The sequence below is a fragment of the Liolophura sinensis genome, chromosome 11 (assembly GCF_032854445.1).
Source record: "Liolophura sinensis isolate JHLJ2023 chromosome 11, CUHK_Ljap_v2, whole genome shotgun sequence".
In the NCBI taxonomy this organism is placed as follows: Eukaryota; Metazoa; Mollusca; class Polyplacophora; order Chitonida; family Chitonidae; genus Liolophura; species Liolophura sinensis.
The window spans coordinates 1,054,953-1,199,131 of NC_088305.1; the positions used below are offsets into that span (position 1 = coordinate 1,054,953).

Consider the following 144,179-nt stretch of genomic DNA (forward strand, 5'->3'; position numbering starts at 1 on the left):
AGAAAACCCCGAGGGACTTGTTTCATCTTACAGTGCAGTAGAGTCCAAAAGGAAACACTGAAAATTTTCACGGATTAATGGCCGAAATTGAAACAAAATTATCAGTGGAACTAACTATATAGTAGATCAGATATTTGTACCGTTTCTTTGAGAATAACCAATCCGTTATGGTAAGCTGTTTTGATATTTATTCTATGATTATACACTGTAATCTCTGATCACGTTTAACATGTTCATCCTGTGTTTACGTTTTTAATACATGCGCTTGGTTTCTAAAGACATGAATTTATTTTATAAATACTTACACTGATTGTATAATTACATTACATTGATTGTAACAAATGTGATGGGTTTATTGCTTAAGTGGAGTTTCCAATGTGTATAATCAACAACAATCTAAAGTTGTCTTATTATCAGTTGCTGGGTAAACACATTTAAGTATGTTACATTTAAACATTGTATTATCAGTTTCTGGATAAACCCGTTTACGTGTGATACATTTAAACATTGTATTATCAGTTTCTGGATAAACCCGTTTACGTATGATACATTTAAATATTGTATTATAAGTTGCAAAGAGGTGTTTATGAAACTTTTCCATTATACATATGTAAAATATTTTTATACATATGCGTAATTCTTTTGTACATGAGTGGATATCTTGTGAGCATGCATGAGTATAACTAAAACGTTATTTTACATATACATATACAAAAGTTTTCAGCATAAGTGAATGCACAAATACATCGAATCTTGTAGACACGTGTACGAATAATTGCACATTTGCATGTATGTAGATGCAAAAGACAGGGGAAGTGTTAAACATATTTTTACTAATATGTATAATTAGAAAAAAATACCCAAACTGCTTGCCATTTTCTGTCACGTTAGACCGAATTTTATACTATATGTCAGTGTTGACTAACTCCAAAAACCAAGTCCCGAGAAAAAATAATTTGAACTGGATGAAAATGAAAATACGTTTACAGAAAAAGACCGCATAAAAGAAGAATGCCATTGAAAACTGTCTCTAAAAAGCTGTTCAGTTATATTTTAAACTTTTCCCACTGAATTCAATGCAGTTAATGATCGAGTTGCAAGATGACCTTTATAGACTATTCTTTCAATTTCAGGGAGGCCACCTTTTTTTTCATACATTCATCTACAGGCGAATTTCTTTTCAGAACATAAATGAAATATTGTTTTAATCATGGGCTGTAAGAGCTATACCAACATTAAAACCCGTGTTTAGACTTGAAAACACGTCTTGTCCCTAAACACAAGCCATGTGTTTCATGAAACCCATCATAGTTTTTAAACATTTGAATGCTTTTAAATAAATGAATCAAGAGGAGATATGACGATGTGATCAGCACTTTGTCAGCAATCGAGGTTTACACGGCTAGTAATACTCAAGACGAGAAAATTTGGGCGGCCTGTTTGCTGACAGGAAACCACTGTAAGCCGTGCTCCCGTGTTCAAGCATATGGTCATTCAAATACCTTCATAATAATAATTAACAGTGTAATTCGCCAAAATAAATTAACCCAAAATGCCGACAGAATGTTGAAAGCACGTGTAAATCAAGTTCCCAAGGTTCATGATTTCTCTACGCATGCTTAACTCGCTAAAATATTTACGAATAAAGATAAATGACTTTCCATCAATGGTAGTGGAGAAGTCAATTCCCATGAATACAGATAAGGTTTGTCGATAACCTTTTTGTATACTGTTAACGAGGTCACTAATAGCTTCTGAGACTGACAATGTAAACTGTACGGACTATTTAAAATCACCGTAGGCAAAGCGTCCAACAAGGGTTAAACAATTGTTCACTAAAAGGCGTCTTTACAAGTTGGTAATTTTTTTCTTGTATTTTTTAAAATTCTTTTTGCCAATACTTGCCTTAAGTAGGACACGTCTCTTACTTAGTATGGTACACGTGCTTTACTGTCTTTTTACTCTGTTGTACGGTGTTCATACTGAATAAACACGAATAAGTGCATTAACACTTGTCTGGCGATACAGACTAACAATGAACTTCTGGGGATGTTGCACGTTTACACGTTAGATTTAACTATGTTAGACGCTGCTTAATTTCATTTAAAATTGTAATTATTTCTTATCGTTGTTTTCTGCCTAATTCGTTAGATCTCCTAAAACTGAAATGTTATTTACAACTTTGATAATTAGATTTAAACTTGGTTAAGTGTAGAATTTCTTTCTTTCTTTATTTTATTTCAGGTTTACACCGTACTCAATAATATTTCAGAGAGGAAGCCAGCATGAGCTGGACTGGAGCGGCCGGAGAGGAAGCCAGCATGAGCTGGGCTTGAACTCACAAAGACAGAATTGGTGAGAGGCTCCTAGGTCATTGAAACGTTGCAAAATGTAGCACTTTACAAAATGCTTAGAAAATACTGTAGTTTAACACAAATCTAAGTCATATTAACACTATTGGGCGTTGTGCTTCGCACAATAAATGTTGAAAATCTTCGAGCCTATTAAACATTAGCTTACAACTTGCAAAGCATCATCACGCAAACTAACATTTTAAAATGTTTTCACTCAATTTTACAGCATTTAAAATGCTGTATTATTTTAAAACTTAGAAAATGGTGGTAATCAAACACTGGCATTTTAGGTTTGCAAATTCAAAAAAACAACCAAGACTGTCGCAGTAAATTCATGTATATTATATATATTCGATTGGTGATTACGACGTGCTCAAAAACATTTCCGTTATACTACGTCGACCAGAATTATGGTTGAAGAAAACCGGGCACAGCCCAGGGGAGACCCATGACCATCTGCAGGTGGCTGACAAACCTTGCCACGTACGGCCCGTTTGCGCATGAAGGACCTTCGTGTACAGCACACTCGCTTGTCGGTAATTTATTAGCTGTTAGCCGCATGAGAAGTAAAACCACAGTAAAAAAAGTAGTGAAAAAGTGTGGATACTGTTTCATTTTTTTCAGATATTTCATTCTGGTAACAGAGAAGGGAATATAGGAGATTAAATATTTTTTACGAACTCACCACCGATTGAGAGTATAACAATTCCAACCACCCTGTCGCGCCTTTAGCCATGTCAAAAGCAATTTGTTTACCTCTCTCTCCTTCTTTCTTTAAACATTCGTATATAAACTGTTGTTATTGCTAGGATTCTGCAGCTGGAAAAGCACAATAAGAGCAAGCCTACCTCTTTTCATCTATGACACAACCATTATATTCAGATGCATAGCAAGATACTACAGTAAATGGAATGAAAAGCTAGTTTAATAACAGAACACAAAACAGGCTAAGTATCAAAGCACAAAAACAACAACGAAATAATAAGAAAGTAACAATCATAATGGCTTTTAAATTTTTACGCCATTATTTTACGCCAGTATTGTTAGCATTACTCGGGAAATAATCTGGTAGATGCCAAAGGTAAGAGGTTTACCCCGAGCGCTCCGGAGTAGCGTGTGACCAAGACGGCTCAATCTCTAGGACACACGAGGTACGGTTTCAAATAAATAAATAAATCGATCAACACTGCAATAACTAGAACGGCGTATTTTTGCAGTGAAACTTTCTGGAAGTTTTCGAAAACAGTGTATTTTGTATAGTATAATTTTTTGCAACTTTTCGCTACAGTCTATGTTTTAGCTACACTGTATTTTTGTATAGTGTAATTTTCTGGATGTTTTCGCTACGATGTATTTTTGTATTGCATAATTTTTTGCAACTTTTCGCTACAGTGTATTTTTGTAGAGTATAATTTTCTGGAGGTTTTCGCCACAGGGTACTTCTGCATAGTATAATTTTATGGAAGTTTTCGCTCCAGTGAATTTCTGTAGAGTATAATTTTTTGCACGTTTTGACCACAGTGTATTTTTGTAGAATATAATTCTCTGGAAGTTTTGGCCACAGTGTATTTCTGCATAGTATAATTTTGTGGAAGTTTTCGCTAGAGTGTATTTTTGTGTCGTATAATTTTCTGGAAGTTTGAGTAATTTGTAACTATTTAAGCATTTACACGAATTTAGAATCAATCCTAAACACAGGTAAATCGGCAAGGGGCTGTATTTCGCTGGTAATGTGTGACCATTTGTCAACCATAACACGGTCCTCGCTACTTCATGTATGCTACTATATGTCCTTTACATATAGAAGGCTATACGATCATCTCCAGGCCCCCCAGAAAGTCATTTTCTCCTCACCATCAATTAAACACACATAAGAATGGTATTTCCTTCTTCTTTTTGTATATAGCCCATGCCCGTAAAATTATATGGCTTGTTGACTTGTTTTCACTATTATATATATAATTCTTTTATTAACAAAAATACTCACGGAGCCAAGATAAATGAACATGCCTTCAGGGCTACTGTGAACATTGTTCTCTTTTAATTACATTTATTAATCATTGGCAGTTGACTTTTGTTTACAACTTACTCCTTTTCTTGACATAAAACATTGTCACTAGGTTCTTAAAAGTGGTGACTTAAAACAAATGGGGGCCTCCGTGGCTCAGTCGGTTAGCGCGCTAGCGCAGCGTAATGACCCAGGAGCCTCTCACCAATGCGGTCGCTGTGAGTTCAAGTCCAACTCATGCTAGCTTCCTCTCCGGCCGTAAGTGGGAAGGTCTTCCAGCAGCCTGCGGATGGTTGTGGGTTTCCCCCGGGCTCTGCCCGGTTTCCACCCACCATAATGCTGGCCGCCGTCGTATAAGTGAAATATTCTTGAGTACGGCGTAAAACACCAATCAAAAAAAAATAAAATAAAACAAATGACCAATGTCCCTTTGAGGCTTCATTTGGCTCATCTATTTATTCGTCACACTTATTAGTTCTACTTACCACTAACTCTTAATTTTTTGTTTCAGTTTCAAACCACTACCTTAAATTTATTTATTTATTTATTTATTTATTGATTTATTTAATTGGCGTTTTACGCCGTACTCAAGAATATTTTATTTTTTAGACGGCGGCCAGGATTGTGGTGGGAGGAAACTGAGCAGCCCCCGATGGAAACTGACGACCACCCACAGGTTGCTGACAGATCTTCCCACAACTGGACAGGAAGCCGTGGTATGAGCCGAACTTGAATTCACATCTACCCACCCCGCGCCCACGGAGATCCCCGTCCACCTCTCCCCTTAAGCTTATATGAAGGCCGGATGACAACGACCCATAGTTATGTCTTTACATTGCTAAAAAGGATTCCAACCTTCATTTAATTATTCGTTTATTTATTTTTTTATTTATTTATTTTACTTTTTCATCCATCCTCTTGATGTTTAACGCCATACTTCTGATTTTTTCACGCCATACTTCTGAATTTTTCACCTAGCTACCATTAGCCAGCCTGACAAATGTCCGGTGCTGCAAACTAGCTATCATTGACCAGACTGACAAATTTCCCGTGCAGTAAACTAGCTATCATTGACCAGACTCACAAATTTCCAGTGCAGTAAACTAGCTATCATTGACCAGACTGACAAATTTCCCGTGCAGTAAACTAGCTATCATTGACCAGACTGACAAATTTCTCGTGCAGTAAACTAGCTATCATTGAACAGATTGATAAATTTCCCGTGCAGTAAACTAGCTATCATTGACCAGACTGACAAATTCCCCGTGCTGTAAACTAGCTATCATTGAACAGACTGATAAATTTCCGATGCCGTAAACCAGCAATCATAACCCGGCCTGACAAATATCCAGTGCAGTAAACTAGTCATCGTTAACCAAACTGACGAATTTCCGGTGCAGTAAACTAGCGACCATTAGCCAGACTGACAAGATCATTAGCCAGACTTACAAATTTCCTGTGCTGTAAACTAGCGATCGTTAACCAGACTGACAAATTTCCGGTGCAGTAAACTAGCGACCATTAGCCAGACTGACAAGATCATTAGCCAGACTTACAAATTTCCTGTGCTGTAAACTAGCGATCGTTAACCAGACTGACAAATTTCCGGTGCAGTAAACTAGTGATCGTTGTCCAGACTGACAAATTTTCTGTGCATTAAACTAGCGATCGTTAGCCAGACTGACAAATTTCCGGTGCAGAAATCTAGAATTCGTTAACCAGACTTACAAATTTTAGGTGCGGCAAACTAGCGAACGTTAGCCAGACTGACAAATTCCCCGTACATTTAACAAGCGATCATTAGCCAGCCTGACAATATTCCGGTGCAGTAAAATAGCGATCATTAGTCAGACTGAAAAATCTCCGGTGCAGTAAACTAGCGATCGTTAGTGAGCCTGACAGATTTTCTGTGCATTAAATTAGCGATCGTTAGCCAGACTGACAAATCTCCGGTGCTGTAAACTAGCAATCGTTAACCAGACTGACCATTTTCCGGTGCAATGATCGCTAGCTTACAGCACCGGAAATTTGTCAGTCTGGCTAATGATTGCTATTACTGGTCATAAAATCTGTCCGTATCATTGATAAATTTATGCATACATTGAAAAACAAGTTTATTATCTTCGTAATTTAAATCTTTAGAGCCAAGCAAAAGTATATTACATATATATCGTGAACATTGTGGAATAAAGACTTACACCGAGTGAAATAATTTGTGTGAGAGTATGTAGCATGTGCTTCCTATGGGTGGCATATTGAGAGCAAATAAAAAAAATAATGAAAGGCATCTTCACATGTATCATTACAGTAATGGCAAGTAGTATCTTCGATAATATTATACTTAATATTATAATAATTATAATATTATAGGGTCTGCCCGAAGAGCGGCGAATCCCATTCTCATTCATCAGTGCTGGACGGATGAAAAGTTGCTAAAGTCATTATATAACGATATTAAATCACTAAACGTAGTAATAATTGATGGAGATAGAAATTTTTGAAGTTCTTTCATTGAAGAATGGCGAATACGTTTAGGTAAATTATTCCAGTCCTTAGTTGTTTTAGGGAAGAAGGAAGATTTATATATACTGAGGCGGCATCTAAATATACGTAAATTTTCATTATGCCTTAAGTTATATGTATTATACTCTGTTGATCGTCTTGGTAATAGGGACTGCAGGTAAGGCGGGGAAAGTCCATTTACAATTTTAAAAAATAGCAGAATCCTATGTTGTCTACGCCGAACATATAGTGGTGTCCAATTGAGTTCACTCAGCAGAGCTTTATCTGATGTACGATGCATTCCACTTGCACAAAGCAAAGCCGCGCGCCGTTGAACATTTTCCTGCTTTTGGGAAAGCACAATACTACAGTTATCATATAATATGTCGTCATACTCTATTGTAGATCTGATGAGGCTATTGTATAAAGTTATTAAACACTTCCTTGTTAATATCCTCTTCGCTCTATTTATAATACCTAATTTCTTATTACATTTATTTACGAGTGATCTTATATGTTCGTCCCATGTACCATCGTGCTGTACAATGATACCAAGGTGTTTATGGTACTGAACGCTTTTCACTTCAATACCATCTAAATACTGTTTTGGGTACATCGGGTTCTTTTTTAAGGAAACAAGTAAGTATATAGTTTTCTGTGCATTGAATGTTATCAACCACTGTTTGGCCCATTCAGACAAGCGACCTAGATCTCGATTTATTTTATTTTCAGATGTAATAAACTCAGTCATCTCTTCGGACAAAGATGTATCATCAGCAAAAATATTGATATTACATTCAATGTTCACATTTATGTCATTTACAAAAATTAGGAAAAGAAGCGGCCCTAGAACAGAGCCTTGTGGAACTCCGCTTTGAACAGAATATATGTCTGAATCTGCTCCGTTTAAACAAACTTTAATTTTTTTATCAGATAAATAATTCTTAATCCAGGTCAGTAATGGGTCCCCAACACCCAACTGTCTCAATTTAAACAAAAGACCCTCATGCCAGACTTTATCAAAAGCCTTGCTTACATCTAGGAAAACTAAACACGTATCATTACCGTTATCCAGACTTCTGTATACATCGTGTACAATTTTAGTTAACTGACATATTGTCGAGTCGCCATGTTTAAATCCAGAATTATTCGATATTAGAAGGTTATGGTTAATACAATATTCATACAAGTGCTTATATACTACTTTTTCTAGGACTTTAGAGAGAGAGGGCTGTAGAGAAACTGGTTTGTAACTTGACGCATCATGTCTGTCTCCGGCATACCGGGCATACTCTAGATAGTTTCCAAGCTGATGGAAAGACTCCTGACTGAAGTGAGAAATTAAATAGCTTAGTGAGGTTAGGTGCTATATTTTCCGATGTATTTTTGAGCATGAAATTACCAATTCCATCAGCACTAGAAGCTTTCCTAATATTTAGTTTGGACAGAAAATCAGCTACTTCCCTTTCACTTGTTGTATACAATTAAGGCGTGCAGCAGTATAATAGGTGAATGGAGGTAAAACTGGTATTACTGACGGAAGAGTTGAATGGCTTACAAAAAATCTAACGTACTCATTAGCTTTCTCAGTATCACGTGATATATTTTTATCGTTAACGATTAAAGTAAGGACAGGTGGTTTCGCTTTTGAACCCAGCAAAGATTTCATTATAGACCAATAAAACTTGGTATCTTAATTGGGATTAGAAAGTTTTCCCTTTTTCACCATATCTTAATATTGCTTTTCTATTACTGGTATTAGCTTCACGCCTAGATATATAAAATCGAAATCCTCTGACTTAGTCCTCTTAAATTATTTAAAACATCTATTTCTTATTCGTAATTTATAGCAAACATCATTTGTCATCCATGGTTTATCTCTTGGTCGTATTGTTACTTGCTTATTTGGTATTGCTTCCGCACAACAAGATAAAAAAAGATTGTTCCAAACATACAGTTTATCATCCATATCATCGAATATGTCACACACGGCTTCCCAGGGAATAACAGAGATAATTGACTGAAGCTGTATTAAGTCAGCACATTTAAAAACCCATATGTGTCTTGTATATGCTCTTGGTTTATCATTTACCAGAATATTTAAGGTACAATATACAGAACAATGGTCAAGATTGACCATTGGCGAAGCTACTCCATATTCAGCCACATAACCGATACTATCTGTTATGATTAAATCTAAAATATATGAAGTTCCATTGCTATATTTTGTGGGCTCATTAATTAACTGAAATAAATTTTTACATGTAATAATATCAAACAACTTCATTTGTTTCAAATTTCAACATTAGCCGGAAATGGATATTAACCTATGTATGTTGTGGTATAACTTAGGCTGATGAGTAGAAGCGAATATTTTATCTTGGGCTATTTCATGGTCTACACTTGTTACATAACAGCTTCAACCGCATTGACTTGACGAATTAGATGTTGGACAGATGCAATCAAAACGCAACAGAGATACATACATATTTTATTATCGACAATTTATACTCTTTCATGGTACGTGATTTGAATACTGATTTCACTCAATCGCCTAGAACAGACCATCCTTCGTCTCTGAAAACTGTCGACGACTTCTCTTCGCATGATTCCGTCTTAATTTCGTGCATGCATAAATATTTAGTCCTTTGGTAGTTTGTGTCAAACATCGTTTGGGGGAACCGGGGATTATTGACCTGGAATGTCCAAAATTTGGTTGTCGACTGAAATACGAATGCCTGTTCCAACGTATAGATTATATATCACGTTTAAATTTAAACTTTACAACGCAGGTCTCTACGATTGATACAGGAATGTAATACATATGGCTGATACATATCTGATATTTGGTGGGAAACAGCGGGAATTAAGTGTACAGTGAATGGAATTTCGTCACTTTAAAAACAATTCAGAATAAAAAAAAAACATATGCCGGATCTGTTGATTGTATTGATATGATAGTACATCTGTAAAATGTCTGCGTGCATTTATTGCATTAACACTTCAAAACTGATGGAAAATATCCATTATAAACCGAGGTATGATCTTGCACTCTAAAACAGATCCGTTAAACTTATAAACAATGTTATGTTTTACAATGCAACAGCACATTTTATCATACTGCTGTAACCTATGTTGTCTTATAAAACTTAGTATTCCGTGAATTTAACATAATAATGTTTAACGTGTGGGAGGCTTAGTGGGTGTGGCAGATATCATCTTTCTGGATAATACGGCTTTATTTCGCTAAAGCAAATGGTCATATAACTCATCTTCCTACCCTAGGGGATATTTAAAATTTACTAATGTATGAAATGCTAAAAAAGGCAAAAGATTAAAACAAAAACAAAACACACATGGAACTCAAAATACTCGTGTAAGCTCTGAATGGTACCATACATAAAACCGGTACAGACTTCAAAAGTTACCTTTGGTCCAAGACTACTGATAACAGGCTGCTACCCTAGGGGCAGTGGTGGGATTCGGAGGGGAGAAAGAAACAGACACGAAAAGAGTCAGTTCTATTTGCTGTTTAAACTCTGATTCCCACTCGTATAACATTTTTTTTCGAAAAACATATATTTGCCTTTGATAAGACAGCCCTTCAGCACTTATGCATTCAGGCACACGTACGCGCGTGACCACTCTATTTACAGAAGTCCATCAATTCAGAATTATAAATCATACGTTCATCTTTAGGTAAATTACCTGTTACATCAAAATGCTCTTAGTAATGTGTTTTGCCTGAATCTACACTTTTTCTGCAAGAAAAAAATTGAAAAAAAATCATTTGTCATAGAATGATAACATGTTATGGCATATACGATTATAATTATATTTTCTTTCAAGAGGTCGTAAGTTAAAATAAGTTGGACCTCTTTTTCAGGAGGTCTGTTTCGCTGTTTCCAAAAGCCATTGATTGGTTAACCTAATGGTACGAGTGTTGCCTTAAAATCAGGGGACATGGTCATGTCAAAGACTTTAAAAATGGTACTTGCTCCTGCCTCACTTGGCGCTCAGCACTGAGGAGATAGAACAAGGAAACAGGATTGGTTGGCCCCATGTCAATATGGGGCCAATATAAACTTACATACGCATGAACTATTAGCGAAATGGGCATTTTATTGTCTCTTAGAGACGGTATTAGGGGCCGATTCCACAAAACCATTCTTGACCTAAGTCAGAAGTTCAAACTTCGTCACCATGCTTAGTTTTTGGTACCAGAAGTTAAAAATTTAACACAATTGTCTTCAACTGGTATGAACGAGGTGGTCAAAATTTTAGGGTTTAAAAATATTATGTATTATGGATTTAAAAATTTAACTTATGACCGAAATCACGTCTTGAATGGGCCTAAGTTATTGGCACCATGCGAGATTGCTTATCTTTTTGAGACCCAGACAATGGTTGGTATAATGGGCCTTTCATTGCCTCTTTTGGAAACCCAGTTAGTGGTTGGTATAATGGGCCTTTCGTTGTCTCTTTTGGGAACCCAGTTAGTGGTTGGTATAATGGGCCTTTCGTTGTCGCTTTTGGGAACCCAGTTAGTGGTTGGTATAATGGGCCTTTCGTTGTCTCTTCTGGGAACCCAGTTAGTGGTTGGTATAATGGGCCTTTCGTTGTCTCTTTTGGAAACCCAGATAGTGGTTGGCGCTATGATCCTTTGCTCTGACGTTTAAATTTAGGAGCACCAATGCACATTTACAGCTCCCACCATTGCGGCGTCCAAATTTTCCTCTGTGCTTCGCTAGATGATGAAGCCTCTTATTATCATTTCTTCCTATTACCACAAGCTCGCAAATTTTTGGGGCCTCCGTGGCTCAGTCGGTTAGCGCGCTAGCGCAGGTAGTGACCCAGAAGCCTCTCACCAATGCGGTCGCTGTGAGTTCAATACCAGCTCATGCTGTCTTCCTCTCCGGCCGTACGCGGGAAGGTCTTGCAGCAACCTGTGGATGGTCGTGGGTTTCCCCCGGGGTCTGCCCGGTTTCCACCCACCATAATGCTGACCGCCGTCGTATAAGTGAAATATTCTTGAGTACGGCGTAAAACAACAATCAAAAAAAATCCTATTACCAAACAACCTTTTTTGTCTGAAATTTACACATACTGCCAATAACAAGAAGTTTCAGACTTATAGTAGGCTTCTGTCAGTATCCGTCTGTTTACTTTGTGCGCTATACGTTAAATAATAATCCTCATACTTTGTTCTGTTTGTTTTTTAAAACCGGCTGTAAGATATTGCATGAATGTTTGAATTTATGTTCATTTATCATTTATCATTACAAACGCATTTGTAAAACCCTACAAATCACAATGGGATATCATTACAAACGCATTTGTAAAACCCTACAAATCACAATGGGAAGGTGAAAATTATCACCACGTCATATACAAAGAACAAAGTACAACATTTTTATGTGTTATCGTACTATTATCATGACTTTAGATTAACGCAGAATCAATACCTATTATCGTTGTAATATTCTCGGCGATTTATTTTCTTTTCACATTGTGCCTTTTTATTAAAATCAGTGCTTAGACGTTCCAGTAATGTTGACAGCATTTTGGTGTCATTATCAAAATGAACTATTATGATCAGTGTTCCCACAGTTATCTCACCATTATCAGAGGTGATGTACAATTGTCAACATAATATTCCCACAGTTATTTCACAATTATCAGAGGTGATGTAAAATTGTCAACATAATATCCCCACAGTTATTTAACCATTATCAGCGGTGATGTAAAATTGTCAACATAATATCCCCACAGTTATTTAACCATTATCAGCGGTGATGTAAAATTGTCAACATAATATCCCCACAGTTATTTCACCATTATCAGAGGTGATGTACAATTGTCAACATAATATTCCCACAGTTATTTCACCATTATCAGAGGTGATGTACAATTGTCAACATAATATCCTCACAGTTATTTCACCATTATCAGAGGTGATGTACAATTGTCAACATAATATTCCCACAGTTATTTCACCATTATCAGTGGTAATGTATAATTATAACCTTAATGGATCACAATTATCAGTGTTATCATGTTTATAGGTTAAAATAATGTTCATATAATTAGTTTTCATCAGCCAAGTTAATTATTTGCCACAGTACTTTTCCCGTTTTTTGTATTATTATAATGTATAACGTATATGATATGATTTTCAAACTTACTATATTTTGTATAACACTCACGATCACCTTATTATCAGGAGCAGGATCAGTGGTGGCAGTAGTATGCGTTTTAATCTCTAGGATGTGGCATTTACCCATAAACATTCATTGAATCGCTGGGACACAAGAGGTTCAGAGTTCAATCCCAGTCGTGGACAGGGAATTTGTAGCTCCCCCATTGTCGGACTTTCGTGACAATAAGCCGTCGATGACGCTTCAGTGGCCGTTTGCTCTGTTTAACATTTACTGTTTAATGTCTGGCATTTACCGAAACCGCTTGTGTTTTAACAGTGATTTGCCAAAAGTCATTGGTTTATAACGGGCACGTCTCTGTCCTCTCCACATAAAAATGACCGCCATTATGTAAGTGAAGACTTCTTGAATACATGTATGTCATTAAAGGTGGAGAAAACGTAAAAGTTACATGAAGTTCATCTGAAAGAATGTCAAAAGTTAGTTGTAAATGTGACATTTAATATTTTTTCACATTTAATATTCACAGATTTATTGTAGTAAAGTAAGTCCACCATCGCCTGAATATCATTCGCCCCTGTGGATATTCTGTCATTATTCTGTTACTGTAAAACCCTTCCATTGTCATTATAATGAAACGCAAACCTCCAACCCAGCTATTATAGACATGCACAATTAAAGAACTGTTATATGTTATTAATTTCACATTCCGATAATAAATAGTTGTTTATTTAATATCGCAGGATTCCTCCCGGATTCCTCCCACCATAATTACGGCAGCGTTCGCACACGTGACACATACTTCTGCATCCCATAAAACATCAATCATATCAATAAATAAATTAATATAATAGTAGTAAACAAATAGCTAAGTGTTTCTTGTCGGTGTTTATTCTTAACGGATTTGATTTGAAGAAACATAATTTTGACTGGAAATAAATGTTTCAAATCTTTACCGAATTCAATTTAAACTCCCTGAATCTAAAGGACTCTCAGGACTGTAAAAAGTGGTGAACTTTTGAAATATTTTTTTTTTACTTTTTAAATTAAATTTTAAATCGGGCTGTTAACGCATGTCTCGAAGGAAGATTGGAGTGCAGAAATTTCCATAAAGCAACCTTTATAATTCAGTATTGTTCTGCTCATAAGACTTTCTACCAATGAAAGTTGTTGTCCCCGAAAAAATAAACCTAAGGCATATACAAATTCTTTGGGTTTTTTCACTTTGCACTAAAATAATTCTGGATTTTTTTAAAAATGTATTCATGTCATTTGTTTCATCTTACTTACCAACAGAAAAATGAAATTATTGTTTTAACCAGGTCAGTTGTATTACTTTTTCTAATGCTCGCGTATCCCAGGGCTAACTTTTTGCTCCAGTGAGTTATCAGCTAGAGTACAGTATCTTCGTGCAATATCTAGGTTAAATAGACCAATCCTTTTACGACCAAACAGTTCATTATATGACAGATACGCCAGTATGATCGCGTAAACATGACGATGCACGCTCGCCTTATTCCCGCTCTACCACATATTATCCCTTCACTTGTTGAGGGCTCACTCTGGCATGATCTGTCGGTAATTCGACTTCAGTTTAAATACGCTTGGCACGTTTCTATTATTGAAGTGCTGGGGAGAAAAAGGCTGTTAGGACTAAACAAAATGTCCCTCTTAAGTCACATGATCCTGCACAGAAAATTGATTTCTGGGAACAATATGAAACTATATAGTGGCTTGCTTGATTAATATTTTTTACGTCGCACTGGATAGATTTTTATTTATATAACGACGATGAGTCATTAGGTGTGTGTAAATATACTGTGTCGACTTCTAGCTGAGCGAGTCCATGCCGCCAGTGTGCAGCCGCCACTGCAGTATCGTGTCGAAGACAACAAAAACGACTCTCCACCCAGTCACAATATACTGACACCAACCAGTCCCGTTTCCTTTCTCTAAGCACTCAATGTTGAGGTCTAAGCGAAACTGCAATAAGTAACATTTTACAGTCATTGGTATGACCCGACCCGGTTCCAAGGTCTCCTAACTTAAAGGCGGTGGCTCTAACCATTAGGCCACCGGAACGGACGCTCTAACCAATAGACCACTGGAACGGACGCTCTAACCATTAGACCACTGGAACGGATGCGCTAACCATTAGGCCAGCGGAGTGGACACTATAAACATTAGACCACTGGAGTGGACACTCTAACCAATAGACCAATGGAGCGGACGCTCTAACCATTAGGCCACCGGAGCGGATGCTCTAACCATTAGACCACTGGAACGGACGCTCTAACCATTAGGCCACCGGAGCGGTCGATCTAACCATTAGGCCACCGGAGCGGACGCTCTAACCATTAGACCACTGGAACGGACGCTCTAACCATTAGGCCACCGGCGCGGACGCTCTAACCATTAGGCCACCGGAGTTGACGCTCTAACCAATAGACCACTGGAGCGGACGCTCAACCATTAGGTCACCGGAGTGGACACTTTGAACATTAGACCACTGGAGTGGACGCTCTAACCAACAGACCACTGGAGCGGACGCTCTAACCATTAGGCCACCGGAGCGGATGCTCTAACCATTAGACCACTGGAACGGACGCTCTAACCATTAGGCCACCAGAGCGGACGCTCTAACCATTAGGCCACCGAAGTGGACGCTCTAACCAATAGACCACTGGAGCGGACGCTCTAACCATTAGGCCACCGGAGTGGACACTTTAAACATTAGACCACTGGAGTGGACGCTCTAACCAATAGACCACTGGAGCGGACGCTCTAACCATTAGGCCACCGGAGCGGATGCTCTAACCATTAGACCACTGGAACGCACGCTCTAACAATTAGGCCACCTGAGTGGACGCTCTAACCTTTAGGCCACTGGAACGGACGCTCTAACCATTAGACCACTGGAACGGACGCTCTAACCATTAGGCCACCGGACACTAGTTGTATAAGCTGCTGTCACACTCTACTGAAGCATTTTCCATGAACAGTTAGAATAACACCGTCGATGAGGAAACCTGACAAGTGGCAGGATTTCATCAGTTAATGAGTTTACTTTGTCAGCAATATATTTCTAAATGGGGTAGAGAAATGGTTTACTTAACAATAAGATGAAGAAATGCATGTAGGTATTGATCAGCAAGTAATACCTGTACATGCAAGCATGGATCACCAACTGACACATGTACATGCAAGTATGGATCACCAACTGACACATGTACATGCAAGTATGGATCACTAACGAACACATGTACATGCAAGTATGGATCACCAAGTAACACATGTACATGCAAGCATGGATCACCAACTGACACATGTACATTCAAGTATGGATCACCAACTAACACATGTACATGCAAGAATGGATCACCAACTAACACATGTACATGCAAGTATGGATCACCAACTGACGCATGTACATGCAGTATGGATCACTAACGAACACATGTACATGCAAGTATGGATCACCGACTAACACATGTACATGCAAGTATGGATCACTAACGAACACATGTACATGCAAGAATGGATCACCAACTGACACATGTACATGCAAGTATGGATCAACCAAGTAACACATGTACATGCAGGCATGGATCACCAACTAACACATGTACAAGCAAGTATGGATCACTAACGAACACATGTACATGCAAGTATGGATCACCACTAACACATGTACATGCAAGTATGGATCACTAACAAACACATGTACATGCAAGTATGGATCACTAACGAACACATGTCCATGCAAGTATGGATCATCAACTAACACATGTACATGCCAGTATGGATCACTAACGAACACATGTACATGCAAGTATGGATCACTAACAAACACATGTACATGCAAGTATGGATCACCAACATGTACATGCAAGTATGGATCACCAACATGTACATGCAAGTATGGATCACCAACTAACACATGTACATGCAAGTATGGATCACCAACTGACACATGTACATGCAAGAATGGATCACCAACTGACACATGTACATGCAAGCATGGATCATCAACTGACACATTGTACATGCAAGAATGGATCACCAACTGACACATGTACATGCAAGTATGGATCACCAACTCACACATGTACATGCAAGTATGGATCACTAACGAACACATGTACATGCAAGTATGGATCATCAACTAACACATGTACATGCAAGTATGGATCACCAACTGACACATGTACATGCAAGAATGGATCACCAACTGACACATGTACATGCAAGAATGGATCACCAACTGACACATTGTACATGCAAGCATGGGATCACCAACTCACACATGTACATGCAAGTATGGATCATCAACTAACACATGTACATGCAAGTATGGATCACCAACTAACACATGTACATGCAAGTATGGATCAATAACGAACACATATACATGCAAGTATGGATCACCAACTAACACATGTACATGCAAGTATGGATCACTAACGACACATGTACATGCAAGTATGGATCACCAACTAACACATGTACATGCAAGTATGGATCACCCGACTAACACATATGCATGCAAGTATGGATCACTAACGAACACATGTACATGCAAGTATGGATCACCAACTAACACATATGCATGCAAGTATGGATCACTAACGAACACATGTACATGCAAGTATGGATCACCAAATGACACATGTACATGCAAGTATGGATCACTAACGAACACATGTACATGCAAGTATGGATCACCAACTAACACATATGCATGCAAGTATGAATCAGCCACCAAGAAACTTTTTATGGAAAAATAAACTGAAGCACGTTTTTCATTTTAGATAAACGCGGTTGCTGTGTTTGTCTATGTTTGTCTCCGTTTGTCCCAGCTCTAGATGGTTGATAATTTCCATAAAAGCATTACAGTTGTGCTTTAGGCACTCTTTAAGGTGTTTTTCAAAAATAATTGTTGACAACCGCCACTTGATCAGCAGGGGCTGCTTTTATCTTGACATAGAAACATAGAAAAGACATAGAAACATACATTAAGGAGAAAAATACACATCCTTAGATCCTGGGATTAGAACTTTGCTTAACGACAAAAGACGAACATCCGAATCCACATCGACGAGGAATATAACAATATAAAAATAAATATAAAACCTTGCCCCCGGATACTCATGTATTTATTAGGAAAATACACAAACTTTCCCACCTGTAAGATAAAGTAAAGCACACCCTATTGATCTTCAAACGAATTTTATGCAACAAAAACGGCCTATAAACGTTGTCCACCGGTACTGTACCCTAGGACCCACCCTCAGTCAGTGTGGAGAAAATCTACAAACTCTACGCCCAATGCCGGTTTGAACCTACATCTCGTGTGTCCTAGCGGTTGAAAAGCTAGCACCCTAACCGCTGGACCACGGCCTGCGCCCAGCGTTTAACAAATTCACAGATTTGCACGTGGGAAGCTCAAATTTTATCAGATGGTCGTGGGCTTCCCCACGAATATAAGTTGTCCGCCATCGTATAAGTGAAATATTCTTGAATGCTGGCATAAAATAAATCAGATTTTGACATTTTCTGCCTTCCTGAATCCGGAAGTCATTGAGTAAATTTTTAACCTTTTTAAAATGTGTTCGCAGTATATAATCTGCATTCAGGTTTGCCTTTCACTGACATGCCGTGGGGTCGAAGTCACAGTGTGGGAACAGGTTTGCCTGTCACGGCATGCTGTAGGTCGAAGTCACAGTGTGGGAATAGGTTTGCCTGTTAATGCCATGCTGTAGGTCAACCTCACAATGTGGGGATAGGTTTGCCTGTCACTGGCATGCTGTAGGTCAAAGTTACGGTGTGTGGATAGGTTTGCCTGTCACTGCCATGCTGTAGGTCGAAGTCAGGCGTGGTGTGGGAATAGGTTTGCCTGTCATTGCCATGCTGTAGGTCGAAGTCACGGTGTGGGAATATGTTTGCTTGTCACTGGCATGATATAGGTCGAAATCACGGTGTGAGAATAGGTTTGCCTGTCATTGCCATGCTGTAGGTCGAAGTCACAGTGTAGAAATAGATTTGCTGTCACTGCCATGCTGTAGGTCGAAGTCACGGTCTGGGAAAAAGTCTTCCTGTCCAGGGCATGATGTACTTAAAAGTCACAGTGTGGGAATAGGTTTGCCTGCCAATGCCATGCTGTAGGTCGAAGTCACAGTGTGGGAATAGATTTGCCTGTCCGCTGGCATGTATGCAAGTGAACTCATGGTGTGAGAATGGGTTTGCCTGTCACTGCCATGCTGTAGATCGGACGTCACATTGTGGGAATAGGTCTGCTGTCACTAACATGCTGTAGGTCGAAGTCACGGTGTGGGAATAGATATGCCTGTTATTGGTATGCTGTAGGTCGAAATCACGGTGTGGGAAAAGATTTGCCTGTCACTGTCATGCTGTAGGTCGAAGTTACGGTTTGGGGATAGATTTGTCTGTCATTGGCATGCTGTAGGTCGAAGCCACACTGTGAAAATAGGTTTGCCGGTCAAAGCATGCCGTAGGTCGAGATCACGGTGTGGGAATAAGTATGCCTCTCACTGCCATGCTGTAGGCCAAAGTTACCGTGTGGGAACAGGTTTACCTCTCACTGATATAATGTAGGTCGAAGTCACAGTGAGGGAATAGGTATGCCTGTCAATGCCATGCTGTAGGTCGAAGTCACAGAGTGGGAATAGGTTTGTTTATGATTGACATGCTGTAGGTCGAAGTCACGGCGTGGGAAATAGGTTTGCCTGTGACTGTCATGCTGTAGGTCAAAGTCACAGTGTGGGAATAGGTTTGCCTGTGACTGTCATGTTGTAGGTCAAAGTCACGGTGTGGGAAGGGTTTGCCTGTCACTGCCATGCTGTAGTGCAAAGTAGCGTTGTGGGGATAGGTTTGCCTGTCACTGCCATGCTGTAGGTCGAAATCACGGTGTGGGAATAGGTTAGCCTGTCACTGCCAGGCCCATGGTCGAAGTCACGGTGTGGAATAGGTTAGCTTGTCACTGCCATGCTATAGGTCGAAGTCACAGTGTGGGAACAGGTTTGCCTGTCAATGCCATGCTGTAGATCGATGTCACAGAGTGGGAATGGGTTTGTCTGTCACTACCATGCTGTAGGGTTGAAGTCACGGTGTGGGAATAGGTTTGTTTGTCACTGCCATGCTGTAGGTCGAAGTCGCAGTGTGGGAATAGGGGTGGTTCGGTCTAATCAGGCGAGCAGACAGCACTTTGGCCTCACAGTCTATTACAGTTTGTACTTCATAAAAAGGATATAAAATGGTTTATGGCAGCCATTTTGTAAAATGGCTTTCGTGCATGTCCAAAAAAAAAAAAATAATACGCGATGGCCCAATGTCCAGATTTGTTCATAACGTTATTGTATCCCTTCTGTGATGGTGCACAGTTTGGTGCTTTTTTCACAAAACGAACGAATTGTTCAGACGTCTCTGCTTTATACTAGCTTTGAAATGATGGCTTGTACTACGTGACTTCCAGTAACTTCATAACCCACTACGCCAGCTGGGTCCATTTACGAAGTACAATTCAAAAGCGACCAGTGACCATTTCTCTAAAAAAAAGTGTGTGACAAGAAAATGACAGCTACTCAAATGATTGACATCTAACTAATAGTTAATGCCAGAGGGACAGTCGTGACCAAGTGTTAAACATGTCAGATAATATCTTTCTCCGTTCTGTAATAAGTGGGAAGTGGGACACTGACATCTTTACGCCTAAAGCATACATGTACTACAGTTGTTTCGAAGGTTACTTTTTATTTTTGATGGCTTTTTATGTTGTTGTTTTTGTGTATGTTTATCTTTTTGCTTTTTTTTTCTTTCGTCTCGCCTTTCTTTTTTCTGTTTTTTTTCTCCACCTCTGTCAGTGACGGTATGTAACGCACTTTGCTTTTCCCTGCTGTTTTAATATCAGTAATCCGCCAGGGCTATTGCATTTAACACTTCACATGTAAAAAGCCAGAATGCCTGTATGGGTGGTTACAATGTGCAAACTTCAGACAGCAAAGTATTCTTTCGAATGTATCATGTCATAACAAACCAAGCAGTACGTTTAGGCTAAAAGTCTTCGTTTTCAATTCATTTATTCACCATATAGATATAACAAAAGCACACAGGCACATATTAGTAGATTTTGGGGGGAGAAAAGTTCCGAAAAACTTGTTCTGTCCCAAAATCAGTAAAGATTGACAGTGACATGCAATCATACAAGGTAAATAATTCTGATGTGCCACAATAAGATACGGTAAATAGCAGGAATCGGATTCTCAGTTAACAAGTAAATGATCTGCCAGTTTAGATTTAAACACTAATGTAGAATTGATAGCCTTCATACGCGTTGATAACGATGATCGGTTTGTGACTGAACTTAGGGTTCTAGTTTGGTAATTGTGTACATCAGATTTTCGTGTAAAAAAGCTTCTAAAATTGACACGCTGTTTTTCTGGGTGATGAATAAATGTATGGGCAGTGACGATACAAAAATTAAATTCATTAATTGAAAATATTCAAAATTGTTTGTTCCTTGACGATCCATGTACTCTAATCTGCCGGATAAAGCAATAACTCTAATAACCCATTTTTGGATATGGAAAAGCGGTTGTAAGTTCGTTGAAAATGTATTGATCCATAATAAATTAGCATATGATAGATATGGAAATATCATGGAATAGTAAGGTATAGTTTTTTATTAACTATGTGTTTAATATGTTGGATCAGGCCGATATTTTTAGATACTTTGCAACATATGTGATTTAAATGAGGCACCCAGGAAAATTTATCGTTAAAAGTTACTCAGAGAAAATTGACATTAGATACTACTTCAGTGGTTTGACCATTAAGAGCTAGGTTGGGAAAATCATATGGAAGGGCTTTATGAGTAGGTGTTACAATCATTACTTTTACTTTCCAAATATTTAGTAAGAGCTTATTTGCTATTAACCAAACTTGAACATTTGCAAGTTCACGTGTCAGAGTATTTATGTTTTTATTAATATTTTGGGTCGAATAAGAAGACCTGGTATCGTACGCAAAGAGCACAAAGTTTAATATGTCAGAAGAAGAAATGATATCACGGACATAAATCAGAAATAGTATAGGACCTAGAATAGAGCCCTTTGACATACCATACTTTCTCTCGAATTACATATATTATATTTCGAGGAACAAAATATATGAACAAAAAATGATAGTGATATGAAAATTTCACTTGTATAGATGCTGATGAGAATTATTTTATACGATTTTATCAAGGTGCAAAATATCGATACGGCTAAAGACCTTTTTGCAGTTTGAACACATGACATACAGGCCTACATTATACTTAATACAAGGCAGACCTCTCAAAGATATATATAAATGTATATAATGGGCACAATATGCTAATCTGGATCATGGCATCTGCTCTCGTTGTCTGCGGTCACGTGGCCGTATCAAATGAGCCCCCAGGGTCAATACATGCAGTGATCATATACTTTGCAAGAAAACATTTGCTCGGGGCTTAACACCCAGATTTATTCACAATGTTAATTTCGTACTCAACGAAGGTCCAGGCCGATTGTCTTTGCTATCTAACAGGTCTCGAGCATATAAGACACCAGCCTTACGACTTGCTCTCCGCACCCTCCGCACGCCACCACATCTGTCCCTATTCGATTTAGAATAGATTTATTATAGCCGTGAAGGTGCCTGCTGCACACATTTCTCAGCCACTGCAACCATCTTCCCACTGCTCCGCTATGAAACAGGACAGGCGCGTAGCTGCATAGCACTGCGGCAATCGACGAAGAGTGTATAGGCCACAGACCCCCATCAGTTTTCCATAGGCGACAATGTTAACGTTTAGCGCTGTAGCTCAGTCCCAAACATTCCGTGGCCAATAAGCTTTGGTGCATACCTGGCCCAGCCTGTGAGAAAGAAGCCGTAAAAATCTTGACGTAGGTTGACCGTCAAAATCTGGACCTTTTTAGGCAGGCAGCTGGGAGGGGTGCCTAGCAACGCCAAGGGGACGTCACCCGCAGCCTCATCACCACCTGTCTCCTTGTGACCTCTCGCCCAGAGTTTCAAACTTTCATCAATAACACCCATACCTGCCCAAAGCTTGGACAATTTCCAGCATTTTGATACCAAGCATGCACCTGCACACCGAAAATGGTTGGTCAAAGCTTGTACGTATCGCAACCAGGCTAAGAGTAAAAACACTGTTTAAACAGTAAACCAGAACGAAAAGAATCCAACCAAGATAGCTTAATGTAATGCAATTTTCAAAATATCAGTGATAGTTTATCAATGGAATAAAATGTATGCTTGTAAAGCTTTATAAACGTATTTAATTTACAACACCCAGTATCTCTTCATCTACTTTTCTGCAATCTACTTCTTTCAGAAAAATGTTAAAATCTCATGGTAATTTATTTACAGCCTGACAAAGTTATTATTCACACTCTGACAATGTTATTATTCACAGTCTGAAAGGGTTATTATTCACAGTCGGACAGGGCTATTATTATCAGTCTGACAGGGCTATTATTCACAGTCGGACAGGGTTATTATTCACAGTCGGACAGGGTTATTATTCTTAGTCGGACAGGGCTATTATCCTCAGTCGGACGGGGTTATTATTCTCAGTCGGGCAGGGTTATTATTCACAGCTGGACAGGGTTATTATTCTCAGTCGGACAGGGCTATTATCCTCAGTCGGACGGGGTTATTATTCTCAGTCGGACTGGGTTATTATTCACAGTTGGGCAGGGTTATTATTCTTAGTCGGACAGGGCTATTATCCTCAGTCGGACAGGGTTATTATTCACAGTCGGACAGGCTTATTATCCTCAGGCAGACATGGTTATTATCCTCAGTCGGACGGGGTTATTATTCTCAGTCGGACAGGGTTATTATTCACAGTCCGACAGGGTTATTATTCTTAGTCGGACAGGCTTATTATCCTCAGGCAGACATGGTTATTATCCTCAGTCGGACGGGGTTATTATTCTCAGTCGGACAGGGTTATTATTCTTAGTCGGACAGGGTTATTATTCTTAGTCGGACAGGGCTATTATCCTCAGTCGGACGGGGTTATTATTCTCAGTCGGACAGGGTTATTATCCTCAGTTGGGCAGGGTTATTATTCTTAGTCGTACAGGGTTATTATTCTCAGGCGGACAGGGTTATTATTCTTAGTCGGACAGGGTTATTATTTTCAGTCTGACAGGGTTATTATTCTCAGTCGGACAGGGTTATTATTTACAGTCGGACAGGGTTATTATTCTCAGTCGGACAGGGTTATTATTCACAGTCGGACAGGGTTATTATTCACAGTCGCACAGGGCCATTATCCTCAGTCGGACAGTGTTATTATTCACAGTGGCACAGGGGTATTATTCACAGTCGGACAGGCTTATTATTCTTAGTCAGACAGGGTTATTATTATCAGTAGGTCAGGGTTATTATTCTCAGTCTGACAGGGCTATTGTCCTCAGTCGGACTGGGTTATTATCCTCAGGCGGACATGGTTATTATTCTTAGTCGGACAGGGTAATTATTATTAGTCTGACAGGGTTATTGTTCTTAGTCGGACAGGGTTATTATTATCAGTCGGACAGGGCTATTATCCTCAGGCGGACAGGGTTATTTTTCTCAGTCGGACAGGGTTATTATCCTCAGTAGAACAGGGCTATTGTTCTTAGTAGGACAGGGTTATTATCCTCAGTCGGACAGGGTTATTATTCTTAGTCGGACAGGGTTATTATTCTTAGTCGGACAGGGTTATTATTCATAGTCGGACAGGGTTATTATTCTTAGTCGGACAGGGTTATTATTCTCAGTCGGACAGGGTTATTATTCACAGTCCGACATGGTTATTATTCACAGTCTTACAGGAATATTATTCAAACTGCTTCAGAATAAACATGATCAGCACGTCTACAGTGATCATACTTGGAAGGCAGTATAGTACAACCAGGTTAATACATTGTGATCGCTCAATAACAAGTTTAAAGGTTTCATGCGATTCATTCTAGAGCCATATATAAATGTGCTGTTGCTTCCCTCTTACAAATTTACATTTATAATTAATAAACTAATCTGCACAGTAGTTTTGAAAGAAATCTGACTTACACAGTGCTCAATTTTTTCAACTTTTGAAATGTCCATACGACTGTATGAGGCCTTATAGTTAGTCGTCAGTCCTTACATAGTCAGACCTGTTTATTCAAGAAAAACTAAATCAAGGTTAAATGTACAGGCTTGCACTATCAAGAAATATTCATAGTTGACAAATAAAAGAAATACCGGTACTCCGCGTTATTCAACAGCACATCCTTTACACTCACAAACACACAAAAAATACAATGTATCTAAAAAGGTCACTCCAGCAGTTTTGTTTTATTTATTTATTTGTTTAATTGGCGCATTACGCCGTACATACTGAAGAATATTTCACTTATACGAAGGCGGCCAGCATTATGGTGAGGGAAAACTGGGCAGAGACCGCGAGAAATCCACGACCGTCCGCGGGTTCCTGACAGACCTGCCCATTTACGACTTACATGTAGGCCTACAACAAAGCCGTCCAGATTTACATTTTCAGTACTGCTTGATCTCTGTGATATACTCTACACATATCATCCGCCCATCCTGCACGCATCTTGGTCGAATGTGGGGCGGGTCCTACACGCATCGAACGGCCATAATGAGCGGCCCATGAGTGGATATTTGTACCATCCTGATCGCATCTTACTCAGATCTTGATCAGCTGGTATATATAGTCTCGTTCAAACGGCTTAACGGTAGTTTAGCCTTCGCATACATGTTAGATGTAAACATGACACGATATGTCCCCAGTTAACCAGTTAACTTACCTGGTAAAACTGGCCTGGTGACAAGAAAAGTGTTAGCAAATAGTCATTCACCCAACTCCCATTCATTCAAGCCAGTAAAAAGATGAGCTAGCCCAATGCGTGACTTTAAAGTTGTGCATTCCAGTTTCTTGACGGAGCTTATTAGTGTCAGTATAACTATAAAATCACAACCGCATTCCCAAACGTTGGGAGATGATTTAAGTTCTGGCCAAAAGCTGTACTGGTAATATAAATTAGCCATCCGTATAGTGCTTAAATTACCAAATATAAGTTTTGATAAAACTAGACACTATATTCAGCACTTAAGTTGATTTCCTTACAACATGTTGCACTGAACAAAATCGTTTATTGTAGGTTATGGTTTTGCATTTACTGAATAATTGCGGGAAAAGGCAAAACGCGACCTGCAAATTAATCATGGCTATGCTCGAATTAGTAACCCACACCGGGTACTGGACCATGCCGTTTGTGAATATTTTTTTTTTTATTCCGAGAATGCAAACAGGGTGAGTGTCGAACGCGGCATTTGTTTGAAATCAGATGAGTTTAATTTCGTTATGTAAATTTATTGTAATTCACTTATTTAATGGAATTAATTAATTGCATTTAAACTCAAAACATGATCATCGTGAAAATATTTCTCACTTTGTTCTCAACCCATTTTGTACACCATGATCTTAAACGAGTGGTTGTTTCTAAATTATGGGGTACTGTGCCATGTATGTTGAAGGGTGGCGAATGTTGTTGCATAATCCCACTCTTATAGTCGAGCAATCACGAAAGACGCGATCACATCAGATCAGTCAAAAACTACGTGTAAACCTGGCTTTCTTCCACGTGTACGTTTTAGCATATGCGGCGTTAATGTTTTATTGTCAATAGGAGTTCATGAGTCCTATCAGGAGCACGACGTGCTAGCCCAGCGCAATGACACAGAGACCCCCTCACCAATGCGAATATTCTTGCGTAAAATACCAGTCAAATAAATCGACAAATATTACATGGGAGCTAATTATAATGTGTACATGGAGCATAACTAAATTAAAAGATGCTCCAGGGATCGAGATACAATATTGCGCAGCGCAAGAAACACACACGTTGTCGAAGCCTGGAGCATGTAGTTTTGTTTTTTTCTCATTCGTGGACCGGCCCGGGTAGCACAGTTGGTAGAGCGTCCGCTTCGGGGCCGGTAGATCCAGGATCAATCCTTGATCGAGTCAAACCTAAGACTTTAAAAGAGGAAGTTGTAACTTCCTCGCTTTGCGTTCAGCATGAAGGGGATAGTGCAACGACTGGTTGACCCGTATCAGTATAATGGCTCGGGCGGGGCGTCTTACTTGCCTTCGGTAAGTCGTCTCAGTGAAGCAGCACTGGAAATCAACTGCAACAAGGAGGCACATTACACGTACATGCACCCTAATGATTCCTTCGTCGTCATATGACTGAAAAACTGTTGAGTACGACGTTAAACCCCAAGCACTCACTCACTCTCATTCATGGAATTAAAGGAGAAGGAAATTTAAATATCAATCAGATACCACTGAAAAGAGTATGCATTTCCTCGCAGGTGCATACCATTAAAAAACTCTAATGTGTACCTCAAGTTGATAAATTAGAAAAAAAAAGTCAGCACCAAAATCCGCTGTGCGAGACTCCATTTTGCCTACGAACTAGTCCTGAAGCCTTCTGTGTTAGGAGGAGAATTGCCGTCAGAAACAGCCGAAGTGCAGTTCCTACATTTCCGGTAGAACACTTCTTCCCTGGAGGTAGCGAACAGTACAGTTCGTTTTCCGTTTGACGATCGGGAAACCGGAATGTTGAACGTAGGTCCAACACGAGTTTACACGAACAAGCCAGCAGTTTTAACGATCCTCAATGGCTGACAGGCAACACACCGCCAGCGTAAATTACAGGATTTAAAGATGGAGGGCGCGATGGACCCAGCGATTTATGCCAGCTTTGCCACTTTCAGGCTTTACGTGTATGGCGAGGAAAAATCGCAAAAATATGCAACAGACACCACCAGACAAAAAAATGTGCTCTTTTCAGTCTACAGTGACATGTTTTTTAGTTTAAATCAACCAAAAAGATGGTGATAAACACGGTCTTCACTTAAGATGTTCGCAATATATGGGATGAAGACGTTATGAACAAACCTAAGACCTTCGTGTAGTTGCGAAGAATGAAAAAAAGTCATGAACAACGCACCTTTTGGCGTATGCGTTCCAAACAGCTCAAAGAAAATCTTTCGGCTTATGAAGTACTACAAACGAACACAATCTTAGAAGTACCGGTACTGGTAAAGAAATACAGGTGACATACATCCGAAAATATTACATAATTTGAATACATGCACCTTACAAAGGTGAGTGAAGAAACACTAGGGAGCCGTTCTCACACGTGCGCCAGGCACAGAAATAAGGATATTCGGTGAGTTTTTATTAAGTGTTTATTTGAACTATTATGGTGCTTACCTGTCCATCACATTTTCACAACCTTAATCAACAAATCTGTTTCCATCGTACACGACACTTTTTTACTTGACATGCAGTTCATTACCGACTGAAATCTTAATCGTACAAGCACCACAAAGTTTACACAACTTTCGATATCGTACAAGTTCAGTGGAGAGTTCGGGCGAATTGTCTTGTACGAGTCGTTCATTGGACGAATTAATCAGCATTAAGTAGTACATCCGTTTTTGATTAGCGATAAGTTTAACTCGAAAAACACGCATAGTATCTGACAAACTCACTGGATAAAGGGAGACAATTTTTCTCGTACTCCCATTCTTGAAAAACCCGCATACTTCCATTCTTGAAAAACCCGCATGGTGTTTGAAGAAGCATATGATGCGCTCCGCACCGCACCGCTCACGTTCGTGCACCGCTCACGTTCTTCTTGTACTTACATTCGCAGGTATGTGCCTATACTTACGTAATACAGTAAAAACCTTGTGTATAAAAGCAGTAGGTTGGATAGTGTTTGCTACGAAACAAGCCAGAATAAGTTTGGTTTATTATTATTAGAAAGAGTCATATTTTTGTTTATTTATATGATTTTTGTTTAACGCCAGAATCAAGGATTTTTCACGCTGAGAGGTTAGAGCAAGGAAACTCGACTGATTGTCCCGGTGTCAGTATAATTTGACTGGGTGGGGTGTCATGTCTGGTGTCTTCGTCATGATGCTTCAGTGGCGCCCTGTCCCAAGAGGACACATGGTATGTACACACACTTAAGGATTCCTCGTTTTCATATGACTGAATAATTGTTAACTACACGAACGACATTGAACTCCAAGTATACATACATATACCGATTGAAGTAATATAACCTTACGAATTTGCTCTAAATAAAAATGCAAAAATGCAAGATGTTATTTAACTTTACGCAGTAGGTTTGTCAGTGACTTGCTAAAGGTTAGTGCTTTAACTCTGGCACTCCGCTATCCTCAAAGCAATCAACATCGTACACATGTAGCTAAACGAATGGCTGAAGATGGTGTTTAATATCCAAAAGCATATGCAATCTGTTCAAGAAATCAGAATTTTTACCAGTAGATATGCAAGTTTAAGAATTCCTGCAATAGTGTAACGTGTTGACATAATCCTCTAGATAGCTTAAGACTCATGTTTTTATATGGCGTGTATAGACAAGGGCGGTGATGTACCCCTAGCATTCAGGTTTCCTTCATCCGTAAACTGCCAACAATAAAGCGAAACAATTTCCGACCGGCGCATGCGTAGTTACATTTCGAATGCCACTTTCACTGCTAATGACACGCAGAAGACGCGTCAGAAAAGTTTCTCGTGCAGATTAACAAATGTATCGGAGTCTGGTGAAGGTGTGTTATTTTGTAAAATTTGCCAAGCATTTCTCCTCGTGTGACAACAGCGTCTTTGGTCGTACAACATGCATACATATCATCCCGCTGCGCAATACTGCGTGTCGCATCGACCATTAATGTGGTCCATGTCAAGTAGATAGAGGACAATACGAGATTAAGGGAGAAGGTAACTACATGCACAACTAGGCCCCTGTGCAATGGTCTCCCGTAATGGCAGGATGCCCTTCCCTAGTGTCCCATATATAACCAGATACTGCGACATTACGGGAGAAGGTAACTACATGCACAACTAGTCCCCTGCGCAATGGCCTCCCGTAATGGCAGGATGCCCTTCCCTAGTGTCCCATATTTAACCAGATGCTGCGACATTACGGGAGAAGGTAACTACATGCACAACTAGTCCCCTGCGCAATGGCCTCCCGTAATGCCAGGTTTCTGGGGGTCGCCATATTATGAAGCTATAATTAAAGATGGACTAAAACAATCCTGCGTAGGATAGGTTCCAGGGTCATATGCAGGTCCACGCCCATCCATTTCTTTGATGATTGTTTAATTTTCATACCAATCAAATTATTTCATTTCTATATCTTCTGGCTAATAGTCAGTTGTTTCCTGTTTTGCTGCTTTGGGTCAGCGCGTTGATTTACACCTAGAACATAGGTCCTGCTCTCGTCCTGCTTTCAGTATGTGTATGTGGTTGATCGTGTTTGTAGGGGATAGAGGGGTTGCATGATCTATTTCTGGCAGCCAGAAATAGTATGGCTATACCAGCCCATGTAAACAGGACTCCAATATGGCCGACTGGCTATTGTTCCGTGAAGGTGATGTCACGTGCAACTTCTCTATGATCGACATAGCACAAGATCACATTATTCTGACGCCCGGCCAACCAGCTCTTATTTCCTCTACATGTATGTGGTATTTTACTTTCAAGAAGATCTCGCGATAACCCGCACGGGTTTTTGTGAGCAGGAATAACAGATTTCAGAAAGGCCTATCACTTAATTTTGTACTTTTTGACTTGTTTATTTTGACATTTCTCTATCAACGCATTCCAACACAAACATGTATGGAAGGAAGCCGGATGGCTTTATCACCCAACAGGAGAAAATACCTAACCAGCACGCTCGTGTCAAACCGAGAAAGCTAGACTAAAGTGACAGGCTTTTACGCAATCTGTTTAATCACACGCACAAAAGTCCTGCGGCCATCGATTGTGAGGGGTCCGTAAAAGTCCAATACCGCTTAGTAATACATAGTATATGTTGAGAGTCAGACAATATCACACCAAAGCTGCCAGTGATGAAGTGGAAGAAAAACTAGTCTGACTCAACATCATCCGAATGATCAATAAAACTTTTGTGAACGATTCTTTTCTGTCCCAGCTACACTGTTATCAATATGTAGAGTATGATGCATGTAAACAATAACATTTTAAAGTTTCATCGCGTAATCGTGCTGTAGTCAGCTGGTCTGTCGACCGATCACCGCAGCGAATGTTCTAGTCGTAGAAGAAACCTTCAGTGTTTGCGGCCGTGGCAAACCAGATTCCAGACTCGCTGATTAAGTTATTTCGATGATTTCCACAGTCCTTCTTCCTTTTAGTTGTCTCCTTTCTTAAAACCAAGGGTTTGAGTACATGAACTCGGTAATGAGTCCGTTCTGTCGAAGCGAGAGCCGTGCGGCGTAAAGCCTTTTAATTATCACAAACCAAAATTTAGTTCATGCCTTAAATCAGTCATTGCTTCGAGTCTTTGCTGTCGAGTGTTAGTCTGGCCAATGCATGCTGCCAGTCTCTTATTAAACCGGTTAACGCTAACCCAAATCTTAAATTTCTCGTTGTGCCGCCACTTCCCCTTTGAGTGCTGTCAGTGCAGCGAGTCGTTGCCGACCAGGTCTGATTTGAATTTGACCAGTGCTGTCGGTCGCCTGTAAATTACCTTGTTATTTTTATATTACTTCGAGTCTTTGGTGTCCATGTCTGATTTTAGTTTGGCCAGTGCCGCTAGTCGCCTGTCTCTCCACTGACGTCGGCTGGGTATATTCTCTACAGGCGTCACCTTGTTCAATTCATTATGTGTACGATCCAGAGAGCTACCGGACATTGGAATGGGCTCTCCAAAACTCTTCTGAATTCTCAGAATCATTTCCCCATACCTCTCAGCGTACACATGGAACCCTGTCAAATACATTAAAACTTAAGATTTAAGCAAAAATCGCCCACCCTCTATCGCCTGATACACGTACGCGTACGTCCGTCCTTCCCTCCCTCCCACCGCCCGTCCCTACGTTCCTCCATCCCTCTGTCCGTTTGCAAAAGGTATGCAGGGATATGGATGTTTGTGCACAGCCTTTGACCAAGAACCAATCCTTTACATTCCGATGATAATCCAAGATCCAGCAGCCTGCGGATGGTCGTGTTATAATGCTGGTCGCCCTCGTATAAGTGAAATACATGTATTTTTCAGTACGGCGTAGAACACCAATCAAATAAATAAATAAAATATTGCTTATGTTGCCAAATAAGTTAATCTCACGCCATGCCTAGATATCAGGGCACTTTCAGTCTGGTCATTTTTATTTTTTTACGAGATATGGGTAATTCATGTATTCATTAATATTTCTCTTATTCGATCAACAGCTGTGAGTATTACAAAGCCGATGTGTCCAAACTGGATTGTATCTTTCAAACTTTCTCACACAGGAGACACACGGACGGTTAAGTTTTCTATCACTCCAGTCCCGATTTGCGCCCTGACATATACAGAGCACCATATTCATCACGCAAGTGTATGTAGCTCAAATAATTAGAAGCATTAAAACTGGAAGAACAGCATCACTGTATTTGACTGACCTGTAAAAATGCACTTTCTGAGTAAATGAACTCGGTAATGAGTACATTCTGTCGAAGCGTGAGCCGTGCGGCGTAAAGCCTTTTAATTGTCACGTACCAAAATTTAGTTCATACCTTAAATCAGTCATTGCTTCGAGTCTTTGATGTCGAGTGTTAGTTTGGCCAATGGATGCTGCCAGTCGCCTATAAAAGCAGTTAACACTAACCCAAATTTTGTCTAATATCTCAATCAATCATTGTTTGTCCGGCCAGTTCCCCTTTGAGTGCTGTCAGTGCAGCGAGTCGCCATTAGAATGCATTATCAGACTTTAATATTACTTTGAATCTTCGCCGACCTGGTCTGTTTTGAATTTGACCAGTGCTGTCAGTCGCCTGTAAATTACCTTGTTATTTTTATATTACTTCGAGTCTTTGGTGTCCATGTCTGATTTGAGTTTGGCAAGTGCCGCTAGTCGCCTGTCCCTCCACTGACGTCGGCTGGATATATTCTCTACAGGCGTCACCTTGTTCAATTCATTATGTATACGATCCAGAGAACTACCGGACATTGGAATGGGCTCTCCAAAACTCTTCTGAATTCTCAGAAACATTTCCCCATACCGCTCAGCGTACACATGGAACCCTGTCAAATACATTAAAACTTAAGGTTTAAACAAAAATCGCTCACCCTTTATCGTTTGATACACGTACGCGTACGTCCGTCCGTCCGTCCTTCCTGAGTTTTATAGGCTGGAGGATAAAACACTTTATCACATGAAACTAATGATCGAGACTTAAAGTGACAAACCAACAAGCGAACGGCTGGGTACAGGCAAGCAAAAACAACCCCAAGCAAGGTCTTAGGCCAAAGTACCTACAGAATAAATTTGAAACCAACACAAAACCAGTAAAGAAAGATACATGTATATCCTGCGGAAACGAAATTCTAAGCTGGCGAGAGTGATAGCGGACGATAGCTGGCGGACGGATGAACGAACGGGCGGCGAAACGAACGGACGGACGGACGGATGAACGGATGGGCAAAGTTAAAACACTATCCCCGACCCCTTGCAAGAAAACAACAAGACAAAAAAAGTATGCAAAGGAAAAGGAAATATTCTCTAGCTGTTCATTGATAAACTGATATACCTGGCCTGATGACCATAGAATTGCATGTACAGCCAATGCACGTTTCCCAGTGCCAGACTCTGTCCGCCATGACTGTTGTTTGGGACAACTTGCATTAATGGAAAACAGAACTATTCGATTCTTGGTGAAAACTAGATGGTGAATAGCGACAGCTTGGTGACCGGAGTCATCGCAGTCAATACGCCATTGGTCAATGACGTCGCTGTTTTTTCGAGCGCTGCTGTTTTCCACCTTTAATTCTATTCACCTTCGCTTACAAGTAAATGAAACATTCTTAAGTACAATGCTCTAATTAAGCCCGGTGATAGCATAAGAAAATGTCAAGAGAAAATAAAAATACTGGAAAGCACAAAACAAATACATGTAAGTGTGGTGGAGTATGACATGCAGACAGTTGAATCTTACCGTCAGCATTCAGATAGGCTGTTTCTAGAGGCCCCAGAAAGGCGTAGCGCATGCCCAGCCCATCTGACATAACTTTGTCCATATCCTCCACACTGATGACACCATCCTGAAAAAACACAGAGCTGATTTTGGAGTCAATTTTGAACTACCCATGTAGATTTCCACATCAAACTGTTGTTTTGCTCATTTGTTTAAATTTTTGGCGTCTTTATAAAGTAATCATTGTCAACCATTGTCAATCTCTATGCTATCATTTCCTAACACCACATTATAGCACATTTCTTTTGAAGTGAAGAAAAACTTCATTTCTTTTGGGGTGTACAGATTGCTTGTCATATCAGACACTTGTTTTACCTCGTCAACTGTGGGAGCACCGTGGGGCTGTCCTTAGTAAATTAAGTACACGGTAGCAATGCTTTTGACCCTAGGGCCTGCTATATTCTCCATCACTGGAAGAATCATGAAAATTCCGTACAGATCAAAAATATTACCACACAAACTACTTTTCCGCATTTCAAATAAGCACTCCATGATGAAACAAGAAGAACATCATGCCCAATTACAAACACACTCAGAATTTCATTTGATCTGCAACGATCAGCTCCATGGACGGCGTTGCTGTTGTTATCGAACTTAACAATTTTTCCTGTTATATGACGACGAGAAGAATTTAAGTTTTTGTACATATTATGTGTCCTCTTGTAGCAGAGCGAGTCCATACAGCCAGAGGGCTGCCGCCGCTGAAATATCATGCCGGAGACACCAGACATGACACCTCACCCAGTTACATTATACTGATACCGGGCCAACCAGTCCTGATTCCTTGTTCTAACCTCTCAGTGCTGAATGCCAGGCGAGGCAGCAATAGGTATCATATTCAAAGTCTTTGGTATGACCACACACGGGTTTGGACAGGTTCTAAGGAAAATTCTACAACTAATTCAAACTACAAAGCCCGCGTTGTCTAACGTGTATTAACCATTATAAGTTGTGAGTACCACTGTACCGACAGATAATTGATAAATCCAGAAAGATAACTTACGTTAATAAGCCGCCAGCATTCTCCCATGATGGCGTACTGAATCCTATTCAAAGCGAAGCCGTCAATTTCCTTCTTGATAATCACTGGCGATTGCCCAATCTCACGCATGAGGGCCACTGTCTGCTCCAGTACTTCCGGGTCAGTCCAGGGGGACGGGACAACTTCCACCAATGGACAATAATATGGTGGATTGGTCTGATGAGGAAAGGATACACTTTTTATAAATGAAAACTTTTGCGTACCTCTGCACGGGATCGAAATTGTTATAATGGTGTTTCCATTTCAATATCTATGGTACTGGTGGCGCGGATTAAAAACCACTGGTTGTGGTGTCTTTGAGACGCTCGTGTGGCCGTTTGCATGGTTGTGGGGCCTTTGAGGCGCTCGTGTGGCCGTTTGCATGGTTGTGTGGCCTTTGAGGCGCTCGTGTGACCGTTTGCATGGTAGTGTGGTCTTTGAGGCGCTCGTTAAGCCGTTTGCATGGTTGTGGGCCTTTGAGACGCTCGTGAAGCCGTTTGAATGGTTGTGGGGCCTTTGAGACGCTCGTGAAGCCGTTTGAATGGTTGTGGGGCCTTTGAGGCGCTTGTGTGGCCGTTTCCAGTCTAAGGTCCGTTTAAGGCCACTTTTCTGCCACCAATATGATGTACATATCTGAACATCAGTGTACGAAAGTTCGTCCGTAACTTATCATAGGTCCGTGGTTTACCCCGGTACTCCGGTTTCCTCCACTCATAAAACTGATCTGATCTTGGGATTCCACTGGTCCCTGTCCGGTGTCCTCCCACCATAATGTTTTCCGTGAAATAGTCTTGAGTGCGGCGTAAAATACCGATCAAAAAAATAAAATAAAGCCGATTGCCATTGTATACGTAAAATATTCTTGCATACGGTGGACACATGGCAGATAGCATGGGGCTGGTTGTTTATGAAAAAATCCGGATTAAGCGAATATCAGCAAATGGCACTAGTCTACTATGATGGCACAATCTAGAACACGTTATCTAACAATATTTCTCCCATGTTCTGTAATTAGGACTGGATATTGTAAGATATACCGTCATTTTTTTAACAAGTATTTTTAGTCTACACCTGTAAGGAAACAACTGTAACATACAGTTACCAGGTGTTTGTTCATAAGGCGCCAAAAATCCCACGACTGTTACAATCAGTACACACTACCGGCTATGACCACATTGCAGCAGTCGGCACTAGGGAGGACATAACCCCAGGTAGCTATTTCAGCTTCTCCCGTACGTGGCATCAAACGGTGTATGGTTTACCATTGGTTCCCCCTGTGGATGTGATACTCCTGTCAGCCTAGTGTGAAGACAGGAATTGAAATAGCCACCTGGGGCTACGGAGGCAATGACAACCGATGCAGCTAGGACGAAAACAGTGGAAATGTCTACAACAAAGCAGCTGAAGGAGCATGATTACGACCACATACAGAGGCGTTGCCACTCAGTTCATCCGTCCAGTGCAATCCCCCGCCAGGCAACAGACACATACACCATCCTTATACATAGGGCTCTGGTCAGTCCCTCAACTGAACAATGCCACTTTATGCAGTTGCATAAAAATGGCGAACATTTTCCCGCCTAATGCAATTCGGGTCCAAGCTGAGAAGTCTCTTTTTCATTCCAGTCTTTGTTTTGACGTTTTGTGGGCAAACTGGAGATATAGTGCGAATAATTCGTCAGCTCAGGTTGGAACACAGTAGTTATATTCCACAGAAAAATGGTACACTAAACAAAATATTCTTTTTAGTATATAATACAATCTTTCTATTGAATTAAAACAATATGTGTGCTATATTTAGCAGAATACTCTGTAGCAGGATACTTTTTGAAGCATCAAAGGGTAAAAAGACTGTGTAAAAGTTCAAAACTTACAGGATGGCAAACAATAGCATGCGCTCTCTTCTTTATGCCACGTGTAAACAGGGATGGCACCATACTACTGGTTGAACTGGACAATATTGTGTTATCCCCCGCCAAGTCGTCAAGTTTCGCAAAAATTTCTTTCTTGATATCCAACACTTCGGGAACACATTCCTGCAAAACAGATGTGTTTACTGACAAAATTGGAAATTTTGTAATGCATGTGCCTACTTCACTTGATCAGCATCAAACGCCTTACTCAAGGATTACCATTGTCTTTATCCAAAGTATGTTAAACATGTTCCCAATTAACACCTAAAGAAATTTTATTGATGAATGCTGTTGACAGAAGCGCGCAAGGACATTAGTGATGAGGCCAAGACTAAAAGGCCTTGCTTCATACGGGACCATGGACTGACTCGTCGATGTAGCTGTAGGCGACAGCAATCTCACAAGATCCAGACCGCAATCTCACAAGATCCAGACAGCAATCTCACAAGATCCAGACAGCAATCTCACAAGATCCAGACTGCAATCTCACAAGATCCAGACCGCAATCTCACAAGATCCAGACAGCAATCTCACAAGATCCAGACAGCAATCTCACAAGATCCAGACCGCAATCTCACAAGATCCAGACCGCAATCTCACAAGATCCAGACAGCAATCTCACAAGATCCAGACCGCAATCTCACAAGATCCAGACAGCAATCTCACAAGATCCAGACAGCAATCTCACAAGATCCAGACCTGTATCCTACACATTTGTTTCTGAATTTTTAGTTGACGAACTAGTTGACAGGCTGAATTAATCGGTTGAACCAAATTTTTCCAGTGAGAGTCAATTTTCAGGATTTGGAGGGGGGGGTGGGGATCAAGAAATCTCGTTTTGGAGATGTTGCCCATGACCGTCGGGTTTTACCTGTACAAACTTGGCTCCCTGAACACAGTCCTCCATATCCTTGGCAGCCGAAACTCTTTGGCACTGTTCCTCAGCCGTCAGACTACCTCGGAGAAGACCGCTCGCGGACAGCTCCTGTAGCTGCTGCTGTATGTCGGCCAGCGCCGAGGACACCTGGCGCGGGTCGCTGTCATACACGGACACCTGGTAACCCACACTGGCGAACAGCATGCACCAACTTCGTCCAATAAGGCCACTGGAATTACCGGGAGTTCAGCGGGTTATTCATGAAGTTATCTGTATTAAACTTAGGTGCTCTTACATGAAGGTAGCGGGACATTATTTGCCTTCCGCCAATTCTCTACAAATTCACTTCGCAATTAAAAATCTGTGAAAGTTAATCAGAAAACAACAGACAATGGTTTCTCCTTCCTTAAAAGTAAGAACACACTAGCCATAAGTATTATATTAGACGAAAGACCATAAAAAACTTAGCAACATAGTTGGATTTATTACTTTAGAATTTTTCCAACCCAGCCTAATGATTTTAAAACCACATTTTTTGAGTTGAACTAGTTAGTCCCAGGGTCCATTCGGCGAATGCATTCACACATCTATATAGAATTACTGAAATGGTTTATTACTACAAACTATTGAATACCGTTTAATCGGCAACCTTGAGTATAAACCGATGTTTATCTTCATTCTGAGAATAAACCAATGTTTGTCTTCTCAGTATAACATTTTCTTAAAGGCAAAGAAAACATTAACGTGAAGTATATCTCAAATGAAAGATCGTTAAACAGTGCACACAAAAATAATTTGATTTATGTTTTTAGAACTTTTTCAACGTAGTAGAATGCATATGAAACTTTGGACTATACGACGGCCTTTTCTGATCATATTTGGACCAGTGATATCACATCAGCTTTTTTGCCACTTAACACACAATGGCCGCTAGATGTCACCATTCAAAATGTATATGCATACAGATCGATGGATGCACTCATTGACCGGACGTTTGGGTATAATCAGTGTAAGGTAGATAATATAGCATAATGGAGCTTATGACTGATTCGCAGAATGATTGACCTATTGACTGATTTAACGCTCATCTTCATCATTTCGCTCATATCACGGTGGTTTGTTTTAAGGGTCCGTCTGAGAGATAGCATGTGGACAGCCCCCGAGTATATATTTTTTTCAACTAAGGGAATTTCAAATATTTAAAGCCCCACCCTGTAAAATGTGACGGTGCTTAGATAACATTAATTTCCGGAATACCAAATGCTTGCTACTTTTTTTTTCTTTTCTGATCATCTGCTTTTTTGTTTGTTTGTTTCATGGAAGGAAGTGAATGTGTAGGTAGGGTCCTATCGTTTTCCGAAAAATATCCATGCTAAGCATTTACCCTGTACCTCTTTACACCAGGCGTACAGAGGGTATCGTGGCCTGTAAGAGGAGCTGTCAGGGCTGTGTGTTAGAGCGGCCATGGTGTGACAGAATGTCCTTTATCCTGCCTGACCCACAAAACTCTCCTGATTACGACTGTCAGGTCTTAGCCTAAAAATGACTTAACAGATTTAGGTATGCTCGAATTGCATATGGTGACTGTTAACGAGCAGATGTACATGTGTAGGCCCCCCTATCTATGTTATGTGTGTATATAAATCTATGTTGTCAGAGATCTACACGACTCACAACATGCGCACACATAAATACAAATACAATTAAATATATCTGTGTATTTTGTATGTTAAATAAAGATGTAGTGGTTTGTAACCAAATAACCATTACTGCTCTATAGACATGATACCACATAATGTGAACGCTACTTACCAGAGATACATATATAGACATGCAACTTTATTAACAGAGATAAATGTAAGTTTACACCGTGTGCATGTGATATACATATAGGGTAATCATCCCAGTTTGGTTTATACATGATACGTAGCCCGTACCCCCCCCCCCCCCCCCCCCCCGCCGCACACATACACACACACACATAACCCGCACCTCTTCCCACCACCCACTAAGCAAGTAGGCCTACAACTAGTCAAGTGCAGTATTTATTTATTTATATGATTGGTGTTTTACGCAGTACTCAAGAATATATGACGGCGGGCGGTATTACGGTGAGTGAAAACCGGGCGGAGCCCTGTGGAAACCCACGATAATCCGCAGGTTGCTGAGGCCCTTCCCACGCAGGGTTAAGTCAGCCCGAACTTATTACACCAGCCACTGCTTTCTCTGCGCTGAGAAAGGCATACTCTTTAAAGCGCATGCGTCGATCTATACCTTTCGCTTCCATCACTGCCACCATCAAAGCCTGACCTTTGGAGCCTGTGAGATGCACGTAGGCTTGTTTAGGATTAGCCTCATCACGTGTGTCCGCGGAACTATTGTATAGCATTCATAAATAAAATTGTTTTAGCTTGTGGTAAGAATCATGTTGTACATGCTTTAGATTGACACAATGCACGGGTATAAAGTACTGTTAGAGACGAAGGTTGTCACGGATTGTTTATGTTGTCTGTCATCACTCCCTGCCTCATCGCAGTGACCTGAGTGATGCACAGCGAAAGGTATCGAGAGCGACGCATTTGTTCAAACTGATTTTTTTTTTTGACTGAGCTACCAAGGATACGCTTTGCTCGATGAAGTTTTAAACAGGTCAAATCAGCAACGATTTGCCCCCAAGCTCGTCATTGCTAAGCATGTCAGCACCCCTGGTTTACCCCAGTCTCTCCAGTCCCAATATCTATTCTTATCCATTGTAAAATCTTCATATACGCACCTGCCGACTATTCCTATCTTCTTGTCCTTTGCCGGGTTCGCCGCCATCTCTCTATCTATCCTTGACCAGTCACACGGGAATGTGTACTTTATACCACATTTCAACTCAGTTTGGACATCCTACAACAGGGTCGACCCTGTGCTCCCTTCGTTGAGGAGACGACTCGACCATTTTACAGAGCCATCTTGAAGACGTGCAGCATGGAAAGCAAAACGAAAACAGTGACTTCAGTGTGATAGTTGACAAATGATCATACGTAATCCGTGAAATACGACCTCTTCTCAATTCATCTCTTAATTATGTCTACCCAAAGACAGATTACCCCCCCCCGCCCGCCCCCCCAAAATAATCGCTCTACTTGTTAATTTCTCTGCTTATTACATGCTAAAGTGAAGACTTCCTGAATCTGTAGCATAAAAAGGTGAAAGGAATCTACCTACACGGGCTCATGGACTTTACAGTTATGACTACGAAAAGCATCTGGAATATTTGGCCAATATGGCCAAGAAAACAACCCAAGGCTATAGCGCATTAAAGCGATCTGACTCAGAGGTCACGAATGTTAAGTTAGGTAGACGAACGAGGGGAGATAACTATGTCATTGCCTCCCTCCAAGACTTTCATATCGTTTATATCTTACTTACACTGTATATTGATTTATAAAGTGTTATATGAGCCCTAGATCACTGACAAAAATTATATGAACCCAAACGCAAAAAATGCTCTATGCATGCCTTTACAACACCCCCCCCCCCCCGCCTTTTAACACAATCTACGATAAAGACCTACGGTAACCAGTTTGCAAACACGAAAAGCCTGTATATATATATAACACAAACATCATGATTTCAAATTTATAACAATGATATCTTCATTTAGAGGATATCTCTTCACGGGAAATCTTGCCAAAAACACTGTTCCAGCAAAAAATGACGCTCATGTTCCGTACGGGCAGGTGACAGTTAGTTTGTTTACTTGCTTGGACTGTACGTGCCCTCAGTATTACATCGGCAATATCTTGACGGTGTCTCTTTATAGCAGGCCGGATCAAATGCCGGAATGTGTATAGTGCAGCCTCACTGGAACACCATGCCGAAGACAGTCACATCTAAGATTTGTTTTTTTTTTTAATGGTGCTTTTCGCCGTACCCAAGTATAGTTTACTTATACGACCGCGGCTAACATTTATATGGCAAATTTTGTAAATGTAAATGACTTGTGGTATGACTAGGCACATTTAACAGTCATACTGTGGGGCTGTGCGGGCTATATCTGATTAGGCGATCAGAAAACGGTACCCTGTACACATAAACATGTAATCTATACATGAATATACTATTATAAATAACAGGTTCTTGAATGTTGTTACACTTGCCTTTCTTCACACAGTGCCAGGCTTTGCTTGTTGCACAACGTAACTGAATCTGTTGGAGCATGCGGACACAGAAGTGTTCGGTTGGCGGAACGAAGGAAAAACAAAATGACAAATAATTGTAGTGGTTAATCTTTTTTTTTAATAGCGGATAGATGGGCGATTTTTGTATTACAGCGAGGTAGTGGGGCAGCGAAAGGCTTGGACACTTCTCTTTCATGTCCAGGAATTCCGCTATTTAGGATCACATATTTCCCTTGACACAGTCGGAATGTTTGATACAGCCATGAGGACTCTTTACAGAGGGCGCTGCTTGCTAGTTGTTGTTTTACCGTGTTGAATTTGACAGGGTCACGAGTTTTAGATTAAGGTGACGCAGTATGCATTGGAGTTGTTTTGCAAAAGCCAGTCTTGCTGTTAGGTGATCTTTAGTAAGAGTATTTTTTAATCGTTAAACCATGGAAGGATCGAACTCAGCTTTAGAGAGTGAAAGTTTGAAACATCAGCGTACAAGGAACGATTACGGCAGCACGTCGGCCGTACTGCAGGGTTCAGTGAACGGAAGAGCGAATTTTGCCACACAAGGATCGCCGGACCTTGTGTCTAACAGCAGCGGCTATGAGGAGTTTTTCCGTGGTAGTGTACCGTGCCCTTCCTGCCGAGGGCTTGGTCGGATCAGGAAAGGTAAACAACCGTAAAAATTATCGCATGAACAACTGGTAAACAGCGACAGAAATTACAGTCACTTAGGTTAGACGCATTGCTTGTAGCGTGTATCCTTTTGTAAGGTTTAGGCTGCTGTTTGTCGTTGACACGCTTCTCAGTTGTCCGCAAACGTTCATTGATTTCAACGAGCCCCCTGACTCAAACCTGTAAATGACATAGAGAAACAGAGAAAGAGAATTCCCCAATGAATAGAAATTGAAGGATATGCTAGAATGGTGTCTGCATACATTTAACTCTTTTGTTTTCTCTTTGGCAGAAGATGAACGTGGGCTGGTAGCAATCATTCCCATGAAGGATGAGCGTTTAAAGCCACGGCGCACGTAAGAGAGTTTTATGCCTCATACATATCAGAAGATTTCTTTCTTGACCGTGCGTGCTAGGCATTCATTTTTGTTCAGTTTTGACTTTGACAGAGTGAGATCAAATGCATGTCATGCATGTCGGACCATCTACCCTGTCAGAATGAATGAACAGTTATGGTTTAACGCCACATTGGCAGTATTTCAATCACATTGTGGGAAGAACATGTGATGAAACTTTCACGAAAAAGTTTTTCTTTAAGCATCAACAGAAAAACTTTTAAATCAGCAGAAATGAAGTAAACTTTATAATACTAAAAACTTTATGTAATACTAAAAATCACATTAAAATGTTGTATTTCCAAAAATATAGTTCTTATGCAGTAAGCCTTACATATGTCACTACAGTATTGCCAGCAACACAAGGAACACATTGGGAGGCATAGCCTGCATCAGGTACAAATTATATCCTTATAATGGTGTGAACTAATTCACTGTACGGTTGATTTTGCTGCAGGTACCTGTATGTGCTCATCGCTGTCATCGTATCAATACTTGTGGCTGGGCTAATCCTCTTCTTCATGTTCCCGCGGAGCGTGGTTGCCCTTAGCAAGCAGCCATACCTGGAGCCTAACTACCTGCACATCAATGTTACAATGGGTATTGTCAACTTTACAGTAACTGTGAGTCTTTTCTTGGAACAGTCTCATTATAGGCCGGTATTTTTTGTCACTTTTTTCCCGGAGAATCTTTCAGGTCGAAAAACATGCAAACCGCATGAAATTCAGATGGAAGAGTTTGAAATGTTAGTTATATATAGATACAGTATATATGGTCTTAAATATTATTCCCATTTTTCATTAATGAGACAGTTAAAAATAATTTTTAAATACTGTGTATTTGGGACCACTGCTTGGTATATGTTGTCACTGCATAATACTGATGTAAATAAGGATGTACCACATTTAGCAGAGTCCGTGTTCATTCCAGCCGTGTGAAACAATAAATATTTTGTTATTATTAAATTACCGGATCATCTGTGACTATTTTGTAGGAATCAAGTAGTAGTCATGATGAGAATGTAATTCCCAGGTTTACGTTGAAAGTATAGCTGTGCCTATAACGTGCTGAAATCGGTTGATCACTGCTTAATATTGATGGGACTGGGTCTGTATGGATAACAGTACATGTGCTTCAGATCATTTGACCTCAAGGTCAGTTAGTTGATTGCCTCTTACTTACAAGGCACTGTATTTGCCCCCAAAATTTCATGGTTAGAAGCCAGATAAAGTCTTTGACAGGACTTTTGTAAGGTACATAAATAAATGTAAATTTACATGCAGCAGGCAAGCTGTTTTGATTTGTGAGGCTTCCTCTTCCTGTGAACCTCGGGTATAGTAGTGAAATATTTATAAGTGTGAAGTGAAACACCAGTCAAATAGAGAATTGAATATGAAGGTGTCATTTGCATAAGGTGTTGCATATTAGAAAGTGCGGTATATCTTTTCATTCAGCAAAAGATTTTATTTTGTTTCTTTTCAGAATCGTTATAACTTCAGTAATTCCAATTATTTTCCTGTAACAATAACTGGAATCCAGTCATCGGTAATGTATGACATGAAAGTTTTAACTACGGGGAAAAACAACACACAGCTGAGGATACCGATGAGAAGCACTAAAGAACAGACCGTGAATTTAGACATCCTGCTCCAGGGAGATGAGGCATATTTGGCGTAAGTATGACGTTGGTTTTGTATGCCATTTCTCGAGTCCCTATCTACATGTACCTTGACCGCTGATGTACTGAGTTGAAATCCAGCTCTTCCTGTTTTGTCTATGACTTTCTAGTCAGGAAGTTGGTCATGTACATGTGCCTGATGAAGTGTGATAACTTCCTAGTGTCCAGTTCCAGCCTCCTCCCCGTACAGTGAAACATAATTGAGTACAGCATGTAAAAAAGCACTCCGTAGTTAAGGTTTGTGTTTGGTGTGGGTTTCATTCTATTCTCACACAGGGAATATTCAAGATTCACTTACTGCTCAGGCTGTGATGTCAAGAAGTTGAAGATTGTCATGTGTAGTATTGCATGGAATTCCCTGGAGAGAGCTTGCCTCCCAGCACTGTATATACTGTATGTGGTAAATGTATGCCATAGGCCCATGGCTAACTGTGGCCACTCTCCTCCGCTCCTAGAACTGGCCTTGAGGGAAAAAAAAGGTGTTGAGTTTGGCATCAATAAACCAACAATCAAATAAATAAATAAATAAGACATCAATGAAATAAGTCACTAAATATTGAACTACTCAGCTGATGGGTTTCTATGCTTTTGTAGGGATGGATGTGTCAATGTACCTTTACTGTGATGGTTACCTATATATTATATACTTCAGGCTCATTAGCATAAAGTTTTACATAAACCATTTTAAGAATATTTATTTTTGTGGAGGTTTTATAGCAAACGTGGAATAATAAAATCATACAAATGTAATTGATGGGTATATGTATCAACATACAGAAGAAAAGGTTTGCCTTTAACATGAAATCTGTTTTTTACTTTTTAGGACTTACTGTGCAGATCACAGAAAATGGGTGCATGATCTGTTTATGCAGTTTGAGTAAGTACATGTGAAGTTTTATGTTTTACCGAGGTATCTGTCTGTGTGTTGTAATGGATACATGTAGATTACACACTGGAATTGTGCATTGACATTGTCTGCTTTTCAAATATTTCACAAAATTAAGAGGTTTGTCCAAGTGGATTAAGAGGTTTGTCCAAGTGGACAGTGGTTTTTCCTGTCTTATGCTTGGTTTCCTCCATCACAAAACACTGCTGCTCATCTGTGTTAAATACTCTTGAGTCTGATGTAAAACACCACACTTACATACCAACAAGGTGTTAAACATCATCCAGGTATAAATACACACATATACATGTAATAAATACACACATATACATGTAATAAATACACACATATACATGTATTACACATGATGTGAAGTGAAGCATGAGGGACTTCCCAAACCTTTGGCTTTGTGTATTTTGTATTATCTAGAAATCTATGTGCTATAAATCACAAGGAAGATAATTCTGTTTTTTCAAATTGTCTTGGCAATGTAACTGTACATTTGGGCGTATATAGTTATAATGTGTGTTTTGTGCTTTTTTTTTTTCCTTCAGACTGACAGCCAACTACAGTTACCTCGGACGGACTGAACAGACTACTCTAACAACTTATCAACACGTCAGCTGTGGCAACAGCACATCAGTGTGACCCCGCAAGTAAACTTACATCATCACGAAGACAAATCAAATCCTCTTCCATACATGACACACCTCTCTGTCAAGACAACGCTGTTGTTGAGAATTGTTTCTCATGTGCAGCAGAACCATTCCAGAGTTCGTGGGTGGGTGGGTTTGCGTTTTGGTTGGGTGTATGTTTGAGGGCTTGTATAGTTGGGTGGGGGGGGGGCGGTGTTGGCGGGTTGCACCAACTTTCAAATTGAGCAAGGTTACAGGAGCCAGCCTATGAAAAGTGGCTGACCTCAACAGGTGCTCTAAGACATGTCGACATTGTGTTCTACAGCTCATGGGTGTTGTTACCTGTGACCATCTGTGATAAACTTTATCCCATACAAACATGTGTTTAAAACCACTTGGTTTCTACTTTACAGGTTTGGTACATGCCCCAGTAATACTTTATGATTACATGTACTTTTACTGTAGATCTACAAACATTTTTAACATATTTTTTTTTCATTTTTGTATACCTCAAATGAGTGCACATTGTACAGATACAAAGCTGTTAATTCTTTTTTATCCAGGCCAGTATTTCTATAGCAAACTTTTAATCTATCATTACACTCCAGACTAACAGAATAGTTCCTCATCATTACCATCACATATAAGGTTTGTTTTAATCTATAATTTACTTTCAAGTATTTCTACCTTCATCTCTGGAGAGCAGTTATAGTGCCTGAGTCATCTTAAATGGAATCATCACATTTTGTGTTACCAATCAGACTTTAGGGTTCTCTGTGGTCAGTGGTATGCCACATTCCCGTCACCAACTCACCACTGGCTTGCCAGTAACTCACCACTGCAAACGTGCTCACCACTAACTCACTATTAACTCTCCATTGACTCGCCACTAATTCTCCACTGGCTCACCAATGACTTGCCAGAAACTCACAACTGGTTCACTACTAACTCTCCACTATAGCCTCTTTAAAGTAGATCAAAGAAGACTGCAAAAAAACATGACTTACACTGAGTTTATTGTGAGCGTTTTATTCATCATGGTCACTTAATGGTGTCTTCTTTGAATATATGCAGCTAGTGTCAAATATGTCGGGTTAATTTGTGTATGTTGTGATATTGTTATACTCATTTTTAAGTTTTGCCGTTTTTTTTTAATTATTATTATTCATTTATGGAACTGATATGGAAGAAATGGTTACATGTCTTATTCGGAAACAGAATTTCTGGCCTTTTTCTCCTGCACATTTGTAAATAATCTCGTGTCTTTTCCTATTTTTCTTAAACTAGTCTATTGAAGTGATCTGCTATAACACCTTTGTGGAATGATAGTCGTTAATAAGAAGTCGCTTATGTGACCTTCATGTATATATGGTGGTATAATGTAATTAGTTATCATATTATTTATTTGTACTTACTACTTATGTCAGAAGAATGTTTGAAACATTACAAACCTGATGCTCGGGAGGCCGACAGGCTTTGTCGCAGATTTTACGTGCTTTTATGTGATCAGGAAATTGCGGCTCTTTGTCTTACTCTTGTGTCAGATTTGCCCTTTTACATGTTCATCAGTAGAGTTAACAGTATGCGTAACGTGCGAAATAGTATCTGTATCATTATCTGGAAACAAACGACATTTAAATTGTATATGCGGAAGTATTATCATATCTAAACACCTAAGCCTTTGACGTAAGCCTGCTAACGTGTTCAGTGTTTAGCAGACAAAGCTACCATCGCCATGACTCGCTCGTGTATAGTTTTACAAACTGCCTAGATATACATGGTCATGTGCTGTATGCAATTACAAACCAGATGGTTCCTATTGTAAATACTACAGGTGCTCATCCACATAATGTTCCAGTCCTTAGCAGCTTTTACGTGTGTGTGTATATGTCCCAGGCTAAATCCAATGTATATTGCCCGCGAGATACATTTTAAGTGTACAGGGATGAATGGTTTTGTGCTTTACGCGACAATAGCAACTGCCTGATGTCCATTAGTTACCACAATCTGCTGTTCGGTTGACTACAAAAACTCTCAACGCTGGCCACAGCCTCTACGTGACACGCCCTGCTATGAGGCATAAAACTGTGGAAGAGTCTACGGACCACTAAAAGTTTCCGCCGCTGCGCGACCACTGATGATTTTAATTATTATCAGTGGCTTTAGTGAAGGTTTTAAGTAGGTATAAATATTCACTTATATTTTTAGCTACTGTATAGTAAACGTTGATGAATAAATTCATGTATTTTAGAAGATAAATGCAGTAAGTGTTTTTTTTTTTATTTGTGTTTTGGTGGTGGGCATGTCGGATGTCTGAGTAAATGACGGAGCATTAACAAGTTGGTCGCTGTACCACAAAGCGTGTTGTGAGGCTATACGTGAACATATTTACGATATATGTCAGACATTGGTGCCTGTAAAACCGGGGACACATTTAATCTCCCGCGAAATACGCTGGCGATATTCTCAGCATAGTTGCAGACACGCTAGGCGAATTTATCTGTTGCTCGTGGTAATTAGGTTATGTCATGTGACATAGTAAACCATGTGACACAAACAAAATGTCAAAGTTCAGCACAATTCCGTGCTGTTCGATTGGTCAGCTCTATCGCCGAAATTCGCTGGAGTGGACACACTACACGGACAGAGTTAAATGGTCGGCGTGTTTCTTCGCTAGTATCTGTTTTGATGAAAGCGAATTTTGGAATTGAAAAGATCGACTGCGAAATACGCCGTCACCGGAGCTGACAAACTAGGCGGAATTTTAGAAATTCGGAAAAAAAAGATTGTACGAGCGAAAAAATCCGTCCAGTGTGTCCCCGGCTTTATTCTTACACATGACTGCCCTGGGAGTTTTTGTATTATCGCATCTCTGTGTGATACGTGTATGAGAGGACATTAGTACACGTAACTGGGGGTCTACAATCATGAGTGCACGTAACTGCGGGTCTATCGTCATGGGTGCACGTAACTGCGTGTCTATCGTCATGGGTGCACGCAACCGGGGACAGATTTAATCGCCCGCAAAATACGCTGACGATATTCTCAGCATAGTTACAGACACGCTAGGCAGATTAATCTGTTGCTCGTGGTAATTAGGTTATGTCATGAGACCTAGTAAACGAGGTGGCACAAACAAAATTTCACCGTTCAGCACAATTCCGTGTTGTTTGATTGGTCAGCCCTATCGCCGAAATTCGACGATCTGTAGTCATGAGTGGACGTAACAGCGGGTCTATGGTCGTGAGTTCACGTAACTGCGGGTCTTTACTCATGACTGCACGTAACTGCGGGCCTATGGTCATGAGTGCACGTAACTGCGGGTCTATGGTCATGAGTGCACGTAACTGCGGGTCTGTGGTCATGAGTGCACGTAACTGCGGGTAGGGACGAGTGGTTAGGGTGCTAGCACAGCACTGTGATTCAAGAACCTGTCAGTGGCTGTAAGTTCAAGTTCACCTCATGATGCATGGCTTCTCGAGTACACGTGGGAAGGCCTGACAGCAACGTGCGGATTGCTGTGGCTGTTCCCTCTCGAGCTCCGCCGGGTTCCCCACCCCACCCCCTACCATAATGCTGTGGCCGCATTGGGCTGCTCTTTGCAGGGAAGGTTGTCTGTCTTATTTCATGTACACTGTCTCCTAAAAAGACAACGATGGCGTCAAATTTCACGCGACCCATTTATCTGGGGGACGCAGGATGCCTTGTACTGAGTGAACTAAATTAAACAGAATAATGGTCTGAGGATCCAGATGGATGCCAGACATCTAATGACATGTGCCCGTGTATATGGTTTCATAGGCTAGCTCTAACTAAACTGACAAACTGCGAAAATTTTTTACGTGTTAAAGCTCCATTTTTGAACTGGACGTCACGTTTCATAGCCAGACACCAAGTCTTGACTGGGTTTTAACCTTTAACAAGGAAAAAGTCGACGTACAAAATCGACGTCGACTTTTGAAATTCGACGTCGAGTGTACACGTCCGTCTACATTATGTAGTTAAGTAAAATTTGGTTGGTCTTACTCATAAATGATATGACGCAAACTCCTCCACATTTAACTTCAGCCACAGCGCTAAAACACCAATTTGTAATATGTTCAAGGTGTTCTGTAAAAGTTCACATTTTTGAGTGGAATGCACTTGCCTGTAATTTTACTATCATCAACGTAGAGTGTCAGTTCTGAGTGACGAACACAAGAAAACGACCAAGTGGACGATGCACCTCTTAAGCCAAATGGAACATAGTGACATATCCTCTTTCTAACTACCAAGTTTACCCTAATTTTTGTAGTTTTTCCCAATTTCAAAAGGGGTCAGTGTTTATACATACTAACGGTAGCGGTAACATAACGGTAGACCTCCAAATTTACGATGCCAACAAAATAACATTAGTGACTTCACGTAATTGTTCTGATCCATATTCTTTACGACATTAGCTAAAAGTCGGTATGTGTTGGTAGGATACGAATCGTTAGAAGAGCTACAGTATATAGTTTCCCCTTCAGACTTTGTCACGTAACAACAGTTTATGTTACACTGACTGTCTGTCCCCTGGAGCTCGCTTTGTCTGGGTCACTGGCTTGTCTTAACCCTCACAGAAAACTAACACTGTCAATTTAGCTTCATATACACAAATAAGAACAAGCACCAGTCTCCTACGATCGAATTCGACTGCCAGAATAGTCTAAAGATGATTCCAGTGTTTCGCTTGGTGGCGCTGTTATTGACCGTTTTCCTCGTGGACTGCCGATATATTTTCCCTCCAGACTCCCAGGAACACGGTTTTCATCATATCCACCAGGCCGTGTTAGACGAAAGCGGTGATTTCCATCTACACTGGGAGCACGACCAGGAGTCCATCATCTTCGAGTGTCAAGTCCGAACGACAGGTTACATCGGACTGGGGTTGTCAACTAAGGGACAGATGAAAGGAGCTGACATCTTTATAGGATGGGTGTCCGATGGGGAGCCGTACGGACTGGTGAGTTAATGTTAAATTTTCAACGGTCATCAAGTTTTACTGACACTCTACGACACGGATATTTCAGTCCCAGCATATATGTCCCGAGTTATTTACATGATACATGCATCGCTCATATACGTGGAAATTTACACGTTCACACATAAAAAGCTAATTAACAACTTTACGAAAGTTCCAGTAAGTGAAATCACGAAGAATTTCATTTCAGATTTCATCATATTATCTGGGTCAGCCAGGGCCAATGAACTCGCTGGCTTGAGCAGTTCTTGCAGCTGCCTTGCTTGCCGCTCAGCTCTTAGATGTTTGAGCATGGGAGCGGGACTCGTTGGTTCGGTGCCAGTATAATGTGACTGGTTGGGATGTTATGTCTGGCCACGGGATCACTCGTCGATCTTAGACTTAAGTGAAAGTTTGAAATCACATTAAAATTGTCGTTTATTATGTTACAAGGTCAAAATTTTGCTTGACAATGTAAACTCTGGGTAAGTTATTGTAGAACAAAGTTCAGCTAAAATAATGGAACGGAACATAAAGTTTAATTATTGAAGTTTTGACTTAACTCTGATCGCTTCGTGATCCCGGGGCCTGGTGTCGTGGACATGATACTTTAGCGGCGACAGCACTGACGCCATGGACTCGTAATGCCACAAGAAGGCACAGTATATCTGCACACACCTAATTACTCTTCGTCCTCATATTACGGAAAAGTATGTGTCTATTACATAGACACATGTGTCTACCAGCTATCTGGCACGGCTGCTATCTCGGCCTATCAACCTGAATGAACAAGTGAAAAGATACTGAAAAAGATTTTGATGTCGCCAACCAAAATTGACTTCCCAGGTACGGCGTCTAAACTAAATAACACAAACTTAGTACTGTATCAGTATATGTTGGTTGTCGATGTCAGCGAACTCAGGTGAGGGCATATGGTTTTCCGCCCCATCGAGATTTTGATTCAAGCTGAATTGACCTTCGTTTTCTTGCAATGCAAACAGGAGTAGTGCGTTGCGAGTTTGCCCATAAAAAGTCACTAACGGTTCCTCACTATGTCATATAGAAGCGCGACGAGTATCAGCGGTATACGTATAGTGCCCGAAAAATTTAGGCTGACACTCGCGAGGTACAGAGTTCAATCCCGACCTCGGACAGGGGTTTTCCTCACTCTCATTGTTCATGTGGCGTCGGTGACAATATAAAGTGATCTCCAATACCCATGAGCCAGGTGGTTCTTGCACAAAGTTTGTGGTGGCTAAGTTGATTATAACTATCATGGGGCTACATGTTAAGAGCGTATGTTGCCATGGTAGTTACAGTCAACTTAGACTACGATTGTTTTGTGAATATGGATTAGTTAATAAACAAATCTGCACTAAAACAGTGATCGGGGATGTAGGACCTCCAGGGTCACATTCTCGTATTTGGCTTCCATTGTTTCCTCGATAGTTTCTTCTGTACCCATCCAGTGTCGTATAATCTCGCACCCAGTGGCCAGTCTGGCAGTGGTAACGTCGAAAAGGAAACGAAAGCAGTCGATACCACTTCATGGTGGCGACATAAATAATCTTGTTATATAGTAATCCTGCAGTGGTAACTGCTCCAAGTAGAGAGTCGTCCGAGTAGGGAGAAGTTCACTCAGAGTGTATAGACGTTATTAATAAAACCACATGTTGCTTCTTTCTACACTGTTTGAAGTTTTTTTCGGAGATTGCTTTCATTATGGTTCAGTGACCAATAGCTGTTAAGCTAATGAGACGCTTTCCCTGCTGAAATCCTGTTCGTATCCAAACTGTTGTCTTCCATTCCTGTCTGTTCATTGGCTGAGATAGTACACGTGTACTGATACCTGCTGGAATCTGACAAGGTATACTAGGGCTTGGATACAGGTAGATGCTGGTGAACACGAAAATATCGCATTAGAGCCTCATCCTATGAAGTCTCGGATATGGCGGCAAAATATTCTATATAAAAAGAACGAAAAATATCTTCTCCTCTTTATAAAGAGGAAAAGCTCCAGATCCTCCCAAACGTTGAAGGGTTTCAATCCACTAACTCGCTTCTTAACCTACCTTTTTCCAAGTTCAGTTTAAGTCTGTAAATCAGGCTGCTGGTCTTTTTTTATCGAACAGGATGGCCATGTGGAGAAGGATTACTGGGTGAGTTTCAGCGAGCATCAGGATTGGCAGATTCTCCACGGAGAAGAAAACAATACCCACACAATCATCCGCTTCCGGCGGAAACTCATCACGTGCGATCCTCGGGATAGGCCAATCACGGTGGGTCTTAATTCTAAGCTATAAGAGGCAATTGTGGGATGAGGGACACTGTCTGTCATTAGCATGCTAGCGCAATCACAATTATTAGGAACGTCTCAGCCCTGTGAGTTCAATTACAGCTCATGCTGGCTTCTTTTTCTGGCAGCACTTGGAAAATTCCACTAGCAACCTGTGGATGGGCGTGGGTTTCCTGTGCATCCTGTTCGATTTCCACCCGCCATAACGACGGCGGCTGTCAAATAAGTGAAATATTCTTGAGTACGGAATAAAACACTAATCAAATTAATAAACAAATTCATTTGTCAAAGTTTGGCGGATCAAATTTAAAGGAATTACAATGAACTGGATAACATCCCCTCGTGTTGTTATTTTTCTTCTTGTTCTTCAATCATGTCTTTTGCCGTGAAGTATATGTAGTCATGTTGCATTCCAACCCAAGTAAGCAGAGAAGGGTGAGGATCTGTTCTGGAAACTATGACTGCAGTGGGAGGGGGGGGAGGGGGGGTATTAGGTATCGTTATTTTGGTAACTATAACCTCTTGTCAATTTACCCCAGCTGGGGTTTTATTCTAACTGTGCATGTAAATGCTTAAATAAGTAGCAAATGACACCCTTCATAGCACCACGGCTTAGCAGAAGCAGACTTAGTTGAATAAGGGATGTGGTGATGTTACTTGCAGTTTATTACACGTCGCTCGTCTAGAATGACTCAAATTGCTGTGTTGTCATCAAACTTAACATACAATCACATTAAAACAATACAAAGGAACAAAATAGTCAGTTACTGCGTTTTTTTTTCAGAATCAGCTATGAATAAAGTGTATTAAAGGGAGCCGTAACCCGACGGCTGATTGGTTAAAATTTGGTATATCAATACTGACGTGTGGCAAGGTGTTTTTCCAACATAATAGCTGTAAAAATGTTGACGCTTGCGTTGATGGAAAGTAATAGTATGATTGGTGGACACCTTTAATCCTTATTTCTTAGAGAGATACGGTACGGGTTATCTTCTCTTGGGGGCAAGGAGACCCGGTCAAACATAATTCCACAAAACACTGTGGTTTACCACCGGAAATGGATCTGCATCACAACGACGAGCCGTCCCACGGCGTGAAGAGCTTGTTGTTGTTGGACTCCCATATGAGAGCATCCGATGTGCCGGCCAATACAGAAACGTTTGAATTCAGGAACCCCAATGTAAGTTCTTATCTGTGCACAGAAACTATGCTCTTATACGAACAGTGTGCAGAATCGATGATGATTGACTAAATAAATATATACATTACCTACAATTGTCGTAAGTCGTGATGGGTGTCGTGAAATTGTCTTCAAGTAAGAACAATAAATACAGAATACGATAGTTTTTTTTCTTGTGTGTTTTTTTTTCTTTTTGATTGTGACGCAACACTAAAGTATGTACATGTGGTAATTAAGTGGTGACGTTTGAATGGAATACATATTTCGTCTTGGGCTGTTGAAGTTTGGTTATAGGTCTAATTGTAGGACCTAGGTTTAATCAGGAATAAAATAGCGGCTCTGTACCGCCTAAGCGGCTAAGTGCTTGCATAAGTATATCGTATCCCCTTGGCATGGTTTAAGTGTAAATCTCAAGTTCAACAAAATAATATCAGCTCTATTCTGTCATGACCATAGCACTGCCCAAATTAATGCCCAATGCTGTTCCATGAAGACGCATTTAAAGATTCATTGATTCCAATGCCGATGTCTTCTGCTTATTTTCAAGAGCTAGCGTTGACTCAATTACGCATTATCTTTTTCACATATAAGATCAGTTTACCTCAGACTCAGACGACATATTGGTGCCAGGCATTTCAACTTCCCAACCTGACCAGGAAACATCACATTATCAAGGTAATGATAACTACAGGAAGCTTAGTTAATTAGTTGTTTTACACTATCAGGTATGGTTTTCTGGTGGCCTGATTTTCACACTGACGCCTTCTTCTCGTTTGAAGAAGATTGAAAATGATTTGTTGTCCTTTTCAGCAAGAAAGCGAACGAATCCGAACTAAGACTAATGTAACATATACTTGTATACCACATCAAGATACTTTTTCGTTTTCAAAAATCAAACAGTTATTTCAAATCGAGATAAAAGTAACTAATAAGCTCCGCCTGGCAGGTTATCACTTTGCCTGCGTTCGTTTGTCTGTTTGTACGCCTGATTGTCATGAACTTTAACCTGGAGACGCGGGGTGGGGGGTATACACAGATTTTGACGACTCTTGGCATGGGCCTTGGGATCTAGGACATTTTGGTCGTGATTAGCGGATCTAGACCTTTTTAAAACAATACTTCACCAGATACAATGTACCGCGTTTCGAGTTCCTAATTCTTTCGTCAGTGAAGGTAAAAAGAGTTCTATTGTATAATGTGACTTGTGAAAAATATTAGTAAAATTTCGTTGACATTAATTTACTTTAAATAACATTTATGATAACATTTAGATGCTCACGTTATATTAAATGTAATCAAATATAGTTGCCCAACGTACCTGACAAGTAACATGGTACAGTAGGACTACTTTTACCTCCGGTGATAAAGGAGTCAGAACTCGAAACTTCCTTATAGGGACATGCACATGTTTCTTTTACCTTGTAAAAGTATTGTGCTTTGTTGGAACTCATTTAGCTGTTGATGACTTTTGAGCTCTCGGATTGCTTTTCAACTGACAATTCTTTTTGAACTGATGAATTTTTTCTCAAGGCTTTTTAGAATTTACGTGCAGCTTACACGACGTTGGTTTTGTGTTTTCTCTGTGCCAGTTTGAACCGATCGTGTCCCCAGAGATGACCGGAGTGGTCCATCACATCATCCTGTACGCCTGTTACCACGATGTGCCCTCTGAGCTGGACGGGTACGGACAATTCTGTGCCTCTGCTAGCATGCCTAAAGTGGTAGGCCAGTGCATCAGTCCTTTGGTGGCGTGGGCCGTAGGTGGACAGGTGAGCATGCATATCTGGAGGAAAGTGGGGTGCTGGCTTAGAGGTTTAAGACGCAGGGCTCGTATTTATCATGTAACATAAGACTTAAAGGATGCATAAAAAGGAACGGTAAAACATCCTGCAAGTCATAAATTATAAGCGGTTATCAAAATTAACAAGAGGAAAAAACTCAAACTGTCAGTGGTACATTGTTCTGCTGTAAAGAATCAGTGTACAAATTTTAAACTTCCAAAATCAAAATACTTTAACTGAAGCTGTGTTTAAATTTTTGACGTCAGTCTCAAGACGCATGATAAATATTGGCCCTGGCTCTCTGCAGCTATCAGACCTTCACCAGTAAGGCTATTTTTTCGACTGTTTCGGTCGTCAAGCGTCATGACGTGAAGTCAAGAGGTTTGTCAGGTACCTACCAAAAGTTGGTGGTTTATATCAGGTACCTGCCAAAAGTTGGTGGTTTATTTCAGGTACCTACCAAAAGTTGGTGGTTTATTTCAGGTACCTGCCAAAAGTTGGTGGTTTATTTCAGGTACCTACCAAAAGTTGGTGGTTTATTTCAGGTACCTACCAAAAGTTGGTGGTTTATTTCAGGTACCTACCAAAAGTTGGTGGTTTATATCAGGTACCTGCCAAAAGTTGGTGGTTTATATCAGGTACCTATCAAAAGTTGGTGGTTTATTTCAGGTACGTATCAAAAGTTGATGGTTTATTTCAGGTACCTGCCAAAAGTTGGTGGTTTATATCAGGTACCTGCCAAAACGTGGTGGTTTATTTCAGGTACCTGCCAAAAGTTGGTTTATTTCAGGTACCTGCCAAAAGTTGGTGGTTTATTTCAGGTACCTGCCAAAAGTTGGTGGTTTATTTCAGGTACCTACCAAAAGTTGGTGGTTTATTTAGGGTACCTGCCAAAAGTTGGTGGTTTATATCAGGTACCTGCCAAAACGTGGTGGTTTATTTCAGGTACCTACCAAAAGTTGGTGGTTTATTTCAGGTACCTACCAAAAGTTGGTGGTTTATTTCAGGTACCTATCAAAAGTTGGTGGTTTATTTAGGGTACCTGCCAAAAGTTGGTGGTTTTTTTCAGGTACCTGCCAAAAGTTGGTGGTTTATTTCAGGTACCTACCAAAAGTTGGTGGTTTATTTCAGGTACCTACCAAAAGTTGGTGGTTTATATCAGGTACCTGCCAAAAGTTGGTGGTTTATTTCAGGTACCTACCAAAAGTTGGTGGTTTATATCAGGTACCTGCCAAAAGTTGGTGGTTTATTTCAGGTACCTACCAAAAGTTGGTGGTTTATTTAGGGTACCTGCCAAAAGTTGGTGGTTTATATCAGGTACCTGCCAAAACGTGGTGGTTTATTTCAGGTACCTGCCAAAAGTTGGTTTATTTCAGGTACCTGCCAAAAGTTGGTGGTTTATTTCAGGTACCTGCCAAAAGTTGGTGGTTTATTTCAGGTACCTACCAAAAGTTGGTGGTTTATATCAGGTACCTGCCAAAACGTGGTGGTTTATTTCAGGTACCTGCCAAAAGTTGGTTTATTTCAGGTACCTGCCAAAAGTTGGTTTATTTCAGGTACCTGCCAAAAGTTGGTGGTTTATATCAGGTGCCTGCCAAAAACGTGGTGGTTTATTTCAGGTACCTGCCAAAAGTTGGTTTATTTCAGGTACCTACCAAAAGTTGGTTTATGTCAGGTACTTGCCAAAAGTTGGTGGTTTACTCTGGGCAGGCGTAGGTTCCATCCACCTCGAGACCTGACCGTCATCATTGAAGTGAAAAAGCCTTGAGTACGGCACCAATCAGTCTATCAAATTTTGGCCTGGACTGGCCAGATACCATCAGGCTTATGTCACACATTGCTTAATGTACACAAAACAAATGCCCTTTATTTTGTGCACATAGACAACTATACTCCAGCTCATTAATTTATTTATTATAAATGCCCTACTCTTCAGAGAGGCTTCATTATCAATTATATCAATTACCAAAATATTTGAAGAATTATCTGGGTTCTTCATATAGCACACAAAACGTAACATACACGTTTTCAGTCCATTTGAAGTGTTCGTTGTGAAACGGCATACCATTACTACATGTAGATTCTGATTAAGCATCTTTTGTCTCATTACACCCAGGCGTTTGTCTTCCCTTTGAATGCTTAAGTCATCTTTTGTCTCATTACACCCAGGCGTTTGTCTTCCCTTTGAATGCTGGGTTTTCCATCGGAATGGAAGATGATCCAACTTTTGTTATCATGGAAACTCACTTTGATAATCCCAAATACCATACACGTAAGTATATAGGAGACAATTATTACTCTGCTACGACATGTTCAATGTCTCCAAAATTGCATGTGCTTTGCATTCAAACTTGTAATATATGTACATGTATATATATAAGTACTGCTAGTAAACAATATAAACATTGAAACAGACATTTTTGGACAAGGCGCCAAACATTCGGGGTCAGTTATCGTAAGACTGATGTTTAAAGCAACGTTCAACACAACCCATGAAAGAAGTAAAAATGTATAAAAAGTTTACAAGCCAAGGAGTTTTCCAAAAACACAAGGAATGGTTTAAGCGTATGAATGTCAGAACAGACTTTCGTATACCAGGTCATTAATTCCCAAGACGACGTATAACACAAACGACCAAAGAACTAAGTCAGTATCGTATGTAAAGTAAGAAAATAGGCCGAACTCATGCAAAGAGGAGCAGTCGAAAGTTTTCAATGATGTTGGAATGACGCAACGCATGTTCTAGGGATTGAGTGAAGTCAGTATTCAAATCGTGTACCATGCTGGAATATCAGTTGTCGATAATAAAACATGTACCTCAGTTGCATCGTGATTACAACGGTTCATATATCCAAAGTGGCGATCTAATTTAAAACGATGACTGTAGTACCCCTAGCCCAGGATTAAGTGCAATTAGACACAATCATGAAGCAGAGCGCCAGAGACTCTTGACAAAGCTTTCACAAAGCTTCTTGCTTGAAGAAATGGTCATGTCTCTTGTATCGGAAATGTTTCATCTCTGCATCATGCTGAGTTATTGCCAAAACGCGTTGTGGCAATGCAACTAAAAAAGTCTGCGAAAGTTCTATACAGATATGGCGTTTTCATGAAAGAAACTAATGGTCTTTCCTTTGAATACGCAATACGTAAATGTACATAAACAGAAGGAGAGTTAAATCGGGATGACATGATGGCATGGAAAGCTTCCAACAAGGCTCAACATGATGGCATGGAAAGCTTCCAACAAGGCTCAACATGATGGCATGGAAAGCTTCCACAAGGCTCAACATGATGGCATGGAAAGCTTCCAACAAGGCTCAACATGATGGCATGGAAAGCTTCCAACAAGGCTCAACATGATGGCATGGAAAGCTTCCAACAAGGCTCAACATGATGGCTTGGAAAGCTTCCAACAAGGCTCAACATGATGGCATGGAAAGCTTCCAACAAGGCTCAACATGATGGCATGGAAAGCATCCAACAAGGCTCAACATGATGGCATGGAAAGCTTCCAACAAGGCTCAACATGATGGCATGGAAAGCTTCCAACAAGGCTCAACATGATGGCATGGAAAGCTTCCAGCTAGTGAGCGTGGGGAGCAAGTCTCAGCACGATAGCATGGAAAACATCCAACTAGTGAGCGGGGGACCAAGGCTCAGCATGATGGCATGGAAAGCATCCACCAATGAGCGTGGGGACCAAGGCTCAGCTTGATGGCATGAAAACCATCCAACTAGTGAGCGTGGACCAAGGCTCAGCACAATGGCATCGAAAGCATCAAACTAGTGAGCCGGGGGACCAAGGCTCTGCATGATGGCATGGAAAGCATCCAACTAGTGAGTGTGTGTGTGTGTGTGTGTGGGGGGGGGGGGGGGGGGGGGCGGGGGTCAAAGCTGAGCATGATGGCATGGGAAGCATCCAACTAGTGAGCGAGGGGACCAAGGCTCAGCTCGATGTCCATGGAAGCATCCAACTAGTGAGCGTGGACCAAGGCTCAGCATGATGGCTTGGAAAGCATTCAACTAGTGAGTGGGGGACCAAGGCTCTGCATGATGGCATGGAAAGCATCCAACTGGTCCGCGGTGGGGGGGGGGGGGGGGGGGCAATGCTTAGTTCCGTGTTAAATGCAATCAAAAACATAACATCTGTTCATTTTAACATAATATCTGGTATATCATAATGTCTATCCAAAATGGCAAACTTTACTCAGTTGGCTACATTAAAAAAATTAATCTGTTAACTTTAACAGAAATTCTGTTGTCTGAGTGATGGTGGAGTGCATTCTGTTGTCTGAGTGATGGTGGAGTGCATTCTGTTGTAATAGCATAATAATGGGTCATATTCAACATAATATCCTGTTAATCTAATTCAGCCTTTATGTGGGAGAAGCAAAATATGTGTGTTGCATTTAACACAATAATCTGCTGTGTTGACAGAACTGTATACTGCTGTTATGACAACGGAATACATTCTAGCATCACTCAGACGACAGACATCCTGTTTAAGCTAACAGGTAATGTTTCTGTAGTGCATGTCATTCCTAACATTTTGAAATTGACTGTGTTAATTGGTACTTAAGCATGTGATGCTCATCATGCTTGGATAGGGCAAGCGTTGTGCGACCAGGTGTCCCTATAATGCGGATATACATGTGATAGCTGGTGTCTTCTGCCAGGTGCCCCAATACTGTGGATATACACATGATAGCTGGTGTCTTCTGCCAGGTGTCCCGATACTGCGGATATACACGTGATAGCTGGTGCCTTCGGCCAGGTGACCCTATACTGTGGATATACACGTGATAGCTGGTGTCTTCTGCCAGGTGTCCCGATACTGCGGATATACTCGTGATAGCTGGTGCCTTCGGACAGTTGCCCCAATACTGTGGATATACACGTGATAGTTAGCCTCTTCGGCCAGGTGCCACTGTACCTTGTCGCGTTACACCTGGTGTATTCGGCATAGCTTTTCTGTGAGGCAGCACCACAAATTCTGTACACATATCCTTATTTGGACAGACTCCACCACTGTCGTTACGTGTGCAAATCTAAGGGCGACTTTAATCCATAAGAAAATGAACACATGACAATTCTACACTTGGACATCCCATTAACATTGTACAAACTGCTAAGAATTGCCATTTATTTTACCATTAATTCTGTGCCTCTGTTGTTCTTTTTCCCTCAGATCTGATTGACAACTCTGGGATTCGGATTTACTATACATCCAGTCTTCGTCCGCATGATGCCGGTCTAATGGCAGCTGGACACGAGATGACGCCGTACATGATCATACCGCCAGGCCAGAAAGACTTCCGGGTCAGGGGTTACTGCGCTAAGGAATGTCTGAACGAAGTAAGATCCATAAAACGTACAACTCTTGGGGGGACTCTTTTTTCCATTTTCGGTGTATTTTTATCTAATTCTTTAGTTTGTATGGGGTGTAAAAACCATTACTCTCAAACCTGTGTTGTTGGGGAGTTTCGAATTTGAACTCTTTTATCGATGAAGGTAAAAAAAAAGTCCTACTATGTCATCTGACCTGTGACAAATGTTAGGCAATTATTGCTGGATCTCATCTACTATAACATGGGCGTCTGAAAAAAGTTTCGCAAAAAGTTGTTTAGAGTAGACAAACACTGGATAAAATTGAGGACCTGAACGTTTCATGCGATAAATGTTCTTCTCTATCCAAAGAGTGTAAAATACGATTGGTTGTAAATCGTGTGACCCTTTGGCTAATGAAAAATGACAAAATGATTAGAATCCATGTGTTTTTATGATAACACACTTGCATTTCTATCATCACTGGTTCTGGTGTGAAACAATAGCTTGACAAGTATGGTTCTGGAGTAAACAGAGTTGAAATTACTCAATAAAAACGTCCTTTGGTATCTGTCAAATCGTATTACGTCAAAATCGGGTGAATGAATCTGCCGTAAGCCTAGATGACAGCCTGAACCCTTCTCCTCATACCACTTTGTCAGCCTCCTGATGCTCTGGAGGGATGTCGTTGCCGTTCTTCGTGCAAAACAGCTTTGAATTAGGCCAGACCATGTACCATGCTGGCATGTGGTATGACGAGAAGGGGTAAGGCTAGCTCCACGAGTGAAGCTGACAGCAGATTTAACAATGTACCACCGTGCTAAGCTGCAAGGTAAGCTCCACGCACTCCCGGATTGATCTCAGAGGAGCTCGCTTTTCTTAAGTATTAAATGTTAAATAAAACCCTGACCTTGTAGATTTATGCATCGACGACAGATAAATCATGTCTGCATACAGCTGATGTCACTTAAGTTTTATGTTTTATGTTCCGATCAATGGGTAGAGTGAATCCTTGGTGTTTTAACAAAACCTCTTCGCTTCGGTATACATCCGCCATTTTTGTACTCTCAGTGCTAGTGATGAACAAAACGACAAAAAACACTTTGTACATAATGACTTGTTCACAAGCTTTCGGAAGAGACTTCTCCCATCATCAGATGTAGTGGTAGCTTTCGGAAGAGACTTCTCCCATCATCAGATGTAGTGGTAGCTTCCGGAAGAGACTTCTCCCATCATCAGATGTAGTGGCAGCTTTCGGAAGAGACTTCTCCCATCATCAGATGTAGTGGCGGCTTTCGGAAGAGACTTCTCCCATCATCAAATGTAGTGGCGGCTTTCGGAAGAGACTTCTACCATCATCAGATGTAGTGGCAGCTTTCGGAAGAGACTTCTCCCATCATCAGATGTAGTGGCAGCTTTCGGAAGAGACTTCTCCCATCATCAGATGTAGTGGCGGCTTTCGGAAGAGACTTCTTCCGTCATCAGATGTAGTGGCAGCTTTCGGAAGAGACTTCTCCCATCATCAGATGTAGTGGCAGCTTTCGGAAGAGACTTCTTCCGTCATCAGATGTAGTGGCAGCTTTCGGAAGAGACTTCTCCCATCATCAGATGTAGTGGCGGCTTTCGGAAGAGACTTCTCCCATCATCAGATGTAGTGGTAGCTTCCGGAAGAGACTTCTACCATCATCAGATGTAGTGGCAGCTTTCGGAAGAGACTTCTCCCATCATCAGATGTAGTGGCAGCTTTCGGAAGAGACTTCTCCCATCATCAGATGTAGTGGCGGCTTTCGGAAAAGACTTCTCCCATCATCAGATGTAGTGGCGGCTTTCGGAAGAGACTTCTCCCATCATCAGATGTAGTGGCGGCTTTCGGAAGAGACTTCTCCCATCATCAGATGTAGTGGTAGCTTTCGGAAGAGACTTCTCCCATCATCAGATGTAGTGGCAGCTTTCGGAAGAGACTTCTCCCATCATCAGATGTAGTGGCAGCTTTCGGAAGAGACTTCTCCCATCATCAGGTGTAGTGGCGGCTTTCGGAAGAGACCTCTCCCATCATCAGATGTAGTGGCAGCTTTCGGAAGAGACTTCTCCCATCATCAGATGTAGTGGCGGCTTTTGGAAGACTTCTCCCATCATCCGGTGTAGTGGCGGCTTTCGGAAGAGCCTTCTCCCATCATCAGGTGTAGTGGCAGCTTTCGGAAGAGACTTCTCCCATCATCAGATGTAGTGGCAGCTTTCGGAAGAGACTTCTCCCATCATCAGATGTAGTGGCAGCTTTCGGAAGAGACTTCTCCCATCATCAGATGTAGTGGCGGCTTTCGGAAGAGACTTCTCCCATCATCAGATGTAGTGGCGGCTTTCGGAAGAGACTTCTCCCATCATCAGATGTAGTGGCAGCTTTCGGAAGAGACTTCTCCCATCATCAGATGTAGTGGCAGCTTTCGGAAGAGACTTCTCCCATCATCAGATGTAGTGGCAGCTTTCGGAAGAGACTTCTCCCATCATCAGGTGTAGTGGCGGCTTTCGGAAGAGACCTTTCCCATCATCAGATGTAGTGGCAGCTTTCGGAAGAGACTTCTCCCATCATCAGATGTAGTGGCGGCTTTTGGAAGACTTCTCCCATCATCCGGTGTAGTGGCGGCTTTCGGAAGAGCCTTCTCCCATCATCAGGTGTAGTGGCGGCTTTCGGAAGAGACTTCTCCCATCATCAGATGTAGTGGCAGCTTTCGGAAGAGACTTCTCCCGTCATCAGATGTAGTGGCAGCTTTCGGAAGAGACTTCTCCCATCATCAGATGTAGTGGCAGCTTTCGGAAGAGACTTCTCCCATCATCAGATGTAGTGGCAGCTTTTATCCCATCATCAGATGTAGTGGCAGCTTTCGGAAGAGACTTCTCCCATCATCAGATGTAGTGGCAAATTTCAAAGGGGAAGTGACAGCACATACTGATGTTACATGATAATATATACAGCTTGGAAATGGGAAAAACACGTAAAAGCATTCAACTCAGCTATAGTCACCCAGGTGAAACAATAACACAGGGTTTACAATTCAGAGTGCAAAAGAAAAATAAAGGTATGCAGAGAAAAAGGAAACAAAAATTTATGTTGGTCAGTTTTGTGTACATTGTGTAGAAGAAAATCACTAGAAGCTTGAGGCCTTTTTAGAAGCATACACTGACTTCTAAGCAGTGAAAGATTTAGCCACATTAGTGCAGCTAGGGTGACACTGTTCACTGGGACTTATTTCCTCAGCCGTTTTGCATCCTGATCCATTTTTTTCGGCATTTGGACACCATTTAATGAGTATCCTTCCGATACAATTAAATTATGAAGTCTAGTTCTGGTTGATATCATAATACCCTTCCCCTGACATTTATTTATTTATTTGGGGGGATGTCACAGCCACTTTTAACGTGAATCACGGATTACGTATTCAAACTGAAAAAAATCACCTTCTACCACAAACTTGTCTGTAGAAGCAGAGACTTGACGTCTGTACCCTTCCTTTTTTAGGTTCTAAAGCAGCAGTCAGGAGGCATTAAGGCTGTAGGCGTCCTTCTTCATTCGTACATGTTAGGCACAGGCGTTCAGACCAGACATTTTCGTGGTGAAACAGAGTTGCCTGCCTTGGCTTCTGATATGGCTTACGACTACAATTACCAGGAGGGGCGCTATATACCCCAGGAGGTCACCATACTTCCGGTAAGTGTTTTTTTTGATTTGTTGTAACTATGGTAACTATGGACAGTGTTTACAGACTCGGACCTCAGACAAAGGTAACACTTAGCTACTACTGCTTGGTACGTTGTCCACTGATCGTAATCTTTTTCCCCTTGTTATTGGTAAGTGGAATATTCCGTCAAATATTGTTCCGCCAGTAAGACTCGTTTGAAATCACAACCAAAACATGTTCACAAAAAAGGAGGTCAAGAAAAGTAGTAAAATTTATTAATGAAGAAGTACTGGGATAAAGTACGGACATTTGTTAGATTGACTATTTTCATCAACCTATCAAATGTCAGGTGCTTGGCCTAGCAATATACATCCTTTAGTTTCGGGTAAAGCGGAATTAGATACAGTCATGAAGCAGAGCGCCAGATGCTCTGTACGCTCTGCCCGTATTTACTTACAAGAGAAGAGGCCTTTTGTCAATTTCCACAGCATCATTTCCCATGTCTTTAAGCAACATGGCATATAATAATAAACGAATAATACATAAATTGTTACGCAGGCGTAAACTTCTTTCAGGATTCTGGCATGAGTGTCTGAGAATGCACATTTGTATGAATCTCATTTCAAAGTTTATTTGTCCACTGATTATCTGATGCTCGACTTATTGACTTCACACGTGTGTTTTGCGTATCCAAATTAGGTAGCAGTTTCTTCACAAAGAGTCATGGGACTAGTTATCACTGAGGTATAATGATTCGCATTTTCATGTTTAATCAACCCAGTTGTAATTGCATGCTATACAACGACGATCGAAGATAAGGCTGAACACCCATAGCAAGTGTTGCTTTGAAATTCAAAAATTTTGCCTAATTTTACTTGTTGCTGTTTTACACCCCTGTCTGATATTATTCTGTATAAATACCGTCATTTAAACATTTGACAAGTGACACACTTTGCAGCTGTTTTGCGATTGGTCTCAAACTTTGCAAAAGTAGGCCCTGTTATTGTCTTTTTTTCCTTTTTAATTTTAATTTCTTTTCTTTACAATAAGAGTAAAATGCTGCATGAATATTGCTTCATTTACCACGCATTCGTTTCCGTCCATGTATGGCGTTTATGATTTATATTGTTTTTGCCACCAGGGGGATTCATTAATGACAGAATGTACGTATGATTCAAGGAACAGAACCAACATCACAGTGGTAAGACTCTTGTTTTCTGTCAGCGTATAAATCAGGAGGAAGTTAGCGTGCTAGCGCGGAGAAATGGGCAAGGAAACTCACACCAATGCGGTCGCTTTGAGTTCGAGTCCAACTCAGGCTTTCGTCCTCTCTGCTCGTACGTTGGAAGATTTTCTAGCAACCTGCGGATGATCGTGGATTTCCCTCGGGCTCTGCCCGGTTTCCTCTCAAAATAATGCTGGCCGCCGTCGTACGATTGAAACATTGTTTTACGTACGGCGTAAAACACCAATCAGATTTTACCTTCAATCTGACCAAAATACTGACTATCGACCGTTTAGCGATGTGTCGCCCCCGATATTCATGACTCCATTTTCACCGTTTCCGAAGTTTTACCTTTGCAAAGTCTAGCGTACATGTGATGTGACAGAAAGGTTGTTGAGATCGACTATTAACCCCATGAAACAAAGGAACAGTATGGAATGGCCTATGTTAGTATTGTGAATTATAATGGTTATGGAGACTTCTCTTGGACTGGCCTCCTCGAGTCAGTTGTGATAATGGGCTCTATACATTGCAGATCTGGCATTAATGAGAAATGCGTATTTGTTGGCAATTCCAGGGCGGTATGTCCATGAGAGATGAGATGTGCATGAGTTACATCCTGTATTACCCCAAAGTACCTCTGACGTTTTGCACCAGCAGCCCGAAAGTCACTGACGTCATCAAAGTTAGCGAGGTATCCTCGGTCTACTGGGGGTAAATCTCTCCTCTCGATTGGTTTATTTATTTACTTATTTATTTATTTATTCATTTTATTTTTTTATTTATTTATTTTATTTGTTTATTTAAACTTCTTTATGATGGCGCTTTCGAATTTTTCAGCGTCTTCGAGTTTGCTTACTTGAAACAACATCACAAAGATAAAACAATATGCTTTCAAACGTCATGTGTGATACTTTATGTCGATGTGTAGATACTTCTGTTCTGGGGCAGTTTTTTTCTTTCAATTCTTCATTAGGTTGCTTCTAGTTTTATTTTTCAACGGATACATGTGGCATACCATGTGCAAGTACAGCAAAAAAAACACTCCCCAGCTTTCTTCCTATGCTATTAAATTGACTTTAAACTGCTGACTTCCTAAGGTCCCAGTCCGTCAGCCCGAGAGTTAAGTATCCCTGCTGCGGTCACGTCTATAGTTATAGTTGTCACAACAACGTTGGCGGGGGTGGGGTATAGTCTGAAACAGTTGCTCTCAGCTGGTCCTGCGTTCCCATAGCTCTAATAGATTCTTGTATGCTACATGTGTGCCTATAATTATGGCAGATATATCACGTAGACTTCCATACAACCGACTCTAATAGACTCTGGTATGTTACATGTATGCCTATGATTATGGCAGATATATCATGTCGACTTTCATACAACCGACTCTAATAGACTCTTGTATGCTACATGTATGCCTGTGATTATGGCAGATTTAACACGTAGACTTTCACACAACCGACTCTAATAGACTCTTGTATGCTACATGTAAGCCTATGATTATGGCAGATATATCACATAGGCTACCATACAACTGACTCTAATAGACTCTTGTATGCTACATGTATGCCTATGATTATGGCAGATATATCACATAGACTTTCATACAGCCGACTCTAATAGACTCTTGTATGCTACATGTATGCCTATGATTATGGCAGATATATCACGTAGACTTCCATACAACCGACTCTAATAGACCCTTGTATGCTACATGTATGCCTATGATTATGGCAGATATATCATGTCGACTTTCATACAACTGACTCTAATAGACTCTTGTATGCTACATGTATGCCTATGATTATGGCAGATATATCACGTAGACTTCCATACAACTGACTCTAATAGACTCTTGTATGCTACATGTATGCCTATGATTATGGCAGATATATCACATAGACTTCCATACAACTGACTCTAATAGACTCTTGTATGCTACATGTATGCCTATGATTATGGCAGATATATCACGTAGACTTCCATACAACCGACTTTAATAGACTCTGGTATGCTACATGTATGCCTGTGATTTCTTTAATGAACTTCTTCATTAACATGATGTCTGTATTTTTACAGCCCGGACATCGTTGTTTTCCCCAAGTCCTACCAAGGCTTAACACTTGTGCAGGCAATGAACGATGTTGACTGGTCAAACCCAGACATAGTCCAGAGATATACACGGGATATAAGCGGCTCCGAAATCATCGCCAGATGTCTTTATTGTAATAATAACGGAACGTATCAGGTAGCTTGCTTTTGTTGTTTCATCACGAAATAAACCCAAATTAAAATACATGTTTAATTTCCAAATCAAAATTTAATGTAAATGTATTTTGGTTTATCAGTGACCAACAACTATTTTGCAGGGCCCAGTTTTTGTAAAGTGTATTAGCTAATACTGATTTTAAGTCATATTTTATATAAAATTTTTAGCCAAACTCAGCATCTAGTGCAGTTCTCTGAAGTCCAAGTATAACAACAGCAGTTTTAGTTAATCTGTATTATAATGTTATACATTTCTGGGCTAAGTACAGAATTGAAAAATTGGCGTAAATCTAATCTGGTATTAAATCTTAAACCAATTTTGAACAACCCGGCCCTGATGTAAGAAATGTCCTTTAGCGCGCGATGGCTATTCTCTCAAAATACCAGACTGTCTGGCCTTACCCATCGTCGAGCTAACAGTCTGGTAGAGGAACATTTGGAAGGAATGAAATGATGAAACATCAACACATAATTATTCAAACCGATAGTTTCCAGAAATCCAGATTGACAACAAACTCGCATAACAGTTTGATTGCGGTATGGGACAGGGCAGTCAGACTTTACAGACGTACTTGCTTCAAAATTCTTTGTATACTATTTTATTCTCCCTTTTCAACTGTTTGTCAGCCACAATGAAAGCATCATAAGACCGTGTGAGGTTTTTTTTTTTGAAAGAAATAAATGAATTTCTGAGTCGTTTTACTCTTTAAACATCTCTACATTTTGCGGGGTGGGTGGAAATTATACATTCATGTGATAAATTCTCTGTTAATTCTTTATCCGAAATGACCAACTTTTGCTCAGCTGTGTAACGGCATTAGATAATCCTTCCACCGGTACTTTTTTTTTCAAAGCGGAAACTGGAGCAGAAATCAAGAACAAATCTAGTACCTGTACTCTTATGTGTGTCTCTAGATTTAGTCTGATAATCCAGAGATGGCCCTCAAAGAATAATTTACCGCTATATTATTTGAAATGGACAAACATTCGTGTACGTTTTATGACCAAAATGGAAATAAATTCCTTATATGCATCTTGAATTTCAGACAGACAGAAATCTAGTCCGGACTACGCCCGTCAAGCAGCCGTACCGTCCCCAGGGTGATGTCTGCTCGCATGCTTCATCCATTCATGAAATGCCCAAATGGATTGTACTATGGACCTTGTTGTCTTTGTTCTCATGAGATAATGTTAGATTAGTACCTTCTTATTCATCGTATACAACAATAATACCCAACTGAAGAGGTTTGAAAGCAACACGATATTCAGCTCTAGTCTGTCCGTGGTTTATTTGTGGTCGGTAGTCGAACTGAGAAAAGGAAAGGGAAAGTGAATTTTTAAAAAATATTCTAGGGGAGTGATCACCATGTGTACAAACCACGTTCAGAAGGTTGAATGCTCGAAGCCAGCTACGTGTGCGCTAGAGGTGAGCCTGTGGCTTGCGCCCGAAAACCTTCAGTCAGGTCAGTTCAGCGTGCTTCTGGACGATAACCATGGTGTGGATAGGAAACCATATACCTACATGTATGTGAACACGTGTTTAGGCGTACTCAAAGCGGTGTTCATTTTGTTTACCAAGGAACAATAGAAACATACGACCACTGGCTGTGTACACATATTTTACAGACTGAAGTGCATAGGGATTTTAAGGTATGCATGATAGCAAGCGCGATAGTCTGTGCCACCATCAGTTACTGTATGTACGTCCTGTGTACATAGAGTATAGACGCAGGCCTAATTTTTATGCTATCCAGGCTGTGGGATGATTTTACGACCGCTGGCGTTCCATGGCGGGAAATTCATTGATAGTTCGACAATCTCTACATGCTGTGTGTACATCGTCCAGTTTTCTGTTGGTACTTCATTCAGTTAAAATCTGTTATAGTCAAGGTGACATTTTATGCAACTGTTTTCACATTTATCCTCATGCTTGTAATGAATGTAATTTGGTCTGGCCTAAGAGCATAACGGATGTGTACATTTGTCTACGGTATACCGGTACTCCGTTCCAGTGAATGCAGGTTTTATGTGCAGTTTTGTTTACGGTATGCAGGTGCTCTGTTTCTTTGAATGCAGGTTTTTAAGCGCAGGTTTGTCAACAGTATGGTGCACCGGTGCTCTGTTCCATCGAATGCCGCTTTTCATGCCCAGTTTTGTCTACAGTACGGTGTACCAGTGCTATGTTTAATCGAATGCAGGGTTTCATGCGCAGTTTTGTCTGCAGCACGGTATACCTGTGCTGGTTCCATCGAATGCAGGTTTTTAGGCGCAGGTTTGTCTACAGTACGGTATACCGGTACTCTGTTCCATCGAATGCAGGCTTTTAGGGACAGTTTGGTCTGCACTATGGTGCACCGTTCCTCTGTTCCTTCGGGTGCAGGTGTTCAGGTGCAGTTTTGTCTGTAGTATGGCGCACGGGTGCTCTGTTCCATCGAATTCTGGTTTTTATTCGCAGGTTTGTCTGCAGTGTGATGAACCGGTGCTCTATTATATGGCATGCTGGTTTTTAGGGGCAGTTTTGTCTACAGTATAGTGTACTGGTGTCTGTTCCATCGCATGCTGGTTTTTAGGGGCAGTTTTGTCTACAGTATAGTGTACCGGTGTCTGTTCCATCGCATGCTGGTTTTTAGGGGCAGTTTTGTCTACAATATGGTGTACCGGTGCTCTGTTCCATCGAATGCTGGTTTTTAGGGGCAGTTTTGTCTACAGTATAGTGTACCGGTGTCTGTTCCATCGCATGCTGGTTTTTAGGGGCAGGTTTGTCTACAGTATGGTGTACCAGTGCTCTGTTCCATCGAATGCAGTTTCCTGTACAGTACCATGTACCGTTCTTCTTTTCCATCAAATGCAGGTTTTTTATGTGCAGTTTTTTTCTACAGTATGGTGTACGGGTACTCTGTTCCATCGAATGAAGGGTTTTATGTCTAGTTTTGTCTGCAGGATGTTGTACCGGTACTCTGTTCCATCGATTGCAGGCCTTTATGTGCATATCTGTCTACTGCAGGCCTTTATGTGTATGTCTGTCTACAGTATTTGATACCGGTACTCTGTTCCATAGAATGCACTCCTTTATGTGCAAGTTTGTCTTCAGTATGGTGTACCGGTACTCGGTTCCATCGTATGCAGGTTTTTTTTTGTGCAGGTTTGTCTTCAGTATGGTATACCGGTGCTCTGTGTCATCGCAGGCACGATTCCATGGATATTACATGCTGTGTTTTTTTCAAGTGGAATCTGGCCACCTTTATCATTTATTATTTTATATGACATTTCCACCCAGCTCCCGCCCCACCTGTATCATATATGACATTTCCACCCAGCTTCCGTCCCACCTGTATCATACATGACATTTCCACCTAGCTCCTGTACCACCTATATCATGTATGACATTTCCACCCAGCTTCCGCCCCACCTGTATCATATATGACATTTCCACCCAGCTTCCGTCCCACCTGTATCATACATGACATTTCCACCTAGCTCCCGCCACACCTATATCATGTATGACATTTCCACCCAGCTCCCGCCCCACCTGTATCATATATGACATTTCCACCCAGCTTCCGTCCCACCTGTATCATATATGACATTTCCACCCAGCTTCCGTCCCACCTGTATCATACATGACATTTCCACCTAGCTCCCGCCACACCTATATCATGTATGACATTTCCACCCAGCTCCCTCCCCACCTGTATCATATATGACATTTCCACCCAGCTCCCGCCCCACCTGTATCATATATGACATTTCCACCCAACTCCCGTCCCACCTGTATCATACATGACATTTCCACCTAGCTCCCGTACCACCTATATCATGTATGACATTTCCACCCAACTCCCGTCTCACCTTTATCATATATGACATTTCCACCCAGCTCCCGCCCCACCTGTATCATATATGACATTTCCACCCAGTTCCCGTCCCACCTGTATCATACATGACATTTCCACCTAGCTCCCGTACCACCTATATCATGTATGACATTTCCACCCATCTCCCGCCCCACCTGTATCATAAATGACATTTTCACCCAGTTCCCGTCCCACCTGTATCATATATGACATTTCCACCCAACTCCTGTCGCACCTATATCATGTATGACATTTCCACCCAGCCCCCGCCCCACCTGTACCATATATGACATTTCCACCCAGCTCCCGCCACACCTATATCATATATGACATTTCCACCCAGCTCCCGCCCCACCTTTATCATACATGACATTTCCACCCAACTCCTGTCGCACCTATATCATGTATGACATTTCCACCCAGCTCCCGCCCCACCTGTATCATATACGACATTTCCACCCAGCTCCCGCCCCACCTGTATCATGTATGACATTTCCACCCATCTCCCGTCTCACCTTTATCATATATGACATTTCCACCCAGCCCCCGTCCCACCTATATCATGTATGGCATTTCCACCCAGCCCCCTCCCCACCTGTACCATATATGACATTTCCACCCAGCTCCCGCCCCACCTGTATCATGTATGACATTTCCACCCAGCTCCCGTCTCACCTTTATCATATATGACATTTCCACCCAGCCCCCGTCCCACCTATATCATGTATGGCATTTCCACCCAGCTCCCAAACACCTGTATCATATATGACATTTCCACCCAGCCTCGACCCCACCTGTATCATATACGACATTTCCACCCAACTCCCGTACCACCTATATCATGTATGGCATTTCCACCCAGCTCCCACCCACCTGTATCATATATGACATTTCCACCCAGCCTCGACCCCACCTGTATCATTACGACATTTCCACCCAGCTCCCGTCCCACCTGTATCATGTATGACATTTCTACCCAGGTCCCGTCCCAACTTTATCATATTTGATTTTTTTGAAAGTGTATGATACTCAAACATTTGCTGTATTTAGTTTACGGATTGGTTCCATTAAGAAGTCGTCCATAAAAGGTGGAAAGTGGCGGAATTTCTTCCCTGTATGGCGGTGGGAAAGCGAATATAGCTGGCGAGGGAAGTGGATGTTCGATCGGTTGTATTGTCGAGCGGGCGTGAAGCCCTGAACATTGGTTCATTCCGCGCAAAAGTTAAGCATAGAAATTCTCTTCTTGTGTCGATACTATACTTCAAGTGGATTGAGCGCAGGTCATTTTAAAAAAAAAAAACGAGCTGTTGATGTGTGACGTCAGTCTGAGTCGGTGTCTGCATGAACTCCACCCAATAGAAGCGGGTTAGTGCACTGTAAAACCTGTTTATACAGTGATTTTCATGGGATAGTTGTTTTGCAGCTGATGTGCCATTGGTCGTGAATGAATGACGAATATTGGAATAGCCTCTTTGCTGGTGAAAAAAGGTGGCATCTTATTATTCCGTGGAACCAGACGAGAAGTCTGTAGCTACTTCGTTAGGGACAGCAATTCACCGCGTGGTAAACTCAAAATGGAGTTATGTTCTTGTTTTTCAATGATTTTGTTAATTATAAGTTAGAAGACTTTTTTAATAGGACCATTGTAAGAGTCATTTGTGTTTTTAACATGTGCAAATACACGTACTTGTATAAATCTCAAGGTTTAACAGAATACGGATAATATATGAAATGATTTGGACTGAAATTATGCAGTTACATATCAGATGGCCTCGTTGTCACACTAGCATATAGGCCTATATATATATATATATATATATATATATATTTGTGTGTGTGTATGTGTGTGTATGTGTGTGTGTGTGTGTGTGTGTTTGTGAACATATTCTTGTATTGGCCTGTCATATATATATATATATAGAGTATCTCAGTTACATATTCGTCAGAAAAAAAAATCATTTTCTCACGCATGTGTATACAGTGTTACCCCATTACACAAAACGCCCACTGACAATGGTTAAAAATGGGACTGAAACAGTATTAATGCTAAACACAATCAAGGGTAGTGTATATACTGGGATATATTTATTTATTTAATCCATTGGTGTTTTACGCCGTACTCAAGAATATTTCACTTATAGGACGGCGCCCAGCATTAGGGTGGGAGAAAACCGGGCAGAGCCCGGGAGAAACCCACGGCCATCCGCAGGTTACTTGCCGACCTTCCCACGTACTGCCGGAGCGGAAGTCAACATGACTTGAACTCACAGCTATCGGATTGTTCAGAGGCTCTTGTTTCATTACGCCGCGCTGGCACACTAACCACCTTGGTCTCAGGGTTCCCCAGTGTGTGAGTTGTCTACCCATGGACACTGACTGTATTTCATTTTCACAAGCCCGGATTACGTTCCATTGACACTGACAGTATTTCATTTTCACAAGCCCGGATTACGTTCCATTGACACTGACAGTATTTCATTTTCACAAGCCCGGATTACGTTCCATTGACATTTACAGTATTTCACATTCACAAGCTTGGATTACGTTCCATTGACACTGTATTTCATTTTTACAAGCCCGGATTACGTTGCCATCCCATTTCAGCACAGCAGATTGCTCATTTCCGCACTGCGCCGGGACCTTATAAAAACGGTACTTTCCCATGCAGTGAGAGCGGAGGAATCTGCTAATTCCCTGCCCAAGATCGGGTTTGACCTCACATTTTTATGTCTCAGCAACTGAAAGGCAATTGGCTCTAAACGTTAGTCCACGCCCGCTGTCGGGCTCTTTAATATTCTGTAATCGACGATTGAATATGTCTCATTAAGGGTAAGAACTTAACTACCGGTATCACAAAATCCGCTGGTCCACGGCATAAATCCCGCAAAAAACAAAAAAATCAGACGAAACAAACACATCTTGCCTTGCTTAATACTCGACACGAGGCCGAAAGGGGTGAACATAGCATTTTTTATTCGATTGTCGGGATACACAAAAGGGTCCAGATCACAGTTGAACACACCGTTTTCTTGTGACGTTGCTTGTGCAAGTACTAGGTAACTGTTTTTGAACACAAACACGCCGGTAACTGTGATGTAATAAAACAAAGAACAAAAAGTCCATATCTTTGAACTGATTTGTTACAGGAGGAAATGAGTTTTTTCAATTTCCGATGCATTACCATTTCTTATTGGATTGATGCGTTACTATTTCTTATTGGATTGATGCATTAAAATGTTTTATTCGATGGCTGCATTACCATTTCTCACTGGATTGATGCATAACCATTTATTACTGGATTGATGCATTACCATTTCTTATTGGATTGATGTATTTCCATGTCTTTTTCGATTAGTGATTTGCCATTTCTTATTCGAATGATGCTTTACCATTTCTTATTGGATTGATGCTTTATCATGTCATTCCTATAGTAATAGGTGGCCAGTATTATGGTGGGAGTAAACTGGACACATTCCGGGGGCAAACCCACGACCATTCGCAGGTTACTGCAAGACTTTCTAACACTACCATGTACTGTGGGTCATGTCTTATTATATTTCCCAATACACGCAGTTTTGCTGGCCTAATTAAATGTTGATCACCAATAGATCATGAAAGTGTGCATGTAAAAACTTCGAAAGTTGTAAAAGTTTTAGCGATGTGCATACTGGTGCAGTATGAAATAAAGGACCTCATTCAATGATGAATGGTTCACAGCTGGTTTAGAAAAAACTGGTGACGGGTTAGTGGATTCTGGAAATCCAAAGACCAGAACAACTACAGGAAAGGAAAAGCAACAACAAAAAACTTAGGAGCTCACTATCTCAATCCATTAAGGTGTCAATCTCAGCTGTGGCTTCAAGTTAGTCGGGTATACCTTCCGAGTGGCCGTATTCGCATGGCTAAATCTGCTTTCCTCTGGTTTAATCCATTAACCAGACTGTCGTGATACTCATGTAAGTCTACTATTTTTTATGGCATAAAACACCAGTTAAGCAAATACACGTACACATGCATGCATGTAACTTCAGCTTAACTTCAGTAATATGTGTTACATTTAATATTTAATACATGTCAATATATATATAAACTGTGACATGAATCATTTCATCTTACTTTAGAAATGCGTACAAGTTCTATACAATCTGATAAATTAGTCTCGTTCACAATCACTGGCCTTCTGAGTTTTTTTATTAGCGTCGAACAGGGTTTCATATGCTAAATAAGTACATCATATTTATCGCTGACAATTTGCAGGAATACAGTGTAGAGATGTGATCTATTTAAGAATTGTGACGAGGAGAATCGGATGTTTCTTAATTGCTTCACAACAATGTGGGAAACATAAAATCAGCGACCAATGGTGTTGGTCCATTCAGGGAATGGAATGTCTAGACTAAACAGAAGATCTTCACCAGGTACCCGACGAATTTCTGCTTTAATGCCACAGCCGAAGCAGCGAGTTGAATTCAACTCTGAGAATAAAATCTCCCCTGATTTCAACTGTCCGTGCCAGCGAGGGCCCAAACTTTGCAGGTAGATTTGGTTTAATCACCCGAAAGTCATGAAAGAATGTCAAACACTCAGAAACGTTGTTTAGTGACTCAAGATGCATCAAAGTTCTCTATTTTGTATTATTTCAATTCCTCAAGTACGATGCTAGCCCTATGTGCGTGGCGGAGTGCCTGGTGTAAAACCATACAACCTTTGGCCAATTACGAACAAGTTTCCCCACGTGTGGAGGTGGTCTTTAACAAACATTTGTCTGCCTAAACGGTCCTACAAGCACCATCTGAGAGCGGGGAAATCACAAATTCCCTAACCAAGGCCGACATTGAACAAGGTTCTCACACACATTGCTGAATGCACAGAAATGCAAAAATAACATTGAAAAATAGAAAAAAAATCCTGGCTGGCACCTCTATTTGTCCATACTGTACCATCTGTGGCACATAAGCTACAATGACATACAACCTGCAAGTATGTACATTTTCATAATAAATAAGTCCTGGGCCATTTGCAGACATTTCCAGTTATGCGTGAACATTTTTTACACTAATAACTGTGGACGCTGGACATCCGAAGCAGCAGAGTTCCAAAAGATTTGTCTCGTCAACCTTGATGTGTCCCAAATGCACCACACGATCCTCACTGGCATGACTGGAGTCCTTCCGAGAGTCAGCAGAATTCCATTTAACCTCACGAGGCTGCAGCAGAAGCTTTTAGGTCTGTGAAAAGCCCGGGGAACCAGTATTGCCTGTCTGTTGGGGACTGATCATCCACCCAGGCCAGTCCTTCTCTTACCATGTAATCCTGCAAACAACACACACATATTAGCTCTCCCTCAATACCACAGTGAGCTTCCATGAATACCTGTGGACAGGTGAGAAGATACACATGGCAAAATCAATCATGGTCCACCCACACCTGTTCCTTGAAGACAACTTGTTGAAGATTTCACCCATAATGGTTGTGAGAAGCTTCAGAAGTTAAGTAAGTGTTTACTTACTGATTTAATTGATTGCTGTTCCATAAATAAGAAGAATATTTCGCTTATACAACGGCACTCAGTTTTGTGTTTAGACAAAACCAAGTCAGCCATTGCCCGGGTACACCACTAACATCTGAAACACTTCGCCTTATACACAAGGGTACTTCAGATCCAAACAGTTGGAGAAGCTATAGAAATTATTTATTTATTTATTGGATGGGTGTTTTATGCCGAATATTATACTCATACAAAGGCACTTTATTTTATGGTTATACAAAACCAAGTCAGCCAGTGCCCGGGGGAACCACCCACCACTGGAAAACTTTGTTTACCCTAGAGTAGAACACTCTAGCTGGAGAAGCTAAGGAAATTATTTATTCACAGGATTGGTATTCTATGCCGAACTCAAAAATATTTCGTTTATACGACCGAGGCAAGCATTATAGTGGAAAGAAACAAGACAGAAGCATGTCTTGGTATTATATATTGTCAGCTGGACTTTTCCTGGTAGAGTGGTATACAATGCCCCACTTTTACATCACTAGTCCTTCACCAATGATAGTGGCTTATGTGGGTGACCATACAAGGCAGCAGGACTGTTGCTGGCAGAATGGTCTAGGGTGCTCCAGTTTTACACCACTAGTCCTTCACCAATGATAGTGGCTTATGTGGGCTACCATACAAGGCAGCAGGACTGTTGCTGGCAGAATGGTCAAGGGTGCTCCAGTTTTACACCACTAGTCCTTCACCAATGATAGTGGCTTATGTGGGCTACCATACAAGGCAGCAGGACTGTTGCTGGCAGAATGGTCAAGGGTGCTCCAGTTTTACATCACTAGTCCTTCACCAATGATAGTGGCTTAGGTGGGCGACCATACAAGGCAGAAGGACTGTTGCTGGCAGAATGGTCAAGGGTGCTCCAGTTTTACATCACTATTCCTTCACCAATGATAGTGGCTTATGTGGACGACCATACAAGGCAGAAGGACTGTTGCTGGCAGAATGGTCTAGGGTACTCCAGTTTTACATCACTAGTCCTTCACCAATGATAGTGGCTTAGGTTGGCGACCATACAAGGCAGAAGGACTGTTGCTGGCAGAATGGTCTAGGGTACTCCAGTTTTACACCACTAGTCCTTCACCAATGATAGTGGCTTATGTGGGCGACCATACAAGGCAGAAGGACTGTTGCTGGCAGAATGGTCTAGGGTACTCCAGTTTTACATCACTAGTCCTTCACCAATGATAGTGGCTTATGTGGGCTACCATACAAGGCAGCAGGACTGTTGCTGGCAGAATGGTCTAGGGTGCTCCAGTTTTACATCACTAGTCCTTCACCAATGATAGTGACTTATGTGGGCGACCATACAAGGCAGCAGGACTGTTGCTGGCAGAATGGTCTAGGGTACTCCAGTTTTACATCACTAGTCCTTCACCAATGATAGTGGCTTATGTGGGCGACCATACAAGGCAGCAGGACTGTTGCTGGCAGAATGGTCTAGGGCGTTCCAGTTTTAAACCACTAGTCCTTCACCAATGATTCAATATGACAATAAGTTATGAAAAAAAGCCAACTGTCTTGAGAATGACCATTGGATTAGGTGTGAACCTCTTGTCTCCCGAGGCCTGAGGGTAGAGGGCTAATAAATAATATAAAATGTTAAGATAACATCTTACCATGGCCCTATGGGCGCGTCCACTCTCCCAGTTTAGCTCCTTGACAAGCTGTGACACCGTCACAAATCCTGTACCCTGAAAATACACACAAGTGTGGCATACATGTCAAGTGAACACATCTTTCAAAAACCCATTTTAGCGCTTCAGAAAACACTGCATTAATCTAAACATTGTGTAACCATAGCTGCACCTCGTTAGTCATATATAAAGCTTGAAAGTACTATGTTTCAACTAATACTGAGGGCAAATTACATTTCTATAAATGTAGAGTGTAGCACAGCTACGTATATAGTACTGTCAAAACATGCCAACAACACCAAGCAGTACAGATAATGTCAAAAGTCAAAACATCACAGTATATGCTTAAAACTTAAAAACTGATGGCATTTGCTTCACTGATGATCAATACAACTTGTAGAAACAATGAATCAGTTTGGGAATAATTGCACACTGGCAACATATTGTAAAACATTTCCTCCACACACACTTCGCAATACTAACATAAACAGAGCATTCAACATCAATACTGTTCAGCATTAATGAACTCTTTATATTTAAAATATTAAAACCATAAACACACTGTTCATTATTTCTTACATTAAACCTTATTGATACATTATGTATTTTCCAATAGTAGTACACATGTATGCTGTCGCTTTTTTTATCGTAACATACATCAGCTTGCTGTAGGACAGTGGTATGGTCCATAGTTAGCTCCCCTGGAACAGACTGGACTAAGAAACTCCCTCCCACAGGAATCACAGAGAAACCGTTACCCAGCACTTTAAGTTTACGGATAGCTCGTAAAAGGTCATCCCTGTAACCAAAACAACATTCCACAGGTCATCAATGAAACCAAAACATTCCACAGCTCATCCCTGAAACCAAAACAACATTCTACAGCTCATCCCTGTAACCAAAACAACATTCCACAGCTCATCCCTGAAACCAAAACAACATTCTACAAATCATCCCTGTAACCAAAACAACATTCCACAGCTCATCCCTGAAACCAAAACAACATTCCACAGCTCATCCCTGAAACCAAAACAACATTCTACAAATCATCCCTGTAACCAAAACAACATTCCACAGCTCATCCCTGAAACCAAAACATTCCACAGCTCATCCCTGAAACCAAAACAACATTCTACAGCTCATCCCTGAAACCAAAACAACATCTACAAATCATCCCTGTAACCAAAACAACATTCCACAGCTCATCCCTGAAACTAAAACAACATTCCACAGCTCATCTCTGAAACCAAACCAACATTCTACAGCTCATCCCTGAAACCAAAACAACATTCCACAGCTCATCCCTGAAACCAAAACAACATTCCACAGCTCATCCCTGTAACCAAAACAACATTCTGCAGCTCATCCCTGAAACCAAAACAACATTCCACAGCTCATCCCTGTAACCAAAACAACGTTCTGCAGCTCATCCCTGTAACCAAAACAACATTCCACAGCTCATCCCTGAAACCAAAACAACATTCCACAGCTCATCACTGAAACCAAAACAACATTCCACAGCTCATCCCTGAAACCAAAACAACATTCTACAGCTCATCCCTGTAACCAAAACAACATTCCACAGCTCATCCCTGTAACCAAAACAACATTCCACAGCTCATCCCTGAAACCAAAACAACATTCTACAGCTCATCTCTGAAACCAAAACAACATTCCACAGCTCATCCCTGTAACCAAAACAACATTCCACAGCTCATCCCTGTAACCAAAACAACATTCCACAGCTCATCCCTGAAACCAAAACAACATTCCACAGCTCATCTCTGAAACCAAACCAACATTCTACAGCTCATCCCTGAAACCAAAACAACATTCCACAGCTCATCCCTGAAACCAAAACAACATTCCACAGCTCATCCCTGAAACCAAAACAACATTCCACAGCTCATCCCTGAAACCAAAACAACATTCTACAGCTCATCCCTGTAACCAAAACAACATTCCACAGCTCATCCCTGTAACCAAAACAACATTCCACAGCTCATCCCTGAAACCAAAACAACATTCTACAGCTCATCCCTGAAACCAAAACAACATTCCACAGCTCATCCCTGAAACCAAAACAACATTCTACAGCTCATCTCTGAAACCAAAACAACATTCCACAGCTCATCCCTGAAACCAAAACAACATTCCACAGCTCATCCCTGAAACCAAAACAACATTCCACAGCTCATCCCTGAAAGCAAAACAACATTCCACAGCTCATCCCTAAAACCAAAACAACATTCCACAGGTCATACATACAACAAGAACATAATATGAAAACCCATACATATGAATCTTAGCAAAGATCAAAGCGAAATAAATTTGTCACAACAAAGCTGAACAGTTCTAAATAAATTGAAGTTCTAGGTCAGAGCAGTTGTCACGTTTACCGTCACATTCAACATCACTTCTGTCATATGACACTGTCTATTTGAAGCAGGCTGGAGCCAATGAAAAAATACTCAAGTGCATATATTTGTTGTGCTGCCTTGACGGAACCTATACAGGAAAACTGTTCAAAGCCATGTTATATCACTCAAAACTCAAAAACAAGTCTCATCATGTTTTTTTTGCACTTTTACTGGAAGACAAATCCTGAAATCAACCAAACTTGCCATGTATCTTTTACCTCCATGCTTAACTAGTTTTCACTTACATAATGACCTCTAGTTTGATGCCTGAAGTAAACCACTCACCCTTTGCCAGTTACTAACAAACTTTCCAATGTGGGATCATATCATATTGGCAAAAGGCCGACATTCTCAAACAAAAACGTCAGGTAAGATCACACAAGAGATCACTACTGACGGCTTCTTGCCACCCAGCACACCCCAACACGAGAGATCTCTACTGACAACTTCCTGCCACCCACCATACCCCAACACAAGAGATCTCTACTGACGGCTTCTTGCCACCCACCATACCCCAACACAAGAGATCACTACTGAAGACTTCTCGCCACCAACCATACCCCAACACGAGAGATCGCTACTGACGGCTTCTTGCCACCCACCATACCCCGACACAAGAGATCACTGCTCACGGATTCTCGCCACCCACCATACCCCGACACAAGAGATCACTGCTGATGTTTTTTTGTCACCCACCACACCCCAACACAAGAGATCACTGCTGACGGCTTCTTGCCACCCACCATACCCCAACACAAGAGATCACTACTGACGGTTTCTTGCCACCCACCGTACCCCAACACGAGAGATCGCTACTGACGGCTTCTTGCCACCCACCATACCCCGACACAAGAGATCACTACGGACGGCTTTTCGTCACCCACCACACCCCAACACAAGAGATCACTACTGACGGCTTCTCACCACCCACCATACACCAACACAAGAGATCACTACTGACGGCTTCTTGCCACCCACCACACCCCCACAAAAGAGATCACTACTGACGGCCTCTCGCCACCCACCATACCCCGACACAAGAGATCACTACTGACGGCTTCTTGCCATCCACCACACCTCAACACGAGAGATCACTACTGACGGCTTCTCACCACCCACCATACCCCCAAAAAAGAGATCACTACTGACGGCTTCTTCCCACCCACCATACCCCAACACAAGAGATCACTGCTGACGGCTTCTTGCCACCCACCACACCCCAACACAAGAGATCACTACTGACGGCCTCTCGCCACCCACCATACCCCCAAAAAAGAGATCACTACTGACGGCTTCTTGCCGCCCACCACACCTCAACACGAGAGATCACTAATGACGGCTTCTTGCCACCCACCACACCCCAACACGAGAGATCACTACTGAGGGCTTCTCGCCACCCACCATACCCCCACAAAAGAGATCACTAATGATGGCTTCTCGCCACCCACCATAACCCAACACAAGAGATCACTACTGACGGCCTTTCGCCACCCACCATACCCCGACACAAGAGATCACTACTGACGGCTTCTTGCCATCCACCACACGCCAACACAAGAGATCACTACTGACGGCTTCTTGCCATCCACCACACCCCAACACAAGAGATCACTACTGACGGCCTCTCGCCACCCACCATACCCCCACAAAAGAGATCACTAATGACGGCTTCTCGCCACCCAGCATACCCCAACACAAGAGATCACTACTGACGGCTTCTTGCCATCCACCACACCCCAACACAAGAGATAACTACTGACGGCCTCTCGCCACCCACCATACCCCCAAAAAAGAGATCGCTAATGACGGCTTCTTGCCGCCCACCACCACACCTCAATACGAGAGATCACTACTGACGGCTTCTCACCACCCACAATACCCCAACACAAGAGATCACTACTGACAGCTTCTTGCCACCCACCACACCCTAACACAAGAGATCACTGCTGACAGCTTCTTGCCACCCAGCATACCCCAACACACGAGATCACTACTGACGGCTTTTCGTCACCCACCACACCCCAACAAAATAGATCACTATTGACAACCTCTCGCCACCCAGCACACCCCAACACGAGAGATCTCTACTGACGGCTTCTTGCCACCCACCATACACCAACACAAGAGATCACTATTGACGTCTTCTTGCCACCTACCACACCCCAACACAAGAGATCACTACTGAGGGCTTCTCACCACCCACCACACCTCCACACAAGAGATCACTAATGACGGCTTCTTGCCATCCACCACACCTCAACACAAGAGATCACTGCTGATGGCTTCTTGCCACCCACCACACCTCAACACGAGAGATCACTACTGAGGGCTTCTTGCTACCCAGCACACCCCAACACAAGAGATCACTACTGACGTCTTCTTGCCACCCACCATACACCAACACAAGAGATCACTACTGACGGCTTCTTGCTACCCAGCACACCCCAACACAAGAGATCACCGCTGATGGCTTCTTGCCACCCACCATACCCCAACACAAGAGATCACTGCTGATGGCTTCTTCTCACCCACCACATCCACCACAAGAGATCACTACTGAGGGCTTCTCGTCACCCACCATACCCCAACACAAGAGATCACTGCTGATGGCTTCTTGCCACCCACCACACCACATCACAAGAGATCACTACTGACGGCTTCTTGCCACCCACCATACACCAACACAAGAGATCACTACTGACGGCTTCTTGCCACCCAACACACCCCACCACAAGAGATCACTACTGACGGCTTCTTGCCACCCACCACACCTCAACACAAGAGATCACTACTGACGGCTTTTCCCCACCCATCATACCCTAACACAAGAGATCACTACTGACGGCTTCTTGCCACCCACCACACCCCAACACAAGAGATCACTACTGACGGCTTCTCACCACCCACCACACCTCAACACAAGAGATCACGAATGACGGCTTCTTGCCACCCACCACACCCTTACACAAGAAATCACTACTGACGGCTTCTTGCCACCCAGCATACCCCAATACACGAGATCACTACTGACGGCTTCTTGCCACCCACAGCATACCCCAACACAAGAGATCACTGCTGACAGCTTCTTGCCACCCACCACACCCCAACACAAGAGATCACTACTGACGGCCTCTCGCCACCCACCATACCTCCAAAAAAGAGATCACGAATGACGGCTTTTCGTCACCCACCACACCCCAACACAAGGGATCGCTACTGGCGGCTTCTTGCCACCCACCACACCCCAACACAAGAGATCGCTACTGACGGCTTTTCGTCACCCACCACACCCCAACACAAGAGATCACTACTGACGGCTTCTTGCCATCCACCATACCCCAACACAAGAGATCACTGCTGACGGCTTATTGCCACCTACAACACCCCAACACAAGAGATCACTGCTGACGGCTTATTGCCACCTACAACACCCCAACACAAGAGATCACTACTGACGGCCTCTCGCCACCGACAATACCCTGACACAAGAGATCACTACTGAAGGCCTCTCGCCACCCTCCACACCCCCACAAAATAGATCACTATTGACGGCCTCTCGCCACCCACCATACCCCCGCAAAAGAGATCACTAATGACGTCTTTTCGCCACCCAGCATACCCCTACAAAAGAGATCACTACTGACGGCCTCTCGACACCCATAACACCCCAACACAAGAGATCGCTACTGACAGCTTCTTGCCACCCACAATACCCCAACACAAGAGATCACTACTGACGGCCTCTCGCCATCCACCATACCCCGACACAAGAGATCACTACTGACGGCTTTTCGTCACCCACCATACCCCGACACAAGAGATCACTGCTGACGGCTTCTCACCACCCACCATACCCCAACACAAGAGATCACTACTGACGGCTTCTTGCCACCCACCATACCGCAACACAAGAGATCACTAATGACGGCTTCTTGCCACCCACCATACACCAACACAAGAGATCACTAATGACGGCTTCTTGCCACCCACCACACCCCAACACAAGAGATCACTAATGACGGCTTCTTGCCACCCACCACACCCCAACACAAGAGATCACTACTCATGGCTTCTTGCCACCCACCATACCCCAACACAAGAGATCACTACTGAGGGCTTCTCGCCACCCACCATACACCAACACAAGAGATCACTACTGACGGCTTCTTGCCACCCACCACACCTCAACACAAGAGATCAATTCTGATGGCTTCTTGCCACTCACCACACCCCAACACAAGAGATCACTACTGAGGGCTTCTCGCCACCCACCACACCCCAACACAAGAGATCACTACTGACGGCTTCTTGCCACCCACCACACCTCAACACAAGAGATCACTACTGATGGCTTCTTGCCACCCACCACACCCTAACATAAGAGATCACTGCTGACAGCTTCTTGCCACCCAGCATACCCCGACATAAGAGATCACTACTGACGTCTTTTCGTCACCCACCACACCCCAACACACGAGATCACTACTGACGGCTTTACGTCACCCACCACACCCTAACACAAGAGATCACTAATGACGGCTTCTTGCCACCCACCATACCCCAACACAAGAGATCACTACTGACGGCTTCTTGCCACCCACCACACCCTAACACAAGAGATCACTGCTGACAGCTTCTTGCCACCCAGCATACCCCGACATAAGAGATCACTACTGACGTCTTTTCGTCACCCACCACACCCTAACACAAGAGATCACTACTGACGGCTTCTTACCACCCACCATACCCCAACACAAGAGATCACTACTGACGGCTTCTTGCCACCCACCACACCCTAACACAAGAGATCACTGCTGACAGCTTCTTGCCACCCAGCATACCCCAACACACGAGATCACTACTGACGGCTTTTCGTCACCCACCACACCCCAACAAAATAGATCACTATTGACAGCCTCTCGCCACCCACCATACCCCCACAAAAGAGATCACTAATGACGGCTTCTTGCCATCCACCATACCCAAACACAAGAGATCACTACTGACGACTTCTTGCCATCCAACCATACCCCAACACAAGAGATCACTGCTGACAGCTTTTCGTCACCCACCACACCCCAACACAAGAGATCACTACTGACGGCTTCTTGCCACCCACCATACCCCGACACAAGAGATCACTACTGAGGGCTTCTTGCTACCCACCATACCCCAACACAAGAGATCGCTACTGACGGCTTCTTGCCACCCAGCATACCCCAACACAAGAGATCACTGCTGACGGCTTCTTGCCACCCACCACACCCCAACACAAGAGATCACTACTGACGGCCTCTCGCCACTCACCACATCCACCACAAGAGATCGCTACTGACGTCTTCTTGCCACCCACAGCATACCCCAACACAAGAGATCACTGCTGACAGCTTCTTGCCACCCACCACACCCCAACACAAGAGATCACTACTGACGGCTTTTCGTCACCCACCACACCCCAACACAAGAGATCACTGCTGACAGCTTTTCCTCACCCACCACACCCCAACACAAGAGATCACTGCTGACGGCTTCTTGCCACCCACCACACCCCAACACAAGAGATCACTACTGACGGCTTCTCGCCACCCACCATACCCCGTCACAAGAAATCACTACTGACGGCTTCTCGCCACCCACCATACCCGAAGAACAATGCCACCTGAGGAATCTGGAAAATTTCCTCTCCGAGGATGGAACCGATATTGTCTGACACATGACCTTGACCAGCCATGTGATCTAGTTCAAATCTTGTACCACAAAGCTCTCCCTCCAAGAGAAAGTTTAACGTATAAAAGTTAACAGATTTTGGGGGATTTCATGCTTATAACTTCAACAATGTCAAACAATGTAATAAAGATATGTGTTTGAATGCAAATTTTTTACTGGAATCAAAGCAGATTTTGGTATACAAGAGTTATAACAAGCATCGTACAGTATATTCCTAGTTTCGCATCGACCGTTAAGCCCAGATATACTCACGTGCTAATGTCTTGTCTGCTTCTTCCTCCAGTGGCTGTCAATTTCCGCTTCAGTTCATCTATTCCTATCAAACCTGAAACAGTCAAACATGCACATTTATTTTTTTCAGCTATGGCAAAGCCTTACACCAAGGACGTTATGTTTTACTATTAATCTGTCTGTTTGGGGGTTGACAGCTGAGTGGTTAGTCTACCAGCACAGCTCAATGACTCAGAAGCCTCTCCCCATTGCTATCACTGTGAATTCAAGTCCAGCTCAAGCTGGTCTCTTCTCCTCTAAGATCTGCCAGTAACCTGCGAATGGTCATGAGTTACCTCTGGGCTATGCCCAGTTTACTCCCACCATAATGCTTGGGGTTGTCGTATAAGCAAGATATTCTTAATCCATGATCAAATAAATAAATAATCTGTCTGTCTGTCTGTCTGCAACTTTACAGAAAAAGTTAGCACTTGGCTTTTGGTAAAAACTTGAACTCCCTTGGGCCTAGCAAGAAACAATTAAATTTTGGTTGTGATTTAGATCAACAATCTTCCCTGTCCACTACTAAGATTAACCAACACCTTACTTGTCAGACTTAAATACAGTGGGCGAGTTCTGGTATGACACGCCCACTCTCCTGGGTTCACACTACGTCTTAGCTGGGGAGTGAACCATGGTACAGTGGCTAGAGCCAATTGGCTTTCAGTTGACACCACTTTGAGACACGATTCAAATCCCACTCTCACCGGTTGAAGGGTCTCAATGGTTGTAGAGATCGAAGACATTGATGTTGCTGTTTGTGCGTTTCAACGTTTGTTCAAGACCACTTGTGTTACGGTACATGGATATGATGTGCGTACGTGTAGTTCACATGTGGGAGTGAGTGAGTGAGTGCTTGGGGTTTAACGAGGTCACATGCGGGGGAAGGTGAGTGAGTACTTGGGGTTTAACGAGGTCACGAGGGGGAGTGAGTGAGTGAGTGCTTGGAGTTTAACGAGGTCACATGTGGGAGTGGGTGAGTGTGTGCCCGGGGTTTAACAAGGTCACTTGTGGGAGTGAGTGAGTGAGTGAGTGCTTGGGGTTTAACTAGGTCACATGTGGGAGTGACTGAGTGAGTGCTTGGGGTTTAACGAGGTCACGTGTGGGAGTGAGTGAGTGAGTGCTTGGGATTTAATGAGGTCACATGTTGGAAACTTTGTCATTCACTTGCCAAAGGTAAATGGTTGCATTACCCCGGAGACCGCCAGTGTTTGTGAAAGTGAAAGTGAAAGTCCTTAGTATTGTGTTACACAACAATGACGCGAGACAAATTCCAGTCTTGTATGTTTACTTATTTGACTGGCATTAAAGTGAACATAAAGTGAGCCAATATAGCTGAATTAATTTATGAAGTTGTATTCCAGAAATACTCTAAAAACATTTTTAAATTCTACACCGCTTATTAAGAAAGTAAATCGCAAACAATCGTCAGTACCTTGCCACTCATTTGGTGACGCCATTTTGCCATGTTTTATGGTTCCATCGGTATAAAACAATGTGACGAAGAGAAAATACAAACAAAAACGCCTGATACCTAACCAAAGAGTATCATAGGGTTTGTATATGTATATGGAAATGAAGGAGTTTTCCAGGAGTTTTTTGTCATTTTCAAGGTTAGCTTAAACATCACATGCTGCAAATTATAGATTATATTTTAAGTCTGAATTATAGGTGCTTTAATTTACATGCATGTCTATTGAATAGTACGCTTGCTTTTGCAAGAAATATCTGCCCTTCACCTCTGTAATGCGACACATTCTTTGACCCCACCTTGGCTCAGTTAAAAAAAAGGGACGCCAGTCACTTTAGCCACTCATCAGATTTTGTAGTGAATACTATTTTTCTTTAGCCATACTTCCTTAGCAGCCATGACTCCCGTACGTCTCCTCCTGTAATTCGTTTTTATCTGCCTTGGTGTAGCTGCTAGAATCAGTTTGGTCTCTTCCAGCTATATCTGGAGTTTATCAAACACTACGTTTAGAACAATTGCCCTCAAAATAATGGATGAATGCTTGGCAGCATGTTTTTGTTTCTTGAGAGAAAAAAATCAATCCTTTTTTCAACCTATCTGTAGGATCCTAGTAAAATGTAATTTCCTCAATCAGAAAAATTTGTTACAAAATTAATTTGTACATTCAGTTTATTTAAATGCAACATTATGATCAGTACATTGGAGTAACACATTCTGACAGGAGAAAACCAGACGGCGTACACATTTATGTAACGTTACATATTCTGAAAGATTTAATTTACTTCGGAGTCAAAAAAAAAATAGTTTATGAAGTGGAAAAGCTTCAATTTTTTTTGGGAGGTAACTTCATTTACAGGTGTAACTCTACCTTGATTTATTTCCCTTGTTTTTTTTTTTGTTTTTTTTACAATTGGTGATGAAAGGCATCCCCCAAAATGCCGTGATTTGCAGTCGTTATTTAATGAAAATGATTTCAAGTGTTATTTAATGTAATTCAACTTACAACAATGATTAACCCCCTTTGTAGATTTCTGTCATGTAATCGCCATACAACTGTGTTGTTGCTGTTTCGCCAAGATGAGGCTGTTTGAAATGAAAGTAAGTGGATTATCTCATAAGAAAAATTGCGAAAATCTGTTAAAAACCCCAGAAACCCCAGTTTCCATTTTTTCTTAAGTAAATAAATTTGTCGCCAAAAACATTCACATTTTTTTCAAATTTTATCGCCACTTCAAAAAATTGTTCTAAATTTGCGACAATGGCGAGCGACAGCGGAAGCCCTGATTATGGGAGAATTATCAGCGAGCTCCCGATATACAGGCGCAGAGGTCAGCAGACAATATTTAACTTCGGGACAAACTAAGATTTTCAAGAAGTTTACAGAAGTATTTGTCTTTTTTAAGGACTTTCAAGTACCTGAAAAAGAAATTTTATTTTTCAAGCACTTTCAAGGAGTTTTATGGACTCTGTGCACCCTGTATCAGCTCTGTTGCATGTTCAAGGTCTGATGTTTCTTTTAGTTTGGCCCTCAGTAAAAGCGTGATGTTCGTGAACACATGCGTCATGTTTTAGCTTTCATGCTTGTCATTGTCCTGCATAGGTGTAAGCACTTGGTTTATCTCACTGTACCGACTTCAAGGAATTTACCGAACATAGTAGGACCTTCTGATTAATCAGACTCTTTCTTTCCGATTTTGGGACGATATTTTCATAATAAATTTTCGTGCAAAACCGCCTGAAATGTACTACCCTTGTTTGCTAGGTACCTGAAAAACCTCCTGACATTCACTGTAGAGCGGCAGCCAAAACAGTAGGAGCTGGATTTGAACACACGACCTCATGGGTCAAGGATCTCACTGTTGTGAGGAGCCAGCACATAAACCCTTACAGCCCCTAGTATAATCACAGCTCTCTCAGGACTTCACTTTCAAAGGAATCCAAGCCAATTCACATAAAAACAATAACTCAAAATTATGAACACAGGATCTGCAAAGTCTACTTAGCTATATACCATGTCTGCACACAAAATAAGATGTTCATTTGGGAGCAACACCTTTGTGGTTCTGGATTCTTGAGGATTCCTGTGAAGCGAACCCATGACAGTACAATTTGATTCTGGACACAATAGATATGACAAAAGTACATGCCTGTATGCCCTGAGGAACATGTCACCCTATGTACTAACCTCCATTCCTGTGGCTGGTAGCCAGGCAGACTTCTATGATCTGTACACCCAACTCGTAATAGAAATCCCCCACACCCAGCATCTCTGCCCAGAAGCCTTTACTCGCTGTGTAACAGTAAAACACTTATTTATTAATAATTTCATTTGTTAACATGAATAAATAATTTATTAATTTATTATTGAGTATTTCATTCATTTATTTATTTCAGTGTTTAACCCATTACTCGAGAATTTTTCATTTGTAGCATGGCGGACAGATTTATGGGTGGATGAAAGTGGAAAGCCTGGAATAAACCACTCTGGCAAGTTACTGACGAACTTTTCCACATAAGATGAACACAAATGCACAGGTGGTCTTTAACGAATGTCAGACTGACCAAACGGTCATATAAGCATCATCTGCCACTTTTTATCACGAAGGATCCATGAGCTGTCAAAGAAAGGGAAAAATTCACTGACCACGGCAATATACTAAAGTGCTGCCTCAGTGAGACGCCATGCAGGCTAAAGACAGCACACATGATGCCTCACTCAATCACAGTACACTGACCATGAAGTCAATGAATACATGGGATATCAACCCATGGTGATCAGTGGGCACCAAATCAGGGAATTACAAAATTATCGCTTATAAATTTCTTAGCATATCCCCACCACATGTGGGCCATAATGGGAAACAAGGCCAAAAATGAGTTGTGCAATGTCGTAATGCAGAATGGACAAAGAAACCACAAACTGAATGCCTACAGGCCAACGGATCCACTCCAATGGAGGCACACATTTCCTGAAACTGAACACGAAATGTCGAATCCTTCTTTATGTCCCCTTTGTGTTTGCTGGCAAAGTCGGCTAGGTGAGTGCGGAATGTTTCCATTTGCTTGGCCATCTGTAAACAGAAAATTTTATAGTTTAAGTGTACCTGAATTAAAAGTTAAGTTCAAAAATGTCACCTTCTTGCTTTCTCATAATCACATGTACCTGATTAAAAGTTAAGTTCAAAAATGTCACCTTCTTACTTTCTCATAATCACATGTACCTGATTAAAAGTTAAATTCAAAAATGTCACCTTCTTACTTTCTCATAATCACATGTACCTGATTAAAAGTTAAATTCAAAAATGTCACGTTCTTGCTTTCTCATAATCATAAAATCACATGTACCTGATTAAGTTAAATTCAAAAATGTCCCATTCTTGCTTTCTCATAAACATAATCACATGTACCTGATTAAAAGCTAAAGGAGAAAAAAATTTAAATTTCAGTCAAATACCACTGAAAAGAGTATGCATTTCCTTGGTATTGCATCATTATAATTAACTCCAACGATTTCTAAACATAGCTGATCTTTAAATTTTTGTTTTTAAGAATTCGTGCACAACTTCCCTATATCCCAGCGAGATGTACTCCATGCCTGCAAAAAGGCTAACATCAAACTAGTCGAGTGACTAAATGTTAGAAGCGCATCACGTCGGTGGTCTAATGTACCACATTCTTGTTTCTCAAGATCATGCTGTTTTGAATTTTACAAGAGAGTATGAAGACAATTACTCAAGTAGGAAGTTAATTATTGCAAGACGAATGTCCCCGAAAGATGTCATTATTTGTTGACCTCATTTTTAATCATCCTTTCTTTGCATCACAAATCAAGGTACAGTGCATCACCATAGTTCTGTGATGCATCAAATGAAAGTTTTCAATCATCGGGACAACGACGGGAAGTTACGAAAACTTCAATTTGACTCAGAAAACATTAGAATGGGAAATAAATTATCGACACGCCATGTAGCCGAGTTCGTCAACAGATTTAGTCATTTAAGATATTTTGTATTTTATTTTTCACCAGTTTCAACAGTTCTCAGCGAACCGTCATCATTTAACCTCCCTGTAACCTGAACAACCTGTTTGCAGCTTATTTCAAGTCCTGCCTACCTCTGCAATTTGATACTCATTCACTAGACTTACCTATGCGATTTGACATTTATTCACTAAGCCTACCTGTGTGATTTGGTGCTCATTCACTAGACCTACCTGTGGGATGTGATACTCATTCACTAGACCTACCTGTAGGATTTGATACTCATTCACTAGACCTACCTGTGTGATTTGATACTCATTCACTAGACCTACCTGTGTGATTTGATACTCATTCACTAGACCTACCTGTAGGATGTGATACTCATTCACTAGACCTACCTGTAGGATGTGATACTCATTCACTAGACCTACCTGTGGGATGTGATACTCATTCACTAGACCTACCTGTGTGATTTGATACTCATTCACTAGACCTACCTGTAGGATTTAATACTCATTCGCTAGACCTACCTGTGCGATTTGATACTCATTCACTAGACCTACCTGTAGGATTTGATACTCATTCACAAGACCTACCTGCGCGATTTGATCAGCAGATATTTCTGAACCTTTATCCTTGTAACGTGCCTGAAAGTGAAACGAGAAATCACAACTGAATGAAAAGGATGTGTATCATAGGCCCATACTGCCCAGTGCAGTGACAGTACTGCATTGGCTGTGTCAGCCTTAAGTTAAGTCAATCTTTGGTTCTACGACTAGACCAGTAAACTAGTGCCCTTACAAGTTTACCAACTTAATGGTGCCGTGGTCGACAGGTCGACATATGGACGACACGATTGAGTGTTCAGTTTTCGACACATAACAAGAATTTAGAATTATGAATGCTTAATGTTGCTTTGCTGACATCAATTTACGTTAAAATAACGCAAGAGATAATTACCTGGGCAAGATTTTTGTTCTTTATGGCACCGACTCCTGCACCTCGCCGCGGCATGATGTTAGCTTTATTGCCTTGCTTTCTTCCAAATCAATACATGGGCTTTTATTTATTTACCCAGGAAGTCAAATGGCTGGTTGGTGAACTGTGCACAAAACGGTGACGTCACTGAAACATACGTGCTCGCGCTGTAAACATTTTCCCCACCATTAGCCTCCATACAATTGGACAAAGTTGTGTGATCATCACTCTCGCGTGATATATGCGTCATAGGGTCCTTGGTTATTTCTTAACAGCTCACAGACGTTCCGAGCCATTAATCCAAAATGCCAATTCCCCAAAACAGCGTTTAAACTCCGATGTCCAAAGAACTAAGACAGTTAATGTAGAACAAAAATAAGGACCTAACAAGTCCACAATCAGTTACATGTAGATTAGGGGAAGTATTAAGTGCCCTGGGGCTGGATTCATGAAGCTCACTAAGCTTTGTAAGTTTGCTCTTACATACCATGACGACGTATGTTGTAGAGATATAAAGTGCACTTAGCTAAGGGCTACTTAACACTAAGTATGATAGGATTAGGTATAGTTATAGACCCACTACGCTTGGGTCCCGTTTCACAAAGTGCGCGTAGCGCTACGTCGTCGTAACTACCATGACGATGTAATACGTACAGCACTGGTCGCCTTGGAAGTTAAAGGCACGTAACGTTACGTGCGCTATGTGACGCCCTGTGGTGGAGCAGAGTTACAGCCCTTAGTCTGCCGAGTCTTACCAATGCTTATTATTATTATTATTATTACATTTTAATGGCTTTTTTTTTTAAATTAAACACCATCACTTCCAAATTACGTAGGCCCTACATATGCATACGATTTCAATTTTGTTCTGGGGCCGGTTTCATGAAGCATACTTAGTATTGAGTTGCTCTTAGTTAAGCGCACTTTATCTCTCTACAGCATATGTCGTCATGGTAGTTAAAAGCAAGCCCTCAGGCTTGTGGGGCGTGAGGCCGCGTACGTGTTCGGATCATCTGCATCAGAGCTCAGCAGGAACCAATTCCACTTCCAGGAACCAATACATTTTAGGCACAGTTAGCTTGCCTCACGATGTACCCTCATGGAATCATAGCTATATACGCCCATCTCCACAATTAACAAAAACGGATATAATTTTGTTGAAAATGGGCGGAATGACCTCCAACTTGAACTTGGTTAGTATCTTGTCTCTGTGAAATGATACAGTATACCATGTTTTCAATTCGAATAACCAACCGTGCGTTTTGCAGAAATCTGGAAAACTGTAAGGCCAAGGCATGCAGTTTTTTTTTAACTGTCATGATTCGCGCGAAATTCAAACCTGATCAGCAACTCGTTATGTTGCAAGCTATGTACAAAGTTTCATTCTAATATGATAGACTGTTCTGAGAACTGTCTGGGAAACTGATTCCTGACGGACTGAAACACTGACGGACGGACAGACAGACAAGACGTAAAACCTTCCGGTACCGCGGTAATGCCGATAGGGTAGGCCTACTAGAATAATGCCCGCTCCGCTGTGAAAACTAGACTCGTTTCAAATGAACGTGCCTACGACTCTCAAATTATCGTTTAACAAATGAAAACAATACCAGTCGTTTGCAATATCGCAGGAAAAAAAATCAGTCACTGCTATTCGAAGGCAGTCGATTTGTGGGTACGGTCCCTTACTGAGAGTACCAACTAACCCCAAATAAAGAATAACAGCAAGAACATTTGTCATCAGTGAGTAATCTTATTGTTACACAGCACTCAATAAGTTTAGTATGACACATCAATCTAGGTCTGGCAGTTAATTCTGGTTTAAACACATTATTACATATATCATAAATAAATACAAAGGAAAGGCAGGTACAAATCCTTATAGAAGAGAAATCTGGACCGTGACGAATCTAATATTTCCAGCCTTTCTTCAGATTGCCTGACGGGTCAATTGACAGCTACCTGCAGATCGACAGTTCGGGTTCAAATCCTCATTACACTCCGTATGTATGGTTAGTCTCGTATATAGGCACACCTGTCTCGCTTTACCTGATAGTCAAGTCGACAAAATGCATCCACTGATAGTGCAAAACACTAGGGCATTGAGGTTATGAAACTTGTTAAGGGTGTCTTGATGTGGAATTTGTCAGGAAATGTGCCTATCTGTATTTGTGTCCCTATTTCACACAGCACAACAATCAACCCATCAAAGTAATCCTCAGAACACAAGGTATGTAGATCATATCAAGTCCGTGCTACACATTAATTAAAGCCTAATTGTTTGGTGTTATCTCGTAAGGCAATGAAATGGACAAGAACATGTAGAATTTTATAAATGTTTATAATACAGTCTATGACACAACACAAGCCTTGTACATCCCTGCAAGTCACCTTACCAACATGTTTTGAAATCTCGGACAGTGTCGAATTCATAATCCGAAATTTTTGGTTTATGTCGATTACATTCCTTCAGCCGTTTAATAATATAAAATATGATGTTTTGGAAAAGCATTAGTGGGGTCCCCTACATTACCACTTGATGGATGATTTACATGTATGTGAGAAATACAAAGATGCGCACGTTTTCGTCCCTGCCGTTGTCTTTGTACATAATTACATTAATCTTAATTACTGGTGGTTTTATATATGTTGTATATATTCAATGTTAATAACGATTATTTTGAGCCTTTTATTGTTGGGTTTTATTTAACTCATTATTTAACAAATTTGCACATATCTGACATCAGGGGACCCTTAACGAACTACGCCTTCTGCACGTGAGCCGGACGAACTAGTGGCGCTTAAACGGAAAACTGTTTAGCTACTTGAATTACGCGAGTTGCACCCGTCAACATTATATGTTCGTGAAGTCACCGTAACAAGTAAAAAATGACGCCTAGCAGAATAAACACTGCTGAGCAGAAGTGCGTACGAGTACACACATGCAGGCAATATCAATCAGATTTGGGGGCCTCCGTGGCTCAGTCGGTTAAAGCGCTAGCGCAGCGTAATGACCCAGGAGTCTCTCACCAATGCGGTCGATCTGAGTTCAAGTCCAGCTCATGCTGGCTTCCTCTCCGGCCGTACGTGAGAAGGTCTGTCAGCAACCTGCGGATGGTCGTGGGTTTCCCCCGGGCTCCGCCCGGTTTCCACCCACCATAATGCTGGCCGCCGTAGTATAAGTGAAATATTCTTGAGTACGGCGTAAAACACCAATCAAAAAAAAAAAAAAAAAAAATCAATCAGATTTAACTACTGTTATATTCACAAGTTTTTAACTGTTCTGTCAGGTATCCCGAGACAGGTTTTTTTTTTTCGAGACTTGATAGGTTTATGACTTTTTGAGAATTAAAGCTTCTTGTTCGTTGTGGTACTGGTATTGCCTTTCCGAGACAGAATTATTATTCCTCTTGAACCACTACATGTATTTCACCAGCTCTAAGGAATGCAGCATACATACAGTGTAACAATGTGATAAAAAAATTTAGCCCTTGCTGGGCATATTTTGAGATTGTGTGAAGAAAATGAAACACAGCAGACCCCAAACAGAACACTTCAAACTCACATAAGAGCCAACACTCCAAACTCACATAAGAGCCAACACTTCAAACTCACATAAGAGCCAACACTTCAAACTCACATAAGAGCCAACACTTCAAACTCACATAAGATTCAGACTTCCTATGAGAGCTCAGCCTGAAAAGTGCTTTTTTAAAAATAACCTTCGATATAATTAAAGTCATACAGAATAGAGTAAATCCAGAGCAGCGGCGACAGTGTTATAACTCGCAAATGGTCACACGTAACCGGTGAAATATGGCCTCTTATCAATTCAGATCAGTTAGGGTTTTATTCTAGCTGTTCATGTTTATACTAAAATAGTCGCAAGCTACCTACACGCTATTATTATTATTAGAAATATTAGAAAATAAATACAACTTACACATGGACTGTATCGGTTTGATATCTTTAAGAATCACCATAAGATACATTCATTTCATATACAAGGTAGATTCTGCCCTAAACAAAACACTGCAATACTGTTTACCTAGAAAGGTACGGCTCAGCAATGTACCAGTTGTTTCTACTTCATATGTTCCAAAGTATGAATTAAATTACTGTTAGATATCTCAATCTGACCTAGGTGGAGCTTTATGGTGCATATACAGGTTTATCAATCTGACCTAGGTGGAGCTTTATGGTACATATATAGGTTTATCAATCTGACCTAGGTGGAGCTTTATGGTACATATATAGGTTTATCAATCTGACCTAGGTGGAGCTTTATGGTACATATATAGGTTTATCAATCTGACCTAGGTGGAGCTTTATGGTACATATATAGGTTTATCAATCTGACCTAGGTGGAGCTTTATGGTACATATATAGGTTTATCAATCTGACCTAGGTGGAGCTTTATGGTACATATACAGGTGTATGAATTTACACATGCGTGTACATAAAATAGCGAATTTCACAATCATTGTACATGTACACGTACCAGCAATCTTAACCAAAGCAACTGTAAGCAAAGTCAGTCTTCACTTTAAATATGATTCCAGTCAAATTACACAACAAAATGACAAACAAAATTTGTTAATACTTCTGCATCAGCCGATTTAGTTTGGAGCTAACATCAACCCTATATGTACATGTATTTTGTTGTTTTCTGTCAACATGGCAAAGAAATTCCGATCTGTATCACAGTCAGAACTTCCTGAATCACGGTTTTCGGTGCATTAAGTTGAACATCCTGACCGCCCCCTCCACCCCCCGAGTCCAACCAACGATTCATCAACTGTTTCCTGTTGCCTTTGACCAAGGAGAACTTAAATTGTAACTGAAAGTAAAATTCATCCTAAGTCAGTTCTTTGTTACCAACATACATACAAAAGCCAATTCCATGTCCAACTGACGGTTCACTAATTAGATTTTCTTACCTTCCTTAAATTCAATTCTGACTATAATATTCACATAGTGTCTTAAGTGTGCTTTTCACCTAAACTGATCTCAATTCCAGCCCTATCTGAACCCCCAAATAATCTTTCAGACTGCCCACAGCCATAGTAAACACACTACTGACACTGTCTGGATGTTCTGGCTTTACTGGAAGCTCTTGTATTGTTTTCTGTTGTCTTTGAATTCACTACGATTATCTCACTTCTGACTCCAACCATGCCATCTGGAAGTTTATGCATTGTTGTTTGTTGTCTCTGAAATGACAATGAGGAACTCACTTCTGACTCCACGCAGAAGTTCATGCATTGTTGTTTGTTGTCTCTGAAATTGACAATGAGGAACTCACTTCTGACTCCACGCAGAAGTTCATGCATTGTTGTTTGTTGTCTCTGAAATTGACAATGAGGAACTCACTTCTGACTCCACGCAGAAGTTCATGCATTGTTGTTTGTTGTCTCTGAAATGAAAATGAGGAACTCACTTCTGACTCCACGCAGAAGTTCATGCATTGTTGTTTGTTGTCTCTGAAATGACAATGAGGAACTCACTTCTGACTCCACGCAGAAGATCATGCATTGTTGTGTGTTGTCTTTGAATTGGTAAAAGGGTCTCAATTCTGACTCCAAACAGAAGTTCATTCATCGTTTTCTGTTGTCTTTGAACTGGCAGAGAACTCACTTCTGACTTCAAGCATCAGATCATCAATTGTTGTCTGTTGTCTTTGGATTGGCCGAAAAGATCTCAATTCTGACTCCAAACAGAAGTTCATTCATCGTTTTCTGTTTTCTTTGAAGTGGCAAAGAGACAGTTCATGCATTGTTTTACATCATCTCTGAAAAGACATGATGAAAACACTTCTGACTCCATGAAAAAGTGTTTATAGAAATATGTGTTCATAGTTCAGCATCTAGCCCAGGCTGCTGCAGGTGTCGTGGTTTTCTAGCTGAGGTGTTGGTTTCCAGCTGAGGTTGTTGGTTTCTCAGTTTCTAGACTACTCAACCAATTGTCTAGCCCAGGCTGCTGCAAGTGTCGTGGTTTTCTAGCTGAGGTTTTTCTGTTTCTAGCTGAAAGTGTTGGTTTCTAGCTGAGGAGGCTGGTTTCTAGCTGAGGTTGTCAGTTTCTAGCTGAAAGTGGTGGTTTCTAGCTGAGGTTGCTGGTTTCTAGCTGAGGTTGTTGGTTTCTAGCTGAGGTTGATGGTTTCTAGCTGAGGTTGTTGGTTTCTCGCTCAGGTTGCTGGTTTCTAGCTGAGGTTGCTGGTTTCTAGCTGAGGCTGTTGGTTTCTAAGTTTCTAGACTACTCAGCCAATTGTCTAGCTCAGGCTGCTGCAGGTGCACAGAACCCATATTCATTAAGCAACTTAAAACTTAAATCATAAATGACAAGTGCCTAAAATGCCAGAGCAGTAAAGAACTCAAACTGTGGTTTGTAAATTGTTCTTTTAAACTTCCTGGAGAGAAACAATTTAATTGCTGCTGTATTTGAATTCTGACTTAAAGGGGGAACCTGCCGGGGAGCTGTTGACGTCTTAAGACGCTTGATAAATATGGGTACAGGCTCACAGGCTGTTTTAGCCAATTGTATATTGTAGCTCATGGTGTTGTATGGCCTGTTTTATCTGGTTGTTGCGGCTTTCTCAGTTCAGAGGCTGTTTCAGCTGGTTGTCTAGCTCTCGTTGCAGGTATCTCAGTTTATAGACTGTTTCAGCTGGTTGTCTAGCTCTAGTGGTTGACGGTTTCTCAGTTTACATGTATAGTCCGCTTCAGCTGGTTGTCTAGCATTGGTTGTTGTCAGTTTCTCAGTTTCTAGCCTGTTTCAGCTGGTTGTCTAGCTCTGGTAGTTGACAGTTTCTCAGTTTACATGTATAGCCTGTTTCAGCTGGTTGTCTAGCTCTGGTGGTTGACAGTTTCTCAGTTCACATGTACTTGTATAGCCTGTTTCAGCTGGTTGTCTAGCTCTGGTGGTTGTGGGTTTCTCAATTTACATGTATAACCTGTTTTCGCTAGTTGTCTAGCTGAGGCCATTGTAGCAGTTGAGTATGGCTGGTTGTCTAGCTGAGGCTGTTGTAGTAGTTGTCTAGCTGAGGCTGTTGTAGCAGTTGAGTATGGCTGGTTGTCTAGCTGAGGCTGTCGTAGTAGTTGTCTGGCTGAGGCTGTTGTAGTAGTTGTCTGGCTGAGGCTGTTGTAGTAGTTGTCTAGCTGAGGCTGTTGTAGTAGTTGAGTACGGCCAGTTGTCTAGCTGAGGCTGTTGTAGTAGTTGAGTACGGCCAGTTGTCTTGCTGAGGCTGTTGCAGTAGTTGAGTACGGCCAGTTGTCTTGCTGAGGCTGTTGCAGTAGTTGAGTACGGCCAGTTGTCTAGCTGAGGCTGTTGTAGTAGTTGAGTACGGCCAGTTGTCTAGCTGAGGCTGTTGTAGTAGTTGAGAATGGCCTGGTCAAGGTTCATGTCAGCTTGAGTCACATGATGCCTGGCCAACATCACATCTTCAATCTGTGTGACCTGGATGAATTCAGCGACGAGTTGAGCCTTCACCAGCTCCACAGGGTCCTCCTTGAGGAGGCTCAGGGGCTTTGGCTTGGCAGATGATGCAGTCCCATGGGTATTATCTGAATACACAACAATAAAGTGTACAGTGTGTATTTATTTATTTATGTGCTTCAAGTTTTCCACGGTCAGTTTTATGAGTGGGGGAAGCTGCTAGGTGCTGTCGACCAAGGCATTATAGACAATGAGAGCGGGGCAATCCAAAAATATGAATTCCTTGTTCAAGGCAGAATGTTCACATAGGAGGCCATCACAAATTTAAAACATGTAGACCAACACGGCAGCAAATTAGCAAGTATACTTACCCACAAGGAAAACATCTTTCTTTCCACTTGGGCTTGAAATCTGTAAAGAGAATGATCAACCACATCTTTAATCTTTTGGTTTGATTGTTCAAGTATATTTCACTTCTACATGAATGATGCCAGATGGCAATCAGGTTTAATGCAGGGGGAGAAAACCCGGTTAACCCTACATACCTAAAGCCACAGATGAATTTGCGTGGAGGGAGGGAGGAAGGGGGGAGGACTTGGGAAGACCACCCATTGCATATGTAGTGGGTCAAAAAGCGACACATTAGCCAAGGGAACCAATGAGGGGACCAGTCACATCTGTATAGTATATCAGAAAGTGTCACAAGACACTTCCCAGTGCAACACTGTGACCTCTGACCTCATTATGTGTGATGTGCACAAGGTGTATTTACGCTATGTGAAATTCCTCGAACATTTCGCACTGAGAAAATCGAATTTCAGTGCAGTTTATGCATTTTGAATTTGAGTTTTGGAGAGAAAACTGTCTGATATAAGGGCTTCACAAAAAGTTGAACTTTATCAACCAGTAATGATTGCAAGGGAGCATAACCCAAACCGCAACCAAAAATAAATGTGATATAGCGCAATTTAGCGTAGTAAACTGTAGCGGGAGCTCGGTGTAACATTACGATTTGCTGAACTGCGCATAAACTGGTTTTATCCACTGAGTGGCAGAGAAACTAAGCACATAATAGACAAGCTATATACTCAAAAGGTAGATAAATGCACATGAATTAACAAATTAAATCACAATGAGATCAAAGTGTCCTGACACTTGAAAGCAATTCAAATAATTTTCAAAATGCAATAAGGCTATTCGAAGTTAACTTTGACAAAAAGCAAATTAATCCCAACCACTAGACAAAATTAAGCTATTCTGATAGCAAAAGGGAAAGAAACCTACCTGTACACTTTTCTCTAATTGTCTTTGTCGTCGAATCTCCTCTCTAACCTTCTTTAGTATCTCAACATGATCATCTTCCCCTACACTCAGAGCATCTGTAAACACAAAGCAAATTCACAACCTTCAACTATGAAGACGAGATTTTTCTTTAGTCTCTCTAATTGATCATCTTTCCTTATGGCCAGCACATCTATCAACACAAAGCAAACCCACAACCTTCAACATGAAGACAAGATTTTTCTTTAGTCTCTCTAATTGATCATCTTTCCTTATGGCCAGCACATCTATCAACACAAAGCAAATCCACAACCTCCAACTATGAAGACGAGATTTTTCTTTAGTCTCTCTAATTGATCATCTTTCCTTATGGCCAGCACATCTATCAACACAAAGCAAGTCCACAACCTTCAACATGAAGACGAGATTTTTCTTTAGTCTCTCTAATTGATCATCTTTCCTTATGGCCAGCACATCTATCAACACAAAGCAAATCCACAACCTTCAACTATGAAGACGAGATTTTTCTTTAGTCTCTCTAACTGATCATCTTTCCTTATGGCCAGCACATCTATCAACACAAAGCAAATCCACAACCTCCAACTATGAAGATGAGATTTTTCTTTAGCCTCTCTAATTGATCATCTTTCCTTATGGCCAGCACATCTATCAACACAAAGCAAATCCACAACCTCCAACTATGAAGACGAGATTTTTCTTTAGTCTCTCTAATTGATCATTTTCCCTTATGGCCAGCACATCTATCAACACAAAGCAAATCCACAACCTTCAACTATGAAGATGAGATTTTTCTTTAGTCTCTCTAATTGATCATCTTCCCTTATTGCCAGCACTTCTATCAACACAAAGCAAATCCACAACCTTCAACTATGAAGATGAGATTTTTCTTTAGTCTCTCCAATTGATCATCTTCCCTTATGGCCAGCACTTCTATCAACACAAAGCAAATCCACAACCTTCAACTATGAAGATGAGATTTTTCTTTAGTCTCTCTAATTGATCATCTTCCCTTATGGCCAGCACTTCTATCAACACAAAGCAAATCCACAACCTTCAACTATGAAGACGAGATTTTTCTTTAGTCTCTCTAATTGATCATCTTTCCTTCTGGCCAGCACATCTATCAACACAAAGCAAATCCACAACCTCCAACTATGAAGACGAGATTTTTCTTTAGTCTCTCTAATTGGTCATCTTTCCTTATGGCCAGCACTTCTATCAACACAAAGCAAATCCACAACCTTCAACTATGAAGACGAGATTTTTCTTTAGTCTCTCTAATTGATCATCTTTCCTTATGGCCAGCACATCTATCAACACAAAGCAAATCCACAACCTTCAACTATGAAGACGAGATTTTTCTTTAGTCTCTCTAATTGATCATCTTTCCTTATGGCCAGCACATCTATCAACACAAAGCAAATCCACAACCTCCAACTATGAAGACGAGATTTTTCTTTAGTCTCTCTAATTGATCATTTTCCCTTATGGCCAGCACATCTATCAACACAAAGCAAATCCACAACCTTCAACTATGAAGATGAGATTTTTCTTTAGTCTCTCTAAATTGATCATCTTCCCTTATGGCCAGCACTTCTATCAACACAAAGCAAATCCACAACCTTCAACTATGAAGATGAGATTTTTCTTTAGTCTCTCTAACTGATCATTTTCCCTTATGGCCAACACATCTGTCAACACAAAGCAAATCCACAACCTTCAATTATGAAGATGAGATTTTTCTTTAGTCTCTCTAATTGATCATTTTCCCTTATCGCCAGCAGATCTATCAACACAAAGCAAATCCACAACCTTCAACTATGAAGACGAGATTTTTCTTTAGTCTCTCTAATTGATCATCTTTCCTTATGGCCAGCACTTCTATCAACACAAAGCATATCCACAACCTTCAACTATGAAGACGAGATTTTTCTTTAGTCTCTCTAATTGATCATCTTTCCTTATGGCCAGCACTTCTATCAACACAAAGCAAATCCACAACCTTCAACTATGAAGACGAGATTTTTCTTTAGTCTCTCTAATTGATCATTTTCCCTTATGGCCAGCACATCTATCAACACAAAGCAAATCCACAACCTCCAACTATGAAGACAAGATTTTTCTTTAGTCTCTCTAATCGATCATCTTTCCTTATGGCCAGCACATCTATCAACACAAAGCATATCCACAACCTTCAACTATGAAGACGAGATTTTTCTTTAGTCTCTCTAACTGATCATCTTTCCTTCTGGCCAGCACATCTATCAACACAAAGCAAATCCACAACCTCCAACTATGAAGATGAGATTTTTCTTTAGTCTCTCTAATTGATCATTTTCCCTTATGGCCAGCACATCTATCAACACAAAGCAAATCCACAACCTTCAACTATGAAGACCAGATTTTTCTTTAGTCTCTCTAATTGATAATTTTCCTTATGGCCAGCACATCTACCAACACAAAACAAATCCACAACCTTCAACTATGAAGACCAGATTTTTCTTTAGTCTCTCTAATTGATCATCTTCCCTTATGGCTAGTACATCTATCAACACAGTCAACACAAAGCAAATTCACAATCTTCAGCTATGAAGAAAAGACTATTCTTTAGTCTCTCTAATTGATCATTTTCCTTATGGCCAGCACATCTATCAACACAAAGCAAATCCACAACCTTCAACTATGAAGACGAGATTTTTCTTTAGTCTCTCTAATTGATCATTTTCCCTTATGGCCAGCACATCTATCAACACAAAGCAAATCCACAACCTTCAACTATGAAGACGAGATTTTTCTTTAGTCTCTCTAATTGATCATTTTCCCTTATGGCCAGCACATCTATCAACACAAAGCAAATCCACAACCTTCAACTATGAAGACCAGATTTTTCTTTAGTCTCTCTAATTGATCATCTTCCCTTATGGCTAGTACATCTATCAACACAGTCAACACAAAGCAAATTCACAATCTTCAGCTATGAAGAAAAGACTATTCTTTAGTCTCTCTAACTGATCATCTTTCCTTATGGCTGGAGAATCTATCAACACAAAGCAAATCCACAACCTCCAACTATGAAGACAAGACTTTCAAATTCAAATGAATGTGTCAGCTTATATCAACTCCTAAATGTTTACCCTGTCCAACATAAAACATCACAGGGCCCTGCATGGCCAAGTGGTTAACATGCTAGGAGACTCTCATCAATGTGGTCACTGTGTGTTCAAGTCCACGTCATACTGGTTTCCCCTCCTTTAGTATGATTGAATGTCTGCCAGCATCCTGCAGATGGTCGTGGACTTTGACCTGTTCCTCGAACCATAAGTGAAATGTTTGGTATAAAACTCCAATCAAATAAATAAATAAAACATAAATGAACCTAATGTATATGGTAGCACAGTGTTAAAACTCATTTTGTTCAATATACTGACCGCCATTGTATAAGGGAAATATTCTTCAATATAGGGTAAACCACCAATCAAATAAATACATAAGAAATCAAAATGCTGTACCTTGATTGTGACTGAAAGGAACAGTAGCGGGTGGGTCTGGAAAAGAGGAATCTGGGTGACCATCAGCCACAGAACTGGGGCCTACTGTCACAGAACTGGGCTCCGCAGTCACAGAATTGGGGTCTACAGCGACAGCACCATGGATATTCTCATAACCGTTCACAGAGTCACTGTCTTGAATCACAGAATCACAGTCTGAATCCTCATCTGAAACACTCCTGTCGTCCCCATAAGGCTGCAAATGATTCTGAAACCCAGTCTCACTTGTAACACTCACATCAGTCTCCTGGGCCTGACTACTTTCTGTGTCTGAAGGAGATAAAACTGAGGGGATAGTAGTTTCCTCAGAGCTGGTTGCTATGGTAATGCCGTTGTTGATGTCAACATCGTTCAGAGACACTGGAACTGGCACCCACTTCAGCTTAGTGCTCTTTACGTCTGTGGTTGTTACCTCTCGTTCAACTGTTCCAACTATGGAGTCAGTTGCTGTGGTAACTGGTTCATCACATGACTCTCGGCAGGTTATGATGTACTCCGTCATCGCCCTACGATTCTCATATATCACGAACTCATTGAAGTCTCTAGGACAGCCCTGCGGAGCCAAACACAAAGTTACAACCACAAACTGTATAAAATGACCTAAAATTTCACAAATAACCAAGTTGGACATATTGCCAGATACTGAGAGTTCTACTGATCTCAGAAAGGTGTTTTAAGGTTTGTGTGGAACGTGGGATTATATCCTACAGCAGAAATGCAAGGTGTGACCCCATGAGTAATATTTTTGTAAACTTATCATCCTCTACACAGTAAAACTGCACTTTTGGTGATTTATCATTTTTATTTCATTTATTTTATTATTTATCTATTTGACTACTGTTTGACTACTAACACCACACACTACAGTTTCCCCCCTCAGGCATGCCAGGTGGAGGTAAACTGGAGTGTCCTAACTTACTGAGGACTCTACATAGGACTGACAAAGTTGTCATTGACAAAAATAGTTATTCAGTGTATAATTTGGGATTTGGACATTTGTTTAAATGTACAGTGTAAACATAGATTATACCACCAATTACAAGCTGTTTCATGATTATGTAGTTCTGTTAGTTGGGGCCAATCTCACAAAGCTTCTGAACCCAACTAACAGACATTAGAGGGTCATGTAGCCAACTAACAGACATTGGAGGGTCATGCAGCCTACTAACAGATATTAAAGGGTAATGCAGCTGGTTAACAGACATTAGAGGGTCATGTAGCCTGCTAACAGACATTGGAGGGTCATGCAGCCGGCTAACAGACATTACAGGGTCATGTAGTCGACTACTGTAAGCATGACAAAAAGTGATTACGCTATTTCACAAAAATGAAACCCTCTACAGCATTCTGGCTAATGATGGTAATTGTTAAATTAGCTTCAAAATATAAATCAACTAAACTACCAGGTATAAAAAAAAAACTCCGCAAAAATTTTTTGTTTTCGACACAGCCTGTAGAAAAGTTGATTTGTTCTATTGATTTACTTACCGTATACAGATGTGACTAATGATTTCAGGCTAAGGATTTCATGCTAACTTTTAACATCCAAAACAAAGAACTTTAGACTTTAGCGGGTCATTCAACCGACTAACAGCCAAACATTTTATCTGTGAATGGTAGATCCAGGGTCAATCCTGGGTCAGGGTCACACGTAAGACCTTAAAAGAGGAAATTGTTACTTCCTTACTTGGCATTCAGCATTAAAGGGATAGTGCAATGACAGGTTGACCCATATCAGTATAATGGCTCGGGCGGGGTGGCTTACTTGCCTTCGGTAAGGCGTCTCAGTGAAGCAGCACTAGATAAAAGAGTGGTTGAAATCCATCCTGCAAAAAGATGGCACAATGCATGCACTCTGAGGATTCCTTCATTGTCATATGATTGAAACACTGTTAAATATAACGTTAAAACCTAAGCACGCACTCACGCTTTAACAACGTACAAATCATTTGGAGCCTTATTTTCATAAAAGTAAATGTATAAATTCCACTGAAAAAAGGCGCCTTGTTTGTTGAAAAGGTTGAAGATTTAGGGTATACCTTCACAGTATTAACTGGATACAACAACGCATAATGTAAATCTTCCCCTTTATTAAGCTCTAACACATTTTTCTTCAGTGGAATTTATGCATACAATTATTATGAAAATGATGCCACAATGATGTGTTTATGTCACAAGATGCAAGATTCCAAAAACTGGGCAAATTATTTCACTACACCTCATAGTTCTCTCGGAAAGTTTGTTTCAGAAGCAGTGGACAAGGTTGAAGAATTCAGGTATATGTACCTTCACTGAATCATAAAATTTCCTGCCACCAGAGGGCTTTTCTTTAGCAGGTTCTCTTTTCAGAGCTGAATCACTTTGTCCTCTAGGATAGACCTATAAAACAGAGGAAAGAAACATCCACTTGCATCAGAAGAGTTTCAACATAACACCCGTCTGGTGTTACTGCTTTTAACTTATGCTAAACAATACATGCAGTGTTTTATAACTCTTTAAATTTACCTTAATGGGATACAGAATCGATTCTGATTGGGTGGTGTGAGAAATAGGCATGTTCAGGTTATGCACAGCCTATTTCCTTTTTTTTTTAGTTTTTGATACAAACAATCTGTAAGTCTTACATATGACAATATCACATTGCAAACGTGTGCTTTGCAGACAAGGTTCCCCTTCTACTGGGTTACCCATGTTAACACGTGGAGTTAATGAGACAGTCACAATGTCTGATTCTGTCAACCTGACCACAGAGTTTGCGGAACAGATACATGCTTACATGATTAGCACTACATGCTAAAAGGATGCATGGTCTCAAATCAGGACAGTGACAGACTTCTGTGATGGTGGTGCATCTTTGAACACTGTAGGTGGGGGGAGGAAAATGGCTTCAGTCCATGTACTCTAGCCATGTGTGCAAAATTAGGCCGTCTTTTTGCCATCTTGACTGTGAAAACTGCTCAATGCTACGAGTATATTTTCGACTACAATCCTACAAAAATTTGAGTATTGGTACCAGAAAAAGACAAAACTGAGTTTTTGTAATCCGTCAGGGCTTTAGGTTCAACTGGAATCTGGGAATCTGCTACATGCCATGACTTCCATACAGCAAATTTACGGGAATCTAATTGGATTCCCAGATGAAAGTCACAAAAATAATGTTCAAAATGACCAAGTTTTCTCAAGCTTCCAATTCGTAACTATACTTCTTCTCAGTCAAACTTTTTACGTTATTTTGAATGGGCGTTGTTGTTGCTCGTGACTTTCAAAAGATACATTGGAACGTGTACACTGATGAACAGAGTTCAAAATAAACTGTGAACTAATTTTTAAATGAATCACTGAACTGTTGGTTTTATCCTACATTACAAGTAAATTCTTTAGCATAAACTAACTGACAAATAATGAAATACAGCAGGAGTCAAAATAACTGCTGGCCTGCTGATACTGAAAACTTTGACATGGTGGCAAAAGTTGGGACTAGAAAGTCTGGCAGGCCAAGCTAAATTTGATCAGCAGAGAGGGAAAATAAGGGCTTTAAATCTGTACACAAACTCTGATGAATTAGGGTGTGGTGGGTAAACAAAGTGGGAGTTCATTCGTCTTTAGTTTAATCGATCTTTGGCAACCCGGAAAAGTGAAAGTTTCTGGTGAACGTTGCTATGATACAGGCTATCCCATTGGCTGCGTCTCTCCTGGGGAATAATGAGTCCTTGGTTTTTAGCTGAATTTTACCACTGAATACCCAGTCTAAAATCAACGTGTATAAATCCCTGAACATATCAATCAAATGTCACAAAAAAAAGACTCCTTAGTGGACTTGTAGGGTGGATGAATCAATCAGAATCAAATGTGTGACATGAAAAATGCAAAATTTTAGGTAAAATACAGTTGTACAGACCAGCTGATATATGCTGTGTTCATTTCAAGAATTACATGTACCTTTGTGTCTCCCAGGACAACTCTACACTTCAGGATGCAGACAGTTTGTTCTTTACTCTTCACATACTGAAGACACTTCCTGGGATTGTCACTGAAAAGTGAAAAGCAAACATTTTATTCATCTACATCTAGCAGTACGGTTAACAGTGCTCATTCATGTCGTCTAACCTCTTGTCTTCCATTAATAAAAAAATTTGCGAAAATTTGCCAGTCATTTGCCGTTCAGTTCTTTACCTTGGTTTCCTCCAGCCAAATACAAATAGTCAATTCCTCAGTACGGCATTTCAATATTAAACTATACATATTTACATATTTGCATCACAAATATTATCTAAATCACCGAAACACTTCAGTGGAATGCACGCATACATGTATACCCCAAGGTCATCGTCACAGTTGTAAGAGATAGTGTGTTCTCTCCCAAAATCTCCCTTTCTGCTCAGTCAGAATTCAGATTCTCCTCACAGACAACTCACTTACCTGAAGTATATCCCTCTCCCAAAATCTCCCTTTCTGCTCAGACGTTGATCTAGACTCTCCTCACAGACAACTCACTTACCTGAAGTATATCCCTCGCCCAAAATGTCCCTTCCTGCTCAGATGTTGATCCAGACCGTCCTCACAGACAACTCACTTACCTGAAGTATATCCCTCTTCCAAAATGTCCCTTTCTACTCAGACGTTGATCCAGGTTCTCCTCACAGACAACTTCCTTGGCCACTTTAGTCCCATGGTACAAATATCGCTCATTGATGGCAAACCCTGCACACAAATACATGAAGAGTAAACTACTGCTTATACAGCCTGGTATGTTACTTGATCATAAATATACGTAGAATTCATTACAATTTTTTAAGCTCCAAGGATTCCTCATTCTACATTCTAGATTTTCTTTGTTATTTGATTGATTGAATGAATGATTGATTGATTGCCCTTAAATGTCATTCTCAATAATACTTCATTATATGACAGCAGCTGACATTACCTTCAATATACTGCATATGACAGGAGCTAATGTCAATCCTCAACATATTATTCTGTCTAATATATTATTCTAAAACTTTCTGCCTTCAACGGTCTTCCTGTAATTCTTAAGTGTTATCCCATGCTTTTCTAGCATATTCTGTGAGCATCATTCTGTGTGGGCTTCAAACTAAGCCTTTTTTTTGAAGCCCTAAAATTGGCAAACCCAACCAATGTATAGTAAATGACCTAAAGTTTCGCAAGTGAATTACTGTCTTTTATTTTCACACGATCTGAGTTGGCGGCAAAATGACAAGAAGAGAGCGATTAACCCCAGATTGTTTCATTACCCTGCACGGGCACTTGATAGCTCTGACTGCTAATCCTTGCCACGTGGGGTCAAGTCACTGACACTGAGGTGTGCAGGTCACCCGACTAGTAGGCCTACATGTACATCTCTAAACATACCCATGAATGAAACCGAAGAAAGTATCAAGACAGGAAATGTCAATTACAAATCTTGAAATTCCAAACACTGTCTTAAAGCATGCATAACAACTGTGAATGCCAAAGTTAGGCCTACATGGAAGTCACTACACACGGTCATCTGGTGAAAGGTTGTCTGCTGAGAGCCCTCATAATGCAATGAATATATGTACAAATGTATTTCAGTTAAAGGCGAATTTCACTGAGAAATATCTGTCACCAGCTTCCCATGTCCAGGTACATGTAATTCCAAAATGTATGTCAGTCTGGATGCGTGTTTTGTTTTGTTCCAATCAGAACTGTCCTCCTGTTGCAGGGGAGTTACCTGTTCTGGCGTTATGAAATCAGGAACCCTCGATTAAACATAGAAAACGCAGTTTCCAAAAACTACCACGATTAACTTTGATCAAGGTGCGCCTTTGGTGAAGTAAACCGTTATGTACTAAATTCATTATGATTAAAACTGAGGAAAATATGAATTGTTGGTGGCAGGAGCATAGACTGACAGCTAAGTGAAGCGTGGGCTTGTTTATTACATTACGGAACTGTTCATATAACCCCCTGACCAAAGCCGATGCACTCCCGCGGCGCCAAGTCTGTAAGAACCACAATCAACCCAGTGATTCTCAGGGCAAAACTTTAGGTCATTTACCATAGTTTATCCCCAAAATCAAATCAAAAGGTGCATAAAATGCACTGAAGTTGTCACATGTATGATGATGATGATGGTCAGGTTCACTGGTGAAGCCAACCTGAATGGCTGGAGTAAACCACTAACCTTTGTTAAGTATCTGTGGTCGGCAAACCAGCGAAAGCTGGCTTCAAACATGAGACAAGGGCCTGAAGTCTGGAGCAAAAATGATGCCTTACACAATAAATCATTTTACACGACTTATCAGATAATATAATATATAAGAACTCTCTGTCGGAGACTCATGAATGCTAACTACAGTTGGCTGCAGCCAGTACCTGCAGTACTTTTTGAGATACCACCTCTATCATTTACTGTACGGTAACATTGTTTTCCCCATTATTGGACACTCATACTTCCAAACTCACCATTTCGTCTATTGTCCATGTGTTCTTTTTCTTTCCTGTAACGATCCAACAACATGAAATTCTGCAATCTTTCAATTGACACCACACTGAGAGAAGCCTTCGAAAATTCCCTACAAATAGTGTCATATTCTGCAACCCCAGGAGACAGTGTGACAAGCACGTAGTCCGCATGTGGAGCATCCGACCCACGCGCCTCACAGTCCCACGTTTCTGGTATACCATTATCATCTAGTGGAGACGGTACGAGGCACATCTCTACGTCGATGTTGTCATCCTGCAGGACGTCCTGCTCAAACTGAAGATGAGACGCAGGGCTACACTGTTTCCCTTTAAGAACTTCAGCTAGCTCAGGATTGACAGAATCGCCATCAAGAAAAGCCACAGCCTTGTCGGAATACTTCTCCTGTGCTGCTCTGCGAGATTTCCTCTGCAGCTGCCTTTTTCTCCGTCTCGACTCCACCCCGGACAGTTGTTGTGGCCTAGTCGTTTGCAACTCTAACACCTTCTTTAGCTCCTCACTTTTCTCCTCATCAGATGAGGTGCTCCGATCACTGTCCATGTCCACGCAAGGCCAGCTGTCAGCACTGATCCCCTCAACCTATACCAGCAATACAAAACAACAACTGTGGAAAGGCTGTACGTACTGATTTATTGATTTCATTATGTTTATTTGATTGTTGCTTAACTTTATGATGCACTTTATCTAATGGAAGTCAGATTAAGGGGCGATGGAAACTGCTGTGACAACAGCGAAATTCATAAATATCCCTGTCCAAGACAGGATTTCAACCCACACCTTATGTTACCTGGCAACTGGAAGACAAACATCTTAACTACCCAGTCAGGGCCTGCAGTGGCCTGAGTAGTTAGCCTGGCAGTGAGACCCAGGGGTTCAGGGGTCCAGCTCATTTTCACTTCTCTCCGGTCATATATGGGGAAGGTCAGTCAGCAACCTGCAAACCGTTTCCTCCTACCATAATGCTGGCTGTCGTATTACAAAAGTGAAACATTCTTGAGTCTGGCATAAAACACTAATCGAATAAATAACTACCCAGTCACAACTCGCTCCAAATTTATTACACATACATGCACAGTACATTAAATTTCACACTAGAATAAGCTGCACATTTCGCTTGATTCTAAAACTGAATGTAACACAAATTAACAAGGTTCTGAGTAAACTCTGCAATTTTTCTCCATGCTCAATTTCTTCATTGTTTATTTACTCTACAATCTTTTAGTAAAACTTTTATTCAAGAATATTTCTCTTTTGTGACTGCGGCCAGCATTATTGTGGGTAAAAAGACAGGTAGATATTGGGGATCATGGGCAGGTTGCTGCCAGACCTTCCCACTTACAACTGGAAAAGAAGCCAGCTTGGGCTGGACGAGCTCAAAGCGACTGCAGTGGTGAGAGGCTCCAGGGTCATTGAGGCTCCCTGGTCACAAGCAAGCTAAGCATGATTGCCGCAAAACTACTGATATGTCACGTGATATAACAGGACCTATTTAGTTTGAGAATATGACAATGCTAACATTGTAAGCTACACATCACAGATTGGCCACTGCAAGCCTCACTCGCCTGTTGTTGTTGTTGGAACAGTCAGTTCATGCTTCCCTAGACTAAAGTCCCATCCAGACTATCCAACTTTTCTTGACTCAACAGCAAGTTGAATGCTGTTGAGGTAAGTTGAATGTCCGTCCATACTACAAATCAAATACTTCAACATTGTCCAACACTGCTGTCGTGTGTTGAGCTGTGGTTTTTCACCGAACTTTCAATAAATTGCAGGGAAATTTCAATCTTTCTCTCCAGTGCATGAAACACAATGATTTTCTTTTGTCCCTGTCTTTGTAATCTTCAGAGAGAGTGTTGTACAGGCAAGTGTATCAACAAAACTGTCTCAATGTGAGATCAGTTTCTCTCTTTCCCCTTTGGCGCCGCCATTTTGCTCAGGTCACATGTATTAAGACGGTCACATTATTTCTACACATCTGCTGATTGGCTTCTTTTACTTAACTTCACTCAACTTGTTGACAAAAAATACACATGCACATTTCCAATTCAACCGTGTTGGATAGTGTTGAGTGGTGTTGAACAAAGTTGAGAGCCCGCCCAGATTACTCAACGAGTCTTAACTTGTCCACTCAACTTTAAGGTGTCTTGTTGAGTCTACAAGAGTTGAGTGATGTTGGATAGCATGTGGCTTAATACAATGGATTACAGCACAGAGAGCAAAAAAGGAGCAGTGACTACTTAGTTTGTGAACATCCTATTGGTGAAATCCAGTTTTTTTCAGTCAGGGTTTAATTCCCACTGTTCATGTATATGCTTAGAAAGCAGCAAGTAACATGTCCCATATGTTTATTTATTGGATTAGTGTTTTACGCCATAAAATATTTCACTCATCCACCGACTGCGAACATTATGGTGGGAGGAAACCGGGCACAGCCCGGGGGAATCCCACGACCATCCGCAAATTGCTGCAAGGCCTCCCCTCATGCAGCCCGAGGGGAGCGTCCCCTACCTAGCACCATGGTTCAATCAGAATTCGGCTAAAAAAATGCACTCATGTTAGTTGCAATTTATGAGACATCACTGGTCTAGTATTACTCAAAACGCTTTGTTGTCATCACATTTACGACAATGATACTTTTTTTGGTATGGATACTCATCACACAGGATGGCCATTTTTCTGCCTGACTCACCAGTTGTTGTTGTTGCTGAGTTTTAATTCCTTCCTGTTGACTTGCCCAAATTACCTCTTCTAACTGCAGCTGTGACGCCACCTCCTCATCTCGCGTCTGTACCTCTTCTCCCCCTTGGGGCACACCACCTACCTCAGCTCTCCCAGTAATGGACAGAGACTCCTCCAAGGCAGCTTTTAGTTGGGCCTCATACCACAAGTCGTCTTCATCTGCGTAGGAATTATTTATTTATTTAATGGTTGTTTTATGCTGCTCCTGGGTCATTGTGCTGCACTCGCACACAAACCACTAGGCCACACATGGGAATTATTTATTTCATGTGATTTATTTGAATGGAAACTGGCCCCACACCCAAGAATAGGGAGTTTTGAGACTGCAGACTTTTGTAGCTGTAGGTAACAGTCCTGTTCTAACCTCTGGTCCTGTTAAACATGTTAGGCAACCTCTGCCGACATTAATTTACCAGCTTCCTCTCCAGCCGTAGGTGGGAAAGTCTGGCACAACCTGCAGGTGGTCATGGGTTTCCCCCGGGTTCTGCCCGGTTTCCTCCCACCATAATGCTGGCGGCTGAAGCATAAGTGAAATATTCTTGAACACTACGTAAAAAAAACAATCAAATAAATAAATAAATTGATTTAACGATTACCTATCTCAGTGTTCCAGAGACGAAATGTTTTTCACATACCCATTTTATGGTAAATGTACACAGGATTAGTTGCCACAAATGACAGGTTACAGGATGATAGGGTGCAATGGTTTAGCCAGGGGAATATATCTCACTGCCTTTGGCCTGATTTCAAATTCTGGCTAAATCTACATGTACAGTACAGCCGAGCATTTTTTATCCATAGTGATAAAAGAGTTTGAACTGTCCTGTATTGTTCACTGTACATGTATGTGCAGTCCTAGTCATGACAGCTAAGTGATCTCTTGCCCCCCCCCCCCACCCTTCACCATCACCCCCCCCCCCCATCTAAAGTTCTCATCTAAAGTGGAATTATTTAGGACAGTCACCTGCTGAGTCAATACTTGCCATGAAATAGGTTATTTGTATGTCTGTATATGAAAATGTCTGATTTACACATGTAATCCCCATCTGCTCACCAAAACGGCCAGAAAGAGAGTGGAAAACTGCTTGGCAGATACCTAAAATGCTCATAGTAAACCACTGACCTCTGGCAACTATCTGATGAACTTTCCCATTTGACACAGATTTTCAACCACAGTCAGCTATGACCTACACAGGTGGAAGACAAGAATAAATATCCAGTGAACTTCACTTAAGACAGTGTGTATTAATATCTAAAATCCCTTGCGAGCCCTCCGGAATATCTGTTGCCACCACAACTCCAAGAACAGTGGATGAAGGGACCACAAACGTACCGGGATACGCAGTAGCTGCACGCAACCTGTCTGTATGCTTTTTGGTGTTCTTTACTCAGGAAAGGCTATCTCATGAGGTAACTAGAATATACAAGTATTTGATCAGTGAGGAGTTTTGGGTGCTGCTTGCCTTTGATGACCAGCTTCTCACAGGTTCACTAAGAAAAGTTGATTCTCAAAAGAATTCAGGTTACTCTACTGTGGTACGTGACGGCACCAAATTTTTTACAAATTCTCGTATCAGCATGCATACCTGAGGCACCATCAGTTACAAGATCCAACAAATTTTGACTGTCATCATAGAAATCCACTTGCTCACTAAGAGGTCTTTGATGTGACATTCTCTGCTCCAAATCTCATCTCATCTGCATCTCCTGGCCCTTCATCTACAAAATCGATCAGTGAAACACACCTTACAACACATCCACACATGCTACTACAGTTGCGAATGTAAGTCTCAAATCGAACAACACGTTTGGAGATATACAGAGAGAACCTGCTTCTAATGTGACGGATCCATGGCAAAGAACATTTACCACATCTTCACAGGCACATTCAAATCTTCCCTAGCGTAAATCGATGTCAACCCAGTGATTTCCATAATTAACTCACCTGTTCTGAATCTCACCAGACCTTAAACGATCGATGACAACAGCACAAATTCACAAAATAAATAAATTTACAAACACTACACCCACTGTGGCCATAAGCCTTCTATAACCATTTTGATAACGTGAACAACAACGAACAAGACTGAAGTGATTAACGACATCTGACCTCAGGGACAGGGAAGCAGCCAAATGGGTTACTACAGACTTGCCTAGTGTTACCATAATGATTGCAATAGGTGGGCCCTTTGTTACAATATGTGGCAGACAAAATTCAAGAGGATGCTTGTACAGTCTCGCATGTCTAACATCTATTTAAGACCAACTGTCTTCCACCAATATAAAGCGCACACTAGTTTAACTAATTTAAACAATGAGATCTACTTTCAACAATATATCACCTGCCTCAGGTAAATATCAGAAATTGTCAAAAACAGATTTCAACGTTTAATTTAACTGAACTAATTGCACAGCACACATCTGTAGGAATTAATGTTTATTAGTAATTTGCCGAAGGTTGACTGTTTTCCCCTGGGAAATCAACTTGTCTGGCATTTGTAAGGCTGTGGGTGCTGTCTGACATCAGTTCAGTGAAGAAGCTGCTTTTCACAAGGTACAACTGTCACGTACTAACCATAGACAGCACCCTAGTCTTTACAACAACCCATCTGACATCTATCAAATCACGGATATCTACTCAAATAAATCCATTAATTTTTTTTCTCTGATATCAGTGTCTCTGGAATAACACTTCCTGTCATAGCTCTTTGGAGCCCACAGAGATATATACAAGATTAAGTTCCAATAAAAAAAACATTCACACCATACGTTTACCAATAATTCTACGTGTTCCACAGCACCTGCGTATATGAAAATGGGATTCCCCTATCAAAGTTCCTGGTTTCGATGTAAAGTTCCCTTCTCGGAATCTTGGTTTGGGGGCATTCAAAACTTTACCACCGCCTTACTCAAATAATGATGACGTGCAATAATGAGTCGGTAAAGAAATTAAAAAAGTATAACTTCAAAATTAACCGAAATGCTAGATGATAAACCAATATTGGGAATTCATGTAAACGGTTTTTATAAATACATTATGTACAAAGGCTTTCGAAATAAAGCAAAAACATAAATGTCTTTTCAACGATATTAATTCAAAATACAATACGAAATGAAACCATGCTTTCCGTTTTATATACCGGTTCCTATTTTTGAATTAGGCGGGAATCGCTGTCATACATAAGCATGGCGGATGCAGAACATGCGTCAAAGTCGCCAGTTGGAGTTTGCTCCGGACGGATACTGCTGTTCGCAGAAGTCAAACAGCTTCTTTCTGCAGTTCAACTTGTCCTTGACACTCAAAAGTACGTAAATGGATAAACCATTTTGCCATGACAAAGCGACTTGGTCTGATTATTCGTCTGACTTTACCCACCTGCTTTGTGTGGGGACAACAACAACAATCAGCATTTCCGAAATAGTAAAACGCTGCCACCAGTGACAGTGATAAAACTTCGCTGAAAAGAACCCTTTGATTTAAATTGTTGTAATCTGTCACTGTCTATAGTGGTAAAGAATGTAAATTTAGGAAACTAAATTTAAATCCGTCCAGGTTTGTTCTACAGAATCATGCCAAACTATAGCCCCGAAAGACACCAGCTCCTTTTCTTATATTGGCCTAGCGTCGTTGGACGGTATTAATTTCGTTCTCAACAAAGGTCCAGGCTGATTCTCTTTTCTCTACGTCGCAATGAAGCTTTGTTAGTTTTGTGTTAACGTCCATGTTCATATTTAGACATCTTTTTCAGTGCCCTGTTTATGCAAATGAAAAATCTACACTGTTGGGTTGTCCCCTCTGAATAATATTCCATCTCTTTGGCTTTTTTTCTGTGACATTTTAATCAGGTTCAACACTGGAGGATTCAGGAATGTCAATATCACATTCACAAATTCCCAGATATCAGTCCAAGTTGATGACAAGACTGTCACCTTCCATTTTGACCAGTTACGTCTCTCCCCCGTTTCCTGTAATGGACTGATCTGCTTGCCTAATGGAGAAATTCAGCTGCGCATGCAAGTATCGGGACCAAACATTGGCTGCCAGGCTAACACGAGTCAGAAGTCTCATCACCAGCGACAGTTGGTGGAAAGGCTGCAAAAGAAATATCATCTCTGTGCCTGCGTGATGTGTGGCCAGAGACTACTGACAAAAGACTGGTAGGTTGAATTATGTCTGCTGCTGTTGACATTGGAATCAATAATAATGTCAGTGATTCATGGAGTGCAGATATACCACATTTATTTTTATGAAATAAGAAGCCTGATGGGAATTACCTCCCTTGTTACATGACAGCAATTATGATGTAATGTGAGATTAGTTTTTGAGGCATGAAACTATGAAAAGTGAGATCTCGCCATTTAAAGCACTCTCTATGTAGGTTCTTTCACAACAGTGACAATTAGTTTCTAGGCAACAGGATGTTTTAAAAAGCCTGCGAGAGCCATGGAAATGTCAAGAAGTCAAGTTTTTCAGCTAAAGTTGACTATACATGTATATCTGACTGGGTTCGCTGAAGCTGACTTGAATTTAATTAAGGACAGGATTTTTAAATAACCTCCAAATGGATTTGGAAAAAATATACAGCGTTAATCAGGGCTTTCCAAATAAGTTTACAAAATCTGGCGAAAAGCTAGACTAGTGATTTCAGTTTTGAACTTGCCATTAACCATTTTATTGGGGTCCCACCTATATGTAGCCACAACCTACTCCTAAAGACGCACCTTTTTAAATGGGAGAGTGACCCAGAGGGAGGTAATTCAGTGTGGCCCTGTTAAATGAGACAAAGTTATATCAGAATCTCAGCAAAGTTGTGGCTTGTCCAGGGCAATAATCAATATTGTCCAAAATTCAGCCAAACTGAACACGTAATGGTTAAAGATTGTGTTTACTTTTATTAATGTTAGGTTTTAAACTGGGTGACTCATGATTTTTATCAGTGGCTTTATTATATATGTAATATAGTAATATATGATTGATTTCACCAAAAATTTGGTGTGTGAAAATGCTCTTTCAGAAGCACATAGAGGACTTAAAAGGACAATTTTTTCTTAAGAAATTAATGAGACGTCACAAAAAACTTTTAATTAGTCTTATCAGGTGGATGAATCAATCCCAGTCAAGCAGTAAGTTGCAAATTAAGCCCAAAACTCAGTATTTTCCAATACTTCCTTGAATTTAACCTGAATTGTGGATCCAGATAAAATGGTCTCTGGTGATTGGCCAAATTCATCACTAGGAGCCACCACCCCCCACGCCCCCCATCCCCCCACCCCACCCCTCACCTCAACCACCCCCTTCCCGTCCATGAGCCATAATCCTAAATGCATATGCATTAGGCATATAGATCTATGAATGCATTTGCCAAATGGACCTTGAAACAAACTATTTCAAGCAAAAGGTAAGTATGTGATGGCACTGATACCCTTGGATGTTTTAAAACCGTTTTAGACGGTTGGAAATTTTTTTTTATAACTTATCAAACTATTTTCCTGGACAGTGTTTAATGGTCTTTCATCCGTTACATACTTAATTTAATTCTAGTGTTTTCTTTGCATTTAAGTAGCTTGTGCTTGTCTCTGACAGTTTGACAACAGGAAGTGTCTCTGTTACTTAAGAGTGTTTATTACCTCTCACATCACATGACTCGCTTCATCCCTACCACTGCCCCAACCATAAACCTTGTTACTGTACTATAAGACAAGTTTACTTTATTGGGGTGCATTAGGTTTACAATAAGTAAAACATATGGCTTTGTTTTCAGCAAATTTAAAAGAGTTCTTCCATTGCCCTCGGAAAATTGGAACGATTTGGCAGATTCTTGGTTCTGTCATCGCCATGACGACCAATCAGGCGCTATCCCGAATACATTATTGCCAAGAGAGTCTGACTGCCTGGTTGGAGAATTGTACTGCCTGATCCACAAGTCCAAATTGGCTGTCAAATCGTATCAGATTTCTGCAAATCATTATCTTCAGTGCTGTAGGTGCAGGAATCCTATTGGAGAGCTCTACAAAGGGAGGCCACTGTGCAAAGGTAGGTTTTCATTCGTTCTTCCAGTCATTGTATTGTGTAGATATATAATGTTTAAGAGCTGTTGTTTAAACAAGACATAAAAATACAATGAAACAATTCTAAAAATCTATTACAAAATGTAACAAAAAGTCTTTCAGTTTGCATTTGTGTCATACCAATCTTGTCCCATTCAGAGCATGTTGTGAAAACATGACATCAGAATAGTCCATTTTGACCCACTTAGAGATCTTACTAATTAAACCTTTTGAAAATATTTATTTCATTCATACTGTTTCTACACTACTACCCCTGACTTGTACATGTATGCATAGACAAGTAAGAAGTAATTGGAACTCTCCTGTGTTGTAAATTAAATCAGCACCATGCTTGGATACATGCTGGATTCTTCTCCGGCCGTTTGTTGAAGGTCTTTCAGCAACCTGTTAAGGGTCTTGGGTTTCCCCCTGGTTTCCTCTTACCATAATGTGTGCCGCCATCGTATAAGCGAAATATTCTTCATTACGGCGTTAAACACCAATGAAATAAATAAACAAATAAAAATCAAGCTTGGATACATAAACAGATGTTTGCAGCTTTCATGTTATGTGCATCTGAAAAAATACATTGTTTCTGTCAATTTCATACATTGATTTAATACAGTATATAACAACAACACATTTCTCCAAAATTTCAAACATTATTGTATACTGTGGTATACTTCAGCAAGGAGTGGTTTTACTGCACTTACAAGGAAAAAGCCAACATCTGGTGTGTACATATTGAGACATCTTCCATTGATGTGGTGTGCATATCATCAGTTCAGAATTACGCTGCCAAAGGCCTGTGGTTCTTCCAGCCGTAAGAATGACAGTTGTCGTGTGTGTGAACAGATCAATTGTATGGTGTTTACACACTACACCGAAACTTAGTATTCTGAGGTTTTGTTATGACCACATTATCAAAGAGCCTCTATTATTATGTAGTCCAGATATAGCCCAGGAAAGCTCGGGACACAAGTATGGCCCAGATATAGCTCAGGACACAAGTGTGGTCCAGATATAGCCCAGGAAGGCTCAGGACACAAGTGTGGTCCAGATATAGCCCAGGAAAGCAAGGGACACAAGTGTGGTGCGGGTATAGCCCAGGAAAGCTCAGGACACAAGTGTTGTCCAGATATAGCCAAGGAACGCTCAGGACACAAGTGTGGTCCAGATATAGCAGAGGGAAGCAAGGGACACAAGTGTGGTCCAGATATAGCCCAGGAAAGCTAGGGACACAAGTGTGGTCCAGAAATAGCCCAGGAAAGCTCAGGACACAAGTGTGGTCCAGATATAGCCCAGGAAAGCTCAGGACACAAATGTGGTCCAGATATAGCCCAGAAAAGCTCAGGACACAAGTGTGGTCTGGATATAGCCCAGAAAAGCTAGGGACACAAGTGTGGTCCTGATATAGCCCAGGAAAGCTCCGGACACAAGTGTGGTCTAGATATAGCCCAGGAAAGCTCAGGACACAAGTGTGGTCCAGATATAGCCCAAGAAAGCTAGGGACACAAGTGTGGTCCGTATATAGCCCAGAAAAGCTCAGGACACAAGTGTGGCCCGTATATAGCCCAGGAATGCTCAGGACACAAGTATGGTCTGGATAAAGCCCAGGAAAGCTTGGGACACAAGTGTGGTCCGGATATAGCCCAGGAAAGCTCGGGACACAAGTGTGGTCCAGATATAGCCCAGCAAAGCTCGGGACACAAGTGTGGTCCGGATATAGCCCAGGAAAGCTAGGGACACAAGTGTGGTCCGGAAATAGCCCAGGAAAGCTCGGGACACAAGTGTGGTCCAGATATAGCTCAGGGAAGCAAGGGACACAATTGTGGTCCTGATATAGCCCAGGAAAGCTAGGGACACAAGTGTGGTCCGGAAATAGCCCAGCAAAGCTCGGGACACAAGTGTGGTCCAGATATAGCTCAGGGAAGCAAGGGACACAAGTGTGGTCCTGATATAGCCCAGAAAAGCTAGGGACACAAGTGTGGCCCAGATATAGCCCAGGAAAGCTCGGGATACAAGTGTGATCCGGATATAGCCCAGGAAAACTAGGGACACAAGTGTGGTCGTGATATAGCTCAGGAAAGCTCGGGACACAAGTGTGGTCTGGATATAGCCCAGAAAAGCTCAGGACACAAGTGTGGTCCAGAAATAGCCCAGAAAAACTCAGGACACAAGTATTAACATTTAGGATGGTGGTCTTGTTTTCCAATCTTTCCAAAGTTATGGACCTGTTACTTAGTCTTGTCCTTCAACTAGCTGGTGTTCGCCTCTGTGGCCATACATCGGGTATCTGCCAGCAACCTGAGCATGGTAGTGGTTTCCCTCGGACTGTGTCTGATCTGCTCTGGGCTTTGTCTGGTTTCCGGTTGTCATGATTATAATGCTGGCTGTTGTGATACAAGTGAAATGTTCTCGATTACACTGTAAAACACCAGTTAAATAAATATGCTAGTCTTGATTCATACAGTTCAGTATGACTTACAGTGAAATAAATAAATGATACAAATAAATGCCAGTGGCAGCCTTTGATTTTGGTATGTAATGCAGAGTGAGGCGTGAAGCATCGAGAAGCATAAAGAATGATTTCTGAACTGTTCTGTGTTCTTCCTCTTTCAGAAAAGGCAGCATGTCTGGAGGAAAAGGTTGTATATCCAGACACAGTAAAACTACATTATCACAGTATTTCACTTTCCAGTGAGGAGAGGAATACACACAGAAAAGCTGTGGAGTTATCAGGCAATGAAAGGTATGAACGTGTTATGATAGGTGAGTATTGGGTTAGAACTCGCTGACAGTGAGAGCTACTGTACCGTGTTACCTGTCAGAAATGTCAGGATCCTCAGGCAGGCGATCAGTAAATTAATCAAAAGTTGAGTAACATTTTTGACAAGCCGAATGATACCGTAGCTATGTCCAAACTCCCCTATCTTCAGCCTGAATGTAAGTTCTAGATCATGCTCCCATAAGTTTATGTCAGCACATCTGTATATACGTATATGTGTATATATTGTATACAGTATCGCAGAGCACTCAAGGCTTATCGTTATTATTAATATTAAAATCCATCAATACCTGTTTTATTTGCCCCAGCTCACTTAAAGCATAAAACATATTTCCCTTCCATCATAATGCGGGCCGCCATTGTAAAAGTGAAATATTCTCTAGTCCGGTATAAAACACTAATCAATCAATCAATCAAATAAATAAATAAAAATAAATCACATAAATACAGAATGTTTTTTGGAACAAAGAAATGAAGAAATCTGAGAAACCTCTTTCCTTAAGCTTTTCACAAACTACACTGTTGCCCAAAATGATGGAATAAAATATTTTGTACCAGATTTTTCCAAATTTGCACCAGATTTTCCCTGAAGATTTTGGGCTACCAAGAAAATTCTAGACAGATTTACCATCTTCGGTTAAAGGTGGAACCATTTGCAATGTTCAAATGTCCAGAGAATGCAAAATGGTGAAAGGAATACAAAACCAGAAGATTTACCTTCAATTGTTGAGATTTAATGTGACCATAAGATTCAAATGAAAACAGATGAATCGATGAATTTGACAAATGGGAATGCACAAATAAAGTCTCAGCAACAGATTAAAAGTTTAGTAACGTGTGTGACCACCTATGGCACGAATGAGGACAGGGAGACGCCGCGGCATGCTATCGACAAGGTTGTTGATGACGTCAACGTGCATGGCGTCCCACTCTTCCCTCAGAGCCTGTGTCAATTCTTGCAGGGTTTGAGGTGCATTGTCCCGGTCCTTGATCGTACGGCCAAGGACATCCTAGGCATGCTCGATGGGTTCATGTCAGGCGAACAAGTTGGCCATGGGAGCTGCTCTACACCCTAATCCCAAAGAAATTGTGTGACGATGTTGGCCCTGTCTGGCCTGGTGTTGTTGTCTTGAAGCCCAAAGTTGTTGCCGTGGACTTGTCTTGCATGTGGCAAACAGTGTTCCTGTAAAATATTCGGATACACGACGGGGTTGATGAAAAGCTCTGTTTTTCTACCATGATGAATGCCACCCCACACCATCACTGAACCGCCACCACCTTGACGGGACTCCCGGACACAGTCATCGTGGAGGTTCTCGCCAGGCAATCTCCGAATCCTTTGTGGTCCATCTTGTCGGTCAAGGATGTATCTGCTTTCGTCAGTGAAGATGATGTGACGCCAATGGCCGACCTGTAACGCCCGATGCCCCCCTAGCCCAAAAGAGTCATACTACACGATGCGGAGCAGTCAGACGTGGACATGTGACCATCCGTCTTGCTTGATGCCCTGAATCAATAAGTCGTCGATTCACGGTTTGGCGTGAAACACGAAATCCCATAGTGTTGCCTCCACAAGAGACGGAGATGGCTGACTGGCATTCTGCGGTTTGTTCAACACAGGTGTATCAGTCTCCTGTCCTGTTGTCTTGTGGTCGAACGTGGACGCCCTGTTGACTTTCCTGACGTTAACTGATGTACCTCTCTGACACGTTTCAGAATCTTAGAGACTGCACTTTGTGATATTCCTGCAAAAGTGGCGATATCGGCCTGTTTAAATCCTTCCCGTCTTAGGGCAACCACTCTCCGATGAATCGCTAGTGGCATAGGAGCAGGCATGACACTGAACTTCTATACCAAAATTTGCGTCCATGAAATCAGGGATGGCCTAAACTTAAGGCCTGTTTATACAGAGGTGCAGCCAGAGAGAAAGTCCGAAAGTTGAATTGTGTCACTTTACATGGCTCTCAACCGAAAGCCCTTCCACGTAACTAAATTTTTGGCTTCCACTTACATAATGGGTCCTTTGTATAATAGTTAGGAAGAGCCGAGTGTATTGCAGGGAGGACCAAATACTGGTACTTTCCAGAAGTGTAACCTGAATTTATTTTATTCCATCATTTTGTGCAACAGTGTAGTTACTCTAACTAAGTTTGAACAGCATTGTACTCCGTTGTACAGCGGAGGTAGTAATCCATTGTACAGCGGAGGTAGTACTGAATTAGACTTCCATGCACTCTTTAAACTTCTCACCTGGAAATTCATTGCCATTGCCACAAGATTTTGTCAAATTTTTTGGGGCCATTTTTAACCAGATTGATTACCGTGGCCTCACCTGTCAAACAGGTAACCTTTCCTTGCCTGTGTGATCAATGTCACTCTGTGCAGTACAAGAGAACAACAGTCGACTCAGCTTGGTCCCCAAACTGTGTAGTCTGACATTATCCCTGCCTGTAATCTGACGTTTATCCCTGCCTGTGTGATCATGTCACTCGTGCAGTACAAGAGAACAACAGTCGACTCAGCTTGGTCCCAAACTGTGTAGTCCTGACATTTATCCCTGCTGTAGTCTGACGTTTATCCCTGCCTGTGTGATCATGTCACTCGTGCAATACAAGAGAACAACAGTCGACTCAGCTTGGTCCCAAACTGTGTAGTCTGATGCTCATCCCTGCCTGTAGTCTGACGTTTATCCCTGCCTGTGTGATCATGTCACTCGTGCAATACAAGAGAACAACAGTCGACTCAGCTTGGTCCCAAACTGTTGTAGCCTGACGCTCATCCCTGCCTGTAGTCTGACGTTTATCCCTGCCTGTGTGATCATGTCACTCGTGCAATACAAGAGAACAACAGTCGACTCAGCTTGATCCAAACTGTGTAGTCTGACGTTCATCCCTGCCTGTAGTCTGATGTTCATCCCTGCTTGTATGATGATGTCACTCGTGCAATACAAGAGAACAACAGTCGACTCAGCTTGGTCCCAAACTGTGTAGTCTGACGCTCATCCCTGCCTGTAGTCTGACGTTTATCCCTGCCTGTGTGATCATGTCACTCGTGCAATACAAGAGAACAACAGTCGACTCAGCTTGGTCCCAAACTGTGTAGTCTAACATTTATCCCTGCCTGTAGCTGACGTTTATCCCTGCCTGTGTGATCATGTCACTCGTGCAGTACAAGAGAACAACAGTCGACTCAGCTTGGTCCCAAACTGTGTAGTCTGACGCTCATCCCTGCCTGCAGTCTGACGTTTACCCCCTGCCTGTGTGATCATGTCACTCATGCAATACAAGAGAACAACAGTCGACTCTGCTTGGGCCCAAACTGTGTAGTCTAACATTCATCCCTGCCTGTAGTCTGACGTTTATTCCTGCCTGTGTGATCATGTCACTCGTGCAATACAAGAGAACAACAGTCAACTCAGCTTGATCCCAAACTGTGTAGTCTGACGTTCATCCCTGCCTGTAGTCTGACGTTTATCCCTGCCTGTGTGATCATGTCACTCGTGCAATACAAGAGAACAACAGTCGACTCAGCTTGATCCCAAACTGTGTAGTCTGACGTTCATCCCTGCCTGTAGTCTGATGTTCATCCCTGCTTGTATGATGATGTCACTCGTGCAATACAAGAGAACAACAGTCGACTCAGCTTGATTCCAAACTGTGTAGTCTGACGCTCATCCCTGCCTGTAGTCTGATGTTCATCCCTGCTTGTATGATGATGTCACTCATGCAATACAAGAGAACAACAGTCAACTCAGCTTGATCCCAAACTGTGTAGTCTGACATTTATCCCTGCCTGTAGTCTGACGTTTATCCCTGCCTGTGTGATCATGTCACTCGTGCAGTACAAGAGAACAACAGTCGACTCAGCTTGGTCCCAAACTGTGTAGTCTGACATTTATCCCTGCCTGTAGTCTGATGTTCATCCCTGCTTGTATGATGATGTCACTCGTGCAATACAAGAGAACAACAGTGGACTCAGCTTGGTCCCAAACTGTGTAGTCTGATGCTCATCCCTGCCTGTAGTCTGACGTTTATCCCTGCCTGTGTGATCATGTCACTCGTGCAATACAAGAGAACAACAGTCGACTCAGCTTGGTCCCAAACTGTGTAGTCTAACATTTATCCCTGCCTGTAGTCTGACGTTTATCCCTGCCTGTGTGATCATGTCACTCGTGCAATACAAGAGAACAACAGTCGACTCAGCTTGGTCCCAAACTGTGTAGTCTAACATTTATCCCTGCCTGTAGTCTGACGTTTATCCCTGCCTGTGTGATCATGTCACTCGTGCAGTACAAGAGAACAACAGTCGACTCAGCTTGGTCCCAAACTGTGTAGTCTGACGCTCATCCCTGCCTGCAGTCTGACGTTTATCCCTGCCTGTGTGATCATGTCACTCGTGCAATACAAGAGAACAACAGTCGACTCAGCTTGGGCCCAAACTGTGTAGTCTAACATTCATCCCTGCCTGTAGTCTGACGTTTATTCCTGCCTGTGTGATCATGTCACTCGTGCAATACAAGAGAACAACAGTCGACTCAGCTTGGTCCCAAACTGTGTAGTCTGACGCTCATCCCTGCCTGTAGTCTGACGTTTATCCCTGCCTATGTGATCATGTCACTCGTGCAATACAAGAGAACAACAGTCGACTCAGCTTGGTCCCAAACTGTGTAGTCTGACGCTCATCCCTGCCTGTAGTCTGATGTTCATCCCTGCTTGTATGATGATGTCACTCGTGCAATACAAGAGAACAACAGTCAACTCAGCTTGATCCCAAACTGTGTAGTCTGAGGTTCATCCCTGCCTGTAGTCTGACGTTTATCCCTGCCTGTGTGATCATGTCACTCGTGCAATACAAGAGAACAACAGTCGACTCAGCTTGATCCCAAACTGTGTAGTCTGACGTTCATCCCTGCCTGTAGTCTGATGTTCATCCCTGCTTGTATGATGATGTCACTCGTGCAATACAAGAGAACAACAGTCGACTCAGCTTGATTCCAAACTGTGTAGTCTGACGCTCATCCCTGCCTGTAGTCTGATGTTCATCCCTGCTTGTATGATGATGTCACTCGTGCAATACAAGAGAACAACAGTCAACTCAGCTTGATCCCAAACTGTGTAGTCTGACATTTATCCCTGCCTGTAGTCTGACGTTTATCCCTGCCTGTGTGATCATGTCACTCGTGCAATACAAGAGAACAACAGTCGACTCAGCTTGATTCCAAACTGTGTAGTCTGACGCTCATCCCTGCCTGTAGTCTGATGTTCATCCCTGCTTGTATGATGATGTCACTCGTGCAATACAAGAGAACAACAGTCGACTCAGCTTGGTCCCAAACTGTGTAGTCTGACGTTCATCCCTGCCTGTGTGATCATGTCACTTGTGCAGTACCAGAGAACAACAGTCGACTCAGCTTGGGTCGAAGTTCCCATTGCTTGTGAAAAGGTAGCCTGTTTGTGAGTTCAAATCCAGTGAAGTTCATTCTGGCTTCATGGAATAAACTTGGTTAATTAAAAGAGTTAACATACAATGTGCTCAGTAAAATCTTCTCCCTCAGTTTTCTGTAGTTCTGTGCTGCTGTTTTACTCATACTATGAATTTAGCCTCCAACTAAAAATCTGTTTTGACAGAATCCATCTAAAGCAAGAAGACTCAAACCTGTCTGACAGAATCCATCTGAAAGAGGAAGACTTCTTGGCCCGATATTTTCTGGATCAGTGTAGAATCTTTACCAGCTATCGCTTCCTGGTCCAGCCTCAAGTGGCCAATCAGAAGCACTGTAAACAATGCTGTCTGGTAGGTACCGCAACCAGCAGAGCTCATTTTCCCCTTTAGGCCATACTAATTTAAACTGTTGTTTTGCGGACAGAATAAATCATATATTAAGCTTATGTCGTACCCTGAGGGTTGGTGCCCAATAACATGGAATGCAATGTTAATGTGAACGTAAAATGTATATATATAGAAAAAAAGATGTAGGACTCAGTTATCACAGAATAGTATGCAAAAAACCTCTATCAAGTTTTGAAAGCCAGGAAGATGAAATTCATAACTGGGAATATGGCACTGAGAAGACCTTATGAACTTGGCCAATCACTAGCGCTAAAAGCGTCACATGATAATTGGCTGTCATGTCAAAAAACCTATTAGCTCTCAATTGTCCCTGTGGTTTCTTATAGTGGATAGAAAGCTATAGATGCAAGTAATTGGATTTTGCAGTTTAACAGATGCATGCACTGATGCATTTTGAACCACATATTTATGAGCAGGGAACTGAGAACGGCTGCCTGTGTCACAGTGCGCACATGTTGGGCAGGATGCTGCAGTAACGTGTCAGGGTGAGCAGGCAAGAAAACAGCCTTGCAAGAGTCTTTGCTTGTATGAAGAAAAGTATTGTGACTTTGCAGTATTTTTCCTTAGCAAAGTCAGATTTAGTATGAAAATATCTTTCCAAAAGCTGAATGAAAGAGCCTATTAGCAGTCAGAAGGTCCTGCTGTGTTTGGTAAATTTAGGTCAGTTTCCATAGCCATTTTATGTCCATTTAGGTCAATATCCATGGCAATTTAGGTCAGTTTCCATGACTATTTCATGTCCATTTAGGTCAGTATCCATGGCAATTTAGGTCAGTTTGCATGGCCATTTCATGTCGATTTAGGTCAGTATCCATGGCCATTTAGGTCAGTATCCATGGCCATTTCTTGTCGATTTAGGCCAGTTTCCATGGCCATTTAGGTCAGTTTCCATGGCCATTTCATGTCCATTTAGGTCAGTATCCATGGCCATTTAGGTCAGTATCCATGGTCATTTAGGTCTGCTGTCATGTCCATTTTCTCCATCATTTGTCTGCTCTAAATTACCTGTTGTGAAACTTTTTCCATAACCCATGTGGCACAGGTGATCAGATGTAGTTGACTAACATTTTTTCACAGGTCACATGATACTGTAGGTATTTTTTACCCTTTAGTGATAGAAGAATTCGAACTCAACACTCCCTTTATCGATGGTATGTATAACCATTCAATTCACACACCCCCGCCCCCGGCCTTCCTAAGTGTTCACAATTTTGTAGTTATCCAGTCCACCTAGCCATCTGCTTTTTCCTACAGGTATGGCTGCTAGATGGAGATGCATTGATGTACAGTCAAGAGGTAGCGTTGAGGTCAGAGGTGACAGAGGTCAAACAGACAACTGTGGTCAAGGTGCTATACAGGGCTTACTTCCAAACCGCTCACAGGTGTGTGGTGTCAAACATAAAAATACTCTCCTCAGATTCATTCATTTCACTGTATTTAATCATTAAAAGGTGATAAAAACTGTTTTCCAGCTATTAATTTAAACTGCCTGCAACTTTCAGCTTCCATCTGTTTAGAGATGTTACTCGGCCATAGTAGTGCTTGTTGTGCAACCCGAATCTGCTGAGCCTTGTTTCACACCGAGTCAGATCACAGAAATGCACATCATTCGAGTAATTTGACGCGGTACAAAACAGTGTTCAGTGGTATCGGCTGACACAATAAACACCAAAGCAAAGGTTTACCTCAAGAAAGTCTGCTAACAAAAAAAAATGAAGAAATGTGACAACAAACGACACATTTCATGCTACCGTGCTCTTTCACTCCTTCCACAGAGGTCATAGATTTTAAATCAATCACTGACAAGCCTCGATGTAAATCATAAAAACAAATCTAATGAGTAAACAAAATCCAATCAGGATAAACCGCATGAAATAATATTATTCAGAGAGGTAAACGTACCAAGCAGTGTGTTTGCATAACACACTCGATGTTGTTTGAAAGGTTGTCTCTATACGTATATATGCTGCCAGCAACCTGCGAATGGTCGTGGGTTTCCTCCGGCTGTGCCCGGTTTCCTCCAACCATAATGCCGGTCGTCGTTGTATAAGTGAAATATTCTTGAGTACGGCGTAAAACACCAATCAAAAAAAAAAAAAATCTAAACGTATATATGCACAATGCGTACAACTAACGAGAGTAGAAATCATATTAGCCATAGTTTTTGTCTTTTGTTGTTTTTGTTTTTTTTTGTTGGGGATGGGGGAAAGGGGTGTTAATTTACAAAGATATTTTTTATGTATTTTATAATGACAGCTGAGTAATGGACGCAGTATTCTGTGTATGGGAGAAGAAAATTGTCCAAAAACAGTAAGTTCAAGTCCTGCTGATGTTGGTTTCCTCTCCAGTTGTACAAGGAAGATCTGTCTGCAACCTGTGGATAGTCATAGGTTTCCGCCAGGGTCAGCCTCTCAAGATGCTGGCCGCCAAAAATACCAATCAAATAAATATATATAAACAAGGAAATGAAAACAGTAAGTATAGTTGGGGAAGTCCTCCTACGTTGCAGATATGTAACTTATTTTCATGTTAACAAAAAGTTTCTGAAAAATTGCTTCTTAAGTATTTTTGTGACATAATCAATAAGTTTAAGTTGTTATATTTAGAGTTTTCTGTTCCATTATGCCTGAAGAATAGTGCATGGATGGGAAAAATCTGAAGTGAACTGTAACCACTCCTACATGTGCACGGGTAATCAGACATGTGCACGGCTAATCAGACGTGTGCACGGCTAATCAGAAGTGTGCACGGCTAATCAGAAGTGTGCACGGCTAATCAGAAGTGTGCACGGCTAATCAGACGTGTGCACGGCTAATCAGAAGTGTGCACGGGTAGTCCGACGGGCTTCAGGTTATCAGACATGCTTAGAGTAATTAGACATGCTTAGGGTAATCAGATGTGCTTTGGGTAATCAGATGTCCTTAGGGTAATCAGACATGAGTTAATAGGAAATAGTGGGACGGGTTTGCTTAGAGGTTATGCAAAATTAGATTTGAGGGGGAAGATAGTGGGTTAACGTATGTCAGAATTGTCAAATTTTCCAGTTAAATACGCTGGGTTTGATATGTTAGTTTGAGACCTACCAACCAAAGGTAACCGTGTGTGTGTCAGAATTGTGTGTAAGGTGTCAAATTTTCCAGTTTAACACATTGTGGGTTTGATATGTAAGTTTGAGACCTACCAACCAAAGGTAACTGTGTGTGTGTGTCAGATTTGTGTGTAAGGTGTCAAATTTTCCAGTTTAACACATTGTGGGTTTGATATGTAAGTTTGAGACCTACCAACCAAAGGTAACCGTGTGTGTGTCAGAATTGTCAAATTTTCCAGTTTAACACATTGTGGGTTTGATATGTAAGTTTGAGACCTACCAACCAAAGGTAATCGTGTGTGTGTCAGAATTGTATGTAAGGTGTCAAATTTTCCAGTTTAACACATTGTGGGTTTAATATGTAATGTTGAGACCTACCAACCAAAGGTAACCGTGTGTGTGTCAGAATTGTCAAATTTTCCAGTTTAACACATTGTGGGTTTGTTATGTAAGTTTGAGACCTACCAACCAAAGGTAATCGTGTGTGTGTCAGAATTGTATGTAAGGTGTCAAATTTTCCAGTTTAACACATTGTGGGTTTAATATGTAATGTTGAGACCTACCAACCAAAGGTAACCGTGTGTGTGTCAGAATTGTCAAATTTTTCAGTTTAACACACTGGGTTTAATATGTAATTTTGAGACCTACCAACCAAACGTTACCATAGAAAGTACTCATTCACACCTCTCCCAATGACATAAAAGCTAAATGAATATATTTACCTTTGTTCAGTTGTCCAGGGCAGAAGAATTGTGCTGACCCTTACAAGACGTGGAGAAAAGACCGAACTGTCCATGATATAGAGCTGCCGCACTCTTTATACATCGCCTTTCTTACCTCCCTTGTCAGAAACACACGACATCTCCCCTCCTCCCTGCGCTACCTGAATGGCTTCCATGTAAGTATCACCTGGGAAATAACCCCCATGGCACACTGGTAGGCACAGAGAAAACCTGTAAACTGTTCATTAGCAGATGCTCCAAATCACATTGAACTTTCCTTTGGTTTCATTCAGTCAAATGAAAGTGTTTTACATGAATTGCCAGTTTTTTATTTTTGTAAATGTTTGTATGTTTCTTATTTTTTTTTTCTTTTTCAGGTGGGTTATCTTCACAAGTTGCCAGCAAGCGTCACCTGACAATGACTGCAGACTTGCCTTCTTTCCTTCCACATTCTCCAAACCTGACACCAACAGCCATCCACATTCTCCTGGCCTGACACCAACAGCCATCCAGATTCTCCTGACCTGACACCAACAGCCATCCACATTCTCCTGGCCTGACACCAACAGCCATCCACATTCTCCTGACCTGTCACCAACAGCCATCCAAATTCTCCTGGCCTGACACCAACAGCCATCCAATTTCTCCCGGCCTGACACCAACAGCCATCCAAATTCTCTTGGCCTGACACCAACAGCCATCCAAATTCTCCTGCCCTGACACCAACAGCCATCCAAATTCTCCTGCCCTGACACCAACAGCCATCCAGATTCTCCTGGCCTGACACCAACAGCCATCCACATTCTCCTGGCCTGACACCAACAGCCATCCAAATTCTCCTGCCCTGACACCAACAGCCATCCAGATTCTCTTGGCCTGACACCAACAGCCATCCACATTCTCCTGGCCTGACACCAACAGCCATCCACATTCTCCTGACCTGTCACCAACAGCCATCCAAATTCTCCTGGCCTGACACCAACAGCCATCCAAATTCTCCAGGCCTGACACCAACAGCCATCCAAATTCTCCCGGCCTAACACCAACAGCCATCCACATTCTCCCGGCCTAACACCAACAGCCATCCACTTTCTCCTGGCCTGACACCAACAGCCATCCACTTTCTCCTGGCCTGTCACCAACAGCCATCCAAATTCTCCTGGCCTGACACCAACAGCCAACCACTTTCTCCTGGCCTGACACCAACAGCCATCCACTTTCTCCTGGCCTGTCACCAACAGCCATCCAAATTCTCCTGGCCTGACACCAACAGCCATCCACTTTCTCCTGGCCTGTCACCAACAGCCATCCAAATTCTCCTGCCTGACACCAACAGCCATCCACTTTCTCCTGGCCTGTCACCAACAGCCATCCAAATTCTCCTGGCCTGACACCAACAGCCATCCACTTTCTCCTGGCCTGTCACCAACAGCCATCCAAATTCTCCTGGCCTAACACCAACAGCCATCCACTTTCTCCTGGCCTGACACCAACAGCCATCCACTTTCTCCTGGCCTGATAACAACCAGATGTATAAATTGTCGCTCCTTACACCAACAGCCTACGGAATTCTCTCAATCTTACACAAGTGACCTACCGAATTCTCCCAACAACCGTCCAGCTTCACCCATCCTGTCACTGTACATTTTAGTTTTCTCCATAACCAGTTGCATATTTTGGCTTTCTCATGAACCTAACACCAACTGCCCATCTGGGCTCTCTCATGAACCGGACACAAACTGCCTATTTTGGTTTTCTCATGAACCTGACACCATCTGCCCGTCTTGGCTTTTCCTTTAACCTGACACCAACTGTCTATCTTGGCTCTCTCCTTAACCTGACATCAACTGTCTATCTTGGCTCTCTCCTTAACCTGACACCAACTGTCTATCTTGGCTCTCTCCTTAACCTGACACCAATTGCCTATCTTGGCTCTCTCCTTAACCTGACACCAGCTGCCTATTTTGGCTCTCTCCTTAACCTGACACCAGCTACCTATTTTCTTCTCTCTCCTTAACCTGACACCAGCTGCCTATTTTGGCTCTCTCCTTAACCTGACACCAGCTGCCTATTTTGGCTCTCTCCTTAACCTGACACCAACTGCCCATCTTGGCTTTTCCTTTAACCTGACGCCAACTGTATATTGGCTCTCTCCTTAACCTGACACCAATTGCCTATCTTGGCTCTCTCCTTAACCTGACACCAACTGTCTATCTTGGCTCTCTCCTTAAGCTGACACCAGCTGCCTATCTTGGCTCTCTCCTTAACCTGACACCAACTGTCTATCTTGGCTCTCTCCTTAACCTGACACCAACTGTCTATCTTGGCTCTCTCCTTAAGCTGACACCAGCTGCCTATTTTGGCTATCTCCTTAACCTGACACCAACTGTCTATCTTGGCTCTCTCCTTAACCTGACACCAATTGCCTATCTTGGCTCTCTCCTTAACCTGACACCAGCTGCCTATTTTGGCTCTCTCCTTAACCTGACACCAGCTGCCTATTTTGGCTCTCTCCTTAACCTGACACCAGCTGCCTATTTTGGCTCTCTCCTTAACCTGACACCAGCTGCCTATCTTGGCTCTCTCCTTAACCTGACACCAGTTGCCTATTTTGGCTCTCTCCTTAACCTGACACCAGCTGCCTATTTTGGCTCTCTCCTTAACCTGACACCAGCTGCCTATTTTGGCTCTCTCCTTAACCTGACACCAGCTGCCTATTTTGACCTTCATCATTAATATTTTTAGATCATTTGGTCATGTTTCATTTTTCTGGGTCTTCTCAGAACTGGATTTACTTAGCTCTTTTAATAATTTGAAGGAATATATCTTTGTTAGTCGTTCAAGTAAATCCTTGTGTCAGTAAGCCAGTTTATTCATCAGACAGAGAATTTTGTATGTGCATGAAAAACATTCATCAATGTTGGAAATTGTGTTCGAATCTTAAGCGTCAGCCAATGTAAACAATGGAAGAGGCTACTGAGCTCTGCCAGTTCTGAATAACTCAAGTGATAGACAGTGGTGAGGGAGTTGTCTCCCTTTAGCAGCAGAGCACATAACATTAGCTTTGCTGGAAATAATTTCACACCCAACTACCTGTGTTGTTCTTCATTAATCACAGTGAGATTGACCAAACATTGATCATGCAATGTCCAAAAGTGAGGTGTGAGACACATGTAATTTGGCATTTGTTACATTCATAATTCCCCTGCCATTTTTAGACAGTGACACAAAGTTTTGCTTTATGTGTTCCTATTAAAGGTGCTGTCCTATTTTGCATTCATGTTTTCTCTTGAATTGTCATGAATCCGTGAACTTCCTTTTCCTCTGCGACTAAACGCACCATTTCGTTTTTTTCAGCAGATTCTGCCATTCAAACAGAATGTATTAAATCAGGGATTATACACATTTGGTTTTCTGTTGATTTTAAGAAATCATCATTGTCATGCAAAGGGAGATCCACGTGGAATTTTATTTTTTTTTAATAAACACTTTTGTTGACTCAGTGGACTGGTGAATCTCTGAAGAGAATTTGCTGTGCAATAAAAAGTCATGTTGTACTGACAGGCAGTTCTTGTTTATCCATTCCCACAGCCCTGGCTGCAGGATCAAGAAGCAATCTTAGTCATGTTGTACTGACAGGTTCCTCTTGTTTATCCATTCCACAGCCCTGGCTGCAGGATCAAGAAGCAATCTTAGTCATGTTGTACTGACAGGTTCCTCTTGTTTATCCATTCCCACAGCCCTGGCTGCAGGATCAAGAAGCAATCTTAGACTAATAAAGTCTAAATTTTATTCATTAAATTTGGTATGTTCCTTTCTGTTATTTTAGCTGAAATTTTTTGTGCAATGACTTTCAGAGAATTTAGGTTGTTTAGCAATATTTTGACCTTGTTACAATCGAAATAAAAATTTTAAAGTGATATAAAATTTTGACTTAATTGTAAGATGGCTTAGTGATCCCGTGGCCTGGTGGTTAGGTTGAAAAAGAAGAAATCCCTCTTCGAAATCTGAAATCGGAAAGCCTGTAACACGAACTGCATAAAAAGCACCGTCATCCATATATTCCACAGGTTGACTACTGATTCAAGTAAACCCGAATCTAAGTGTATAGGCTTCAAGTCTGATGTGGTCGTGGGTTTGCAGTATAGTAATGCACACGTTCCAGAAAGAGTAAGGCGATCAAAGGTTGGTTTTAAGTGAACGCTTCGAATTTTTAGCTCGCAGTACAAAATCCACGCATAGCGTGTGTCATACCCAAAGTGTATGTTGTACTTATGCGGGATAAACTCCGGACTATGAGTGTCAGAATTAGATACGTGGGAAAACTTAACCAATACACTGACATCATCAATATTAGTAACCTGAACCACTTACTATGTTAGCTCTAAATCTATACCTGCCATCGCCGCTGATGGCGTTGGCGTGAGGCCAGAAATTTCTAACACGGGTATGGCACTAAATATTTGAATATTCCTCCAGTGGTTCCTCTGAGCTTTTTTATTACACGTCGACCAACGGCTTTATCATATTTGCAAATATTGGGCCTCCGTGACCAAGGGGATTAGCACACCAGTGCCCTTTCGGATAACGGCCTCCACCCTACGTTTCTTCCGTCCAGTCAGACCTCGGATCTGCTCATGAGTCTTACAGTCCAGTTTTGAAACCGTTAGAACAGAAAAATTATCAGGATTGGAATCTGAAGTCAGTGGCTTCGGTGACCTTTTCGTGTTGTAGCACCTTAGCTCACGCGACTGTGCGACTAGCTTCCGGCTGCATCATACCGTATTCTCCTGTCTCGACCGAGTCGATGAACGGACCGGAAGCAAGAACAAGAGATCCAAGCAGCTGGTCAAATAGACTTGACCCTCTTACACCATGAACTCGTGGTCAACTAGATTTGACCGTCTCAGGCCATGATCTTCTGGCCAAGTGGACTGGACCGTCTCAGACGGCGAACTTTTGACCAAACGGACGACCATCTCAGACAACGATTTCTTGGCCAAAGGAACGTGGTCAAATGGTCTTGACCGACTCAGACCAAGAACCCTTGGCTAACAAGATCCCAACTGTTGCCTTTGTGCCCACGCGTGCACGGCTTGTCTGGCACATTGTACCTGGAAAGGTGAGGCGGTTTTCCTACCCGATTTACCACACTCGTACAGCAGAAGTATTCCTGAAAGCGATCATCAACAATGAAATTGGAATTGGTGTTCCACTGTAAGTCGATGATCACAAGGCTCGTTTCCAAAACAACCTAAAACACAAGTTCCCAAGGGTATATGTAAGAAATAATTGTATATGTATAGTAAATGAAGCTGGCAGCGTGCAAGGGGAAAGCAGTCATCAGTTTAAAGGATGCTGGGAAGACATTCAACATTCTAGGTTTGATCTGCAAATCGGATTTTAGACATGTGACATTTTTAATGATCTCGTGGTGGCATACAGATAAACAGGTATATGTAGGCCATGTCTCGGTAACGCTATGATTGCAACTGTTCATTACAGCACTATACAGATTTAATAATTTACCTTCCCCCTGCCTCTGCCCGGTTTCCTCCCATCATATTGCTGGCCGCCGTCGTTTGAAATATTCTTCAGGACGGCATAGAACACCAATCAAATATAGAAATAAATACACAAAAAATAATTTACGATGTATTTGAACAGTCATCAAAGTGATAAGATCCGGGCAGTGTATTTGGAGGAAAAAGAGCTGGTTGGGGGTGCGGGGGGGACCAACGACCATCCGCAGGTTGCTGACAGACATTCCCATGTCGAATGAGCAATTAAACTGCCAGAATCCGCAACAGCGTCCAATCAACTTCCTTTCGTATGTTCGTTCTATAGGTCAATACTACACCCTTGACTGGAAAAGCCTGGTTCATTGGGTTGAAGCACCAGACGTTCGATGAAGAGACAATCCTAAACGGCCACTATATCTCTATTACTAGAGTATTTATTCTCTGACCCATATTGTACGCCGATTGCCGCAGATGGTCCTTAGAGACGCAATCTGCCTCTAATCCCCTAATATCGATAAAGTGCGCTGCGTGCGTTTGAGATTGTCAGCTTTTTCTTATCGGCGTGTGTAACCACCTGTGCGCTGCTTTGACCAGATCAAATCAGACATGTGACGTCCATGCTTCTACCACCACACCCACATATGATGTCGATCTGTCAGACAAATGACTGTGTACAGGAGATCGCAACTATGCTAAAGACCTGGCCCATTTTTACAAAGATGTTGCACTGGTACGATCTAGCACATATAGGACAATGGTACGGTAATAGCGACGTACAAAATATCGCACGACAAATGTGCCCTAAAAAATGTCGTACGCCGCTTTGTGAAAGTAAACCCTGAAGCCTTAGATTGCATACACCCAACCATGGCTGTGTCATACAGTAATGTGCATGTGTTTTTATAAACTTGGGGGCGGGCTGCGACCAAGTGGTTTAAAGAAAAAAGAAAGCAACAGACCAAATGTATGTGATGTCACGCAAGTGCTGTTCTGCGCTTTAGTCAAATGATCAAGAATGGGTTACGAGTGACGCTACACTGTGTTTCCGGTTTCTCTAACATGGAGTACGTGTCATGGGCCTGCAAGAATTCAAGATTAAAAGCTGATTGATACAGTTAGATCTACCAAGCACGTCATAGCGAAATGGTTGTGGATGTTTAAGTTTGTTTCCATTCCTTTATTTGGAGGTATTAGGACACACAGAATGCGGGTTAATCAAACCGGGTCATGGACAGGGTATGTCTCCCACCAGTACGGTTTGCATGTCTGGACATGTAAAGTTGGTCAGCAACTTTCCCAAGGTCAGTGATTTACCCCGGATATATTCTGATTTCCTTCACCAAGAAACACTAAAACTAGCCTCCATCGCTTGAAATATTACTCACATTATATATTGCTTTGAACTATGGAACTACGGATAAGGCCAACATCGTACCATCGTTCCACCGCACTATCATGCCAAGCGATCCTATCATCGTACCATCGTTCCATCGCACTATCATACCAAGCGATCCTATCATCGTACCATCGTTCCACCGCACTATCATACCAAGCGATCCTATCATCGTACCATCGTTCCACCGCATTATGATGCCAAGCGATCCTAGCATCGTACCATCGCTTCGTACCGTCGGGTATTCGCTTCGTTCCATCGGGTATTCGTTTCGTACCATCGGATATTCGCTTTGAATAAGAACACAAGAATACTCACGTGACCAGAGCAGTGAATTGTGGTCTTTATTTTCAATTTCCGCTCCACATACTTGTCCAACATTTTTTATATCATACCCATAATTTAAACTGCACAACCTCGGTTTCGACTGTTAGAACACGTTGCCTCGGGTGACGTCATAAGTATCAAAAAACAATGGCATAATGAGTATTTGGCGGAGTTCAGTATATTTTGACGGAGGTTGACACCAGTTACCTAAATTGCTGTCGATTTTAATCTAAAGCCTGTTTCTGACATTTCCACATTTGACATTGTTCACACGCTGAAGTATAATGTAACCTTCATAAATGAATTTTATTTTATTAGTAGTAGTATATGACCTAACGGCAGTGTGGTTTTAGAGTTAGATTTCAGGAATGAATGATTATGGCTTAACGCCACATCGGGTTGGATGTCAGGAAATTTTGTTATAAAACACAATTGGCTGAGACAGTAGTTTAGTCTGTGTTACTGTCTAACAACACATTTTTTCTAACAACACATTGGTGCAGTTATTGTAAAACAAATTATTATCCACCCATAAAGTCCTGCATGCAAATTGTTCTTGAATAAATATAACGTCACCTGAGACAATAAGTTTTTGGCGTTGAAATCAGGCCTATGGAGTTATTATAGAAAGTATTTTAACTGCATTTTCCTTGCAATATTTATTTATTTATTTGGTTTATGGTTTACGCCGTACTCAAGAATATTTCACTTGTACGACGGCGGCCAGCATTATGGAAACTGGGCAGAGCCCGGGGGAAGCCCACGAACATCCATTAGTTGCTGGAGACGAAGTCACCATGAGCTGGACTTGAACTGGCAGTAAACGCGTTAGTGACAGGTTCCTTGGTCATTAATCTGCGCTAGCGCTCTAACCAACTGAGCCACGGAGGTCCCTTTTCCTTGCAATAAAATAAACGTACAGCATATCAATGTGCAGAATTTGTTGTGTGGCAATTTTAGTAACTAATATTAATTAATATGACTAATTTTCCAGATAGCTGAATATAGGCGACTGGCTTCGTACCACCGCTTCTTGCCATTGTGCCATCACTTCGTATCATCGTACCATCGCTTCGTGCCATTGTGCCATCACTTCGTATCATCATACCATCGCTTCGTGCCATTGTGCCATCACTTCGTATCATTGTGCCATCAATTCGTATTATCGTACCATCGCTTCGTGCCATTGTGCCATCACTTCGTATCACTGTGCCATCACTTCGTATTATCGAGCCATCTCTTCGTATCATCGTGCCATCGTTCCGTGCCATCACCGGGTGATGGTACGATGGTACGATGGTGACCTTATCCGGCCTCCATTCTTAGTACCATATTCAAATAAATTTCACATTTTGTGAGTAACGCGAAAGCTGATGATCGGCCATAGAGCACGTGTTCCATGCCTCGGTAGACACGTCCCACTACTCCCTTTCCAGGATGGACACAGCTGTTGGGCCCAGGCAAAGTTCTTCTTCCTGTGGGTGGATCATCGAACCAATGTTTTATGTCACAATGCCAGGTGAGTCACAATGTGCGGGGCTACTCGCTGATTAAGTGTTGTTTGACATCGGTGAGGTGATAAGAACATGAAATGTTTCCTCAGCTGTAGGCCTAGATACACCGTATATATACAGTTCCCGTAGTCCATGCTGTCATACAAGTCTTGCTTTAAAACACACATGATCTATATAGACAGTTGCGTGTGTGCGTGTAATTTCGAAATATCGACAGAAAAGTTAGCCGTATCAGCCGAATGCTGACATATAGAGGCGCTCAAAAAACTTAGCACAGCTGCATAGGCCTATAGGTGGCATGGTCAGATGCATTCAAGAGATGTTTTGAAGTCAGGACAATTTTTGCAGCTGTCCTGGATTTACTGTTCGAGGTTTTGGTTGGATGTTGAAAAAAGGTAGGTTTATAATGGTTATTTATTTATT

At 41.5% G+C, this 144,179-nt stretch overlaps 7 protein-coding genes and 1 long non-coding RNA gene across 9 annotated transcripts in view; 4 read left to right on the forward strand and 4 right to left on the reverse strand.

Annotated features, from left to right (window-relative positions):
- Positions 1-6,164, forward strand: part of LOC135478047 (uncharacterized) — a 35,870-nt gene extending 29,706 nt beyond the window's left edge. The window contains exons 3-4 of the long non-coding RNA XR_010445251.1: positions 2,245-2,355; positions 4,972-6,164. This is a non-coding gene — a long non-coding RNA (uncharacterized LOC135478047). The remainder of the gene's footprint in view (positions 1-2,244; positions 2,356-4,971) is intronic.
- A 24,806-nt stretch (positions 6,165-30,970) lies between these two features.
- LOC135477620 (lambda-crystallin-like) lies at positions 30,971-41,044 on the reverse strand. 2 transcript variants are annotated; one of them, XM_064757785.1, is made up of 7 exons: positions 40,749-41,044; positions 37,970-38,204; positions 37,060-37,221; positions 35,168-35,362; positions 34,126-34,231; positions 32,976-33,214; positions 30,971-31,917 (listed from the first exon to the last, which is right to left on the reverse strand). In XM_064757785.1, the coding sequence occupies exons 1-6, from the start codon at positions 40,793-40,795 to the stop codon at positions 32,991-32,993; spliced, it is 969 nt and encodes a 322-aa protein (XP_064613855.1). In that variant the 5' UTR covers positions 40,796-41,044; the 3' UTR covers positions 30,971-31,917; positions 32,976-32,990. The 2 variants fall into 2 exon arrangements, with proteins under 2 accessions (XP_064613855.1, XP_064613854.1); XM_064757784.1 differs by lacking the exon at positions 30,971-31,917 and having other exon boundaries at positions 32,278-33,214.
- Positions 41,045-42,451: 1,407 nt separating this feature from the next.
- Positions 42,452-46,537, forward strand: LOC135477703 (transmembrane protein 106B-like). Its single transcript, XM_064757896.1, has 6 exons — positions 42,452-42,804; positions 43,103-43,166; positions 43,663-43,828; positions 44,688-44,878; positions 45,707-45,760; positions 46,324-46,537. Exons 1-6 carry the CDS (start codon positions 42,579-42,581, stop codon positions 46,415-46,417), a joined length of 795 nt encoding a protein of 264 aa, XP_064613966.1. The 5' UTR covers positions 42,452-42,578; the 3' UTR covers positions 46,418-46,537.
- Positions 46,538-50,997: 4,460 nt separating this feature from the next.
- On the forward strand, positions 50,998-71,762 carry LOC135477733 (DBH-like monooxygenase protein 1). The gene is made up of 12 exons (XM_064757928.1): positions 50,998-51,388; positions 53,518-53,664; positions 54,652-54,861; positions 55,453-55,536; positions 56,451-56,630; positions 58,812-58,914; positions 61,831-61,997; positions 65,482-65,670; positions 66,783-66,842; positions 67,444-67,580; positions 68,946-69,114; positions 70,181-71,762. Exons 1-12 carry the CDS (start codon positions 51,098-51,100, stop codon positions 70,316-70,318), a joined length of 1,875 nt encoding a protein of 624 aa, XP_064613998.1. The 5' UTR covers positions 50,998-51,097; the 3' UTR covers positions 70,319-71,762.
- A 5,181-nt stretch (positions 71,763-76,943) lies between these two features.
- LOC135477554 (vacuolar-sorting protein SNF8-like) lies at positions 76,944-95,424 on the reverse strand. Its single transcript, XM_064757699.1, has 8 exons — positions 95,001-95,424; positions 94,637-94,687; positions 92,994-93,132; positions 92,247-92,351; positions 88,573-88,645; positions 80,831-80,972; positions 80,156-80,230; positions 76,944-78,301 (listed from the first exon to the last, which is right to left on the reverse strand). The coding sequence occupies exons 1-8, from the start codon at positions 95,052-95,054 to the stop codon at positions 78,188-78,190; spliced, it is 753 nt and encodes a 250-aa protein (XP_064613769.1). The 5' UTR covers positions 95,055-95,424; the 3' UTR covers positions 76,944-78,187.
- A 2,905-nt stretch (positions 95,425-98,329) lies between these two features.
- LOC135477735 (uncharacterized) lies at positions 98,330-119,249 on the reverse strand. Its single transcript, XM_064757929.1, has 11 exons — positions 118,450-119,249; positions 118,091-118,223; positions 116,455-116,663; positions 113,747-114,344; positions 111,877-112,000; positions 111,239-111,329; positions 109,586-109,678; positions 107,261-107,852; positions 103,734-103,828; positions 102,821-102,860; positions 98,330-102,577 (listed from the first exon to the last, which is right to left on the reverse strand). The coding sequence occupies exons 2-11, from the start codon at positions 118,176-118,178 to the stop codon at positions 102,369-102,371; spliced, it is 2,139 nt and encodes a 712-aa protein (XP_064613999.1). The 5' UTR covers positions 118,179-118,223; positions 118,450-119,249; the 3' UTR covers positions 98,330-102,368.
- Positions 119,250-119,690: 441 nt separating this feature from the next.
- On the forward strand, positions 119,691-135,416 carry LOC135477736 (E3 ubiquitin-protein ligase E3D-like). Its single transcript, XM_064757930.1, has 8 exons — positions 119,691-119,809; positions 120,351-120,662; positions 122,267-122,538; positions 125,175-125,304; positions 130,968-131,133; positions 132,445-132,572; positions 135,011-135,176; positions 135,378-135,416. Exons 1-8 carry the CDS (start codon positions 119,691-119,693, stop codon positions 135,414-135,416), a joined length of 1,332 nt encoding a protein of 443 aa, XP_064614000.1.
- A 1,427-nt stretch (positions 135,417-136,843) lies between these two features.
- LOC135477739 (uncharacterized) lies at positions 136,844-138,556 on the reverse strand. The gene is made up of 2 exons (XM_064757934.1): positions 137,127-138,556; positions 136,844-137,028 (listed from the first exon to the last, which is right to left on the reverse strand). The coding sequence occupies exons 1-2, from the start codon at positions 137,731-137,733 to the stop codon at positions 136,844-136,846; spliced, it is 792 nt and encodes a 263-aa protein (XP_064614004.1). The 5' UTR covers positions 137,734-138,556.
- Between the last annotated feature and the right edge of the window lie 5,623 nt (positions 138,557-144,179).

Excerpts from the sequence above, each read along its gene's own strand:
- LOC135477739 (XM_064757934.1), bottom strand. The coding sequence starts at position 137,733 with ATGATGAAGGTCAAAATAGGCAGCTGGTGTCAGGTTAAGGAGAGAGCC. Across the intron at positions 137,029-137,126 it reads CAATATACAGTTGGCGTCAG|CTGGTGTCAGGTTAAGGAGA; the intron begins GTTAAAGGAAAA and ends CAAAATAGGCAG.
- LOC135477554 (XM_064757699.1), bottom strand. The coding sequence starts at position 95,054 with ATGCCGCGGCGAGGTGCAGGAGTCGGTGCCATAAAGAACAAAAATCTT. Across the intron at positions 93,133-94,636 it reads CTGCTGATCAAATCGCGCAG|ATGGCCAAGCAAATGGAAAC; the intron begins GTAGGTCTTGTG and ends TTCTGTTTACAG. Across the intron at positions 88,646-92,246 it reads TACCAGCCACAGGAATGGAG|GTTTGATAGGAATAGATGAA; the intron begins GTTAGTACATAG and ends TGACTGTTTCAG.
- LOC135477733 (XM_064757928.1), top strand. The coding sequence starts at position 51,098 with ATGATTCCAGTGTTTCGCTTGGTGGCGCTGTTATTGACCGTTTTCCTC. Across the intron at positions 55,537-56,450 it reads GGAAACATCACATTATCAAG|TTTGAACCGATCGTGTCCCC; the intron begins GTAATGATAACT and ends TCTCTGTGCCAG. Across the intron at positions 67,581-68,945 it reads GTATCCTCGGTCTACTGGGG|CCCGGACATCGTTGTTTTCC; the intron begins GTAAATCTCTCC and ends GTATTTTTACAG.
- LOC135477703 (XM_064757896.1), top strand. The coding sequence starts at position 42,579 with ATGGAAGGATCGAACTCAGCTTTAGAGAGTGAAAGTTTGAAACATCAG. Across the intron at positions 43,167-43,662 it reads CGTTTAAAGCCACGGCGCAC|GTACCTGTATGTGCTCATCG; the intron begins GTAAGAGAGTTT and ends ATTTTGCTGCAG. Across the intron at positions 44,879-45,706 it reads GGAGATGAGGCATATTTGGC|GACTTACTGTGCAGATCACA; the intron begins GTAAGTATGACG and ends TTTACTTTTTAG.
- LOC135477620 (XM_064757785.1), bottom strand. The coding sequence starts at position 40,795 with ATGGCGGCGAACCCGGCAAAGGACAAGAAGATAGGAATAGTCGGCAG. Across the intron at positions 37,222-37,969 it reads AGGGAGCCAAGTTTGTACAG|GAATGTGTTCCCGAAGTGTT; the intron begins GTAAAACCCGAC and ends TCTGTTTTGCAG. Across the intron at positions 34,232-35,167 it reads AATGCTGGCGGCTTATTAAC|GATGGTGTCATCAGTGTGGA; the intron begins GTAAGTTATCTT and ends GTGTTTTTTCAG.
- LOC135477736 (XM_064757930.1), top strand. The coding sequence starts at position 119,691 with ATGGCGGATGCAGAACATGCGTCAAAGTCGCCAGTTGGAGTTTGCTCC. Across the intron at positions 120,663-122,266 it reads AGACTACTGACAAAAGACTG|CAAATTTAAAAGAGTTCTTC; the intron begins GTAGGTTGAATT and ends CTTTGTTTTCAG. Across the intron at positions 131,134-132,444 it reads ACTGTAAACAATGCTGTCTG|GTATGGCTGCTAGATGGAGA; the intron begins GTAGGTACCGCA and ends TTTTTCCTACAG.
- LOC135477735 (XM_064757929.1), bottom strand. The coding sequence starts at position 118,178 with ATGTCACATCAAAGACCTCTTAGTGAGCAAGTGGATTTCTATGATGAC. Across the intron at positions 116,664-118,090 it reads TGTAACTGATGGTGCCTCAG|ATGAAGACGACTTGTGGTAT; the intron begins GTATGCATGCTG and ends ATTCCTACGCAG. Across the intron at positions 114,345-116,454 it reads CTCAGCAACAACAACAACTG|GTTGAGGGGATCAGTGCTGA; the intron begins GTGAGTCAGGCA and ends TTGCTGGTATAG.